Source organism: Anas acuta, chromosome 2 (genome assembly GCF_963932015.1).
Source record: "Anas acuta chromosome 2, bAnaAcu1.1, whole genome shotgun sequence".
NCBI classification, from domain to species: Eukaryota; Metazoa; Chordata; class Aves; order Anseriformes; family Anatidae; genus Anas; species Anas acuta.
Window position 1 is genome coordinate 74,868,159 of NC_088980.1, and position 144,179 is coordinate 75,012,337.

General features: G+C 36.0%; 1 protein-coding gene and 1 long non-coding RNA gene across 6 annotated transcripts; both read right to left on the minus strand.

Annotated features, from left to right (window-relative positions):
• Positions 1-11,166: 11,166 nt before the first annotated feature.
• CDH10 (cadherin 10) lies at positions 11,167-118,230 on the minus strand. 5 transcript variants are annotated; one of them, XM_068670861.1, is made up of 12 exons: positions 118,097-118,230; positions 76,814-77,191; positions 55,913-56,207; positions 44,995-45,114; positions 44,218-44,385; positions 38,963-39,150; positions 35,838-36,091; positions 29,625-29,761; positions 27,326-27,447; positions 18,234-18,342; positions 16,050-16,301; positions 11,174-15,158 (listed from the first exon to the last, which is right to left on the minus strand). In XM_068670861.1, exons 2-12 carry the CDS (start codon positions 77,042-77,044, stop codon positions 14,665-14,667), a joined length of 2,370 nt encoding a protein of 789 aa, XP_068526962.1. In that variant the 5' UTR covers positions 77,045-77,191; positions 118,097-118,230; the 3' UTR covers positions 11,174-14,664. The 5 variants fall into 5 exon arrangements, with proteins under 5 accessions (XP_068526964.1, XP_068526962.1, XP_068526961.1 ...); XM_068670860.1 differs by lacking the exon at positions 118,097-118,230 and adding an exon at positions 116,331-116,464; XM_068670859.1 differs by lacking the exon at positions 118,097-118,230 and adding an exon at positions 115,942-116,321.
• Positions 118,231-131,972: 13,742 nt separating this feature from the next.
• Positions 131,973-133,508, minus strand: LOC137851745 (uncharacterized). The gene is made up of 3 exons (XR_011093421.1): positions 133,284-133,508; positions 132,889-133,009; positions 131,973-132,168 (listed from the first exon to the last, which is right to left on the minus strand). It is a non-coding gene; the product is annotated as an uncharacterized lncRNA (long non-coding RNA).
• Between the last annotated feature and the right edge of the window lie 10,671 nt (positions 133,509-144,179).

Sequence of the window (144,179 nt, forward strand, 5' to 3'; positions counted from 1 at the left end):
AATAAATAAATAAACCCCAAATCAAATGCCACCCAATGACAGATGTGCATGTCCTCTGATTACCTACATTCCTTGTCCATCAGTTTGGGTGGCATTATGTTTAATTACACATAAATCAAAGCCTTCCACAAGAGTGTTTTGATTTGGCAAAAATAAGTTTGGAAGTAACAGTTTGTATTATGCTACGTGTGCCATTTTTCCTCTAGGCTAGCATTCTACATTAGTAGTGCATCTGTTCGGTTCTTAGTGAAAATCTAGTAAATAACCAGGACAAAATCAAAGCTGTTTATAGAAAGTCAAGCCTTGCACAACAGGTTGCATACCATTGTGTTGCTGAGAAAGTAAGAATTGAGGTCTTGAATTGACTTTAATAAAGGAAAGGTTCTCCCTCACAAATTGATGCCATTCACTTTATAGTGCAAACCCTCACACATTGCCAATAAAAAAAGAAGCAGAGTAAACTATGAAAGATGTCTGAGATAATGAATTAACATGAAAAGTAAGAAGCAGTTCATAGGGCATAACATTCACAGAAATGAGCTATGAAACATCTTTTCAAAAGGGTTGAAGGACATACGAAATAGTGCTTTTTAGAGGAAATTCCTTGCTATTTTCCCTCTATTACCTAACATTTTACCAAAAAAAAAAAAAAAAAAAAAGGATATTAAAAACAAACAAAAAACTGTTTACTTAAAAATAGTGTGTCAAAATTTAATTTAGTCCTTTTAAAATCTGAATTAGCTTCATTGTACTTTTGCTCTCCTTAAAATTTGCATGGAAGAAAATGAGATCTGTTTCACTGCTGTAGTTGTTATGATGCTAGAAACTGAATTGGCTAAATCAGGTGTTCAATTGCCATGTTTTAGAAAGCACTTTATGCTAGATGATATTCTGTACAAATTTGTCTCAACCTGAAAAATATGTTTCATAGCCTTCTGCAACAGTTGATCTAGCTTCCATAGAGAAATGATACGGCCTTCTTTTTATACTGGGAATACCATAATAAAGAGTGGCTCACATATAATAAGAAAAGCGATACGGTTTCAGGAAGGCTTTCAACAACATTGTATTTTCATATCTTGCTATTTGAAAAACAAATGGGACTTCCAAATGGGTTTTCCATTGAAAGACGGCTAGAATGGTTATAGCCTCAGGCATCAGACATAAGATATGACTGACCAGGAATGTCTAACAGTCCTGAACAGGATGCCATTGCCAGTTGAAAATGCTCTAAAACAGCTAGGAGACTTCAGCTCAGAAGAGATACTAAAGAGTCATAAGTTGTCACTATACTTGCAGTCTGTGTGAAATGTATTGAGAAGTTTTTCAGAGAGTTTCAGGGGAGGATGCAGTGTGCGAGTGGGATATTAGGACCTTTTGCTATGAAGATAATATTATTTTAACATGCACTCCAGAAAAGTTTTTTTTGTTGTTGTTCTTTTTTAAGAGCATTCTTACAGATATCTCGTTAGTAAACAAAATCACTTAAGAAAGGCCTTAAGTTTATCCTTTATCTAATTCTTCCTAGTATTCTTTGGACTGCATTGATAATGCTACTATAGGACACTTAGTATTTGAGTACACTTTAAGTAAGACTTAATACAGTTGAAAAAACTATTATTCCAGCAATCTAATCATTTATGTAGAATAAATTAATGCTCTTGTAGTGTGATTGAACCCAAAATATTGAGGTGAAAGCAGTTTGGCAGCATTGCTGCTTAATATGACTGCTTAAAATCCAATAGTTGAATGGACTGCAGCATGGAGATCTACTCCATGTGGGACCCATGGGCTGCAGGGATACAGTCTGCTGCTCTCCATGCCTGGAGCACCTCCTTCCCTCCTGCTGCACTCACCTTGTGGTCTGAGGTCTGCTTCTCTCACATTTTTTCACTCTTTTCCCCCTGCTGCTGTTCTACAGCTTTTTTTTTTATTATTTTATTTTCTGACTTTTTTTTTTTTTTTTTTCCTTTCTTCGATCTGCTCTCCCAGTTACTCCCTGGCTCAGCTCTGGCCAGCAGTGTGTCCCTTTTGGGGCTGGCTGGAGCTGGCTCTGATATAGCATGGGGGCAGCTGCTGAGCTCTGCTGTAGAGACTACAGCATTCTATACATACCATGTATGCAGGAAATGTTATGACATATATTTCTGAAATCTTTTATTAGATATCTATATACTTTGTATAAAGTATACATTTGTATAAATTTGTTTTGCTCATCATGTGCATTTAGTATGGGAGTCAGGAGTTCAGTTTGATGCAAGTTCTTGGCAATATCCTAATACTTAACATTTAACAGATTTATTTTTTTCATGTTATAAAAATAGCACTTGTTTGCTGAATGTCATGATATATTTTTATGTTCTTCAAGACAACAAGAAAGCAATGGATCACTGTTGGTAGTGTTTAAATTTAGCGTCTCAGCTTTTATTTGAGTATACTCGAGAACATATGACTGAAATATGCCAATCTCTGCATACTCAGCAAAACAGATGATATCTTCCATAGAAATTAAAAATACTGAGCTTTGCACTGAAAGGCAGAAGAATTTTGGCATATATAATGTGCAGTAATGTCTTGAACCTCCCCTTAGTGGCCTAGGTGATATTATCAAAATGCATATATTTTAGGAAAAGCATTTAACAAAGATTGTAAAATGGACCATGTCTTTATATTTCTTGCCACCTTTAACAGGTCTTCTGGATAAGCAACCTGTAACCAATTATATTAAAATCATTTAATCAATGTGATGTGGTATTGACATATTTGGTTCTCAAAGAAATTATGAAGTATTGAAAGCAACATTTTTGCTGACACCTAGTAATGCCAGTCATGAGTGCATATGGGTGATCTTCAATGCTAATAATGCCATACAGAAATATAGGTGTTTTTCAATCTTTTATATATATACAGAATATATATATATATATATATATATATATATATATATATATATATATATATATATATATATTTTTGACTTATCAGTAAAAAACACCTCTACTGTTATTGGTTGCTTTTATAAATCATGACAGACTTCAGAGCTCCACTGTCTTTTCTGTTTTTCACATTTCTTTCCTGGTTTTCTCCTTATCTATCTGATGTTTAAGGTTAATGGCACTTCCATCTGGAATTACACCAGGATATAGTAGTAGAATCTATTACAGTGTCTTTTCAAATTTCATTGTCTTCATGCCCAGAGCACAGATTAGTTTATGACCAGCTGGGCTTAAGAAGAGCATTAAGAAATGCATAGTCTGTTTTTTATTTATTTATTTTTTTGCATCTGAGGGACATATGAGAGACCTGTAGACTTTTTGAATGAATAAGCATTTACATTTACCTTGTACCTGCTTGTTTCTCATTTACATTTACCTTGTACCTGCTTGTTTCTCAGGTACAAAATATTTGAATTGGAAGTTTTTATTTATTTATGTTTTCGTCTTTGCCTGTTCTCTCTGAGTCCTTGATGGTGCATGAAAAAACCCACCATAGCTTTGAGAGACATGGAAAATTCAGAAATCATAAAGTAGGTGATTTTAATTAACTCTAATTGTATGCTGCTAAAATTACGTGGATGTCATCTTATGGTAAATCAAACTCCACTGCTAGACTTAGTTCTCTACTTACTTTAACGTCAAGGAACTAAAGTGTACTAGGGCCTAAAAACATTCAAGTAGGGTGTGAATGTAATCATCTGGATTTTGTACCAGATCAGAACTGAACTGAACTGAACTGAACCTCTCAACTATTTGAGGTACATGTACTGCTAAAATGAAAGAAATAAAACCTAACTGTTGATAGAAGGAAATGTTTGCCATTTTTGCAAGTAATGCAGCAATATTCTGTTGTTATATTATTTTAATATTTGTCTTCTACTAACACTGCTCAAGAATAAGTGGAACTCATTGTTCAGCTTCCATTACTTTATTTACTAAAACTGAATTTATCCAGTTACAGCACGACTTGATTTTGATTCTTTTCACAGTTTTTGGGGTATTTGAGTGGTAGACAAAAACTAGACTGCTTCCCTCTTCTGCCTGACGTTTTTCTTTTAAAAATGAATTGTTTTCCTCTTAATAGCTCATGTAAGATAAATGTTTTTGTGTTAAATGGCTTAGAAGTTTATAAATAGCTGAAAGATACTGGGAGGAGTTGTTTTCGGTGCACTTACAGAGACTGTATACACATATAAATGTTGACTAGCATTGCTTTTAGTGAAATTAATTAAATTAATGGATGTAATCATAGAAATGTTTTGTCTTCATTGAAATGGAGAGAGGTGACAAATAACTACAAGGCTGAAGGTTTACTATTCAGAGAATTTATTTTCTTGTTAGCTATATGAGTTGTTTTTCTTATTAAAAACTTTGGGAAAGATCTCCCCTTCTCTTCCCATTACAGGTCTTTAAAGTTACTCTCAAATCTGTTTTAGCTGTCTTCCACAAAGCTTATTGCCATTCATGTTAGTTATATTAAAGCATACTTGAGAAATAGATGGGTCTTGCTTGTTTTGTAGCACATGCTTTCCTTAATGATTAAAGCAGTAGCACCCTTTTGTAATGAGGAACAATCAATCAGCTTTATAGTGCTGGAACTATGCAGATTTGAACCTTGAAGGCAGATACTCTGAAGCTTGTTTGTTCTCTTAACTAAAATACACACTTTCTGTTTGAAAGCATGTTTTCTATCTACAAGAATTGTGTTATATCCTGAACTCAATGTAGAAGGCTACATCACTTTTATATGCATAATTATGCATTACAAATTTAACGTTATTGTTACAGTCTTTGAGAATATAGAGAAATCCTATGGTATTAGTCAGGACATGCCTGTGAATAACATGACAAGCATTCATAATTTTATTAACTTATCCCAAGGTGTATTTCACTCCTTTCTCCGAACAAGTATCAAATCTAAGTCAAGGATGAGCTATAGGGCTCCAGAAGAGGCTACAGTGAATTACTGGGAGCATACCCCTAAAATTCAATTTTATATCTCTCTTCGACTTAGCTCAATGAAAATAATTTAATGGATACTAAGAAAACAAAAAGGCATTCTTCCACTCAACACCTTGCTACATAACACTGGTTATGAATCTTGTATCCAAACTGCCTTTTGTGACAGCCTTTCCTCTTCCTCCTTCCCCACAAGTACTCCACTACGTTAAAAGAAAGGAAACACTAAAAGGCATGTGTAGTGGGCAAGAAGTTTTCTACCCGACTGGTAGAAAATTCAGGAAGATGACTTTTTATGATAGTATATGTCAGCTGCACTGTGGAAAAGCCAATAAATTGATCAGAATTTAACTAAAACTAAAAAGAATTCTCATTTGAAGTGAGAGATGGAGGGGGCCCAGTGTGAAAAGGAAAAAGTGGCAGAGAGAGAGGAGCTGTTATGGACAGCTCCTGTGCTGCTTGTAGGGCAGTTGGGAATGGAGGAGTGAGATTTGACCTGGGGAAAAGAAAGGGGGTGGAAGGGGTGGGTAGATGTTTTAGTTTTTGTCTTTGTTTCTCATTACCCAAACATATTTTATCTGACAATAAGTTAGATTAATTTTTCCCAAGTTAAGTCTGTTTTGTCTGTGGCAGTTAAAGTGTTCTCCCTGTCTTTTCTCAACCCACAAGATTCAACCATTCATTTCATTCCCTGTCCTGTTGCAGAGGGTGAGTGAGTGAGTAGCTGGGTGTCTAGCCTATGGTCAAGATTGATCCACAGCAGCATGACAATCAAACTTGTGCTTAGCTGTCCTTCAAGGGAGACCCCAAACCACTGGCATTGCCTAGGAAGACCTTTATACAGTAGAAATGAATGTATTATATAAGGGTGATTCAGAAAACCCACTTCTGACTTCCCAGTCTGTATTATTTTAGTTATAGTCTTTCTGTGCAGAAACTTAAAATCTCCTGTGTTGGATTATGTCAGTGTCAATTACATCAATGATCTACCTCTGTACAGTAATGATAGGAAAGAGAAAATAAGAACAGGAGGTGTTTTGAGTGACACTTTCCTAGTCAGCAATTTAGGAATGTTTAGAAATAATGGTCATGTCAACGCATGTTGATGGTGCTTATTACATATTTTGTGTGATTTTATATATATATATATATATTTTTTTTTAAAAAAAATTCTTGATTGAAAATAATATTTGACTGAGATGTTAGAATATGCTCACATAACTTTCTGATTTTGTTAGTGTTTTATTTGTGAAGGTTTTGTGTTGTTGTTGTTGTTTTGTTTTGTTTTTCCCCTTGTATATGGCAGAAAAATATTCTGAAGTTTTACTTGGCATTTTTATAGAAGCTTCTGTTTTATAAGACATACGTATCTGGTAGAACCACATATGCTAAGTAGGGAACAAAGAAGGAAGGCAGTTTTGATTTTAATTTTGATTTGAAATAAATTCATTTTTTTAAGAATGCTAATTCTGCAAAAGTATTGTAGACCAGGCAAGTTTGGAAAAATCTATCATGTTTATTATGCATTACAAGGTGGTGAAAGTTGAACTTCTAAGGAAAAAAAGATGACCTTTATTACATAGCATTTGCCATTGTACTCCAAAACCACTTTAGTTAACATTATTAAGTTGCAAAGGTAACTGAGGAAATGCCATTATTGAGGTTGTTTATCCTTATTTCTGTCATCTATGTGCATTGAGTTAATTCTTAAATACATAGTCATGTGGTATTTTTGTTCCAGTTTCTGCTTCACTGAATGTGAAGAATTGCCATCATGCACTTCATAAGTAACTATTGTCCTTGACCAATGGGCGTCCATACATGTCATTTGCTTTGTTCTGCTTAGAGTGGGATGTCAAGCAGATTTTTCAGTCATTCTTGTGGCGCTCATCACTATAGAAGATGAGTGTCTCACAATTTAGTCAGAAAACTCTCCAAGGCCTAACATAGTGTGTTTTGTTTATGTGTTTGTTTTTGTTTGATTGTTTTTTTTTTTGTTTTTTTTTTTTTTGTTTTTTCTAAATCTGTATTTTACAAATGAGAAGTTGAGGAATAATTATTAAAGCAAGAAAATCCCATGTAGTTGAGATATGTCCTTCTGCATTCTCAGTCTTAAGGATTGATGGTTTTGCTTATCAGGAATGATTTTACCCCAGTTTGGAAGTCAGTAAATGAAAATTATATTGGTAATGGTTACCAATACATTTTATTTTACTTTATTTTATTTTATTTTATTTTATTTTATTTTATTTTATTTTATTTTATTTTACTTTATTTTATTTTATTTTAAGACGCTGTAGTAGAAGTAGAAATCTGCTTGTCTGGGAAGAATGCAGTGTGGTTAGAATGCTTGTACTGCAAACTGTACAAAAAGAGGTAAGACTGCACAGAAAAGTTGTCATGCAGTAGCCTTCAATCATTCCCAGTGCAGTCTATCCAATGCATAACTGAGGAAAACAGGGTAATATGAACTAACATAGCTGACTGTGTAGGAGCTATGAGAATATTTGGAGTACATTTATATGGAAATTTGTGTTAAGGAAGAAGTTATCTTCCTCTCTCAATAGTGCACTAGTATGGAAGAAGGCCAGACTGAGCCCTTAACTGAGTAATGGAGTCTCTTAGTGGAGTCTCTTTACAACAACTGTTTTTCAGACAGTATAATTAAAGGCCAGAAGACAACCTTCATGCTTTTTTTTTTTTTTTTTTTTTCCCTTTATCTTCCAGCATCATTTATACTAAGGCTGCTTAGGTCACTGTTTTGAGATGATGATACAGAAATGTATATGTATATTTGGCATAATTGTGCATAGTAGCTGTCTAAAGTTTCTCTTCTGGAAGTGTCATCTAGAAAGGTTGCTGTGACATTTCCAAAACAGTCTCATGTTAATATGAATAATAACGCCTAGGCATGACATGGGAAACAAACGTTATATGTATGCATATGTGTATGTATACATATGCATATGTATATATATATGCATATTTAAGTAAAGAACATAATGTATATGTGCATATATACTGAATATTGACATTCAAAATAATATTTTCTTTTTGTCTATTCTGCCTTGAATGTATTAATAAAGAGTAGCAAGAAAAAACATACTTCTCAAACATGGAAAATTTGGAGGAGAGAAGATGGGCAAGGTTCTTTCTAATAATACACTTTTCATCACACTCTCAGTTATGAATAAGTTTCACCAACTTCTGTTACTAAATAAAGTGCGCCAATGGCAGATAAATTAACTATCCTCCAGTGTGTCTGATGGACTTTTATCCAGAGAAATAATTTAAATGGCATTTTAAATATAGCCACATTAAACCTAATGACTGTACAGCTTTTATGCCAGCAAAGTCTTGAAAATGTAGACAATACATTTTCATAGAATAAATTCATGTTCTGGGCCTATTTATGTTGAAGTGCAACTCTAGGGAAGGCAAGGTGAGATTAACTGGGTTTGACAAGTAAGAGAAAGTTTTTCTATCAGTACAGCTTAATGCATTCTTACTTCTCTTCTGGATACTACTGTTAAAGCATTTTCTGGAGAATTATCCCATGATCATTCAGCAGCAGTTGCAGATACAAAAAAATAAGAAATAAGAATAAAATAACAAATTCATTTGCATTCAGAATTATAGGCTGGGATTTGTTCTGGGGGGCAGATGGAATGGCTTCTCTTTCTTCTATTGAAAACCACAGTGAACAGCAGCTCCTTCCTGTATACGATTCACATTTTTATGTTGCCAACATGTCCCTACAGTTCTTATGACTGCCCTTTTATTTACTGGTCTTAATTATAATGACAGATAAACTCTACTGTCTCTTTATTTTTCAGGTCAAAAGATCAAATTATGAAGGATTCCACTGGTGGGTGACCTTCACTAATACTCCTAATGTTTACTCCTATCATTGATTTTCTGTCTTTTGCCCAGGTGAAGACTATGACAGCTTAATTCTTTAGGAGTTTTGATTGTAGATCTTCTCAAACACCTTTTGGAAAACTAAACAGACTGTGTAATCTGGAATTCCCTTCTCCACATGTGATTATTGTGACTGCCTTGGTTCATAGCAAGTGAAGGCAATGTACTGCAGGTGTCTTTCACTTTAAAAAATGGTTCAGAGACAGCTTTTGTCCCTGTGATCAAGCAGATTACCACACTATCTGGAAAACAGCCCAAAATCACAAATGTTCATTGCTTCTTTGTAATGATGAAATTCAGGAGGCGGTAATGAATAATAGAGACATGTATTACAACAGAGCCAATCTTTATATCTTTATGCACCATTGTTAAATATACCAAAGTTCCTCTGTAAATTAAAGTTTGTCAACACTTTTATGACTTCCAAAACTTTGCATGAGTCATTGATTAACTCACTTCTTGGATTTGGATTTGCTGTATTTTTTATTTTTTTTTAACTGTACAGCTGCAAATCACACAACTTTTTCATCCAGTAATTTGGATTTGGAACATTATGTTTAGAACATAAAATATACTCTTTGGATTAAACTGTCGGGTTTCACTGGCATTTTGATGAATATTATGTAATTAGAGTTTGCTCTGTTTCCCTGAAAAGGACGGATATACAGGAGGTTTGCTGAGAGTCTTTCATGCACTGTATTTAAACATTTGCAAGTATTTTTAGAAAAGAAAGGTTTCTTCCATGCTTAACTGATAATCAACATATTGTTGTGCAAACATTAATGGAAATGGAAATTGGGTATTTTGCCAAGTATATGTTTAATATATATAAATATATGTGTTTATATATATGAGATGATAAGGATGTCTCAATCTACCAGGTAAGACTCAAAGTTAACTGTCCGAAATATGTCATTTGTAGCCAAAAATCAAAGAAAGAGTACTTTTCAATTTTATTTTCAATATGTTATTTTTTTTTTCATTGTTTATTTAGGCTGACATCAACTTAAAACCAATGAAGATTTCTTAAAAATTAAATGTTTGGGTTGAAAATTTTGTTTTGAAAAAGGAGGCATTTGCATAACTTGGAAATTTGGATAATTTTAAAGAAGAGAAAACAAAAGAACAAAGAATTAAATAAGTCCTGTCAGGCTTATTGTAGTTAGAGATTCAGTTGTTGCTACTATTTTTACATTAAATGTAAATATGCATTCAATTATGTATAATGTGATTTTTCAGCCACTTCGACCATATTAGAGTAGAGATTCAATAGGCCCCAATAAAACTGTAATGACAATAGAGAAGCCCATGACATTTTATAGGAAAAATTACATTCATGTATCTTCTTATATTTGTTTTTATCTCCCTATGTTTATTATTTCCATAATATGTTGGACATAACAGGTTACACTGTTATGAATAAGTGAAATTGTTTTAGCTTGAACATTCATCTGTTCACCTTTTTGTGAACAGATTAGTTTTGGGTGATTTTGGTACTGGAGTCTGATAAAATAATGCAGTGCTTGAAAGCTCCTAGTAACTTTTTGTAGTCAGATCTGTAGTTTTCTATTTGAAGAAAAGGAAGGAAACCTAAGCTCTTGTTGATATGCTTATACCACATACCTGTCACTAACTAGTCTTCCTAAAAAAAATAATAATTGATTTTTCTTTTGAGGAATTAGTGATGTGGCAAAAGAAAGTACTTACTTTTTTCCCAAACGTTGGAAGCTGAGAGGAACACTCAAATATTTTGTTTTCTGCTACAATAATGGCATACCAGTCTGAAAAGCAGAACATGGGGGCAATGGTTGTGCATAGTGAGAAGCTCTGTAGCCCTTAACAGATATCTTTGTAATTACTCCAGTAGGAACAAATTATAAGAGGTTTGGAGGAGAATAGTGTAGCAGATTTGGATATTTTGGATATTTTTCTTGCAACTTTGTGTAATAGGTAGCACAAGAATAAATTCAAAAACCATTGTGGGAAAAACTGATTCAAGGGAATCACACTGGGCAATGAGTGAAAGAAATGAAAGGTAGACACTTTTGATAGATGGCAATGTTATTGATAAATAAAAAACCTTGTTTTTTTTTTTTTTCCTACAGGGTAGGAATAGTATTTTTATATGCTGTTGAAGTGTTGAAGTAGCATTGGTGGAAATGTTACCATGTGACAGTGATGAGTAAAAAACAGCTGCATACCCAGGGGTGGCAAGTGGTGGATTTGTTGATCTGATGATATGCAATGAGACAATTTTGATGATTTAGGTATTTTTATTTTTATTTTTATTCACTATTTAATCTGCTTAAACAGTTCTTACCAACAACCATTTCCTGAAAGGCCCTGTGAAATGTTATTTTATCTATTATTGTTCATATATCTGGTTAACATAAGATCTTGTACAGCCCTCCTTTCTCAATATTCATAGTTTATGTATGTATGTATTTATTATTTGGTAGAACAGGCACTAAGAACTCACTGTGGATTCAGTGGTTACAATAGTTTTGAAGTTTCTGAATTTTTAAACATTCATTAGATTTGTCTTGTAAGTCATTCAGATGTTCCGCCTGAAATGCAGTATTTAATTTTCACTTTGTTGTAACATTTTTATCATAAGAAGGTATAGAGAATTAATTCAGACTAAACAGTACAAAAGTCTTATAACGTTGTTACATTTTTCTATATTTCAGTCACACATGTGACTAGGTTTATCAGGTACTGATTGGGAAGGGGGTATCCTATCTTAAATTTTCTCTACTTTTTCAAGTCATTTGGGAGTTTCACTTTCCAATTCTTCACCATTCAGTGGAATAAGAGACATTGAGATAGTGTCCTTGATTCCTTTCTTCTCCTTTTCCATGGCTTTCATCTCTTGTTCTAAGGCCCTAGGTTTTACTAAGCTGCTGTGACTCATTTATGGCATGGAGAACACATTATTTATGGACTATTCTATGTTTGAGTGCAATATTAAAGACCAGACTCAGCTGATGATGCAGTTCCTAAAATAAATTGAATATGACAATGAATTATGAATTATGACTTCCTGAGTATTTTTTATCATTTGCCTACATGGATGACTGCATGCTCCTAAGGAAACTTTCACTGGGATGCAGTATTTGTACAGTAACATGGTAGATATTTGTAAACTGAAATGTTATTTGTTCAGTAACATGTATAGTGCTGAATTTTTGTTTGTTTGTTTTTTCTTTTTAATCCAGAGTGTATTGGGAAATAAAACTCCAAGGATATGGCAAGAAGTAAAAGTAATTTTCATTTACACTATTCATATAATATTTTTTAGTAGTATATTTATATGTTGCTATATGTTTCCACAAGGTATACCACTATTTTATTTAATAGGCCATGGAGGATTCAATTTTAAATACTAGCTTAAGGTTCTGCTCAATCATTATAAAATAACCTCCTTAAAGGTAGTGGCAGAGAAAAAAAAATCATTAAGATTCAGAAATAAATACTGCAATGCAAATCAAAATAATAGAGTCTTACTTGATATTTGCTGATATATTTATGAAGGGAGGTGGGTGGGGGGTGCTTGTGTTTTTTGGTTTGTTTTGTTTTCAGGAATAGAACAGAGAACCTTACTGAATTGCATGTAAAAGTGTTGTCTGGGTTTGTGTAACCCAAATCTTTTTTTAGCAAAAGGATGGTGATGGCAAGCAGCTGTATTGCTACCTTTATCTTCTGTCCTAGTACATACTCAGTTAAATGTACAGGGTGGCACTGATCTCAGTGCTGTTGCAGACAGAGAACAGTATTGGAAGAGAGCCTTTTGGCTATATACATACTAAATGGTTTAATTTTATGTGTTTATTTCCTACTGGTACATGTTGAAGGACAAATGAAAGTTGGGAAGGGAGGAAAAATTAGATCCATTTCAATAAATAATAAAAAATCATAATCATAAAAAAATGTTCATATGGCTTTTCAAAAAAACGTTATAATACTGAATATCTAAGATGTTTCTTAATATTCTCAGAATTATTTTTCTATTAAGGAATATCAAAATTCCTTCGCTAATGAAGGTACCATTGAGTGAAATGAAGAAAAATCCATAATCTTCAAAGTTTCTTAATGGAACAAATACTTTAATTTGATATCAAGTCAATAAAAATTCGGTCTTCATTGCACCAGAGTAGCTTGCATAATGGCACTGTATTCAGCTTTCAACTTCATTGGGTTTAATCTGTCCATTTAGGAGAAAAAATATCTGGTGTAATAAGAATGCAGCAATGCACTTTTCGAAGGACTAATGCATTTTCAATACCTGTTGATTTTATGCCAGTAAGAAGTTAACGGAGATAGAGAAGGAGAGATTGTCCTTCAGATGTGTTTCTTCCACAGTAAAAAAGTTATCAGAGAACCTCACATCCTACTTTTTCTCTGAAATTATTTCCTCTCGGAAATGTTTATAAATCCCAGAGTGCTTGTTTGCGAAATAGATTTGTGTAATCTGAAGACCGTGGGAAGAAAGAGACATCCTAAAATGTCTTGGGATACATACTTTGTTTTGTGATAGCTAGGCTATGATTTCTGTTCCGGTTGGCTACTTGCTCAGTTTTCTTTTTACTAGACTTTTCCAAGCCATCAGAAAACTCAGTAAATTGGGTGGGAGTGTGTGCTAGTTTTACTGGCACTTTGTCAGCCTTCAGCCTGGCAGTTTTAAAAGAGATTACTTTACTCTCATATAGTTGCAATAACATGCAGTGGTTTGTCATTTGGCTTTAGAAAAGGTTGGTGCATAAAAATAGCTGCTTAAACATCTTTCTGCAGTTTCTCTGTTGCAGTTACAGATCACCTCTAATGATGCAATTGTGATTCAAAATGGAGGATGATAGAACAAATAATCTCAGTTTTCAGAATTAATTCTTTTATGAATTAGTTATATCAGCATGTTTTTAGAATTGTGTAATTCATGTTGAGAAAATGGTAATTCATCTTTCTACAGTAAGATAACAAAACAAATTTTCTCCTAAACATGACAGCTTTAGGAAGTAGAATTTTCAAGCAAGCAAATAGATCTACGACTTGCTCCTCTCCCTGGGAACACATGCACTTCTAGCTGTGTTATATGCATGCAGCATAGAGATATTGGCACTTGGCTGTGCTGTCACTGGAGAAATGTCATGCTTTCTTCAAGCCTGGAATCGATGGCCAGAACAGGCAGGCAAGCATCAACATAGTTGTAAAAACTGGTTTATTTCTTAAAAATAAATACAAAAATATAAATATAAAACATTGGCAGATAGAATTTGATGAAATGAAGTTGCACAAACTTTTTTTTTTTTTTTTTTAAACCAGCTGCATATTACACTTATTAACACCACGTGTACAATTTGTTTAAATTTTAATGTACAGAACAGGACATACTGGGTTTTTTCTTCTTTGCCATCTTAAAAGCTGCACTTGCAAGGGTAGAACATGTATCTAACAGAAGCGGCTTGTACATGAGGTTGCTTAAGGGATTATCACCCTGTTCAAATTTCTGAAAGTAAGGTATTTTTTATTTTAATTACTAAAATGGACAACACTGAATTTCCATAGCTTTGGCTCTTGGAAGGTGATTAAATAAAATGCTGTATATATTCCAAGTGGCATTCTACTAGAAAGAATGAATGACGTTAATGGACAAACTGGAAACAAATTTTAAAAGGAAACCATTGTGCTGAGTGGCAGGAAAATTTTCCTGAATGTTAAATACTGTTGAGTGCAGAAGGTGTCTGTAAAATTACTTCCGCTCAAAGGAACCAAAAATGTAGCCTACTGTAGGTTAAGAAGCGTCTTTGTCACTTTCTCCTCCACCATACATTTCAGCTAACTTATTAAACCGAGGGCCCCATTCTCGGAGGTAATCATAGTTTTGGTCTCCTTCGGTAGTACCTGACTCTAAGGAGCTCAAGGATTCAGCTATTGAATCATTTCCCTCGTAGGCATAAGTTGCAAGTGAGTCATACGGTGGTGCAGAAGGATCAGTATCGTGCTCTTTTAGCCTTTGGTTAATGAAATCCCGGACATCTGTGTTATCTGGTGCTGAAGGAGTCCTCCGTGGTACAAATAATGTTTCAGGGATAATATCTCGTCGAAGCTTCTTATCTTCGATAGCTGCAGGATTCCTCAGTGTGCCAATATCAAAGGCTTGGGTGTCTTCCTCTCCACCACCTTCATCATTGTAACTCACAATGTTGTCTCTGATGTCCTCTTTAGACAGGATCAAAGGCTCCTTCTTTCGTTGCCTCTTCAGAGCAGCAAACAGCACCACTATAACTTGAAGGGAGAAGGAAAGAATGGGTAAAGATCTCGATTGAACAAGTTCTTAGTAGCAGAACCATCAGATACAACAGATTTACTTCAGCAACATTTCACCAGCTCATTTCTGCCTGATAAATCTGATAAATGGATAAACTTCACTGTCCGCATTACAGTAACACAGTGAGGGCTGTACCAAAATGGGCTTTTAACGCAAACATTGTGTGTGCTGCTTTACAGAACCATGAGCTTTGTCTAGCGCTCCTGTAATAACTTTGATGAGTGTTAAAATAGCCAGGTTTATTCTGAAGTTCTTTTCCTTTTTTTTTTTTTTTTTTTTTTTTTTAAGCTTGGAGTATACTGCTCAAACTGTTTTCCAACTGGTCATTAAGTGATATTCTAAAAACCACAAAATAGTGTGTTTACAAAATCTGCAAATTTTTTGTTGCCCCACAGAAACCTCTGGATAGACAGTGATTTAATATAGTAAAAGTATTCACTAGCATATTCTATGTGAAATATGTACTGCAAGTTGACTTTAGGTATTTATTTAAATAAAACAGGATTTTTCCTCTTTCTCAAAACAAGTAAGTTAAAAATGAAAGAAAGCAATTTTTGATTATGTTATTCCTTCTGCCTGATCCCCTTTTTTAAAGACAACAAAAGGATAAAAATGCTGCTGGTTGTACACTGATACATTTAACACTCTGGGACCTGATTTCATTTTTACTATGTCCAATTTCTAGGCAAACAGTTTTTGCTTTTTTTTCTTTTAATTCACAGTTGAATGTTTCTTGCAAAAGAAGCAAAACCCCTGGTCATTAATTCCACCAACCTGCATAGCTTTGTAAAATGTGTCAGGCCTGACATACTTGCTCACGGGGGAAAATATACATTTATTTTTCTTACCCAGCAGGATGATGATGCAGAGGAGAATGGCAATCAGTGCCCCTGTGCTGAGGCCAGCAGGGAGGAGCAGGGCCTCTGCATTGCAGGATTGCATGTTTCCCCGGCTGTCACAGGCACATACGCGTATGGTCAGCGTGCCAGTGCTGCTCTGGATCGGGTAGTCATTGTCTGATATCACCACTGGTAGAAGGTATGTACTTATTTCGTGTCGACTAAAGCCATTCCTTCTTGTCAAAATTCTGGCAGTGTTATCTAGATTGATTAAAACATACTGTTGTATAGGAATATAGAACATGTATCACATACAGTACATGCAAGCTATAATATTTTACGTCACGGGTAGTATTTCAAAATGGGCTTTTCCTCATATCATAGTGATCCCTCTCTTCTCTAGTGACATTCACATTTAATCAGAAAGCTATTTATGATTTTTTATGTACAGCTGGCCTGCTCCTCTGTGCCTCTGCAGAACCTCTGAGTGTGATTTGAAAAGAGGATTTCTCAAAGCTTAAAATGTTTTATAGATTAATGCATGCAGTGCACAACACAGTTCCATTCCATGGCTAAAGCCCTGAAATGAAGTGGCCAACGGAGAAAAAATAACCTTCCACTTCACGCTGTTTAACAAGCACTCTGTTCTGAAAGATTCTTTCCATGGATCTTCTGTGACAGCACCCAGGGGAATGCTATCTGTAAATGCAGGATGAGATTTTCCACACTAAAACACTTTCAACATGTGTAGAACAATGAATTATATACTTTAGCACATGGCGTAGAATTTTTGTTGGAAAATTTTTTCAGGAATTCAGAAAACTGAAAGACGGTATTCCTACTCAGTTTTGAGATGTGAATTTAATAAATTGTATTTGTGGCAAACGAATCTTAGTTCTACATAATACATTTGAGCATCAAGACTATTCAATGCAAGGGCAGAGAAGGAAAGAAAAAGATACTGGAAAGAAATGAGCAACAGGAAGAGACTGTTCTATTGTCAAAGCCACTTTATGTTTATGAAAATGTAAGTCCACACTACAGTTTTGGACTTTTTAGTCCAAAAGAGGGAAAATACGGACATTAGAAGGAAGATATCATTTCCATCACACCTGGATTTCTTGAGGTAAATGGTTAGCTATCTCGCCAGCCAATATCAGGCTGAATTAAAATAACTCATGCAAAAGGAAGAAAGTAATTTTGGATAGAAAAGAAACACCAAGGTCAATACCTCTACATGCTCAGGACATAATCACTAGGATGTAATATTTGTTTAAAAAATTAATTGATTTTTTTTTCATGTCCTCCATGAAGGAAAATACAAAGTTCTTCTTTACTGCATCCCTTGATTGCTTTGAGGTATTTGCATGCTATTTGTTTCACTCGATATCAAAAACAATTTGTCTGATGTGTCTTTAAATACCTTTCTTTGCTGCTGGGGAATTCATAAGATACACAAACAATTTCACTCCAGTTCTTCACTCTCCCTACTGATATAGTTTGTATCTAACCCAAATCTTCCTCAAGTTGTTTGCAGCCTGTTACTTCCTGTATTCTTCATCATTAAAATATAATTATTCCCATTGCCTTTATGAATTTAACTTATTTGAATGTTACATTGTATCCCCTCATTTATTCCTTCTGTGATCTACAGAATCTCTGTTAATTGTACAGATAATGAAGGCCAAAATGAGTTTGTTGTCCCACAGAATCTTCTGAAATTTTTTACCTGATAAGAGCTGAGGAATCTGACAAAGAATCAAAGGAAGTAACAAACTGGTGCTTGGAGTCATCATTTTCATTCATCATCACAAAGAAGCAAAACAGAAAACCAGGGGAATCGGAACCAGACAGAAGGCTAAAGTGAAACATCTAACCTTGCGACGTGAAGCCATTTTTGAAGCTTTTTTTTCTCCTCCCTTTGTTTGGTTACTCATCCTAAACCAACACTTTCACTGATTTTCTTTATAACTTTTTTAATTCTATTTTTTACCAAACTAACTTTTGCCTTTCCTACACAGATGAAAATATAGAAGTCCCAAACCACAAACATCCATGCAGAATTATTATTGTTAGCAGTAGCCTAAAGAGCTTCTCTATATATTGGTAGATACAAAAGAAAATTCAAGATATTGTAGGCATGTATATGAGATAGTAAAGATAAAATTTCCATGGGCCAGGCATGAATTTTACCTTCATTATCCTGAACAGTGAAGTTAGGGTTTACAGCAGCTAAACTGAAGAAAAATTTTTGTCCCCCGAGAGGGTCATCTTTGTCTACTGCACTTATGGTCTGAATAAGCTACAGGGAAGAAAAAGCAAGCAAACAAACAAACATCAAGAAAACAAACAAACAAGCATAAATCTAGTTTGTTTACACAACTATGATTATTTTAAGACTAGAAGAGTTAAGAAAACTTTGTATGCAAACTATGTACATACTGACTTAATACTTAAACTGCAGAACATATTAACTGAACAAATGTTGAAAAAATGTATCATATAAGTTTTCCAACAAGAGAGCCCATACATATTTCATATGGTGTTACATGTACACATGTAAAATGGTCAGCTTATAACTTAGTCCTCCTCTGTTTCTTTTTTTTAATACATATTTATGTATTTTTGTAACTACATAAAGAACAAAACTATGATCAAATCAACACCTAAAACAGGAATTCAGAGGATATATATATGTGTATATACATAAATGTATACATATATATTTGATAAAAATGCTATTTTATCAGATATTAGATTTTATTAGATGCTTTTGGTAAGGAAGTTAAAGTTTCAAATTAAATTTCAAAATAACAACATTTGTTTCTAAAACAGCATTCTTCTGTTTCTTAGTAAAGCAAAAGATACAAATAAGATTCTGGAAATTAAAAAAATGCCAGTTAAATTATATGGATTTATTTCTACTTGTGAAACATGTAATACATAATGCCATACAGATTCACCACCTCAGGCTGGGATCTGAATCTGGTGTCACTGTTCTCTGAATAAGCTGCATCAGATCTGTTTGATGCTTAAATGGAGTGCTTTCTGCAATCCCTACTTCTTTTTTTTTTGTTGTTGTTGTTTGTTTGCTAGTAATAGTAAAACTTTCATCAATGTTTGTGTATCTGTCAGGTAAATAAGTGTTTGGCTTTTTTTCCTCTGACATTTCTAGACCTGAGGCTATCAAGGAGCCACTTACCAAACAAAACACATTTTTTGTTTTCTTCATTGCTTTGTTTCAGTGCTTTGTATGGTGTTTTATTTTGTTTTACACCTTAGCAATAAAAACTATACCTATTGCAGTTTTGTGTGTGTGTGTGTGAGAAAGAGAATGTTCAGTTATTTTCTTAAGTTTAACTTGCCATAAATAGATTAATCTTTAGCCTAGGTCTTTTTTTTATTATTCATATCTGATCCATCATTTTAAATTGTAGTGTTTTTTCGAGCATGCAATAACTTCTAATTTTTGACACAATTCCTTCCCTGTGGCATACTTGTTAAATTCTTTGGTTTTCCTCTTCCCCTTCCTCCAAATACAAAAGTTTTTAAGGTTTTGTCAGGACCAATCATCTTTAACATCAATGATTGCACTATACTCCAGTTTAACAAACGCATGATTAACTCCCAATTTCTTTCTTGTACATCCAGAATACAGCAACAAATTTCTTCATGAGGCAAAGATTTGAGTTACTTTAATACAGCACTTTATGTTCTTTCTCATGTAGAGTTTTGTCTTCCTCTAAATTTGTTTAATCACATAAAACTCCAATATCTTACTGGATGAGCAAAACAGATAATACAACTGTAGCATAGTACTTGCTTTTAAAGAATGAATCTTTTAATTATTTAGTGAGTTTATAAGTAAATTGGCAAATAAATCTTTAGAGACTTTTGCAAAATTAAAGATATTTCTTAAGTCAAGAAAAAAATAGTCCATTTTACTTCACAAGTGGAGACCATGAACACAGTCAGTTGTTGGTGTTAAGCTGATGAAAATCCAGTTATCTACTTGTGATTGTCCATACCCATCATTTAAAATAAGTATTTATATTTTTTTTATTGCCTAGTTGTTTTATATATATAATTTACAGAGGTTACTAACCCACCACAACAATATCAACCAGTGTCCAGAACTCTTAGCAGAACAAACTGCAAAAAAAAAGTCACCTATTAACTTTCCCATCCATCATTTCTTGTAGCAATTGAAGTTCTGAATTGAATACTGATCATGTTTGATAATATAATACATTTTGTAAGCAAATTCAAGTAATTTGCTTATATTAGGAAGAAAAAATTCTTCTTGTGCTTTTTGTTTTTTGGTTGCAAGCATCCTTTGGATATGAAAATGTACAGATAATTTGGAAATGCTGAGAAATGTTTGGCTGACTAAATATTATGCAGTTTCCTATTAGTTGCTGATATGTATCTTTAAAAGGTAAAGTTTTAAGGACAATCTTATTGAAACAATGTGTTTATGTGCATTATCACATTTATAGCATCTCACAGGTACATCAAAAGTAACAGCACTATTTGTTTTGCTATTGTTCTCAATTAGAACCCAAGCTTTTAACAATCCTTGCAGATGAAGATATTACTGATAATTTACATCGGAAGTGCTTTACTAGCTCCTTTTCAAATAAATGCATATACACATAAAACAAGCACTCATCATCTCCTGTGCAAGCCTGGAAAGTTCTCCTTGCAGTATCTCTGGTGCACCCAAGTTCCTGGTGTATGTCAGCACAAGGAACACACACTTCACCAGTGTGGGTGAAGTTTATATAGATCAGGGCCTGTGGTCTTCGGAGGGAGCACCATCTTCCTGTCAACTTTCTGAAGCACTGCATATGTTCTTTCAAGACCTGTATGTGAAGCAGGCTTCAGACAACGCATGGCCTCAACATACAAATGAGCAAGGGAAACAGCAGATTCTTCCTATATTGCTGAGAAGTACTCAAAATACAGATGTGTAGCCCACAATCAGTGATGTAGATTGTTTCAGTGATTTCTTTGCTTGCCTGCTCCATCTCTCTTGCAGACAATTATAGCAGCATTGGAAATTTGGGTGGGAGATGAGGTCCCACAACCTAAATGGGATGTTTGACTTGTTGACTGTTGAACAAAAAGAGTTATCACAACTTCTGTTTGAGAGTGGGGTGAGGTCGGGAATCTCACTCAGCTGCATTACCATTTGTTGTTTTCATGATTGCTTCTTTGTATTTGCTTCCTCCATTCCTTTATATCACGGGTTCTGGTCAAAACGAAGGAGAGGAGACACCAATAACCCCAGTGTGCTGGTGTATCACAGGAAATCGTATTTTCAGATTTTTTTCAGATTAGCCATTTAGACTCTAAAGGTTCTTCCTCTTCTCTAAGACTTGTCTAATCAAGACTTGGATTGGTGTCAAACCCTTCAAACCCGTACCACTTGTATCTGACAGTTCTTTGTGTTTGACTCTTCTTTTTCTACCTCGTCCAAGTGATTGCAAGGTGAAAGTGGTTCATAAGACTTACGTTATCTTCCAGACTTTAAGTGTATTGTATTTTCTGTTCCATGTCTTGTTCCTCCAATATTTCAATCTCAGCCTTCTTGGGGGCAATTTATGGATCTTACGAAAATGTGTCTTTGTTCACCCCAATTTTATTTTTTTTTCCACAGATCTAAACAGTTTAGGCACACTTTACCACCGTCCGCTGCAGGTAAATCCAGTAACACGACAATTTCCATCTGGTTATTATCCCATTGTTTGTGGGCACAGCACTGATGGAAGTAATTAAGAGTGTAAGTAACCATGGGAGCTGCGTTGCACAAGCTTTCCTTTCTGCACAGTTGCTAGGCAGCCACTTGGAATACTATCTGTGTTTTACCAAAGATGGACTCATTCTTGAAGCTTCAAGGACTGAGACAGCCTTCAATATAATCATTTTTAGCTGTTGTTTGCCTGACTCTGAAAACTATGGGCAGTAAATGATTGCAGGGTAACTATTAAATATATGCAAATCCACTTGAAGAACAAAAAGACATTTATCACGGAGTTCACCTGTTTATTTGTAATCAAGATCTACATTAGTTCCCCAGCAGCATTTTCCTTTGAAATGGTAGAGAGTAAACCCTGCGTTATAGTTCATCTACCACCCAGAGTTACATTGTAAATATAGATAATATGTCTTACAGCATATTTGCCACTGCTAACATACATTTTTGTTATTTCATAGGAAAACTAAACAATACTGAAACATTAAAGGCTTTAGTCTTCAGTTTCTTATATTTGTCTATACCATTTCATACTATGTTTTTTTAAATGAAATTAAACAACAACATCCATCCACATACTCCTGTCTCATTAGAAATCCTGTTTAGTTAGGAGAAGGAGAAAGTAAAGGAGAAAATAAATAAGATCAAGTTCTACTCTCACCCTGACTTTTCATGATAAACTGATTTAACATACCGGAATTTCAGAAAGAGAGAGCCTACCAGGAAATAGCTAGTCTGAGGAAGTTTAAATGCTATCACAGCTATTTCAAAAAATGGAAATCTGGGGAACTTTTGTTTCCTTGGAATGGTAATAAAATTATTTTTCGTAGCCTTTATAGACAGAGCAACTGCATTGGTAAGTGTACTGACACAAAAAAATATTAATAATCTAAGGGGGTTCTTACACTACATAATATGAATGCAATAGTCACACAATTTATTTTTATTTTTTGTGTTGTAGATGTGGTGAGGGGCAAGCCTGGTTGGTGAGTATTCCATTGCTCCAGACAGTGCATCAAAACACGAATGTTACTGTTTGTTAGGAATGTTTTAACAATTCGTGTCCATAAAGAACAGTCCTGTCTGCCTCTGGGCCCTGGCAACTTAATTCTTGAACCACAGATGCAGTGTGTCCCAGTCTCCCCCTCATTCTAGTCAATTTATCAAGTCTTCAGAAAATACTACTCAAATTTATGAACCTGTTTGCTTTTGTTATTCCAGCCTTCTATTTCTAACAGTTGCAGCCTTTTTTTTTTTTGTCTTCTTTGAGATTAACTTAACACTGCTATAGGTGTGACTGTCCCTGTGAATGGCTGGTGAAGAATGTTTTAATTACTGGTGAAGTGTCAATAAGAAAGCTATTTGTGTTTGTATGAAGTCTTTGATGTCTGGGGGTTTCAGAACAACTGATAACAACTAGTTATGGGATACTATGCAGGCCTCTGATATCTGGCCAGGTGGCCAAGAGATTAAGAAGAAGAAAAAAAAGAAGCTGCAGGACGGCTAGGAGACAAGACCTGCAGGGGATGCTGTATACACTTGACACAGTGCCAAGGAGTACAAAGGGGAAGGACAAGAAAAAAACTTGGAGAGGAAGACTACGAGCCTTCAGCATGAAAGACCCCTAGAGACCCCCAGAGGGACCACTGGCGACTGGTGCGCATGCTCCAGTAGGAGGGACTGGACCCTGGAAGCTAATTATAATAACCTGTTTTTTTCAGAAGTAGCAATGAATATGTATTAGTCTAGGAGCATAAAAATCAGCTGCTTGATGTAACTGGTGTGCGTCCTGGTGGAGCGGAGACTCCTGGTGCACCCAGCGCTGTTTGCTTACCTCTATTCTTTAAATAAATCCTATTTTTTTATTTAATCCTATTTTGAAGAATGAGCCATTTCTAACACTGTTTGTCCTTTGTTCTGTTTACTTCTCATGGTATGGGGTGGGGGGAGAGAGGGGGTGCTTCTGGGTTACCTTAAACAAAACAAATAAACAGAATGTGAATGCATTTTCATGTATGATTTCCTGATGTCATTAGTATTGATGTGAAACACCCTACATTTCATACAGCATGGTTTTCCCTTTGTACTGATCAGCTGTGGGATACCTCCACTATTCCCACAGTATGTTGCTTTATGCATCCTAGCAGTGGCACAAAGCAGTGACAACAGCAGGGAAGCCAAGAACGTTACTCAAATGAAAACCAGCCAGAAATACAAGAGCCTTACAGTAGTCAAAGAGGGTTGCTAGCCACTAAAAAAATAATAGATAAAACAGTAGAAACAATGTTGCTGTGTAGGTTGTTTTTTCCAAAACAATTCGCCTTTGTGCTGAGGTCCTCTGAAAATGTAAATAATCTTTTTTTTCTTTCTTTTTTTTTTTTTATTTTTTTCTGAAACAAACTATACGTTTGCTTTTAAATTCTGTGCAAATAAAAGAACATATGTGTTATTAAGGAAAAAAAAAAGTTATTTGGAAACCCTATGTTGATTTCCATTACTAAAACTTTATTTTACTGGAGTAAGTCAGAGTAAAACTTTGAGAGTTATTGAATAAAATGGTGCAAAAAGAAAATTCTAGAACCACTAAAAGCACTGGAATACATGAAATATAAGGAAATAGACTGAAGGGACTGAAGTAAAAATAGATTAAAAGAGACAGAAGAAGAAAGAAGAAAATATTCAAGTAAATTGACCACAAATTGTAGTATAACTAAAGAAAGGGAGATACAAAAAAGAAAGATAAACTAATACTTTAGGATCAAAAGATACAAGAAACTTCTATAAAAACATATAGAGAAAAAAAAAAGAGAGAAGTAATTAAATTACTAGAAAATGAATTAGGAAATAATTTAGGTTTTAAATAGATATTTTGTTTTAATTTCAGTAAGTTCAACGAGTTCAATAAGAGGAATAATGAATAGAAAGACATTTGTTGAATACAGTAAGGAAACTGTTGGAAATATAGAGGTAACAAAAGCCATGTTTAAGCACAGCTATGTTGGGGTAAATATCCCTGATAAAAAAAAATGTTTTTATATGTGGGTCAAGTGAGTTTATAAGAAGAGGAGGAACAGATTAGTGAAAGAAACCTAACATGATTATATAATTTATGATGAAGATTCAGGAAAAACAAGCAAGCAAAAAAGAATAAATCAGACATTTTAAAATGTCATTTAAAGAGAATTTATGATGAGCTAGACTGATTTATGTAACATCGGGAAAAATTAAAAAGGGAGTACCTATATACATATCTATATACATGTATACGTATCTACTAGATTTGGTAAAACTAAGCAAGCATTCTTAGGGACCCAAAAAGATGAAAACACAACATTCCAACATTCCTTATTACTTCTGAGGCTTTGAAAGCTGTAGGGAGCCATGCTGTTTTCCTATCTGCTACCTCTGGCTCAGGCAGATAGTTCTTCAGAGAAAGGGCATGGTTTTTGAAAGGACCAGAAGGGTGCTGGGCATCTGAGGCTGTACATGTCTGTTACTGCAAGGCCTATGGCATGGGGTGTATGTTTGTTACTCAATATTTTTACATTTTAAATATATATATATATAAACCCCAAGACACATGTATATATGTATTAAAATAACCAGAGCAGGAGAAGATTGTGAAGTGCCAAAGACACACGCACGCGCGCGCACACACACACACACACACACACAAAAAGAGAGAGAGAGAGAGAGGAGAGAGACAGTGGAAAAACAATCACGAAAGAAAAATAACACACATGGAAGGAACCAAACATTATTTAGTATGGATTAATTGTATTCAATCCCTCAAGACAGACTGAATTTCAAAATAACAAGTCTTATTAATGATCATCCAGTTAGCAAGAATATAATTACATTCAAATAGATTACTCGTGTTATCCTGCATTGTATTTTTCTTTTCTCTTCCTGTGAATTGATTTTTTTAAAGACTCAATTGCAACTCAGATTGTTTAAAAATGGTTATAATTATATAATATATATAATAATTATAATTATATATTATATATAAAATAGCACTTCTTTCTGACATGGGAGATACTGCTGAGCGTTATAACACTTCAAATAAACGGGTGTACAGTTATTTAGCTTCTTACTTATTAGTTATAAATACTTAGTCAGGTTTTGTTTGTTTGTTTGTTTTGTCTGACAGCCATTTCTGAATGTAAACAGAAATTGAGTTTTAATGCAGAAATAAGTTTTATATTTATCTTAAAATTATAGTAACTTAAATATTTTAGGTAGCTCAGAAAGAAAAGGATACTCCAAAGTACATTTAAAATATGACGCTGCTTGTGTTCTCTATCGTTATTAAACCTGGACAAAACAGATTCTAAAACTTCAAACTGAATAAGAGTTCTGGATTAATATGTTTCCTTCTTTTTTTTTTTTTTTTCAACTAAAGAGATGCTGGTGAAACTGCAAAAGAAAATTCACTTTTCTACCTTTTCAATTCTCAACACATATCTTATATTTGAATTGATTAAAATGTTATTTTAGCATTCATTGAAGACACTACAACTGTCAGAAATTCTAGATTTTTAGTCAGGAATTTCCATTCATCCATCAGCTTGAATTATCTTAAAAATCTACTAGGAGGAAAATATTACTCAATATTGCTAAGTATTTAATATAGTATAAATTTGAAGCTTAAGTCCCTTGTTATAATTTCTAACTACTGTTGCTTTAGAAAGACAAATGGCAACCTGAATGCAAAACTTGTGATGCAACTGAATATATGTGATAACTGAAACAGTTAAGACAAGCTGGCACTTCTTCCATGTTCTATTCAAAGGTGCTGAAATGCTTACACTGAGTTTCTATTGTGATTGTTTTAGAGGATTTATTACTGGCTGACTGTGCTCTGGGACATGCTGTGCTCTAATAGGAAAACAGTTTTTTAACAGTTCTAATAAGCAGCTGCCTATTAGGAACTGGATATTAAGCACTGCAGTCATTTCACATAAATTAAAGTATGCTTTCTGTAGCCCGTAAGAAGCAAAACAAAATCATATGTTCCCAGATGAAAAATGTATGGTGTATATTTTATTTTCAAAAGTCTTTGGTGGGATAATAAGACAAATACTGCAACTGGAAAAGAAAAAGAAACACAAAGGTGACAGATGTAGGCTGTAATCACCAACAGAATAAATTGAAATATATTTGATGTTTGCCAGTTGTAATTTATTGAAAATAAATCAACTTTTTAGTAGATAAATATAACATTTTGCTTTCTCTGTGAAGGTAATGGCAAAGCTAATTATGTCCATGTCTCTTGGGCTTATCTAATTAGGATTTAACAATACTAAAGAGTTAGGTTGATGAAAGTGGTAATTCACACACTGATGCTGTTGTAATATATTGGTATTTCACTCTAAGCCTCACCTACAGAGCTACTTGCTATTTTCATTTTCAAAATTTCAAAAGATATTTTGGACATAATTTATCCCCAAAAACAGGCAAGAATGATCTACAATTGAGTGCCATAGCAAAGTTGGATAGTGGAAAGTATTTATCAAAGGCATACCTGTCCAGCTCTTGCATTTTCACAGACAAAGGTATCGTAGAATACAGCAAACTGTGGGGCATTGTCATTAACATCCAAAATTCTTACATAGACAGGAACACGAGTAGTGTCTTTGGGGTTGTCTGACAAGAGAAAAGAGAAGAATAATGAGCTTATTTTCCTACTAAAATTATTCTATCTTCCAAATATAATGAGCAGTAGACATTTAAAATTAGGTTTGAAATTAATCAAAATGTAGCATATAAACTGGTACCAGGTAAGAATCGGGTCTGCTGAAAAGTAAGGAGACGTCTTGCTTAGAGTAAAAAAAGAACAATGTATTGTTATCTAGTGAGCAATTAATTTTTTTACATGAAAGTAGGGGCTGCTACTGCTAGTGTTCTATGCAAATATAGCATGTGAAAAGTATGCCCATTACTATAATGACAAAATTGTTGATTTGGTGGGCTCAGGGGTATCATTCTGAGGTAAGGTTTTGATTTGTAATTTTAAAATGATTTGCAATCTGATTTGTTTTACACAGAAGAGACATATGGTTAAAGCTTTCCTGTGCCTTTATTAAGCAGGGAGAAATTCTGATAAAGCCAATATAAATATCCCAATAAAAATCAGAAGTGATTAGAATTAGAGTTTTTTATGTTTAAATTGTCTTAAAAATACAAATGTAGATTTTCAGACCTTAGGTTAAAAACCAACAATAGTAACTCCATCTACCTCCCAAGATGCCCTACCCCGAGTATTATTTAGAGTGCCCTCTCATTACTTACTATAGGTTAATTCAGTAATACAAGTTCATTGTTCCCACTTGCAGATCTAGCAAGAGTAATGCCTGGGATTAACAAAGTACAGCCATTTCTTTGAATTCTGCTGACTGGTAGCTAAAATTTATATGATTTTGTTACCATAATGGAATAGGATAAATAGCAATAGGGATGACTCATATTTATTTATTTTTTTTTCGTTTTAAGCTGAAGCAAAGAAAACAGTAAATATTCAGGAGTAACTGACATTAAGTTCACATGTGATTTATAATGTCTTTGCTGAAATGTGATGTGGATCTTTTTGACATGCTGAAATGTTTAAAGTGGCAGGTTTGGGACATTTTTCCATATTTATAATAGATTTCCAAGTGCATTCCATTTTTATCACTGTTCTCCTGTTGTCTCATGTTCACAGGTAACATTTTTAAATATTTAAAAACTATTCTCCCCCTTCCATTCTTTCTCCAAAACAAATGTACCTCTTTAGAGAAACCTAGCTGCCCCAACTATATTCTGGCAGGAAATAAGTTGAACACTGTGATATGATATAGGTATAAAATGATAATAGGTTTCTTCAGTATATAAATGCTTCTGATAAGTATTCTTACAACAATGGACAACACTGTGAAGGAGTGCAAGCTCATGAACATGCACTGCAAAAAAAAAAAAAGCTACTGGGTGTGCTCAATACAACCAGCCTACTGCAGGAGACACTTGGTCTCCAACTACAGAAATAATACTGGGCAGGCTAAGATTGGTTAATTGTCTGGACATGATGTTCCATTTCGTTCTCTGTATTGTAGTTCCTGCCAGTTGTGCTTCTCTGCTGATCAGCAACTTCTCTGAGTGATTCAGAATTAACCCTAAAAATCAGTGTCTTTGAAAGCACACTTTGAAAGACCTTCACTAGCTGATTTCAAAGATCAGATTTCTGTCTCTCAGAAAATTATCTGGCAGAGGGATTAGAGTTAATCTCAACCATGTAGTGGGATCTTTGCTTTCCTCTTTGTACTTTCAACATGAAAATATCTACAAAAAGATGTAAACAGTCCAAGAAATGTTACATCTTAGGGGTCAAGTGGAACCTAACTAACTTGTAAGATTCCAAGAGCTGTAGGTGTGGATACCAAAGGAAGAGATAATAAAATTATTCCTAAGGAAATGAAGAAACCTAAAGAGACAAAAGCATAGATTACCATTTTGAACTCTGCTACTGTAACATCAAAATCTGTCATTTTCCTCAAAGGAAAGAAAGGAAACAAAATCACTCCAGTGTTACTACTTAATTGGGTGACATTTCAAAAGTAGCTTGGATATTAAAGGTCATTGAAGGAAGAAGATGGGGAAAAAAAGCAACATGGAGATAGCTGCTGTTATCTATTACCCCAATTTAATTTCCAAGAATATCTTACAGAATTGGGTGGCAGGAAGGAAATTTTTTTTTTCATTATTATTATTTATTTTTTTTTGCATGGAGCCACAGCTGTAACTTTGCAGGCTAAGGAAAACTGAATGAAAAAAAGATCAAATTGGCTTACTGATCTCAGCTGCTATAACGCTAAGATTGTGCCATTGTGATATCTCACGGTCAAGTGGCTTAGAAGTATAGATGGACCCATTTCCAGAATGAATATTGAATATCCTGTCAAGGTCTGTGTGACGATCCAGAGAAAACCTGCACACAAAGAAAGAAATTATTGTTAAAAGGATAGAAAATGAAAAAAAGCATGTTTCACAGCAAGTCAATACATTTTTTAGGTTCTATACATTACATTAAAAAGTTTTTTATAAAACAAATATTTAGTTTTTGTAAATTTGGTGTTTCTTTTTTTTTTTTTTTTTTTCCCACGCTGATCATTGCTATTTATTTTAATGATTGTTTCTAAAATTGAAATTGCATGTGCACGTTTATAAAAATTCTTAAGAGTAATTCTGTAGAATGAGGAATAAAAATTGAAAGAATTTCATAAATATGATAAAATAGCGTAATATTTGATCATCTGAACTTCTATAGACCTGTATAAGAATCATAAAAAGTAAGTCAGAATTTCAATATAATGATTCAATGATTGCTTTAATCCATAAAGGAAAATTCTCTTTGATGTACTGTTCCTTTAGACTGAGACAGACAGATAATTTCTGAGCTTTTCAGAAGTGGTGTTATAAGCTCTCCTTCTACTTTACTTATACACTTACATACTTCAGGATATGTTAATTTACTGGAGATGAAATTAAAATATATATATAAAAAATAAGTTCATATGCAGAAATTTCACTTTTATGAACATGCTCATGTCAAAGGACTTTCTATAGATTCATAGAATCATAGAATATCCTGAGTTGGAAGGGACCCATAAGGATCAGCAAGGTCCTGGCACCACACAAGTCTACCCAAAAGTTTAGACCATGTGACTAAGTGCACAGTCCAATTGCTTTTTAAATTCAGACAGGCTTGGTGCAATGACTACTTCACTGGGGAGCCTGTTCCAGTGTGCTACCACCCTCTTGGTGAAGAACCTCTTCCTGATGTCCAGCCTAAACTTCTCCTGCCTCAGCTTAACACCGTTCCCGTGGGTCCTATCACTGTTGTTTACAGAGAATAGGTCCCCTGCCTCTCCACTCCCCCTCGCGAGAAAGTTGTAGACCATGATGAGGTTCCCCATCAGCCTCCTCTTCTCCAGGCTGAACAGGCCCAGTGCCCTCAGTCGCTCCTCATGTCTTCCTCTCTAGGCCCTTCATCACCCTCCTCTGAAAACTCTCCAACAGTTTAATGTCCTTCTTGTACTGTGGTGCCCAGAACTGCACACAGTACTCAAGGTGAGGCCAGACCAGTGCAGAGTAGAGCAGGACAGTCACCTCCCTCAAACAACTAGCGATGCTGTGCTTGATGCATCCCAGGATATGGTTGGCCCTCCTGGCTGCCAGGGCACACTGCTGGCTCATATTCAACTTGCTGTAAACCACACCCCCCAGATCCCTCTCTGCAGGGCTGCTCTCCAGCGTCTCATCGCCCAGTCTGTTCGTATAGCCAGGGTTGCCCCATCCCCGGTGCAGGACCTGGCACTTGCCTTTCTTAAACTTCATGCAGTTGGTGATTCCCCAGCTCTCCAATCTGTCCAGATCTCTCTGCAAGGCCTTTCCACCCTCATCCGAGTCCACAACTCCTCTAAGTTTGGTGTTGTTGGCAAATTTGCTCAAAACACCTTCAGCTCCTACATCCAAATCATATATAAAGACGTTGAAGAGGATTGGCACTAAAATGGAGCCTTGAGGGACCCCACTAGTGACCATCCACCAGCCAGGTGTGGCCCCATTAACCCTTTGAGCCCTGCACATCAGCCAATTTCTTACCCATCGTATGATGTTTTTGTTAAGTTGTATGCTGGACATTTTGTCCAGTAGGATCCTATGGGAAACCGTGTCAAAAGCCTTGCTGAAGTCCAAAAAGATCACATCAGCTGGTTTCCCTTGGTCAACTGGATGGGTGATCTTATCATAAAAGGAAATCAAATTTGTTAGGTAGGACCTACCCCTCATGAACCCATGTTGGCTGGGACCAGTGACTGCATTGTGCCCCAGGTGCGCCTCAATAACTTCAAGAACCATCTTCTCCATAATTTTACCAGGCACTGACATGAGACTGACAGGCCTGTAAGTGCTAGGGTCTTCTTTCTTACCCTTCTTTAAAACTGGGACAACATTTGCCAGCTTCCACTCTACTGGGACCTCTCCAGATTTCCCAAGATCATTGAAAAATATTTGAGAGAGGTCCCGCGATGATGTCAACCAGCTCTTTAAGCACCCTGGGATGACTCCCAACCAGACCCATACACTTGAATGGATCCAGGTGGAGCAGCAAATCCTGCACACATTCAGGGGTGGTTGGGAGCTTGTCATTCCCACCGTCATGGTCCTCCCGCTCAGGGCACCCTGGGTCCTGAAGCCCATCATCAGCATTGAAGACAGAGGTGAAGAAGGCATTAAACACTTTGCCTATGTCATTGTCTGTGAGGAGATATTCCCCGTCAAGTAGTGGACCTATGTTTTCTTTGGTTCTCCTTTTTCTATTAACATATCTAAAAGAACCTTTTTTATTGTCTCTCACAGACATGGCCAGCTTCAACTCCGGTTGGGCTTTGGCCCCACAAATTTTCTCCCTACAAACATGAACAGCACCTCAGAAGATCCCTGGTCAGCCAGGCTGGCCTTCTGCCCCACCTGCCTGCCTTCCGACATTTTGGAATTGCCTGACCTTGTGCTTTTAGGAGGCAGTGCTTAAAGACTGACCAGTACTCATACATGCCAGTGCCTTCAAAAGCAGCTTCCCAGGGGACCTTGCTGACTAGTTCCCTGAACAACCTGAAGTCTGCTTTCCCCATATCCAGGGCTGAAGTTTTGGTGGCAGTTTTCCTTCTGTCGCCATAAATTCTAAACACAACCACTTCATGGTCACTATGACCAAGACGGCCGCCAATTGCCACGTCTCCCACAAGACCCTCTCTGTTTTCCAGCAACAGATCTAGGAGGGCACCTTTCCTAGTTGGCTCCCTTAGAACCTGCACCAAGAAGTTATCATCTAGGTACTTTAGGAACCTGGTGACTGTGGCTGGAGAGGCCACAAGAGATGCAGAGGCCATGATTTTCTGCCTGGTTGATGCCATGGCCAGGTTTCTCGCAAGCAGGCTACCAGTACCAGTACCGAAGGGAAAGACCACTGCAAGAGAGTGGCGAGGGGCCCTCCCTACTCACCCTGCCTGCGCTAACTGCTGCGCCACTCCCTTCTAATGCGCCACGCCCTGTTTGCCTGCTCCTGGTCGCTCCTGCTCCCTAGGGGCAGCTTTTGAAATGCCGGGGCGATGCTGGCTCCACCTACGCCTCTTCAGCCTCCCTCGCGAGGGCTGCTGGGTCCTGGCGGTTGCCTCGGCTGCTTCGAATGGACTCGATGCCAAAAAAAAAGCCCTGCCTGTCTCGATTCACCGCTCCACTGCAGAACACATCTGCCCCAGAGCCGATCGCCTCGGCAAATGGTGCTATATGGTGCTATAGATGCTATCCTTCCATAGGCAAAAGTTCTACTAAAATAAAATGGCAGAAATGTTAAACTACAGTCTGCAAACTGTTCTTTCCATCATTTTTTTCTAATATTCAACATTGCCTTCAAAGGTAGGATCGAACCTTTGATGTGGAGTTAAGTGTAATATTTTGTGAGGTACAGAACATTTCTCTACTACTGGCAGAATTGGGTCAATTTATCAAAAAAAAATCTACTGTACTTGTACAATTTGATAGAAAAAATTGTTTATGTTCATGTTTGTACGAACTTTTATGACTGACCTAAACATTTCATAAAGTGTATCTATTTTTACTTACAGTATTTAACTGGATTAAGCCAAATGAAAAAAAAAATATGTTGTAATATAAAAATAATACCTGTAACATTTTGGTGGGTTTTGTTTGTTCAATTCACAATAAAATAAATATATAAAAACAATGAAGCAACAAACTAGCTAACACCAAAATGAATACAAAACAATCCCCAAAAAGTTAGAACAGCCAAAAAAAAAACCGTGAAACTGCAGGAAAGACTTGCTCAAATGTTTTTACTTGCCTATCTATACATAACAACTAAGTTATAAGTTACCTGCACAAATCTATTTTTCAGATAATTTATATTTAGGACTATTTGGCCCATATGATAAATAAGTGATTTTACTTCATCCATGGGAGGAACTTCAGTGAGGAAAATAGCTTATGTAGATAGCAGTCTAACTAACAGTTTTTCAACAGGCAATAATCACTTCTCAGTCTAACAAAACCCATGCCACATTGTCTCATTAAAAATTCTGTACCATTTCATATTTGGTTGGCAAATGCTAATGAAATTATTAGTTTCAGAAAAAAAACCCTCCATATTTATTGAATAGAAATTAAGAAATATTGCAACAAGAAGCTGCAGGCACTGTAGGAATTCTAACTTACCTAGAATTTTAATACACAGAAGCTAATATTTGAAAAGGAACACTTAAAAATAATAATAATAATAACAAATAAAAAAAAGTTAAAAATCAGAACCAATTCTAAAACCTGAAGCTGTGATTTTTTTGTTGTTGTTTGTTTAACAATAGTATTAAAGAATGATACAAATTGCTCAAATTTCAAAGTAACACGACAACTTCAAAATAATGTAGTTTAAATGTTACCTGTTCACTTATGGGGTGAACACATATTTCTTTGTATTTAATTTTGATGTTGTAAGAAGTAAAAGCTTATGAAAACTTATTCTAGCTAATTATTATTTTATTGAGTATATAATGTTGCTTTGGAAGTTGAGGGATAGAGCCAATACTGCAGAGAAGAATTTGATCTATGGGGTGCAAATTCTTTTAAGGTACTTAAGACCTTCTCTTAAGGCCTTCAACTAGGTAGCATTGAATGAAAGCTAAGAAAAAAATAAAAATGACTTAGCTGTGTATGAAGCAAATTATCACGTATAACTTTTTTTTCCTTTTGTTTTTTAATGAACTAAGTCTAAATAATCCCTGTTTTTTGTTGTTGTTGTTTTTTCTAGAGATTTATTTGCCCTTTTTATTTGCTATACCTGCCTCTTCACAGTTATGTGAAACATCAACTGGACACAGAAAAAATATATAGAATAGTATTTAAATTGCTAGTCTGTGTAAATGATACTGACGAGAGAAATACCTGCCACAGTCCTTCAATTCATCATGTGTGTCAGAAACAAAATGAGGAAAAACACCAAGTCTGTTCTTTTTCCAGTCATGACTATGCAAACATAACTGCTAAAAATGCCAGTTGTCTCATGCAATTAGAGTGGATAAAGATGCAATGCTAAGGTATTTATATATTCTTAAATTTTAGAGGCTTGGTGTTTTCATCTGCTATCTTTTCTATACATGCAAATAACCATAGGAGAAAATTAGATTCAATTTCAATTCCTAATCCAGTTTTACCACCTGGGCCTCATTAAGAAGCATGTGGCAATTGATTTCAAAGTCAGTAAATAAAGTTCTTTTGCTAAAATGTATTTTTTGTACTTTGTTGGGTATTTCACAGTGACATAACCAACTTGGCCATCTTTGTCTTACCTGTTTCTTAAATCTTATGCATTGTAGCATAAGAAAAGCAAAAGAAAACAAAGTGCTGTTTAATACATTCAGCTAGATGTTATCTAGTTGATATTATTTAGCTAGATATTATCTAGCTGATATTATCAACTGAATGCATCAAGCAATATACACATAAATGATTTTTTTTTTTTAATATTACTCTTTAATGTCTAATTCCTTAGGGTATTTGAGCACACACCAAGACAATTTTATCCTGTGTAGCTGTCACACTGGCAGCAGGAAGCTCCAACCAGAGTAGGATGAGATTGGCACTGCATACTTTCCAGGAGTGTTGGAAGGAAGAATTTAAAGTTCTGTCCCCTTTCTGGCCCAAAGAATGGTTTGGCACGTATTTATATTCTGAAGTAACAGGCAGTCCTGAAGAGCCTAGTTGAAATCAGTGTGTAATTTTATAAGTTTTCTGATATTTGAAGTACTAAGAAGCATTTCTTATGTGTCTTGTGTAAATTGAATGGCTGTTCCCTGAGGTGTTCTGAGGCTTACAGATAGCACTATTCTCAACACTGTCTATCACTTGTACATTAGTAAATAGGAGAAAAAGCATAACCACCTTCTTACTATTTCTCTTAATTTCTTTATCAAATTATGCAAATGGTGTATTACCTTATGGGGCTTGAAGCTGAATCAGGATCCCGTGCCATTACCGTTCCTATTATTGTCCCCAACTCGATATCTTCATGCACCTCAAAAAGGTAAGAAGATCTGCTGAAGACAGGAGGTTCATCCACATCTTCTACAGAGATTTTCACAATAGTTGTATCTTTAAAAGGCCCAAGATAATAGAAGCGTGGATCCACATGAGTATTCTCAGCTTCTACTTTCAATGTATAAAGCCTTCTTGTCTCATAGTCCAGTGGCTAAAAATGAAGATGATGATAAACTATTAAATTACATTATGTATAAACAGATATTGACCTATATACATAATGGAAAATGAGAAGGACTTGAGTCTTGTCAGATCTTGTTCTGGGTTCTGGGAACCCTATTATAGTTCAAATTTTATGTGGACATAAAGACCAATTTCTCTAGTAGGAAATTTCCAGTGTCTTTAGAGGGAGTTTCTGTTCCTACATATTACCTGAATTAACATAGTACCAATCACAAAAAGATATTCAGTGCAAATTTACTTATTATTTGGTTAGCTTTGTAGCTCTTTCACAAGCGTAAGGATATGAAATAATCATGTAAGTATTTAAAATATTTGAAATACAGACTGGACATATTGAAATTGCAGAACAAGGTGCATAATACTAATATTTTTTCAGGAAATACTATAAATGTACTCAAAACTGCCTGAGTATCCTTATTGTCAAACAAATGTAGCTGGCCTTCAATATCAGCAATATGTTTGTGTTTGTTTGTTTGCTCATTATTTTTAAGGGAGGGGGAACTGTCAAAATTCTCTATATGTAGTAAGCTTAATCTTGTTCCTTTTCATTTAATTTCATCGATCAAACATCAGAGATTTTCTTTTTGCAAAATAGATTTGACATTTTTGTCAGCATTTTCTTTTTAAAATGGAAAGAGAAAAGGTTCAGGGTTATAATTAGAAACCTCAGTGGGTACAAAAGAACCCTTATTTCTTCAAATATTTCTAACTGTCATAGATGTAAAGTGTTAGCTAATTAATGATACTGAGAAAATGACCAAGCTGAGAATTTACCTTTTTGACACAAAGAAGACATCTTTAATTCCCCCCAGATCTCAGGGAGATATCGAACTAGTCATTTTCATTCATCAAAATCAGTGGTAGAAGACTTGTGCCTTTGTTTTTAATTATTTTTATCTGCTGCTTTTAAATACAAATTCTTGTTCATGCAAGATGCCAGGATGACTGACTAGAAGTTTAAATTTTCAGTATAAGAGCAGAAGGATGCAGTCCAGACAATGAATTCTAGTCTCACACTTGTTTTAAAACACAGTCAGAGCAGAAGGGAGAATATCTATGAATATAGCCAGGAATTGCAACACTGTGGTGCTATCTGAACTATCTGAAGCTCTCTGAACAGTGTTGCTATATGAGACTATTGGTGTGTCTATAAAGTGCAGCATGCTGCTATTAATGGATGCAATCTTCAAGTCTAAAGGCAAAGAATCCATGTTAATCCTACTTTTTTTCTAATTAGCAGGCTTAATTTGTCAGATGATTCATCACACAGATGTATCTACCGTGCTACTAGTACATTCAAGTACAGTTTGGACATCTCTTCAGGCTACACCACAAAACATTGATATGAAATGTGTGAATTATAAGGGTATTCCAACACACTGCAAGTACTGAACATATGTAGAAAAGCTCCTAAGTTCTTTTGCAGATGATGTTACACTGAGACTTAGTAACTGAAAGGCTCAGTAAATGAACACCAGCTACTTGTAGTTATTCACCATTGAAAACAGAAATCACAATCAAACTGGCTAAATAATAAATAAATGATGAATAATTTCATAAAAGAACAAACTGAGCATGGTATCTTCTTCCTTGCTAGTCAATACTAGCTGGTCTGTGAGATCTGAATGATAAGCTACTTATTTATCAATGAGGAAACATCCTGAAAATTTTAGAGTGTGTCAGATTGCTAATAGCAAAATGAGAGGATCTTGTTCATTATTACTTATTGGTGACACTTTTGGAGCTGCTGTCTTACAACATGAATTTTTTATGCTTGATGTAATTATTAGACTGTTGTTTTTTTTTCAAGACTATATTGATTTAATATAATAGAAGTCTGCATGGAAAACCTCAAGCAAGCAAGAAGGGAATAGCTCAAGAGAAGCCTTTGCAAACTTCTATGAAAAGGAAAAATATCTGGCCCCTGCCTTGGTGTTTCCATACCTTCCCAGATAAACTACAATGCTGACAATGAAGAATATAGGGAACTCAATGTCATCTTTGCAGAATTTATCTTTACCTTGGTTGCCATTATCAAAAGAGATAATGCAGAGAAAGAGGTAGCGGTATAGTAGTGTTTAATTTGTTATACTATGCTTAAGGTGATTTATTTAAAAAGCTAACATAAGCAATTGTTTTTGTTAGAAGTGCTCCCTAGACTCTTTATAAATGCTCACAGTCCCAAAGAAAAGGACTGGGGGACTTCTGGAAAGGAAAATGTTGAGGAGCAGGAGAATGGCATTTCAAACTTTGAGATCTTAAACCTTTGAAAGTGCTTTGAGATGAAAATCAGGGCAGAACTAAAGGTAGCTCTGAAACAAAAACACCATCATTATGCACTGCTTATGTCTGTACCAGCTGACCTGTTGGAAATACGAGCAAAACAATATAGCTTGTGACAGCTTACATGGGTGTATTTGTGTTTTGACAATCATTGCTCGCCTAATTTGACTCTGTGTGGATGAAAATCTAAATAAGGAAAGCCCAAGTCTCTCTATAATGAGTGAACCATGCATCATTTGCAGAAGAAAATAGGTTGCATGGATACTGAACAAATCCGTATTTGAAGTCACAGAGATACTAACATTGGGGGTGGTCCATTTTTTTGCACACTTTGCTAATGCTTTAAACTTACTCTGTGGCTTGGAGATATTGCTGCCACCTGTTATTTCTAGTTCATCTTGAAAGGAAATAGTATTGTTCAGTCACCAATGAGGGATGCTTGCAAGTGCTAAGCAGTTAGAATTGCCATCACATGATCCAAGCACATTTTTACAATGAATATTTGTACCATAACATTGACAATAAAATCACTTAATGAATTTTTTTGAATAGACACCTTTCGCACAGTTATGATGCCTTCCTGAGTGTCCTTCTGTGTAACAATATCAAACATATCTGTCCCATCACCGTCTATAATTCTGTACTCTACTTCTGCATTTTTTCCAGTGTCTGCATCAGTGGCTTTGACGCTGCCAATGGCTGTCCCAACTGGGGAGGATTCAGGAATGCGGAGGTGGATGGTACCTGTCAAAGAAATTAAGAACCGCTCAGGAGCCCCACAAGCATTACACAAGCTTTACACAAGCATTAAGTAATGTCTGTGTCACACAATAGCTGATTACATATTTTTGTGTATCTTTTATTCTAGAGATTTTCCCTTTTAATACAGATGGGGCAAAATACGAGGCAGAGAACTATGCACAAAAAAAGTTTAGGTAGAGGAGTGAAAAAAAAAATGTAGAAAAACAAAATCATAGAAAAATAGGATTTAAAAGCCCTTCTATATTCCTATCCCAAAGAAGGACCAACTATATCTGTCTGTACTTTTCCCTAAATTCTCCATCCAACTATAAGAAACAGATTGAAATTTCAGTCTTCAAAATCAAATAGTCAGATACAATATTAAATAAATAAAGGGAAAGGTTCTTGAAAATCCACAAGCAGAAAGTGTGCCTACACTTGTTAAAGCAGTAATTCATGCTTGATTAAGACTCATGAACACTGCAATTTTGGTTTTGTCCTTCTTCCTCTGGCTCAGTTGCATCTGTTTATTGTGGTTTCATAGTGCAGATAAAAAACACAGGAGTAAAACTGTCCTCATTCAGAAATGCTGCAATAAATTAAAATAAATACCTTACTCTACATTTTAGTATTCTATGTCTTAGCCATCCTGTTAAACTGTAAATAAGGATTGAGATCTCTGATCCCATCCATCAGAACGTAGGGTAGCAAGAGATGTGTGACACATTAACACACTAAGACTTCTCAAAAAAGGATTTTAAAATGAATACAGATACAGCTGCCATTCCAATGACAAATGTTAGGCCATCTAAGCTCTACTGAAAAAAATTTTCTTTTCTGCCCTTATTGAAGTGTTTCTAGATTTTTTGTTTTACTTAAACACCTCATGAGCTAAGTAAAGTGAGTTAGAAAGACAATTCAGTTAACAGTAATACAAAAGTGGAAGTGATAAAGGCCGGTGCCATCAACAGAAAAAAGGAATAGGCTACCCAAAAGGCAGCACATACATACCTATTTACAGATAAGAAGTGCAGAAAAATTCATAAAGGAAGTTAATAGTTTCATGTGATCAGAAAGAATAATGGGGAGAGAGTAGTAGCAACATGACCTTATATATTCAGGAAAACACAGGTGGGGATTATCAGTGTCTTTTAACGGAGTATGTTGTCAGGCAACTAGAGAATGACAGAGGGACTGTTTTTGGTTTTGAGGAGACATGGTGAAAAAATAAAACAATGCCCCATTATTCACTAGGAGGTTTAAGAGTTTCTCGCATTCTGTGGAACTATTTTTCTGTGCCATTATTTTGTTGTTTTAAAACCTAAAAAAAAAAAAAAGCCAACAATTTAAAAAAAATAAAAAATAAACATTCCCATATAACTTATTTATTAAATATTGAAGGGAAAAGAGTAAAATTGAATTTCTTAGTATTTCATCAGTTTTTTATATAAAACTGATAAACAACAGCAGAATTAATACTTTATTGCCATATATACTCCATATTCTATTTATAATGAATTTATTTTCATGCAGTTACATTTTGGTGTTTCAATCAAGTGATTTATCTTGCATTTGCTCTGACATTTTTCATTACCTTTCTCTAAAACCTAAATCTGTGTACTTTGCTACATTAGTATATAATCTCTGTGTAATCTGTTAATGTTAAAAAAAGAAGAAAAAGTAGCTTCTGCTCCCATTTAGTATTTTTTTAGTACTATGTCAGACTGTGAAAGACTACTTTTTTTTTCAATTAATATTTATACGTTATAATTAGTTTTATGGCACGCCAACTATTCTCTGATCTTTTTATTTTATTTTGTTTTATTTTATTTATTTATTTATTTGGGTGCTTTAAACCACAACCCAAAGCTGTGCCTTGTGGACACTACTATCCCACTGCAATACCTAACTCATTTATTTATCTAGAAAGTGCTAAGAACTCATAACCTCAAGTAATAATATGGCAGTGGAAATAAAGAATAAAAATAACCAGAAATCTATCATCTGAAAGACTATTTTAATTTTATGGTTTAATTGAAATCTCTACCATGGTATGTGATACTCCCTTTTATTATTTTTGTAACTGAAGACTATAAATCATTTGACTACATACGGGATGCAGTGCAAGTTAAAGCACCAGATCAGAATGTAAACTAGAAAAACTAGCATTATTCTTGCAAAACTCCTCTGTAAATCCTTTTTTTCTCATAGCTCTTTCCCCAAGGAGAGTCATGTACTGTTTGCATTTTCTCCACTGAGGGATGAAGAAAAGTGGAGGTTAGGTGGAAGATTTAGTCTACAAACTTGTGTCACTCAGTCATGAAAAATAAAAGAGCAACCTCATTCACATTTATCCCTCTTCCCATTTGCTCTGGAACAGTATAAAGGTAAGTATTTTTACAGAGCAATATAGGCTCTATACAGGAGCTCTTACAGGAGATGTGGGCTGCCATGAGTTTCAGCCACATTCATGTTCTGAAGTCCATAAACCACTTTGAAAAATAAGTCAGACTCCAAAAATGAGCTGACTTATCCTAAAATAATTAACTCAAGGCAGTACATAGCTCTATTTGTAAAATAGAGAATGAAAATACTGATCTACAAAAATCAAGAAAATAAAAATATTTACTAAAATACAGTACTTACCAAACAATTTTATTCCCAAAATCTCTTCCATCTGAACCCACGATATTGTTTGTATTTTATTTTAAATATTTTATTTTATTTTACTTTACTTTTATTTTCCATTTAGCATATGTCAATACGATGTCCTTAATTCTGAAAATTCCTGAAAGTATGACAACTGAAGCAGAGATACAAAATCTAAGGTCTTTGATGGCTTTTGTGTACAGAACCTCGATAAAATGTTCAATTTCATTATGTTTACGCAGAGGAACAGTTACTGATGTAACTGTAACCTGGTTTTCAGGTGATCTTTAAGAGAAGAAAAATATTCTGAAGAGACCCTGCTCTCCCTAAATCACAGAGGAATCAATGGTATGTTTTTTGTTTTTGTTTGTTTGTTTAGGAAAACAAAACAAAACAAAAGTGGAATTCTTTACAATTCAACTATGAATTTCCTTGTAAGAGAAGTTTTATCTGTCCTTTGATTAATATATAGATGTAGTGTGCTGCTCAGTCCTGTGAAAATCTAAGGAAACTTTTAATATTTTTCCTGGTAACTTATAAATCTGATAAATCCTTTATCAATAGGACAGAATAACTTAACTTAGTAAGTACCAATTCCAGTAGTTTCCTAAAACTCTATGAAAATCAGGAATCATTATAATGCCTCTTTGCATTTTTAGATTAAATATAAAAATTTTTTAAAGGTAATAGCTTTTTGTTTGTTTGTTTTTAATTTCAAACAACTTTTAAAATTACATTCATCTTTATAAATGTTTTAGATTTCATTTCCAGTGAAACATACATTTGTATGTAGCATGAATATCAGTGGAGAGTAAAGAGAAAACCAAATAGAACAAAACAACATAAAAATGCCAACCATGAGAGTACGACTTAAAACTTCTTTAAAGCAAAGGTCCTATCTGATTTACACTGACAACAGAAAAATGCACAGATATTTCTGGAACAGCAGAATGCCATCTCAATCCAATGAATATGATATTGGACTGCCATCTAAATCATATAAAAACAGTGTAGAAAGTTGAATAAGCCATTCTAGTTATTAATTTCACATGGTGTTGAAGAAAGAAGAAAAAAAAAAAGAGTGTAACAATGCATAGCTTATATGCTGTCCTAAGTATAACTGTTAAAATTAGCTTTTCAGTAAAGCTTTGAACATGCAACATCTTTGAAAAGTCATCCTAAATTTCTCCAGAGAGCAGTAAGTAAAACAGCATTCCTCACCTACGCAGCACTGGAATTACCATAATCCTACATATATAAATGTAAACTAAAAATGTAATAAATCAAAACAATGTGAAATTACAAAGGGACTTAAAATGACAAATTAACACTAAATTCTGTCCAGAATAGGGCCTGTGGAGAAATGCTCAAACTGTAAATACTCAATTGCTCATGATTTTTCTATTTTGAGAGTATATGAAATCACATGCTGATAAACATCTTAGCTAAATGCATATATATTAACAACAAAATTACATTGAACAAAATTATTTACTCCATTTGTGCTATAAAGAACATGCTTAAATCAGAATCATTTGAAACTCGTTCTGTTATTATGAGCCTGAAGGCTGATCATCAGTAACTACTGGATTTACTGGAGTTGTACTCCAGTTTAGTGGATTCAGAATAAAACCTGTATTGTGAGGATGATACAAATCTTTTAGCTATTATGTCCAAACCATCTTACAAATATTATGACTTCAGTACACACAAAACGTTTCAAACATATTTAAAATGCTTAAACTTTAACACATATCTAGTTACATAAAATTTCTGTACTATGTAGAGACTGATAATGTTTTCATATTTTACTTTGAGATTAAAATGTCTTGATAACTGTGCTATCAGAAGTTTAAAAAAAAAAGTATAAAAGCCTTTGGTAAACATTAAATGCCATTTACTTCACTTTGGGAAATCTTTTATCTATCAGATTTTGTACCACTAACTGGAAAAGTACAAATCTGCTTGTTTTCTTTCAAGTAATTTATTTTCCAAGTTCTTCATGATTAAATATTTAAGCAGATAAAACAGTTCAAACATTTCTGCATACCTACAATTACTACATGTTTTGTTTTCCAATGGGGGAGTGTCTAGGAATTAAGCAATAGGTAAGGGGAAAGAAATACATTGCTCTAATGCTCTTACGATTTCACCTCCAACTGCCTCCCATAGTATTGGAAGGTATCCCAGGTCTTCTGTAGTTATAGTTGATCATGTAACTGTTTTCCTAACAAACAAATACTGTAACATTTAATATTCTGCTTTAATAATAGTGAATAAATCAGTACATAAGCCTTTTTGTTGTTGTTGTTCATGTGTGCCCTGTAATCTAGATTTACTCTAAATTAAACCAGATGGTGATTGCTAAACTCTTTAGTTTGAACCTCTTAGAGTGCAGGACAACTATTAAATGCAGCTTACTCTGGGGGAATCGAGGTGGATTGTCGTTGACATCAGTCAAAGTGATGTTCACAGTGGTGGTCCCTGATAATCCACCCATCTGGCCTCCCATGTCCTTTGCCTGGATAACAACTTGGTACTGCTCCCTGTTCTCTCTGTTCATGTTTGGCAAAGCAGTCCTGATGATTCCTTAAATAAAGAACAAACAAAAATTGTTAATTGTGCCTTTATTTTTGATGTGCAGCTATCTGCTGCATTTTTTTTTTGTATTAGTCTGTGAAATGTATTCCTAAAGTATTCATTTCATGCTTTAAAGTACAAAATTTTGTTCATGAGCTTTATAAATAGTCTTCAGAACAGTCTGTTTGTTATAAAAAAGCTTAGTTCTTCAGTTTACATTTCATGCTAAAAATGATTCAAGATATTTATGCAAGACAAGGTTTGTGGGTGGGAGGAACACCTTTTATTAGTCTAACTAGAACCACTAAGAATAAAAGTACAACATTTTCTAGGACACAAACCTTTCATCGTGCCTTTATCAAAAATATTCTTACTTAGAACTTTACACTGTCTTAGCTATTTCAATTATACCACTGCAACAATACTTCTACTTCATAGTGTCAGTTGTAATAACTCTTAGTTTTTATTTTTATTTATTACAAGAACTACAAATTATGAGGGAAAAAGCAAGAAATATTATTTCATTTCAGTTAGCTTTTAATTTTTTTTAGGTGATCTGAGATTTTTAAAATGAAAGAATAAGCTTATGGTAAATGGAAATAATGACAATTTCCCGACCTGTTTCTGGTTCCACGGAGAAATATGGCTGCCCCTGAAGTATGCTGTAAATGACTCTGGCACTGTTTCCATAGGAAGGGTCATCGGCATCAGTAGCTGTGACTTGCACCACAGAAGTACCTGAAGCATCCAAAGTCAATTTAGTTTCAGATAGTACTAAATGGAGGTCCAACAACATTAATTTCTGGTTGAGCAGAACCCAAAGAGAGTTTCAGCTAATGATGACTGGATTTTTCAAGCATATTTATTATCTTACGGTCAACTTTAGATACTCTCTTCCCTGTTTGGGGTCTCATTCTACACAAATTGAACCTAAACTTCCATAATTCCACAATAATTAAGGCCTAATCAGTAACGGTGAACAATACACGTAGCAGTGGTTGAGCTGATTTTATCCCTACCCTGCTATCATGTGTTCATACTTATGTACTCACTTCTTTTCAGAGGACAGTATGTCTCTGCTTTCAATTACCCAGAACAGTTATTGTTTTGTTTTGTCATGTTTTCATATAATGATGCCAATGTGATATACAAAAATCTCAGAATTGGAGAAATATGTATTACAAGGGTGGACCATTCTGTGGATAAGGAATTGTCTCAAAGGTTGCACTCAGAGAGTTGTGGTCAGTGGATCCATGTCCAGGTGGAGGCCAGTGACAAGTGATGTCCCTCAGGGGTATGTTTTGGGACCAGTTCTGTTTAATATCTTTATCAGTGACAGACAGTGGGATTTAGCACTCCCTCGGCAAGTTTGCAGACAACACCAAGCTGAGAAGTATGGTCAATACAACAGAAGGAAGGGATGCCATCCAAAGGGACCTGGACAAGCTTGAGAATTGGGTCCACGTGAACCTAATGAGGTTCAATAAGTCTAAGTGCAGGGTGCTGCACCTGGGTCAGCGCAATCCCAGCCATTAGGACAGACTGGGAAAAGAACTCATCGAGAGCAGCCCTGCAGAGAAGGACTTGGGGGTTCTGATGGATGAAAAGCTTGACATGAACCAGCAATGCAAGCTTGCAGCCCAGAAGGTCCAGAAGCTGTGTATGCCCCATTCCTGGAGGTGTTCAAGACCAGGTTGGATGAGGTCCTGGACATCCTGATCTAGTGAGTGGAATCCCTGCCCATGGCAGGGGGATTGGAACTAGATGATCTTTAAGCTCCCTTCCAACCCAAGCTGTTCTATGATCCTATGATTCTATGACAGCTATCATAATAGCATGAGTTAATGAGAAAACCTTACATGTATGTTGCAAACATGAACAGTGATATTTTGGAGCTACTATTGCAACTTTGTTATTTTCTGTTCTAATTTTTATATTTCATTTATATGGTCAACTATATATTAGTTATATATATAGTTATTAATAGGAAGTAAATTGTATCATATTTTTATTTCATTTTTATTTAAAATAAATCTACTTCAACATATCATTTGGAAGAAAACTGAAGAGCATATTTAGTAATATTAAAATAAATAAATGGAATAAAATTTTGTTTTGCGATGTAATAATGTCTCTAATAGCTCCCCCTCAATTATGAATGTCAAAATGCATATACAGTATATTACTTCATGCTATTTTAACACACATACACGAAGCAAGAAACAAATCATATCAGCTATCCTGTTCTCTGGATTACTCTCTAGAGTAATCACACATACAGACCCACATACACACCCAATAAAATATATCAGACACTGCTTCCAAAAAGAGATTTGATCCAATTCCCGTCACACAGTGAATTACTCCATAGGCTGTGCTCAGGGTAATGTACACCTCATCATCCCAAAGCAGAAAGGATGAACTATGCTTTTACGATTGCCTCAGATCCTTGGCTTTTGCTGGCCAGCCACCAGACAGGTAGTGGCAGGAAAACAGCAAGGGCACGGCTTCATTTCTGCCTGCCATTCAGGGTACAGAAGTCACCACTTTGGTCGTAGCCCTTATTCACAGAGGCAGAGAGACATGCTTTCTATGCATCCACAGAGGGATCAGTGATTCCTACATGAAACCTGACAGAAACCATGCAAAGAAACAATCAGGAAGAGCGTATTAGACTGGGAGCCCTTCCAGCAAACAGTATGACCAGTGCCACACGTTATTTGTTCTGGGCTGCGGTCACATCACTGTGTGTCCTCTTTGCTCAGTCTCCCAATAGGCTGGTCACTCCAGATAATCAACATGCAGAGATCAGTTTGAAATTACCAACCATGTTGATTCTTCTTTACCTGCACATTTATCTGTTTTGACACAAACTATTTTCTGCAGCACTCATATTTGAAAATACACTGTAAATGAATAGTGAAATGCTACTTAGCCTCTTCCCAGAATTCCTTCATTTTTTGGAACTGTTTATTTCTGACCTGCAGCCCATCTTAACGTATTTCAAGAATATTACCCTGTATCATGCTTTTTGTTTCAAATTTTTGTAGCCCTGTCCTCTTTATTGGAAAAATACCAAATATATTTCTGGTGTATGAGTAAAGCTCCTTTGCTTCCTCTTTGTTTATTAAATAAGTTTAAATAATAAAAATAAATAAAAGCATACCAGGTCTTCAGGACTTGTGTATCTTTCAGTTTTATACTACTTTTTATTTTATAAAGCATTTTTAGTTTTTAAATTATTTCAAGCTGTTATTCTAAATGAAAGCCACATCTGTAACAAGTTCACTATTTACACTACTGTAAGACTTTGTCTCTTCTCACCCCTCTAGTCAGAAGTAATAATAATAATAATAATAATAATAATAATAATAATAATAATAATAATAATAATAACAACAACAACAATAATAATAATAATAATAAAACTCCTCATATTTGTATTTCCTTTTCTGATTGTGGAATTTTCCACATTTTTTTCCAATTCCTTTTTATTACAGCTAAATAAAACTGAGAACTGCTGCTGGGCAGATAAGGGAAAAAAGAAAGAAATAATGAGTGGGATAGAGTTGTATGCTATATGTTGAGACATGCTAGAAGGATGGTTAAGTGAGAGCATCAGGGTAGGGCTGGGCTGGGAAAGTAAGGTTCTAGTAGGAAGCCACTGAGCATCTCTTCAACAATTAAGGTGGGAAGATAAAGGCCTTTGAGAAAATGTGAGTGCCTTAAATTGAAGACAGGCATTCACATAAACTTTTTTTTTTTTTTTTTTTTTGCATCTAGTTTTTGATAATTGTAGTTAAAAATAGTAATAATGATAAATGGAGGTCAGCAGATTTTCAGAAACATTTTATATTAAAGTAAAAATAGCATGTTTAACACAGCAAGCTACCATTTGAATGAAAAGAAATTTCAAATCCTCTCTTCTCAGCTAGCATCAGAAAAAAATAACTACGGGCTATGGAAGTGGACAATGCACATCAAGTAAAGCAGATTAGGAGTTTTGAAAGGCAGAAAAAAAAGGAAAAAAAAAAGAAAATAAAAAAGAAAACCCTTAGCTATGTCATTAAAGTTATATTGTGCACATCAGCTGTCAAACTATCAAAATTCTTGTTTTGCTTCAGTTCACTGAAGTCACCAAAGACCACTGATCCTCAATACTGCTAATATATTGCTTCAAGCAGTCTGAAACCTGCGGTGAACTAACTGGTACCCAAGGCACTGATTTTGACTGTTCATGTTCGGGCTTACAAACCACAGTGTGGGTGTGACTTTGCCCTACTCAGTCCAGGCCTCGCTCTCTATCTTTTACATGGGCACAGGTTGCTTTTGATGAAGTCTTTGGCCTCCAGGACATAAAGCCTAATCTATAGGAGGACATACAGGACACAGTGACAATATACTGGAGAATGTGGCACCAGCTATGGAATTATTAAGGTCATGAAAAAGACCATGAATTAACTTCCTCCTCATATACTTGTGAGTTTCATTATACAATAAACTAGAATCATATGGTGGTGAATTAGGCCAACAAAAACAGCCATTTGTCAGATTATTGTAGTTCTCAAAAGACATATTTGAACATAATTTTAATTATAACCTTTGAATATCCCTAAGGTCTTGTACCATAATAGTAATTAATGTAGGCTCTTTTTAATGCTTTCCTTGCAAACATCTTCAAACACCATACAAGTATTAATGGCTGTAACCTCACAGAGCATTTAAGATATAGAAGTAATAGAGAAGGATCACTGAAGATAATTAACTGGGAAAACAAAACAAAACAAAACAAAGAACAAACAAACAAAAAACCAAAACAAAACAAAACAAAAATGAAACAAAACAACAAAAAAAAAAAACACGCACAAAAAAAAAAAAAAAAAAAAAAAAAAAAAAAAAACAGAGTATCTGTTGTGGAGCTGAATTTGCAACCTATATTTATTTCCTTACTCCCAAGTGAGTTATGTGATGTTTAACTACAACAAGTGCCTTCCATAGTAAATTATACATTAAAATAACAAGTTGAATTAACAGGAGTTTTCTGCTCTTTCTAGCAGAAAAGAGAGGAAATAGTGAGATATGTTCTCCCAGAAATAAACTATTTAACACAGCAGAGTAACAGGAAAGAGCTCCATATTCAGAGAAATCTATGTAGAAAGCTCTTTAGTTACATGATACTTCTGTAACTTAGAGGACAATAAGCTGGGAAAAAAGTATGTCAGTGGATGCTTCCAATTCTTTTAAAATGATACTTTTAAAGAATATATATATATATATATATATATATATATATATATATGTATTTTTTTTTCTCTTTATGAGGCAGGATTTATATGCAAAGTGAAATCGTAATATAATCAGTTTTTTTCAAAATCTATCATGATTGACATTATGAAATTAAAAATGAGATGCAAAAGTTTTAGTGAGATAATTATGAAAAAAAAAAAAAGTAAAGAAAATCTTTGTTAAAAGGAAACAATAAAGAAGTGTAATAAAATAAATGCTATGGCAGAGGAAAGGATTAAGAACTGTGAATTTTTGGAACAGCACTAATGAGGGACTGAACAAAAAGCCTAGGGAGAAAGCCAAGAAGTAGTAGCTCTAAATGCTGTCTGAAGAGACAGACAAAAAGATAACCACAGGTAGGGATGACAAGCTAACTGTGGGAAGCCCAACCTGTAGATCACATGTAATCCCAGAGGGAGGTTACATTGAAGTGTACATTGATATCCCTAATTCAGAAGCAGAAAATACCAGCTAGGGAGCATGACAGCTAATAGTAGCTCAAAGTGTTTCTGAGACAATAATTCATAGGAAGAGTTACTTAGCACTGAAGATACAGGATGGAATAAGGATCAAGAATGGTTAGAGAATATCTAGGCTACAACAGATGAACAGAGAAGCATCACCAAATAACAGAAATGAAGAAATGATGTGGTGACAGAAAGAAAAAAGCAAAAAAGAAAAAAAAAGAAAAAGAAAAAAAAAAAAGAAAAAGGAAAAAAATTGAAAAAAAAAAAGAAAAAAAGGAAAAAAAAAGGAAAACAGAAAAAAGGAAAAAGGAAAAAAAAAAGAAAAAAGAAAAAGGAAAAAGAAAAATAAAAAGGAAAAATAAAAAGGAAAAAGAAACTTCTGAAAGCTTGTCTAAAATATATCAACAAACAAACAAACAAACAAAAAAAATCCACAGGAAAAGCTCTAGAGATTAAAATAGACTCATCTATGCAATTCTGAAAAGAAGCCTTTAGGTGAGCAAGAAAAGAGACAGAAGGCAAATACTTTGGGATATCATCAGAGGAGGAGGTGGGTCGTGCTGAAGAAGCCCCACTGTACAACCAGTTGCCAGAGAATGAAAAGAAATATGCCCTGTTCACTGATGGGTCCTGTCGTATTGTGGGGAAGCATCGGAGATGGAAGGCTGCTGTATGGAGTCCTACGCGACGAGTTGCAGAAGCTGCTGAGGGAGAAGGTGAATCAAGTCAGTTTGCAGAAGTGAAAGCCATTCAGCTGGCTTTAGACATTGCTGAACGAGAAAAATGGCCAGTTCTCTATCTCTACACCGATTCATGGATGGTAGCAAATGCCCTGTGGGGATGGTTACAGCAATGGAAGCAAAACAACTGGCAGCGTAGGGGCAAACCCATCTGGGCTGCTGCATTGTGGCAAGATATTGCTGCTCGGGTAGAGAACCTGGCTGTGAAAGTACGCCACGTAGATGCTCATGTGCCCAAGAATCGGGCTACTGAAGAACATCAAAACAACCAGCAGGTGGATCAGGCTGCTAAGATTGAAGTAGCTCAGGTGGACTTGGATTGGCAGCATAAAGGTGAATTATTTATAGCCCGATGGGCCCATGACACCTCAGGCCATCAAGGTAGAGACGCAACATACAGATGGGCTCGTGATCGAGGGGTGGACTTGACCATGGACGCTATAGCACAGGTTATTCATGACTGTGAAACGTGTGCTGCAATCAAGCAAGCCAAACGGTCAAAGCCTCTTTGGTATGGAGGACGATGGCTGAAATATAAATATGGAGAGGCCTGGCAGATTGATTACATCACACTCCCTCAAACTCGCAATGGCAAGCGCCACGTACTTACAATGGTGGAAGCAACCACCGGATGGCTGGAAACATATCCTGTGCCTCATGCCACCGCCCGGAACACCATCCTGGGCCTTGAAAAGCAAGTCCTATGGCGACATGGCACCCCAGAAAGAATAGAATCAGACAATGGGACTCACTTCCGAAACAACCTTATAGACACTTGGGCCAAAGAACATGGTATTGAATGGGTGTATCACATCCCCTATCATGCACCAGCCTCCGGGAAAGTTGAACGATACAATGGCCTGTTAAAGACTACCTTGAAAGCAATGGGCGCTGGGACGTTCAAAAACTGGGATACGCATTTGGCAAAGGCCACCTGGTTAGTCAATACTAGGGGATCTACCAACCGAGCTGGACCTGCCCAATCAAACCTGTTACGTACTGTAGATGGGGATAAAGTTCCTGTAGTGCATGTAAAAAATATGCTGGGTAAAACAGTCTGGGCTACTCCTGCCTCAGGAAAAGGCAAACCTATTCGTGGAATTGTTTTCGCTCAGGGACCTGGATACACTTGGTGGGTGATGCAAAAGAACGGAGAGGTCCGGTGTGTACCTCAAGGAGATTTAATACTGGGTGAGAATAGCCCATGAACTGAATTGTACCATGTTAAATAGTATATTATACTGTATGTTATCACTACCATGATTACTATAGGTGACTAATTAGAATGTATGGAAAAGAGTGTAACCTGAGCATGACATAAATGGTATGGAATAAGGGGTGGATAGATGTCCTGGTTTCAGTTAGCACAGAATTAATTTTCTTCCTAGTAGCTGGTGGAATGCTGTGTTTTGGCTTAGGATGAGAAGAGTGCTGATAACACCCCGATGCTTTAATTGTTGCAGAGCAGTGCTTATACTAAGCCAAGGACATCTCAGCCTTTTGCTCTGTCCTGCCAACGGGCAGGCTGGGGGTGCAGTAAGAGCTGGGAGGGGACAGACCCAGGACAGGTGACCCAAACTAGCCAAAGGGGTATTCCATACCATCTGACGTCATGCTAAACAATATATAGGGGTGGCTAGCTGGGGGGAGGGGGCCGGACTGCTCGGGGTTAGGCTGGGCATCGGTCTGCGAGTGGTGAGCAATTGTATTGTGCATCACTTGTTTGTACATACTATTATTACTTTCCTATTATCACCATTGTATTATTATTGTTATTATTTTATTATTATTTTGTTATTATTATTTTCCTGTCTTATTAAACTGTCTTTATCTCAACTCACGGGCTTCACTTTCCATTTCTCTCCCCCGTCCCAGAGAGGGAGGGGGGAGGGTGAGCGAACGGCTGCGTGGTGTTTAGCTGCCGGCCGGGTTAAACCACGACACAAGTAAAGAATATAATGGGCAGAACAGAAGATTTTGGTCAGAATATTCTGAGTCATAAACTTTGAGATTAAGGAAAGAAAAAAAGTAAAAGAGGAGAAAATATTTGGAAATCTGTTCAAAGACTTCAGGAGTGCAAGATGTCTTCTATGCTATTGACCTAAACTTGAGACCCGAAGTTGGCCCGTTTATCTCTGCCTTTGCTATGATTAATGAGCAGTAGAAGAAAGATGAACAAGACAAGAAAGAACTTATGCACCTCTGTCAAGACACTGTAATTGATAATAAAAATAGACCCATTCTCAGGTATCCATCAAGCTACTACTACAGCCTGAGGCAGAAATCACAACTGCTGTTTCTTGTCTGAAAGACTTGCATACGGCTATGTCACAGTTTGATACCTTGAATGGGGGGCAGAGGAAGCAGATACAGGCTTAGTAGTATTATAAGGTACTACTACCCCTTTGTGCATTATAACACAGGGCATTTTAGGATGGAGCAAGCCTTGCACTTCAAGGGACGCCATAGATTTCAATTATTTCAAGCTGATGCTTGCATATTTTTGCTACTTGTGCACTTCTTTTGTGTAATTTGGTAAAGAAAGCAGGACATTAGGCAATAACAGTTTTCATATATGAATTGGTAAAGAAATACTGGTGATTAAACATTTACCAGTTTACTCAGTAATTAACAGAGACGTGAAATGCATGCAAAAAAACTCATGCAATCTTGCTGAAAACTGTTAAAATAAAATGTGTGAGGAGGAATCCACTAGTTCTGAACACTAGCTACCAGCTACATTATATAGTATAGCTCTAAAAGCAATTAAGCATATGAATAATCTTACATGGTGTGATGTTTTGCCATAGCTGTCTTCTTTCTGGTATTCACAAGAATGCATATAGAGTTAATACGAACATCTCAGCACTGTGCTTGTGGTACTGCTGTGTCCAAATGTGTGCACAACTCATCAGCAAAACGGCAAAATAGTTTACTATTTTTGACACTTCTTAGCATAGAGATAGGATTAAGCCAATCAATTTGAAACAGTCATATTCTGTATTGGGACTGAGAATTCAAGCACCAGGTGGTAGCAGGGGTCTTTAGAATGCAGTTCCAGAATAATGTACAAGAGGCCCCAAAGGCATAAATACTAGTGGCAAGTTACTAATCATATTACAGACTAGCCGGGATTTAGAGTGTAACAAAGAAAACAAAGAACAAACAACCACAATACATAAAACATCGCATGTATGGTGAAAATACACAGAAGATGACTAGAGGATATAAAAGACAATGATAACATCTACAAGAATTGGAACAAATAAACAACAACAACAAAAAGTTATCTCCCTAAATAAAGGGCATTCATTACTTCTGATCAATGTCGCAATCTGTCTACAGAAAGTCCTCTTTCATCTTTGATACTGAAAGAGACATGCTTTTTCATTTATTCACATTTTCATGTTTCCAATTATATAAATAGATATATATATAAATATATATAAATCTTTCTAAACCAATCTCTATATCCGATTTACAAATAATAAACCAATTATATAATTGGTTTAAATAAATTAAAACTTTGAAGAACAAAGTTTGTGATTTTATGTACATGTTTGTTTAAGTGTTATGTGCCTGCCTTGTGCTCCAGCCTTCCCACATGATGGCAGCAGGAGTGCAAGGCGTTCTATACATACAGAGCTATGTTTTTAGTGGTTATATAGCACAATGCAGTGCTATGTTGGCTATGCCAGACTATAGTAGCATGGTACTTTTTACTGCATGATATACCTTCTATGTACTTGACCAGCCAAAAAACACAGTAATTTGGCTTTGTAATATCTCTTTCTGGTACATATGCTTGAGATAATATTCATATCCTAAACTCTGCTTAATGTTTTCAGACTCTTATAGAAAGATTTTATGTTTTTATGTGCTCACAAAAGTAAGTACCATAGCAGGAGACCCATACAAAGCAACAGTACAATTCAATCCAAGACTGAAGTTTCTCTCTGCATTCATTACATCAACAAGTCTGACAATCTCTTAGCTCACAGCCAACAATACTGGGTAAGTAATGGTAATACTGGAACTCAACAAAATTGATTTGAAGAGATTGCTATAGTTTGCTAACTATAGCAATCCATGATCTTTTTCCTAACTTCCTTTTGATGTGAAGCTATTTTGCCAATACAAAAATAATTTTTATGTTTATTTTTCCATACATTTTTCATAAGTTTCTGTTCTAAAATATGATTGAATTCTATGATATATGGAAAAAAAATCTTTTTTTTTTTTTTTTTCAACTATTCAACTAATGCATGTTGCAAGCTAACTCAATTTTTCACAAATGTTCAGTGTTTCACAGATACAGAGTCATAGTGAAGAAAAGACTTGGAAGGCTCTGGGATGATATATATCAAGGAATGGCAGGAGTTTTCCTAATGTAAAGTTCTAGCTAAGCATTCTACCCTCTATCTACTCAATCCTTGTAAATACAATCAGCAATAAGGATAAGAGTAATGTTCAAGGCTCATCCGTAGGAACTGAAAGTACAGTACAAACAGAAGCAAGATGAACTCAAAAAGCTGTTTAAGGCTCCTGAAGAGGCCATTCACGAATATGTTAAGAGAGGAACACTGAAAGTACAAGAGAATTCGTTCATATATTCAAAAACTGAATGTGAAGAGGAGAATGAAGAGTGTATCTGCCTGCAGGCAGTGCATCCAACAGTACATGAGCAAACAAGTAACTTTCCTCAGCCATGGAAAGAGTGAAAGACAAGATACATTTCCATGCAGTGTATTTATCATTCTTATTCAAATAATTCTTAAGGAGGAGGGTGATTCACCATTATATACTATTTATATTCCAAATGACTGTAAGTTAATGTTTTAAATATTCTAAGTAGAAATAATCTCATATCACAAAATCTGTTTCTGGATGAAATTCTAGTATTTGAACAAGCAAACCAAGAAGAAAGATATTTATTCCATGAAGTAGAATTCCCCAAATGACCTAATTTTCAGAGGATGGGGAAAATATCCATCAAATAATGTATTTTGAGCAGGCATTTATGCCTCAGTATAAAGCACTCACCCACTACTGACATTTCAGGAACACTAGCAGTGTAAATTTCTTCTGGAAACGTTGGTTCATTGTCATTAATGTCATGGATTTTGATGACAAACTCAGATTCAGGTTCCACTGGTCTCAGAGTTCTTCTGTTAATAGCTTGGGCACGCAGGGTGTAAAAGGCTTTTTCTTCCCTGTCAATTCTCCGTGTGGCATGAATGTCACCTGTTTTCTCATCAATTACAAAAAGAGTACCAGCCCCATCTCCAGACAAAATGTATTTGAGGGATCCATCTCCCTTGTCCTGGTCAGAATGAAGCTGAAGTGAAAAACAAAGGAAGAAAAATAAAACATTTTATTTAGAAGTAATCAAAAGCTGTTTTTTGTTTATTTGTGTTGTTGTTGTTGTTTTGTTTTATTATATATTTTTATGTATTTTTGTTTTATTATATATTATATTATATATATTATTATATATTAAATCATTTTGAATGCAGCAACCAAATTTTTTTCAGTCACCATTGACTAGCAGTCATGGTGTTATACTGAGGCATTTGTTTCCTAACTTAGCTCCAAGAATCTTTTAATTTGACTGTTGTGGCAGATTTCAGTTTTGCAGCAACACCTGTTCTCTGCTAAGAAACCTTGGCACCACAGTTCTTAAAGAAGATTTTTATGTTAATATTGACCTTTTCCTTCCTTGAAGAGATCCTATTAAAAATTCACAACCTGCTGTGCTAGTTGTAAATTCACAAAGCAGATAAAGAACATGGCAGGGTACATGACAATTAAGGAAAATTGAACAACTGGATCCATGTCATACTAATTTTAAATTTTATATTTCATATTATTTGTATTTCTCTTAAGATGGAGAATATTTCATTTATAGTCATTATCATTTCATCCCATGAACTAATGTAAATAACCTAAAGAAAATAAACACATATACTAAGCATTCAGTATTGATTTTATAACCATTATCTAAGTAATGTAAAATATAGCCTCACCTATTAATAACTTGTACTAACTGATTTCAGTACATCTATAAAAACAACAACAACAACAACAACAAATCTATTACATTTCTTTGTTCAGTACACTAATGTAGTTGGCTTATTTGATCTTTTGGATATACTTACTATAATTACTCTCATCACTTTGTTGCAAAGTTTCTTCTAGTATCATTGATTTCATACTTAACAGAAAGACTCTGGTATTCAGATTTGTTGTCACCATGAAATCTGTGTTTTATTTTTGGGTTCAGCAGAAGGGTCATAGCAAGTAGAAGCTTTAATTAATTTTAAGAATATTTTGAATATTCCTGATTTTATAAACAAGAAGTTACCTGTGTAGATTAACTACCTGCTCATAAACCTATACTGCCATATAGAAACATGATTAATTTAGAGTTGCATGTGATGTAATCATTGTTGACAACAATTTAGTGAGTTTTATTTTGTAAATCCAGAAAAGCATTCATAAGTGCATATGTATTAGTACAAATATATGTATGCAGAAGAAAGAGCTCTAAAACTTTCTAATTTTGCAATTAATGCAATAAAATTGCATTATTTTAATATATATCTTAGAGCACAAAACTAAAATGCAAATATAAAGACTGTTTTTAAAAATCAGACTCAAATATATCAGAATGTTGTAAGAAGTCTGACAGAACTAGTTCCTTTGGAAACAGTTATTTGAATACACATTAACAACATCACTTAGAATTACACCAAGATTACACCAAGATAATATTTAATCATGTCAATGTTTTTTTTTAATTCAAGTTCATGAAAATTTCATTTTCAGTTCATGAAAAACATCGCACACATAGCTCAATACTAATATCCCCACTGATATGTATCATGGAAGTATTTCTCTTTTTTGGTGCTCTCAGATTTCTTTCCGTAGTATCTATTTTAAGTCGTTACCAGGGGTAGAATATTATACTATTATGTTTTTGATTGTGACTTTCCTTACCTTTTGTACTGAAATAAAACACTATGGTGTGGTGGGTTAAGCTCATGTCAAACAGTAAATTTCCCTGCTGTGAAACATTTTCATACACAGAATGCTTCCCAGACTCTTGTAATATGGGCAACAGAAGGAGCTCATGCAGGATCTTGGATTAAAACCTTAATGGCAGAAATTTAGAAAACTACCATCATTCTGAACTTTATTTTCTATATAATGGTTTTCTTATTTTCTTTCAATTCTGAAATAAACTTTGAGAAACACTGTGAATATTTATCAAAGAATGACAAATTAAGCTTTGCTTACATCACATGTAAGCATTACATGTATATTTACTTTACGAAATGCATATTTTTCATATTAGTTTCTTCATTTTATTCCATAAGAAATAAATAGGAGGCTCCACCAAACATGAGTAGGAAAGTATAAGAAATATCTTTTGCAAGTAAGTCCTGTTCTTTCTTTTCCTTCCATTTCTCTCACCAACTTCAAACTGAAGGTTTCAAGCCATTCTCAATCCCCTTCTGGGAAATGAATTTTTATACTGAACTTTAATCCTTTGTGCTCTTTTCAGTCAGGCCATTACAGTTGAAACTTTTCACCCTTTCACCCTTTTAAGTCACATTTCTTTTAGGGACTAGACAGTCTCACAGGCTGTGGCCCATTTTAGAATGTCTTTTAGTGTAACTAGTTCTCAAAGGCCTACCAAGTATTTTCTTCTCTGGGGCTTCCTAGGATACCACCTTTTCTTCAAAAATGTTTTACTACCAAGAGCTCACTGGTGGCCCATAACCACTAGATACAGTATTTTTAGGGCAGAGTGGTGAAGGACGGTTACAGAAGGCTGCTCTTCCTCAGATATCTGCACCAGAAATAAAAAATGAATGTCTACTTAAGCAAGCGAGATTGGGGCAAAATATTAACTAATTTATTTTATTACTTTTTTTTTTTTTTTTTTTTTTTTTTTTTTAACGGGAACGTTACAATATTCCCATATTCTTTCCAAAGTCAGGTGTGATATTATAAACTCTTACAAACTCAAACTAAATGGTTATGTAATAGCAAATTGAGGCTAAAGTGCATGTTCTCAGAACATTCAGAAGCCAGTTAGCAGTCTGGCAACATACTTTCTAACAAATTTTCCATCTCCAGAATAATAGCAAACTATCCCGATGAACAGTATCTGGCCAAAGGTATTCACAAGCCAATTGTGAATCACCTTTGAAAGGTGAAAATTGTTGGGGAAAGTGGTATTTAGCAAAAGCATGCCAAGGACTTGTTTAATAATTTAGCAATCCAGATAACTCCTTTTTGGTGCCTGGGAATGTTGTCTTGCACAGAACAGAATTAAATCTGAAGACAGACAAAAACCTCTCTACAACAATAAGTGAAGCTTTTAAAAAACTATATTTAGATCTAATTAAGGATGTAAGATCTTTTATCACATCATTTGACTAATATGCAAGGTAGCATAAATACTCAAGATTTTCTCTCACTTCTTCTGTTACTATGTGTATGTCAAAAATTCTTACCGAGTTGATTTGGAAGTGAAAAATGTTATTTATATGCCATTTACAAAATCATTAATCTCTTCTCTCCATCAAATGAAAACTTCATATATTTTTAAAAATAGATTATATTAGCCAGAAGGCTAGAAAGATTGCTGAACATATTTTGAAACATACATATTACATATATATTTTGAAACAGGCTTTTGGGGAGCTGTTAGCTGCCCTTCACAATAGATTATTCATAAGGAATATCATCCTGCATCATTTAGAAGAATGCTTTAAGCTATATAACACTTTAAATTTCCTAAAAATTTTTAATAATTTCACTTTGAACAGGTAATATATTTTCAGTTCTATGCATGCACATAACAGTTCACAGCTGTCATAGAACAACTTCAAATTCAAAAGGACATTTCAGAAGATCTTGGGAGATCAGGAAAAATAAAACAAAAAACAAAACCACAAACTTTGCTATGAACAATTCTTCAGGGGATAATTAAAGAGGCAAAAATGCATATTCAATATAAGCAAGGAAAGAGAATACTTCTCATTTTGTTTTTTTAGTTCTTAATTCAATCCAGATGTTTTTAGATGAATCAATATGGCTGCAGACAGCCCTGTGTACTTGACAGCCTTGAAAACTAAATCTTTACTGAGCTCTGAATTGCATAAGCAGTGTGTTAATTTTCACTGCAAGGTTTTGCCAGTTTATTCTAGTATTAAAAACAAACAAAGAAACAAAATAAACAAAACAAAACAAACAAAAAAAAAACCACTTTTGTTAAGTATTTCTCGGCTACTTTTAGTAAAAAGTGCTTCCTACATTTATTTTGGCTAATAGGCATCTGTGTTTCATGTCAGCCAAGCTGAGAAATGGGGAGACATCTGTTTCGTTTAGCAATTTTATTGCACAAAATAATCAGCTGTGAAGATGTGGTTTTGTTTTCATATCTGTCACTGACATTTTGCAAACTCTTGTTTCAGTGAATTTCTTTTCAACAGAAATTTCAGCTGTCAGCATATATATTTTATATACATTTTTTCTCACCGTACAGAAAATCAGAATACCTGTTGGTTTAAATCTATATAGCTCTGTTTCATCATAGAGTAAATGCAATTACTATGAAACACGATTTTGCACATTTGGTCAACTATTTAAATTGTTAAACAGGCTTTTAAGTTGAGAAGGATTTCATAAAAATCAAAAAGAAAGTTATTGCTAAGAAGATAATAATTAGAGTGGGAGGGGTGACAAAGTGGAATGTTCTGTGAATACTTTAAAAAGAAATTGTTACCAATCCAAGACACGGAGAAAAATAAATTTAAAAAGATGGAAAATTTTTAGCTTCAATTACAATAAAAACATTGTTAATTCAGATATATTCCATTGTTCTTTAAGGTATATGCAGCCATAAATGCAGTTAGTTAATGAAAAGATTCCAGAATCAAATTTAGCTCAGTATCTTTTTAGGCATATAAAGACCCTTCAGAATACTTTAGGTGAACAACATAATAATTCTCCTCTAAAACTGACTTGAAAATTACAGTGTGGGAATTCTATCTTAGTTGTCTTCCAATGATTCAAATCAAACTTGCCAATTCCAAGAGTGATTTATTTTTTCCCCCTCTGAATGCTAGCCAAGTCTGAAATCTTATAGTTGAATATAAATTTTGTGAACATTTTTCTAATAGCATACAAAGTGTTAACCCTATTTTCATCCGAAAGCCCAGAAGCCACTACTGTGAAAACAGAGAGCAGTTCAGGTTCACCAGAGCCATTTTACCATATAAACAACTTCTGGAACTTGAAATGACTTATGACAGCCAGATAAAGGCTTCAAGATTGTAACATCTACTTTTATTTGAAATTCAGATTCAGAAGTCCCTCTATGAATTTTCAGTGTTCAGATAACTAAAGACCAGAATATGACTGTACTAACAAACCAGTCTTTAGTTTCAATTCTTACTGTAGGAATTAATACAGTTAAAGTAATTTCTCTGTGTGGTTTTAATACACTATAATATATAGAAGACTTTCCAATAGTTTGCACTTTTTCTGAAGTCTTCATAAAATGACAGACTGCTCTGTTATTACCTTACTAAACACATTTTTACTCTACTACTTTAAAATAATGTCCTTTTTATTTTTATAATCTAGAAAACATTTTTCCTACTTCCTTCTGCAAAAATATTTGTCAACATTTCATTTAATCCAAGTATCACAATAACAATGAGAACTTAGTATGCTCATGAATTAATTGATTGATTAATTAATTGATTAGTAGTTTTTATTCAACTAAATCCTGTTTTTCCCCTTATTATGAGGACCAATTTCAGGGCTAGAGTGAAACCTATTAACTTTTTTCTAAATAATCATATTAGTCATATGATGCCAAAATATACTCATGGAAGTATTCACTATTTCACTCCAAGTTTTCTACAGTACATGTTATAATATTACTAGATGCTTCCTAGAATAATAATAATAGTCTCTCCAAAAATAATCTCGACAGTGGGCATATTAGATCTGAAATCAGCAGAGAATAATTGGCACAGAATTCCCACAGTGGGGTTATTTATTTCAAGCTTCGTGAACTGAGCTATTACATGATGCAGTTAATATTAGCTGCAATTATTCTAAAAGACCTTCAGTCTTTCACCAGCTCATACGTCCTGCGCAATATTCTCCTAGTTGCCAGATTTAACTATCATGGCTTTGAGCCAGATTTTACTCACCAAAGAGGTTCACTTATTTCAATTCATCCTTAAGGAAATACTTAAAGCAACTCTCTTCAGTGATGCAAGATTTTCCACTAAGTTTTAATGAGACATGTCACACATTTAATTTTCTCACTCAGTCATATTGTCAGTTTGCAAGTTGTGTGCTATTATGTGTTATTTAAGAGGAGAAAGGTGGAAAGGAAAAAAGCACATTTCATATTTATTTATTTACTTATTTATTTATTTATTTATTTATTATTTTTGTGAGACCAGGAAAGATAAAAGGAGAGTAAACTAAAATGGAAGCACAATAATGCAAGATGAGGAGAGAACTGAAATTCTTTTGCTTGTTGAGGAGAATCAACAAACAGTAACGAAAAACTCCCGAGTGCAGTGCATTTTTAGCTTACATTCACTTGAGTCATTATTCAAAGAAGATAAACATCATTATTGTTATTTCTACAGAGAGAGTTTGCAATTGTTACTTGCTGTTCAAGATTTTTGTTTGTTTCTACTATTTTTTTAAAGTTGTAAGTGATTAATTAGAACTAATAATATTTTTATGATTTCTTTACACATACCTGGTGAAGTAATGTGTAGTAAAGTAATGTGTGAAGTACTGTCTGAAGTATCACAGGATCAGAAATATGGTGTTTACAGCCACCTTTAATCATCACAACCAAGTGATGTCATCTGCACGACTCTCAGATTCCAGATTAATCATACAGGAATGGTATTTCTTTATCACTAGACTTGCATCTTTTGCACACTTTTCTAACTTAACTTGCTAACTTATTCTAAATAGAGAAATTACAGTCTGGAGAAGGCAGGCAGGCTTGTCACTGATATCAACTTCTAGGATTTCAGCTGAGAAAGTGTCCCTTTCTACAATGCATCATATGAGCAACTAAGGGACTTATGTAGATTCCCTGAGTCAGCATGCCAGTAATCAAACTCCTTCCTCAAGCCAAGGTCTTTAGCTGATGTTCAGAAAGCTAGAACAAGAAAGTTTCAGTTTCATTAGTCTGTCACAGCTTCCACTCCAGAAGATCCACAAGTTTTGAGCTACCATGAACTTGAAACTAATTGAATTTTATACACCAAAGGCTTCTTGCATGAGTCAATATGCATGTTTTCTTCCAATTTTAATGTAATAAATACAGCCTCTACATTAGATGCAGACAGAAAGTATAGAACTGGCACTGTAACTGAAATGCCCTTACTTTCTGGTAGAGTGGCCTAACATCTCCAGTAGGTAATTGCATATTAATAGGCAAAAGGGAATTCTTTAGGTAAAGGAAGAAAACAAACAAACAAGCCTATGCTATTTCAGGTTCACATTAATTAAAGATGTAGACTAAATTACGAAACCTTTGTCTCCTACTCATCTTGATAGCTCAAGCCTGTATTCCTACCTCAATGAGTAATATCTGTACATGAAACTTTTGTCCTGGGATGGAAATATGTTGAATATGACTTTTATCAGACTTTAATATATATTCTGTATGTTTTATACTGTTTGTTTGACTGATTCTGGATGGTACATAATATTGTATTAAAAAAATAGACAGCTTCCAGAATGATCTCTTTATTCCACCATGGAATGACCTAGGAAGTCTAATGTGCTAAAACAAGACATATCCTTATTGAATGTGGAATTGCTTTTTTTATTTTTTTATGGATTTTTTTCTTTACTGATCCTCATGCTCTCTGCATTGATGACAACAATCAAAGACGTAATTAAGATACAATTTTAGGTTGTTATTTCTTTTTGTTAACAAGGATCTTTTTATTATAGCTTATATGCATCTTCCTAAAGTAGCCTAGGTGTTTGTTAACCAAATAAGCATTAAAACAACAGTAATTTTTATGTATCTTAATGCACAATTTGTACTATATATAAAGAAAAAAAAAGTTGATGTTTTTTTTTGTTTTGTTTTGTTTTTGAATTAAATGCAGAACATCATTAAGAGGTTGATGCTGAGTTCTTTTTGCCTACTGCTGTAAGCCATATAAAAACACATTAAAAACTTTGTTTCCAACTGAAATCACTATAACATATGAGTTGGTGAGAGCAGTGAAGATTTGCTGCCTTTATTATGCCTGCATTTCCTCCTCATGAGTACTGTACAGTATATGTGTCATTGGAAGATGTATACTTGGGGACACAGCAAATCTGTTTGTCTTCACAGAGAACTGAATGACAATGTCTGCCAACCTCCAAAACAGCAAATGTCATCTAAAGGGGGCGAAGTGGAAAGAGGGGAAATATACACTAAAATTAAAGAATGGTAATAATAAAAAAGGATATTTTAATAATTTCCAAAACATTGATTTCCATGATTGTATAGTATTGTGGTTAAATTTTATTCCAAGAGAGGGAGGAGAGAGAAAGTAGGCATATTTTTCACAGGCTTCTTATTGCCTCAGGAAGCTACTGACGAATCTGGACTGATGCTATCTCTAATAAAGGATTAAAAACAATAAGGAAAAAAGATATCTTGGATCAATCCTGAGGTCAGTGGGCCAACTAATGTAGTAGATGCACAGTCCAGGAGAGATGTATAAATATTTTGCAACATTACGGTGGTACTCAAGGTACTGCAGGTGGATCTGCAAGGTAAGAGGCAGAACATGCATAAAATCTTAACTGCAACTCACATTTGTATTTGTCCATCAAATTTAAGTAATTTATTTCATTAAGTTATGAAATCAATTACTCTAGAGAATAATGCTGTCAAGAAAATCTGAACTATATAGCCATTACTAAGTAAAGATGCTGTTTAAAACATTACACACAATTACATTACAGTTAATTTAACTTAATTTAATCATGTTTGTAATAAGAATAGGCTGGTGGCTATCATTTAAATTTAAATTTAAAATAATTAATTAATAAATAATAAAATAATTAGATACCAAGCCAGCAACTTATATTCTTCTATCAGACTGTAAGATACCAAAATAACCAGATCTCAATATAATTCTTGGCAAGAGTGATACATTATGTTATATACAAGACTGTATCATCAGCCCAGTGAACCATATTCCTCACCTACTTTTACTGGATATAGAAAGTCCATCCTGATCTACAGTGCTACAAACACTACTGCATAACAATTGCTTTTCCTTGCAATGTTAATTGCTGTATTCAGGAATTTATTGTGTGTCCTAATTCACTGATTTAAAATTATTTCCAACTTTGGTAACTGGTTGATAGGTCCAGTCAAGATTTCCATACATTTTCTGGCATTTGTAAAACATCAGTATCACTCTATCTCCCTTTTACTATTTTCCTGTAAAATATACTGATATTGGTTGTGTTGTGGGATTTATGATTTATTTATTTTAAATCTCTTTGATTTGGTACAATTATCACTTATACCAAAACTTCTGTTCTTTTTGTTTTGTCTATAGAATCACAGAGAGCTTTTGCATTCTCTCATTTTTTTTCTTTTCTTTTTTTTTTTTTTTTTTCTCAAATTATACCTAGTTTCATGAAGGTTTAGTTCTTGCCCTGTCCAAGATACTTCCTGCTTTCTTCTCTTTACAGTAAAAAGAATTCAACACTATTCCTTGAAAACTTCCTAATTCTTTTTTATGATATGCAGTCTTACATGACACTTGAAATAGTATTCCTTGTTCCTTCAATGAGTATGTTTTATATAGCATGTCATTATCTCTTCCTAGCAAATACATCAGTAATACTGAAATCTCTACCATTATTCTTAAATGATAAGCCTGGTTTAATCCCATGCAGCAATTTTCAGCATCACACTGCTCTGTGGTCTTCTAGGCAATACATTTATTTTACTGGGCTTTTATTAGCAAATGTGCTACTCCTGACACATAGAGAATGGTCTGCCACATAACCTGACCTAACTAAAGAGATAATTAAGCAATCAGTTTCCTTATCTTCCAACTGCATTATTTATATAGAAGACTCATTATCATTTCTGAGCGACCTAAGACATCCTGCTGATTCCTAAGGTATTTCTAAATCCTCTGAGGAATCCTGTGTGGAGCTGGCATCTTTAGTTGCACCACCATGTGAAAATGTAGCAATATTACTGAACAGTAGTTCTTACAAGTGACATTATTTTTAAAGATCAAAAGAAGTGGTAAGTGTGATATTTTACAAGTAAACAAAATGATATAAATTTACTTAAGTCCTGTACCTTTCCCAAATCTGTCCTCAAGTATTTATATTCTACTTGGTTATACAAATTTAAGCCACTTCTGCAGCTCATATATTCTATTTCTCATATTAATTTAGCATCTCAATTACCTCTTCTTCATTAAAAGCTTATCTAAATTTTTGTAACATGCCCTGGAACACTGCATTATTCTACCCATCCTTGCATTTTCCTTCCTCAAAGTAGATCATTTCATGACATTTCTTTAAATTCCTGCTTTTTAAATTATAAACATTATTGGAACTTCTCTCATTTATTCTCCCTGTTACTTCAACTCTTACACATAACTGTCATTTTTCTCACTGTCAAAATTTGAAATATAAATACCATTTTAATCATTTAATACTAAACTAGATAATTTATAACCATGATTGCCTAAGTAGTAACAGTTGTTAATCATTCTATTCACTCCAAAATAATATTTCTTAAATATTTTTACTTCTTAAAGGTAGCAAATAGAGACTCGGAAATTTTAATTTATGTGTATTTTACATCAAATGCCATACCTCAGAAAAGGATACATGAAAGTTCTCATTAAAAAAATGTGTTTCTTACTATAGAAGGAAGAAGTCTTTCCTACTACTTTATGGCTCTGCATGTCTAGTATAATTTATTTCTCTATTCACTCTATTCATATTAGTAATTAAAAAAAAAAAAAAAAGCTATACTAAAACTTTTTAGGAAAGGAACTTTTTAGGAACACAAAGCAATTTCTTAAGTAAATGGAAGGAAAGAGAGGTCACTTCTTCCCATGGTTGTTTTTGGGTAAGGAAGAGAAAAAGTATTCTGCATAATCATTTCTAGTCTATTATGTGCCCATTTTACCAAATAATCAGCTGGAATTTCCTGTGCTTCTGTTTGTGCCTGTTGCCGCTCGTCCTGTCACTGGGCACAACCAAAAAGAGACCAGCTCTATCCTCTCAACACCCTCCCGTCAGATATTTATATACATCAAGGACGTCTCCTCTCAGTATTCTCTTTTCCAGGCTAAACAGACCCAATTCTCTCACTCTGTTTTTTGGTTTTGCCACTACAGTTTTACCCTAAAATATTTGAAGCCATCAAATCCAACCTCTACTTCCATCCTTGTTGTCTCAGTAAGTGCCATTTGCTTGAGAATTTTTAAGAAAGGACAACTATCCTTCAGCCAAATATTGGCAATGAAAAACAGTATGCTTACCCCATGCTTTACATCAAGAGGAATTGTAATATGTTCATGTCCTCCCACCACTGCTTTGAGATATACAAGTAGTCAAGTTAAAAGGAAAGGCAGGATCAAAGGAATAAAATAAATAAATAAATAAATAAGCAGAGACGGCACCTACCTTTTTGCCTAAATAAAAATGACCCCCAGACATCATGGGTCTGTACTGCCTGCAAAACAATAATGCTAAATCCAGGTAGCATAAATGTACTGAAAACATAGATCTATGAAAGAAAGGTGTCCTGGTTTCAGTTAGCACAGAATTAATTTTCTTCCTAGTAGCTGGTGGAATGCTGTGTTTTGGCTTAGGATGAGAAGAGTGCTGATAACACCCCGATGCTTTAATTGTTGCAGAGCAGTGCTTATACTAAGCCAAGGACATCTCAGCCTTTTGCTCTGTCCTGCCAACGGGCAGGCTGGGGGTGCAGTAAGAGCTGGGAGGGGACAGACCCAGGACAGGTGACCCAAACTAGCCAAAGGGGTATTCCATACCATCTGACGTCATGCTAAACAATATATAGGGGTGGCTAGCCGGGGGGAGGGGGCCGGACTGCTCGGGGTTAGGCTGGGCATCGGTCTGCGAGTGGTGAGCAATTGCATTGTGCATCACTTGTTTGTACATACTATTATTACTTTCGTATTATCACCATTGTATTATTATTATTATTATTGTTATTATTATTTTTGTTATTATTATTTTCCTGTCTTATTAAATTGTCTTTATCTCAACTCACGGGCTTCACTTTCCATTTCTCTCCCCCGTCCCAGAGAGGGAGGGGGGAGGGTGAGCGAACGGCTGCGTGGTGTTTAGCTGCCGGCCGGGTTAAACCACGACAAAAGGTCAAAAATGTACAGAGCCAATATGAAGGAGAAATGTCTTCATCTAGGAAAAGGTGAACAAAAGAGATCAACAAAACTGCAACTGAGATTTTCTTTAATTTTTGCATAATACTGGAAGTATTTTGATTTTTTTTTTCCCTCACAGAAATTGTGTGGGCCCAGCCATTTGAGTCTTAAATTCCAGGCAGTAATATCTGTAGCTACATAGTTTTCAGAAGTACAGCATCATGAATATCCCAGAACACGAGGGTTTTTGTTTCAGCTCATCTTTTTCATCAAGATGCTTGTATACAGTATGTTTCAATATGCCTTTTAGCATGCCACAACAATTATACTTTAATTATACTTTTCTAAGCTGTTAGTTGTGTTCAGATATGTAAGGTACCTTGCAGCCAACTGGGTGGTCTGTGAATTGCATCTTTTCAATTAAAACAGCTTTTCTTCTCAAACTTGAAGAATATATAGACTCATCTATGGTTGCACATTTAAAATTGCTACAGAATGAAATATTGTCAAACTAGAGGGCAGTTGTTTCCCTGAGTCTTGCTTTAACATCTTCTAATAAATAGCTGTGAAAAGATTCAGAAAATAAATAACTTAGTTTGAGGAAATAACAGGAAAATGAATAATGGGTTGGAAAATGATGTTTGTTTACTCCTGAGAACACACACTCTCTGTTCACCAGAGACTTTAGATACATTGACCACACACTGCCTCAAAACAGAAGGCATTGCAGGGTTCAATAAAACTTGCCATTACAGCCTTTTTGGTTAAGCTTATTTTTAATTATCTTCAAAGAGAAAAACACTCATAAATATAAGGCAGTGCTTCCAGCAGGAAGGCACTTTAAAAGGGTAAGCATCAACTTTTAACTTCTTAGAACTCTCTCCCTCATGGGTGTTTTGTTGCAAGCCACTGATTTTCCCTCAGTGCTACCCCAGCTCATCTTTGCTTTCTGTCTGTATAGGATATTTAAAAGGTCATCTGCATCTTATTAGAAAAAAAAAAAAGCCCCCTAAAGCATCAGCTTTTCAAATTGCTGTTGAAAACATTAGCTATGTATACATTTATCATTTCAAACAAGGTGTAGGTTAAACGTTCCTAAAGTTCCTTTTTCTAGCATGTTTTTTAATTCTTTGAGTGAATGAATGTACTCTGATGAAGTGGACTCAGCTTTTCCTGAGCTATGGCTTTGAATGTAAATCATTGTAAATCAGTTCTTTCCTTTTTATACCTTACTGTGAAAAGCAGGTACAATTTTAGAATTGAAAGAGAAATTGAACTGAAACTGAAAGGAACTGGAGAGTTCAGACCAAAGTATTTTCCTGTTTTTTTTTTTTTTTTTTTTTTTCATTATTATTTGTTTGTTTTGTTTTTGTTTGTTTGTTTGTTTTTCACTCTATTTTAAAGCATGATGCTATTTTGAAGGCAACTCATAAACCCATACAACCTCTGACTTTGGAAACAACCCAAGAGAGCTATAAGTCTTTGCCATAAAAATGCAGCAAAATACATCTTAATGGTGATTTTATACCTGCTGGAAGGATATCCATAACTTTGACTATCTCCCCTCTAAATATTCCTTACAACTAACTGATCAACATTTTGTGCTTGCACAGAGCTGAATCATCTTTTTTTTAGAAATTAGATTTGCAATGGCAGATCACTGCTATTGGGACTACAAGGAAGAAAACCAACCAACCAACAAACAAAATAAACAAACAAACCAAACAAATCAAAAACCCAAACATTTTAAAATAGTTTTCTCAGAGACTGAGAAAGGCAATGGCAGGAAACATACTCCAAAGATTAGTAGAACCATACTGACCTCTCAGTTTTGTTACCACTTATCATCAAATTCAAACCAGAACCAACCCTTTATTCAATGGAGTATTTATGCTGTAACTACCATCTCTACTGCACTTGGAAGATATGTCCTGCACTCAGAAAAGAAACTCTACCTTCTCTGTAGCTTATACAGTGCTCTTCAAAACCATACACTGTTACAGATGAAATCTCTCTGACATACTGTATCACAATTTGAGTTGACAGGCTCTGAATCTATATTATTATTATTAATGCACCAGATCTAGTTGGACTAAAACATCTTTGAGGGTCCCTTCCAACTGAACTCTTCTATTTTATTATGGGCATGTGCCTCCTATTACTCTATTTTCTCCTATTTACTTTTATTTACTACTTATTTAAAAATAAAATTTGAGTATATTTATAAATTGTTTGCACTCAAATATCGAATAAAAAAGTAAAGTGGAGAAGTTGAATAATCTTTATTCTCTCATCAAAACTACCAGGTTTTCACTAAAACCACTCGCTTGCTCCTCAGTGGCTTGCATTTGCTGTCATACCCTGTAGCACGGAAGAGCATTAGATCTAGCTGTCAGCTGCCGTATACAACAAGCAATACTCAGCTACTAGTCCCTACTCATATTTGCATTAGTTTCTTAGTAGACTTGAAATGTATTTGCAGATAGGGAAGACACAGGAAAGCAATCAGATTGACACAGAAATATCCATGAAGACATTCCCTGATGCCCTGCCCAACTGTTTTGAATGTGTTGTTTGTGAGGCACTTGTAGCAGGTTAGAATTAGATTGATTATAAGTATGCTACATGATTCTACAATATTCTGTTGATAACATGGAAAAAACAACAACAACCTGTTTGAACACATGAGCTAAGTATGTCACAGTACAGGGTGTGGGCGCCCATGGGTGTGGGTGTGTGTCTGTGCTGTTTGTGGGTGTGTGTCTGTGCTGTTTGTGGGTGTGTGTCTGTGTCTGTATGTGTGTCAGAGCGAGGCTGGGGCTGCCCTGTACTGGTTCCAACGGCCCCATGGCAGGGCACGGCTGGGCCCAGCAGCCAAGATGGTGGCGCCTCGCCTCAGGGACAGCCTGGGGAAGAAAGGAGGGCACAGCACTGCCCGGCAGATGGCAGAAAGAAAGGAGGAAAGGGGGAGAAACAGCCCTGCCGGCACATGGGGGGAGAGGAGGAGGAGGAGGGCAGGAGGGGCTCCAGGCGCTGGAGCAGGCATTTCCCTCCCTCAGCCCCTGGGCAGGCCTCACGCTGGAGCAGGACCCAGTGTGAGGAGGAAGGGGCTCCAGGCCAAAAGCAGCCCACCACAGTTAACCCTTTTCCACAAATGATTCAAGCAGAATTAAGCAGTAAGAACCACTGACATAGGACAACAGATAGGAAATACAGTACAGTGCTTGAACTCCGAAGTTAAACATACCACTAATTGCATGTGAAATACATGCTTGTCACAAAAACCTTTTAAATGCCTGCTAAGGGTCATTTTGGCAAGGAAAACCTTGAAAGTTAATTTAATTTTCAACAAATTAATAACTTTGTACAGCAGAATTTAATATTTCGAGTCCTATTTCAATGAGCGGCTTCTTCTACCTTGCACCTCCTAGAAAAATAGCAATTTAAAATTTGTTTTCCTTAAGGGAACAACAACAAGAAAGTAATTATAACAAAGCCTGTACTCTAACCATCCCCCAAAATAACATTTATTATTATTATTTTATTTATTTATTTTTTTCAGGAACAGTTACAGCTTCCTTGCTTTCACTTTCAATTAAAGATCATTAATAGTGTCAAACGTTCTAATAGTTATGGTGCCATAGAGGCCAAGGAGAAATAAAAACAGACTGTAAAACTAGTATTTGCTTGAAAACTGAGCAACTTCAACCCTTTAGAGAAGCACTTTTAGAGATGATATCCTATTTTATTCACCGTAACTCTCCCAGTTATTATGACTTCTAAAACGATGCAAACTATATATATATAAAACTGTAACCATCAAAATAAAAAAAAAAAGTCCTATATCAAGCTTAGTGTTTTTCAAGCAATTGTCTGTATGCACCATAATGTGTGTTTGCCTAAGACATAGATGTTTCTACTGAAGCAATATTGTGTCTTACAATTCCTTTTCATGTAGTTTGCATTGCTTCTATACTTGGAGTCTTGTAGGCACAAAGAATGATTTCTGTCTCCCTGGAATGACAATTCATGTTGTTTACTGGGGCATCACTTGCTGTGTGACACAAGGTCTTCTAGCAATTAACTACCTGCGTGTAAGTGATGTGAGTCTAGAACTGGCAACTGCCACAGACTTCATTGCCAGTGAGCATGTGATGCAGAAGCAAACCTGGAACTAAAATGCTTCCTCTCTTTTTACTATACTGGTTGGTAAAAAAAAAAAGGCATATCCCTTTGATCGTAACTAGATTAGCACTGTTAAACAGCAGTTTTTCTCTAGCAGCATCTACATCGACATTATGCTCTGAGCTCTTTCCCTAGTGTCCAACTCATACAGTAATAAACATAAAGGACACCCTGTCTTTCAGTTCTGCTAAACCAGATTTTCTCTGCTAAGCTTGTGTTTGAATAGAATCACTGCTTAGTTAGCCTGTTTTCAAATTTGTAGGATTTTTTTGTTTCATTTTTGCTATTTTTGCATATATCCATCCCCACACACACCTTACTTTCTTTCTCTCAGACTGACGTTTGCTCTATCTCCTCCAATACCTCATTTGCCAGTCTGTTTAAAAGCCCACCGATGTATCCTCCATAGCAATCTGTCATAGTATTGTTACAAAATCATAGAACCATAGAATGGTTTGGGTTGGGAGGGACCCTAAAGATCATCTAATTCCACCCCCCGCCATGGGAAAGGACACCTTCCACTAGAAGCCTTCAGAGGCTGTGTTAGGTTCTGTATAAAAGCAAAAGACTTCCTAAATGTTGATCCCCCTCAAGTGTCAGTTTCACTACACTGCAGTATCTTCAATGAGACAAAGTTTTTGAAGATACAGAGCTGTGAACAGCTTGCTTTTTGCATCTACGAATCACACCAAAAATCCCAAATTAAATCTGTTACACAAAAAGATGTCCTATTTCACCTTGGCATCAGAATTCCAGATAAAGCAGATCACACTTCATTTATGCAGTTCATTTACCTCCAGGATGCTATATATTACATGGAGGAAAAGACAACCATCAGTACTGGGTTTACGTGTCAAGATTTTCATAGCTGGTGGTGCTGCAGGGGTGACCTCTGTGAGAAGAAACCATAGGCTACCCCCACGTCAGACAGAGCCCCTTCCAGCCAGCTCAGAAATGGACCCACCGCTGGCCATTGCTGAACCTGTCAGAGACACCGGTGGCACATCTTAGAGAAAATATTTAAGAAAGGGTGGAAAGTGCTGTAGAAGAGGAGTACAAGAAGTACCAGGAGTGAGAAATAACTGTACAGACACCCACGCCAGTAAAGAAGGAGGGGGAGAGGTGCTCTGGGTGCCAGAACAACCAGGTGCCTCCTGAAGCCTGTGGAAAGACCGCAGTAAAGCAGGCTGTCCCCCTGAAGCCAGTGGAGGACCGCGTGGGAGCAGATCTCCATGCAGCAGCCCATGGAGGACCCCATGCTGCAGCAGGTGGATATGCCCAGAGGGAGGCTGCAGCTGGTGGAGAGCCCCTGCAGGAGCAGGCTCATGGCAAGAAGTGCAGCCTGTGGAGAGTAAACCCATGGTGGAGCAGTTCTGGTGGGAGCTGCTGCCCGAGGGGGACCCATGCTGGAGCAGTCTGTTCCTGAAGGATGGACCCCATGGTACAGACACATATTTGAACAGTTCTTGAAGAACTGTGGCTCATGGGAAGGACCCATGCCGGAGCAGTTTGTGAAGGTTTCACATCCCAAGGGAGCAAGGGAAGAGAGTGAGAAGGAAGGAGCAGCAAAGACAAAATGGTGTAGACTGTCCACAACCCCCATTCTCCGCTCCCTGATGTCACTCAGAGGTGAGGAGGCAGAAGAATTTTAAGTAAAGTTGAGCCTGGAAAGAAGGGGGTGGTGGTGGAGAAAGGCGTTTCTAGTTTTAGTTCTCACCATTTTACTCTGCTATTAATTGGCAATAAATTAAACTAATCTCCCCTAAGTTTGGCCTGTGACCAGATGGTAAGTGATGTTTCTGTCTTTACTTTGACCCATGAGTCTTTTCATCATATTTTCCTCCCTTTCCCTGATAAGGAGGAGGAGAGATTGGCTTGGTGGTCACATGACAGCCAGCCAATGTTACACCCCTACACAGTCCTTCTTTCTTAAAATCATAAATACTGACCTGAAGCAATGCGTAATGTCCAGAACCAGTCAGTAAGTACTCTGCTGTTGAGACTATGGTACTGTTTCACAGGCATGGATGACTTAAGGAACTCTTCAGTATTTACTGGATTACATATCCCATTCATTCAGTGAACCCCATTTCCATAACATTATTCCAGTAGAAACCTCTCAAGGTGACTTAACAAGTGAATAAATGAATACATAAATTCTATTCTGAATTGTAGACACTGGTTTCAAGAATAATGTGATATTCAACAGTTTTCAAGCTCCCTTGACAGATATATTGATGCAGGATAAGAAACCTAAGAAAAAATATATCATTCATGAACTCAGAAAGCAAGCAGATGTAAATTTGTAAATCCAGATGAATCTGGTAGCCTCAGTCTGCAGTTTGTGCTGATCCTTTCACTGACATGTTTGTCATCTATTATTCTCAGTTTTAAAAATCATACTTAGTACTTATTGTTGACTGAAACCTGTCATGACATTCTCTCATTGGTCACAAATAATTTATTTCTAACTTGTGCTCCTTCCTATCTCACATGACTTCCAAACACCACCCCAAAACATATTGCAGAGAAATTAACAGTTGGGTGTCATTTTATGTCATCCACCTTTCCAAATCATTCTGGCTTTGGAGAAAATCAGATAAAAGGAAACATCCAGAAACTTATTGGCTAAACAACCTTAGTTGATGGCACAGAATGCACCTCCAGTAAGTTTGCAGATGACACAAAAGTCTGATGAGTGATTGTTAAACCAGACAGGTGTGCTGCCATTCAGAGAGACCTTAATAGGCTGGAAAAATGGGCTGACAGGACCCATTCAATAAAGGGAAATGCCAAGTCATGCAGCAGGAGAGGTACATGCTGAGGACCAACCATTGCGAAAGCAGTTTTCCTGTGATGGACATTGGAGCAAGGTGACCATGAGCCAGCAATGTGCCCTCTTAACAAAGAAGGCCAAAAGCATCCTCAGCTGCATGAGGAAGAGTGCTGCCAGCAGGTTGACTGCGGTGATCCCTCTGTGGGGAAGAGAGATATGGAGCTGCTGGGGAGAGCCTAGTGAAGGGCCGCTAGGATGATTAATGGCTCGGAGCATCTTTTTTATGAGCAGCCACTGAGGGGCTGTTCACCCTGGAGAAGGGAAGGCCCAGGAGGACCTTATTAATGTGTATAAATACCTGATGGGAGGGAGTGAGGATGAAGAGCCGGGCTTTCAGTGGTGCCCAGTGACAGGACAAGAGGCAAACTGAAACGAGAAATTCCCTTGAAATATAAAACATTTTCTGTGTGGGTGGTCAAACACTTGAACAAACCTGTGATACTCTCAGGTACTCCAGAGATACTCTGGAGTCTCCATCTTTGTGGATATTTAAAACCCAAGAGGACACAGCATCAAGCAAGTTGTAGCTGGTCTTGCGTTGAGCAGGGGAGTTGGGCTAGATGATCTCCAAAGCTCTTTTACAGCCTCAGCTATTCTGTGATTTTGTCATTTTCAACAAGTGGGCACATCCCTGCAGTATTTTACAAGTTAAAAAACATGCTGATGTGAAAATCTGGATTATAGAACGTTACATTTCTGTGTTTATCACCAACCAGTGTTACTAACTGATACCCATGATTGCTGCCACTAATTTCTGCTTTCAAGCACATCACCATTCTGAATTAATTCGTTACTTTCTTGTACCTGTTTGAATATTAGTGTAGCATTATATTTTATATATTTTTCAATAAATTGCATGGAAAAATGTAACTGTTGACTAAAAATAATTTAAAGGACACTTCCAGACAGTATACATTCAGTGTATTCCTCAGGTGTACAAGCAGTTTGGCTGACTTCTGTTGTACTTTGCTTCTTAACCACCTCATTTCTACCACGTGGTTGTTAATGAATTTTACTCACTGCAACTTATTGCAGGGGGAGCTGAAGAGGGAGAATATTTTTTCTTTTAAATAGGTTGCATTCTTCAAATAAAAGCACAGAAAATGAATGTATTATCTTGTATGAAACATGAAATATTCAAACAAGTAGTTGCAAAATGATTTTATAATAAGTTATATTTTTTGATATAGAAGAGAAACTGAGCAGGCTGCTGGGAGGAAAGATGTGCTAAAGAAAATAAATTTGTCAAAAATGTCTTCATTTGTTTCATTCAAATATTTCTGAATAACTTTAGCACATTTAGCACAAACTTTAGTGATTCTAAGAGTACTAACAGTGGTAATGTTGCCTGGAATTCTGCTTCTTATGCATGAGAATAAAACATAGGAGATAAAGCTCTGTAGAAAGATAAGTAAACTTGACAATAATGCAGAAATTTTAATGAGAACCTACCTTGCCTACATACTGGTAATCAGATCCTGTGTATTCTTCTAAAAGGAAAAACTGGTTCCACATCCAGCCGCGCTTCTGGCGGTGAAGGGCTTTTCCATCGCTGCCTGATGTACGTCCCACAGAACTTCTGGGTCTGAGATCAGGAGTCCTTCTGAACAGCATTTCTGTGCGGCAGGGATGTAGCAGCCACATCCAGAGCAACAGAAGTAACAGGACTTGCTGTATTGTCATAGTTCTCCACTGCTGATACTCTTCGAGCTGGTCAGCAATGGAGTCTACAGTTTTGTTTTTCCTGACTTGCTTTTTATGTTTTTAGTTGGTGATGCAGCCAAGAAGTTTCCAGCAGCTCATCTCTGAACTGTACATAGTAGCCAGATCCTGAAAGCAGAGAAGAGACATTGTAAGTTTAAATACATTTACTCCCTAGTGTCCAGCATCCCTGCTACCCTGCAAATGCAAAGCACTATGAGATACAGAGCAACGTGGTTAGGAATATAAAGGCTGTCTTGCACAGGGAGAACATTGCAAATATGTTAGGTAGCTGCTTTCAAAGCCCTTCCTAAGAAAGAACAAGTGTGCACTCAGATGATCAAGTATTTTCCCATTAAAACCTTATAATTTAGAAACTTTCAAGGATGTTATTTTATATAGGCTGGGGGATTAATACTGGTGGAACATACACATTAAATACTGCAGTCTTTACTTCAAATGTTTTCCACCTGATTTGATTTACAAGAATTCCAGTGTTTTATTAATCTTACTACCAAGAGGACTGAAAAGCCAACAGAAAGTAGTTTCAGAAATGAGGAAATGGTAAAACACCAGTTCTCCAGGGTGTTTTAAATGGCAAAAGAGAACATCATATGCATTAGAAGAAATACAACATGACAAGAAGCAAACTTTTAAATAAAAAAGTTATTGAGAAGAGCTTAAAATATGGAGAGATGCAAAGTTAGCCTTAAAACTTAGGATGTATTTTAAAAATGAGGACCTGTTTTGCAAGTATCCTGAATAATTTTAATTTTGCAAAATAGTGAAATGAATCTCATTGTGGCAAGTGATATAGCAGAAAGAAGGCAATCTCCTAAATAATCTTTGGTTTGCCTCCACTTTTTTCTTTGCTTTGCTTAAGGTTTTTCTTCTAACAGAAGCATATGTCATTTCATCAAGACAAATTTTGCCAGGTTCTCCTTTCTCTACTTAAATCCCAGCATGCAAAGTGTAGCAAATTTTGCTACTGAGATCATCTGGTGATTTCTTCCTTCGGTAAATCATGAAAACCTATGGTTTGTCTTCTTAATAGGATATAGCTTCTGGAAATTTTAATCAGCTTTTAATCTTTTTTTTTTTTTTTTAATGTCCACAGAAATAAAATGTATGGATTGGAGTTACAGTTCCTTGTATACTCTTCCACATGTGGCAGAAAAGTTCAAGAGGTAAAAAGCATGGGTTCTCTTTTCTCCTCTTATTTCAGTAGATAAGACATTGCACACAGCAGTCCCATGTGTCCTCTGGTTTTAATAACACTATACTATAGTTGACTATCATCTTAAATAGTTTTATTTTATTTTTCCAAATAGAACAATGTAAAACTTTCAGACAGTCTGTGTTTGGTTTTGATATTGATGTACTACATAAGATATTTCCAGTAAGTCTGTGTTGATTTAAAGAGTTTACAATAGTATGTCAGAAGTTTGGAGGGCAAAGCCTATAAAATGTAGTGGTTTCTTACAGATAAAAGAATGTGTGCACTAAACTAATAACTGAACAGATTCAGTTCAGGAACCACCTTTTATTTTCAGAATTAAATTCTCTCAGGAGAACATTTTCACTTCTCCAACATTTGGAAGACTAAAGAATTTATCACAGCCAAAGCTTTCAAGGACTTCAGTCTCAAGACTGTCCAAAGGCATTCATTTTTATTCATCTAAATAAACACCACATTGTGTATCCTTTTATTTACCCCTTCTTCCTTTCTCCTAAAAAAAAAAAAAAAAAAAAAAAAGATTAAATTTGCTTTATTTGTGAACTTTGAATACTATGCAAAATAATGTGTCCTAAAATAAGCCATTAATAACATATGTCAAATTATATCAGTGTGTACATACTGAAGTTGTGGTCTTCCACATCAAAAATTATTTGTCACAACTTATATTTATGTTCTTTTGAAACAAAGGCATATTCAGTGAGAAAGAAAAGCTATGATTTATTCTCAAATATTTATTAAAGTTTCTTCTCAAAGACCATAGAAATTTAAAACTTGAAATTAACTTTTCAGGATTTTATTAGTTTCTGTAAAAATTGGAAAGCTATTAGTTTGTTTGAAAAGGAGATACAGTAGTTTCTTTTTCTCTCTCTCTCTTTTTTTTTCTTTTTTGGTTAGTTTTTCCTCTTCTTATTGCCATCACTATATATAATCCACTATTCACACATTATTATTTGATGTAGAAGTGTTGTTAAATTCCTCTTGGGAAATAATGCTTCAATATTAGGGGTTGTTATTGAATTTCCTTCTTGTTAAATTAGGTCAGCAGAATGAAAGCTCAGATGAAATTTGTTAAAGTTACAGAAGTCGCTAATGTACACGGACTTGGCAAGCATGGCTGCTTAATGGATGTACGTACCAGTAAGGTTTTTTCCCTCCTTTGAGACTCCTGTTAGAGTTCAGCTTCCTGCCCTAAATGTTTGATAGTCATCTACACTAAAGCAATAACATTTACCTTTAAAAATAACGTAGCAAACAAGAAACCCCAGACTTTACTAACAGCAATGAATAGCCAAAAAGTCATTAAATAAAAGCACAGGAATAGAGGAAATGTTTGAAGGAAACCTTTTAATATATAAGTAAAGAAAGCAGAAGTCCCATTTCCGTAATACTTTACGTATTTGAGTTGTGTGCTATGCTGCCAGAACCAGGGCAGTCAAATTTATCATACGTTTTACAATTTCCTGAAAAACTAATTGGAATAAAGCCTAAATATTGGTGAAATTCATATCTTAAAAGAGGGTCTGAGAACTCAGCAGAAATGTAAGTTTTGCTGGCTTCAAGTTTTTTTTTTTTTTTTTTTTTTTTTCTTTTAGAGAAGTGAAAGTTTTAAATAGTGTTAAATATCTTTAAATGAAACCATTTCTCTAGTAGTTCACCTTAAAACTCTCTCTAATTCTTCCAAATTACAGTTCTCCAATTTTTCCCAAAACAGAAAAGAAAAAAAGTAATAGACCATAAACTTAGAGCTTGCTAAAAACTATGAAATGGGTGCCATGATTCCATATTTCTGTGTAACACCCCTCTAAATTATATTAAATATATACAGAGGAACACTGTGTCCCTTTCTACTCAGTGTGTTTCTGTTTTATTTTTATTTTTATTTTTATTTTTTGGATCAATCTCCAGTATGTAAAAGATGTATCATCAGCAAAACTACAAATCATTTCACATTTAGCTTTCAGCTACTAATTTTAAAATAATTAAACAGTTCTCATTTTTCACATGTTAATCACTTCTGAATCTCTCAGAACTTAGGCAAAAACATTTTAATGCAACTTCAACTGTATTCCTGTGATTTCAGATGTAATTTTCTCAAAATTTTTAAAATACTGTATTTTGCTTGGTCAGCCATGCAAACCCCCTAATGATACTAAAACATACTTTATACCATTTGAAACTCGTGAGATTTAATGGATATATAAGATGGGCCATTAGTACCCTTAACTGACACACTATGAGGAACAGTCTTCTTATCAGTTAGACTTCCATTTACTGGTTGTTCCTAGCCATTGATCTTTTTCAGCTGAGAAATCCACATTTCTGTAGTAAATGACTTCCTCTCTTGTTAGTCTTTCTGCATTAATGTGTAGCTGCTTTTGGAGTCAGCAAAATTACATTTCAAATAAAAACTGTAATATGGATCAAAAGCTTGTCTAATGTCTTTTAATCAAAGAAATTTTAGTGAGCTTCTCTCTTCTGTGAAGGGCAACTCCAGCCGTCATCAGATTTTCCGTGGGATAGCTGCCATCTTTCATTTTTGTTCCACATGTAGCTTTGGTCAAAACTAAATGAACTGAGTTTTAAGTCTGGAACAATTCAGATAGTTTGTTTGAAAACATTTATGCATTTCCATTTCTGGTTTCTCTATTTCTGTTTCAGTTGGGAGGCATAATCTAGCCAACATCTCCAATCTTGTCTTTCAGTACTTTATTTCTACATTCATACCAAAGGAAAACAATTTTGGAACAGGAGATGCTTCATGAAAAATTAAATTAGGTTAAATTACATTGGAATTTTATGAGGAGAGCAATCCTTATTTATTTTTTTTTATAGTGGAAGATGCTGTAACATACTTTTTGTTTTGTTTTTGTTCTACAGAGGTGACACCAATACTGTTCTTCATGCACATCCACAGTGAGAACCATTTTTTATTTTCTGTCCAATTTCTCAAGGCCTTTGCTTCCTCTCCAGTCACCAGTACAGTGCTACCACCACAGGCTGCATATCCTCTTTCAAAGTGGCTACAGCCATCAGGTGTAAGACATATTGCTACTATTTTGGTTTCCTCTTTGTAAGATACCTCTCTATTCCAGTAGAAATCTGACTCCCAGTTTAAGATGTCATAAACAAATTCAAAACTATGGCTAGTTTTGAAATAATCTGAATTACTTAAACTAGTAGAAATGAAAGCAGAATGACAGCTAAATGCAGAAAAAGCTCAATTTCAAATTAAGACTCAGAAGAGTCCAACACTCATCTAATTTAGTTTTAACTTTCTTTGCCATCTCTTTATTAACACGGAGAAGAAAGTTCCAATGCTGTAGAAGCATGAACTTGAAACAGATACCTTTGGAAGAGGCTCTTTTTCAAAACACAACAGAATATTTGTCTGTAACTGTAATTTACAAGTGTAATTTATCCCTTAAGGGAAAAAGACAACATTTTTATAATTTTTGTTTGTTTGTTTGTTTGTTTTAAAAAAAAGACTACTTGAAGCCAACAAACAAGCTCTTTCAAATGATCAATTCTTAATGGATTCTAATCTCATCATTCATTTTATTATAGATTTATGTTCCTTGCTTTATCTATTCTGTTCCAATAAAATTGCCTGAAGCTGTTCATAATGTAATTGCCTAGTTCTGAACTAAGGAGATAATTGGTAAATTGTCAATAAGTTGCTCATTTTGTAGCCTCCAGCATAACGCTTACACACTGCAGTGACCACACTTGCAGTTATTAAATTATAACATGAATTTGCAAAGTAGTCAGCTGTACCTTTGACCTTTAGAACTCAATTCTCTTTATGAAGTCCCGCAACACTTGATCCACTTAGGAATTTTAATTCGAGTATGTATGGTCTGATGCTAAACGCAAAAAAAAAAAAAAAGAGCTAACCTTTCAGGAATTATGCAATTTAATTAGTAATAGTAATCCTATTTTCCTATCTTCAAAGCTACTTCACTCAAATGAGAGTTTCTAATGTTACTTTCATAGTTCATGGAGAGAAAGACTGAAAAAACAAATAAAGAGGAAATACTGAACACTATAACTTTTCCTACAAAAGTTAAGCAATATTTTAGACGAGAAATTTCATAGACACATAACTTATGTCTTATTTTTAAGCATATATGTATAATACAAATCCTAATTGTTATTAAAACAAACAAACAAGCAAACAAAACTAGTGTGCATTATACTCATTTTGAAGTGGAAGGTTAAAAATCCAGTTTTATCTACTGCAGGGCAGCAAATGGCCTCCACCTACAACCCTTCCCTGTTCTTGTTGAGGAGGACAGAAACCCTCAGTCTTAGGACATAGCGGAACATTGGGCATGCACAGAGAAAGGGCAGTAGATGTTATTAAGTTTTCATGCAGTACAATTTTGTCTGTTTATTAGTGAGTCTCTTCCATATTAATTACTTCACTTGGATATCTGACAATAATTCTTTGCTCTCCCTATATGATGACATCATTTTTTCTCACAGCAAGACATCAAGAGTAGCACACTGCAGTAATTCACTACTTACGCACTGACGTGTAAATTTGCTTTTGTCCTTAAAATTTTGGGAGAGAAGTTTTGCATGCAGTGATGACAAAATGTAGGTGATGTGTGGACATGCAAAAGTGAGTTAAATCTATCATTTCTGACCCCTGTCAGGTGCCCATAACATTTTATTTCTGCTGTTCTCCCTTCTAGATGCCTCTTTCCTATCTGACTATACAGACTGAGTGAATTTTCTTGTTAACTATTCACTATTTTTTTCACAATGAAAAGTAGAGAGATTATTTACAATATTCACAATGACCACTGGGGGGGGGGGTAGGGGGGGGAAGAAAAAAAAATAAATCGGAGTATTCCACCCAAAACTAAAGAAGTTATCTAAAATGTGCAGGATAAGATTTAATAAATAAATAAATAAATAAATAAATGGAAAAGTCAGAATAGATTGTATAGGAAGAAACTAAATATCAACAGTTCTGGAGAATATAATTGAGGCATTGGAGTATAATAGGTCCAAGCAATCTCAGTATTGTGTATTTTTTCATCACTCATCTTCTAAGTCATGAAACAAAACTCATATAAGGAAAAAATATATATAAACAGCAATATTACTTTAAATATAATCCATCCTTTCCACTGATCCTCATTTCAAAAGTTGAGTCAAGGTTTGAGCATCACAGTACCAATATGTAAATAGTTAGAAATCCGGCTGGCAACAGTGTTCAGAAAAAGAAAAAGAAAAAAACAAAACAAAACAAAACAAAACAACAAAGTGTTATTTTTGAGGAAAGGATAACTACATCTGTTTGTGTAATATTCATAAAAAGATGGAGAAGGTGGTAAGACTGTAGTTCTCAAAATCAGAAACACTGTTGAAAATAAGAAATTACTCTAAATGTCCACTGCAGATAGTATAAGCAAATTATTTCAGTTACATTACAAATGACTTCAGTTAGGCATTGAGAAAAACTTCCTATCTATTAGCAGAGGTAGGCAGCAGCCAAAATGAGGTGGGACTAAAGGTTCAGAAGAGCAAGCTGAGCAGTTTTCTTTCAGGAATGGGTTGCATGCAGCTGGTGTGAGCAGAGGATTTCTCATAGTCCTTTTTTAGCTGTCCTGTAGAACTCCCCCCCGTATTTTTCCATGTCATTATTTCTCATTATGTCTTTTTAATGCCACCAGTGGTTACCCTTTTCTCTAAAATATGAATACATATTATTCATTCCTGATCAGCTCAACCCCATCCTTTTCCATTTATCTGATTTCATCTCATAACCAGATGTAGATACACTATTGTGGCTTGAAAGCAACTTAAATTCTCTTGCTTTCCAGACAGTGTATCATGATTTTCCACATAAAATGAACAGTCCTAGCCACACAGTTCCCTCAATTCCCTGCCATTTAGGTGAGGACTGTGCCAATCCCCTGAGTCTCCCTTCATAAGATTTTGGAGTTGTATTTATCCCATCAATTGTCTGCTATATTCTTCCAGTTTGAACGTGAATTTAGCTCTTTCCTATTTCTCCCTGACTTCATTCCATGTACTTCCTAAATGATCACCCCCATTGTGTTTAGCCCATGGCCATGCTGCCTTTTAAAACATCCATATTCCTTTATTAGTCGAGTCCTTTTATAAAGGTGGTCCTCTTCTTCATCCATCCATCCATCCATCCATCCATCCATCCATCCATCCATCCATCCATCCATCCATCCACCCACCCACCCACCCACCCACCCACCCACCCATCAAAAAAACAAAAAAAAACAGTTGCAGGTTTTAGTATTTGATTACACTTCCTTTTCTCTTTCTTTCTTTCTTTGTTTATTTAATAAAACATGCACCTCTCAATTTAAAAATCACTGTTCTGATATTTAGCATGTATGCTAGGGGAAGGAGAGAAGAGTGTGTTGGCGGAGAGGAGGACATAATAACATTGTAATTTGGACACGAGCATACACTGAAGGGTATTTGTATGGACCTTGTTAACAACACCACATTTGCTTTTTCTTACTCAGTTCAATACATCTTTCATAGGCTATGATTTCTTTGGAAATGAAAAGATCAGCAAATTCTGTCTGAAGGTTGTTAAGAGGCAAAACTGAGAGACCACTGAATATCTAGACTTGGGAACTTAATATTCTTTCTCTCTATCCTGAAGGGTTTTCCCAAACAGGGCAATTTGTAATGAGTAATGCTAAATGGTTACAAAAAAGACATTCTTTTCCTTCAAGGCAGGTGGGATTTTAAAATTCCTAGTCTTTGCTGTCCACTGCTTTCACCTGCCAGCAAACGATCAGCCTTATTAGAGAAATAGAATAAGCACAGAAGCTTGCCAAACATCTAAAAACTCACCATAATCTCATCAGGAGTTTATATCTTCAGCTCAGGCTGAAACCTTACAGCTTCAGAGAGCAGAGGCAGTTCACTAAAGCATAAAGAACTGGGGCACTGAGAGACCGTGCCTGCTTAGAAAACTGTGTAATTTAATAAAGTGCTCATTGATGTCTACTCAGTGGCTCCTCAAACTTGTGTTAGTGCCTGTGCCTGCAGCATGGACAGTCCCATTCTTCCTAATTAGATGACAGCAGGAGGATTACATTCTTTCTTAGCAGACAGGAAGAAATAGAAACAACCACTTCTCAAGGAAACTCACAGTTGAAATGTACAAAAGGAAAACACTTTAGGAAAGCTAGTTCAGTCATATCATTGTTATATCTCAAATTTATTAGAAACATTAGTATTGAAAAATGCAGCTTAGTATTCACAAATACCAGAGATGTCATATGTGGCACTACAAAATATACCCCAAATGACAAGAAGGTTTATAATTACAATGCATTTGAAAATTCATAGGAAACAAACTTCTTGGAGTTTCATCTTGTGCTCAATTCCATTATAATTATTTTAACATACTAAAAAGTGCTACTATGGCTCTTGGTCTTCTCAGTTTACATAACAAATTAAAAATCACTTTGTGGGATGGCTGAGGGTTTTTTGGGGCAGGGATGATCTGAAATAATGAAAAAAAAGGAACAGTAATACCTTTTCTGATACTGGTTTGCTCTGGTTGGACACAATTATAATTTAATCATCATTAGTATGCTACAATCACAAAGCCTGCTTTATAACTAGTTTTTAAATTGTATCAGGTGTTAACCTATGAGAAACCTCTGTTAAGAATATACTACATATATGTATATTGTATAATAAACTGTGCCTAACATCATACCATCTACAGTATGAAGACATATTTATGTATGATGTATATATGTATGATGATATATATGTATGATGATATATATGTATGACGTATAACATCAACAAAATGAAGTACTGTAGGTCAGGTATTCACTGATGCTGCCTGTGCAATGCGAAGCTTTTGGCTGTATGATGTGTACGCATGAAAATACCAGCTAATTAGGAGATCACATCCTATACTTTTGCTCCAAATGGTCCTTTCTTTAAAACAGTATACAACAGGCTGAAACCAACATCTTTCCAAAATTAGTTTGGCACCATCATTAACTATAAAGACCTGTAATTCATGTAATAAAAATGCACCATTCTTTCCATATCTGAAAGAGAAAAGGATGTGTCTTGACTAATTGCAAAAATAGTTATCTACTCCTAAGTAGCACATCTCTCTTACAGCAAGGCATCCTATATAGGCATGATGAACCCCTGGATGACATGGGTCAATTAGAAACTTCAGCAGTGAGGAAATTTTCTCTTAGGAATGCTTCTATCTACTTTAAAACTCCACCTGCATTGTAATTATACTGACATTCAGACATCTCTTCCCAGTCACTAAATATTCCTTATGCATCTACTTACTCTGCTGTATGACCTTGGGTACCACACTTGGATCAAGACTGTTCTGAATGTCTTCTGCACTATCTGTATAGTTCTATGCTTTATACAATCTCTGCTACCATCTCAGTCTTCAAGGTAAGTGTTTGTTAGGCCAATGTATGTTTCAATTGGACCAGCAAGCATTGATGGAAAAGTCAGATAAAGTTGTAGATTTCAGGAATACTCTCTGAGCAAATCTGATGATATTTAAAACAACTTCACATAGTACAGCTTTTTTGACATGTCTTTCATGGTTGCTGGTTATACAGGAATAGACATGTTAGCCTGCTGTTTTTTCTATACACAATTGTTTAATGGTTTTGTGGTTGACCATAGAACCTGGGCAAATGATAAGACTGGAGTAGACCAGAAAGAGTCTAAAGAGAGCTATTGAATTTGTGGTGATAGATGGTAGGATTGAGCCCACTCTTCTAGTACAGATGTCATACATGTAGAACACTGCTTGACAAAACAAACACCTAAAAAAATTACTCTTTCAGGGGAAAAAAAAAATCAATGCGCTGAAGAACACTTATAACACCCACCTCAGCAATGCAAAGAGGAACTCTTCCCAGTAAGAACACACTTCTGCAGAAACAGATCGCTGAATTCTTTTTCCTTAATGTAACATGCTTGACACACTGTGCTGCATGTTTTTTCTGGTAATTATGTTGGTGGAAATCAGCAGCCCTATGCACTGGAATGAACTTGCATGGACAATTGATGAAGGGTTGTACTCAGCTTCTGCAGGAAACACTCCCCCTCCCCCCCTTTTTTTCCCCGCCAAACAAGTCATTCCATCTTTGACCTTTCACTTCCAGTTTTCAAGGGAAACCAACAAAATATCTTTCAAATATATGCCTGGAACAATACTTCAAAATTCAGCTGGAAACCAAGAACAATGTATTCAAATGAATTTCTGATAATATTGAATTTTACAGTCTTTCTCCCTTCCCTTCTAACCACTGTAGGTCCACAAGTTATAAATTACCTTTCTCTTTCCTTTGAGAGCTACATTTTTTTTTTATTATTATTTATTTCCTCAGCACTCTTTTCATATCCATTTATATTATTGGTGGCAACTATATATTCATATATATATAGTTTTACATATATATACTTTTCAGAGTAAACATAATTGATAGCTATCTAATTAAAATTAAATAAATTGTCTTGAACTTGTGTTTAGTCTTTGAGTCCATTGTTTCTATTTCAGATCTAAAAAAGGTCATCTATGTCTGAAAAAATGTAATCTTTTTCCAAATGTATCTAGAGAGGCTCATAAAATACATTGCTCTTTTTTCAAAAAGCTACACTTCATCTGTAAGTCCTTGGATCATTACAGTTTCAGCAAGTCCTTATGGACACTAACAGTTCTTATGGCAATCATTATTGCATCATCCAAGAAGCAGAGAAAGAATATACTCTTTCCTATTATTCAACAGAAGACAATAATAATACTTTATTATTTTATTCTAGTCTCTGTTAAGAAAAAACTCAGATGAATACAGACTAAGTGATCACCTGAGACTGCAGAGCAAGTATGTGATAGGCAGGGAGGCACATTGCATCTTCTGAAGTTTCAAGGTACAATACTGAATGGTCTTTTATTTATCCTCTTTGGAGAGACTTCTATTATGTAGCCTGTAGTTATGCATCCTGCTTCAAGTCTGTTTGATGAGATCATCAAGTTCATGAATTGTAATGAACATAGTATTAGCCAAGTTAAATCATTCAGCTGCTCAATGAGGTATGTGTGTGTGTAGACAAAGAAAAAAATACTAAGTACCTCTCTGTAAGATAAAGCTATGCTCTGAAGAGCTATAAATACATTTAAATTACTGTAGATGTGTAACTTAAGTAATAGAGCTTTGATGTAATTAAGTGTGGACTGATGAGCAATGAGACAGTGGAATAACAAGCAGCATGTCCATAGTCTGTAACAACACTGTGTTTTACAGAGGGTATCTATGCTATTATATGAGAGAGGATATACAGACCAGAAAGTATCCATGTATCACTTTCAAATATGTATAAAATAAATGTAACACTTCATGCTGGCTGTCATTAAAATTTGTCATACTATAAATGAAAAGAGGAAGGTGGTAACGTATTTAAACATGAATACTAAGAACTGATAAATAATAAGAGAATGAATCATGATGTGTCAGAAACTGATAAAGAGACATACAGGAGAGACATTGTTCTTTCTCAAGGAGCTACTCAAAACTGAAATCACTTAAATGGCTTTCGGTACATGGGAAGGATTTATCTCGCTGCTTCACTGCCCCAAGTAAAGAAACCTAAGAGTCAAATGAAATATTGAGTGGAATTTTCTGGGTAAGCATGAGCAGCACTTATCTTCAAAAGATGTGAGATCTAAGACAATTTCAGAAATCCATTTGTGATTCCTGCATGAGCAGTTGTCACTGGAGAAAGAATAGCTAAACAAGGCCCATACTGACAAACAGGACAAAATGGAGTGTGAGAGAAAAAAGACTGCAGAGAATGAGCACCCTCCATTTCCTAATCTCCCAAACCTTGCTTAGCAGCAAGTAGTGAAGCAGTAACATCCTTCGTATACAACATGAAGAAGATATTCCAGAGTAATGACATTTGCAAGCAGAGGTGTAAGACAGCAAGCAAGAAAATAGCTCTGACTTGCAGTACAATTTAAAAGGAATGCTCATCCCATATTTGTATGTGTGCATGTTTTCCTTCCCATGTTTTACCTTGGGAAGGAAAGATCTTCCAGTGCAAGTGAAAGTCAGCATTTCAGTGATTGGGCTAAAGAAAGCCGGGCATAATGCCATGCAATTAAATTTAAGCTTGTTCTTAAAAGAGCTGTGAAGGGAAGAGAAAAAGAGACTGTCTGGGAAATTTCCCAGACCTTGGCATTCATCTGAGATGTTTTCTGGTGGTCTGCCCATACTGCCTTGAAGTAGGAAAGATGACAGACAGATCCTTAAGAAAAGTCCACTCTGTCTGAGGCCTTGAATTCAAGTTTTGAATTTATTGGCTTGGCCAAGAGTGTGTTAGAGAGAAAGAGAGAGAGAGAAAGAGAGAGAGAGAAAGAGAGAGAGAGTAAGCTCTGTCTTATGACATTATACCAGGTGTTATACATTGTAAGATACGATCTTAAAAATTTATTAATGCAAGAAAGGAGCCCAGCATATTTTCTCTCCAAAGTATGACTTCATTAACTCCAAAATCATTCACAAATTTCATACATATGGCAGCTAATCAGACAGAGATGTTAACTGAGTTCATTCATCTCCAGGAATTTGTTCTGATCACCAGGTCTTAAGATCTCTCATAGTCCTTCCCACTGAAATTATTCAACTCTGCGTAGAGTTTTAATAGCTGATGAAACATTGAAAAAAAAAAAAAAATGGTAGAGAGCGGCAGCCACCTAGTAGTCATTTCATTCAAGACAGCCCCTGAGGAAGAAAAATCAAACCTATGTAGCAAGGTAATGTTGCTGTTAATCTGCATTCTGGCAAAATGTCACTTCTCTTGCTTTCTACTTTCTAACAACAACTAATTTTCCTAGGAACCACACTAAATAATAATACTACTAATAATAAACACAAACTGGTGTTTTCATCAATATTTTCCAAGGTGCTAACATGTTTTTGAAAAAAAAAATAAATAAAAAGACTTGCAAGACCTGATTTCCCATCTATCAGTCACCAATAACTCCAACTGGCCATAATTTCAGGCTACTGTTGTTGTTCTGTTTAGGGACTTGAAAAGTGAAGCACTCTAAACTGGGAACACCTGAACAGGTTGTTTATGATCCTTCTGAGTGAAAAGACTTTCTTCTTTTTTTCTTCTCTTTGTTGGTCACTGGGGACATGAAGCAATGATAGATCTGAAGCAATCATACAACAGACTGCATTAAACTGTTTGACAGTAGCTAGCAGAATACAACCTTTCCTGGCTTTCATATTTTATTTATTTTATTTTATTTTTACTGAACAGCAGAGTAACATCTGCAGTAAATTCATCTTTCTTTTGCACCATTCTGTAGTTAAAAGAACAAGGATTCAATGTCATTTGCAGGTAATTCAAGAAATTTCATACAAATTTCTATGTAAGTGATAATTCAAATACTAAATGATTTTTTTTACTTTTATTGTGGGCATTTGATATATTAAAAATGGTAGTTTGTGTGTGAGACAGGTGAGGATTACTTTGGCAACAGAACTTATTCTTCTGTTCTTACAAAACATGCTGTCTTTTTGTCTAATCAGACATCAAAACTGGAACACTGGAATATTGTGAACTAGCAATTTGCAGGTAATATACAGGAACTAGTATCTATCCATGTAATACTTGAAACCAGCATCTGCTGTAGAATTTTCATTCTTTTTGCTCAAAGAAAGGAGAACAAAAATTAAAAACCTAAACAGCATCTTGAATGTTTTTTGTTTCTTGTTCGCTTCCCTTTAAAACTGGTATTTTCCTATCTCTTTAGTATGCCATTAATCCATTGCTATATATCCATTGCTGAGTAAGTATCCTTTTATCTGTTTGTAGATACATAACATACATAGAAATAAAATGAACAATTAACTGTGCCCACACCTGGATAACTTAAAACTTTATAAGCCATTCAACCATCTGACAGCACTTGCTATAAAACTATTACAGTCTGATGTGCTCTAGTTTTGTAACCCCAAAACATTTCATCTAATTAAAATGGCTGTGTTCTGCCATTATCAAAACCAACTTAAGCAACAGAAAGAAATCTGTGTAATACTAAAATTTGACAAAATATCTAATTGTAGCTGTACTCCTCCAGCTTTTCTTTTTTATCTTGACCTAATTTTTTCCTAGTTCTTAAATAAGTACAGACCACTGCTTTGTATATATGAGTATTTTCTTCCTTTTCCATCTTAGAAATTTTCTGTGGGCAGCGTATTATGGAATTCTTCTCAGTGTTTATATTTATTTAATAATTCTGTTCAATATTCTGTTTCAAGTAAAACTATAGCTGCTTCTCTCATAAGTCTGCTCTGATCAGCTTGTTCAGCTGTGCTTCATTTGTTCTTCTTTTCCCCTGTATCACAAATTCCTCTTCCAATTGGACATGAGTAAAGTAACAACCAATAACAACTATCCTGAACAACTTCCCTGTCAATAATAACCAGTCCTTCTTCATCACATCCAGGCAAATTATCTGTTCCATAACGGCAATCTCTAGACTAGAAATGAAAAGCTGTGTCTACCACATAGAATCTATGCCTGTCCACACCTTATCCAAAATGGCATTGAGTCTTACTACTGTTTTGCTCAAATGATTTTCCAGGCACACCCCTATCAAACAAACAAATGCAAACACCGTATACTGTATATTGTTTTAACCATTTAGCTAGCAAACAAACAACTAAAACAGACTGCAAGAAAACTTAGGATGCTCCAGTACAATTGTGAGATAACTTTGTCATGGTCAAAGGAAAATGGATTCATACGACATACGTTTATCTAACTCTTTCTTTTGTTAAACAATGAATAGTTTTAGCTAAATATATGTATATATATATATATATATATTAACAAATAGAGTTAGAAAAGCAATCCTTTTTTTTTTTTTTCTTTCCCTGACATTCTAATGTAGGATTACATTTAGCCCAGGAAAAATAGTTGATATAAATTAATATACCCGATCTACCATGAATTCTGTGGTTTTACATGTGAAGAAATTGTTTTATTACCCATGCAGTAGTTATAAAATTTTTGAATTATCTCCCTCCTTTATTTTATCTTATTGCACTTTATTTTTGGTATTTTGAAGCTAAGATTAATAAATGTTTGGAAATAGTCATTGGAAAACTGGAAATAAAATAGTACATTTAATTAAATAGATAAATTATTGGAATTCTTTGTCAATTTTTTATCTAGTCTCTAGCTTTTGTTTCTGTTTAGAGACTGCTTCATCAGAATGTGCACAGCTGTTTATTTAACATCAAGTTTTATTTTCATCTGTCTTTTTTTCAAATGATAGAAATTATCAATAATTAAAGATGTATTGGTTTTAGCAGCTTACTGACCACAAAGCATTTTTTTCCACAAAAGCTTTAAAGAGTTACAGGGGATGATTCCTTCCTTGTGCTGTATTATATGTAATGTTTTAGTGCAATTTCTTAACATGAGGTAACGTCTTAAGTAATATGTACACATTTTTTCTCTACAGAACATTCTCTGTAAGTTTACCAAAGGTCTGTAACAGCAAGTGAAGAGAAATCTCTCATGTAAAGAACCCAAATAGATAACCATGCGGAGACTGCAGAAAAATAATTATCTAATTCCAAGAGTCAACAATGCACTCAAATAAAGTGGCTTCTCTGTGATAAACAGACTTCCATCTCCTTCTTTCCTTCTAAGTGAATACATAATTATGTAAACATCATCTAGTTCCCTGAGAAAACTGCCTTGAACAAAGATGAATTCACCTACTTAAAGGCAGACTCCTTCAAGTCTCTCAAAGAAGGAATCAGTTCCTTAGTTTCTGCAAATAATCTAACTGAAATATACATCTATTTATGTGGCAAATATTTATATAAGTAGCACGTGTGACAATATATAATATGTTGCAAAATTCCACAGCTAAAGCATTTTACATAAAATTTCTTTACTCCATGCTTAGAACAAAAATAGGAACCAGACCTGTCCATTTACCAACAGTTTTACCAACATTTTTACCATCATTCAAAACACTTGCAGAGAGGGAAGCACCGTAGATGTACACAGAACTGCTTGTCATAGACAGTCCTTTATAAACTTGAGTTGCAAGGTCATCAGAAAAATCTGACTCTCAGGTCTTCTACTAACACTATCATCTAAATGCTGGCTGAGAAAAAAAAAAAATCTACGAACATACACATACAAAAGTACACATACAGAAACAACATACCCAGATACCTTCTGGAAAAAATATTCTGGGAGGTGTTGATATAAGAAATGTTGACCTTCTGTGACGAAAATCACTGCTGAGGAAGCAAATCCATTTCCTTCTAAGGCATACTATGACTTAACTAGTAGCTAAAGTTTTGTCCAATCTGCCTGATATATTTACAGAACAGCACCCAGCTTCTCACTTCTGGAAGGCTTATGGCAGGCTGAATCTTCGTCATACTGCTCCAAGCATTATTTTTTGTGCCTGCCAATAACAATGAATGGACCCAATGCTAGCATCAACATGGATAAGCAATGCTGAATTTAAAGCTGCCTATTTGCAGCTTGCTTTATGGTAAAAGAAGCAGTTGCACAAAACTTAGGACTTTAGATGAATGTAGGAGAAGAATGTTCATCAAGTTCCAAAAAACCCACAGTTTCAAAATTGGAAATAAAAGTGATGCTTAACAGGCTGTAAAGGTCACATCAATTAAATGGTAATATCTACCATCAGCTGTTTTTGATGTCATTGCTGTTTTTTCTTATGGCTCCTTTGGTTCACTTTTGCACCAGTTTCCATGCAGTGCCAGTCACAATAAGTTATTTATTGTACCCTGTAATTCGAACACAGATTTTCATTGGTATGTTGACAGTTCTCCCTTCTTTTTCTAACATTTTCATTTTATTCCTGGTATTTCTTTTAGTCCTCTTCCAAACACTTGTTGGAGAAAGGCAGGGTAGCATAAGAATCTGATGTCAATAAAAGCATTTTATTACTACAGGGATGTTAAGGATCTGTTCTCAGTCTCAGCAACAAAAAGCCAGCTACTTCAGTGACTGAAGTATACTTGCTGAAGATAGTCACTGATGTCACTCAGAGCACAATGTGATTTAAAGTACATGTTAGCATATATATATATTAAAAAAAAAAGCTACAAGGATTTTTCTTGAAGTGATCAGAAGCACAGAACTATAATGGTATTATATATATACACATTAGCAAAGCTTTAGATAAAATGTCTAAAATGTCAAGCAATGAATTCCTCCCTCTCCTTTAAATATTGTTATACAGTAAAATAGATATATCATCTCTAATAATTGTTATATGAGTGAAGACTGAAGAAATCAAGTGTAAAGTTTTCCTGCGCCTATGAACAAACCTTACCATTTCCAATACTTCATCACATTATTCAATGTAACAATGCTTGCTGAATGACAGTGAAAAGAAAAAATAAAGCAACTCATCGGATCTAAAAGACAGGGACAGATGTTTAAAAAATGGTCACATACTGAATATGATAATGAAAGTCATACCATTGAAAACTTTGCACCTTTTTGGCAAGTTGTGAGGGAAGACATCAAACAGCACCTAGCAGACAGTGAGGTCAGCACCAAGTAATGTCAGGTAGCTCCTGGGCCACAGCAGCAGCACTGCCACTGTCCTTTCCATCCTTAGTCCTGAAAGATACTGCATGTGTGCCCCTGCTTCTGGTCTGCAGTTGGACAGCAGCCTCTTCAAAGCCTCTGTATCTCAGTTTTCCCAGTTCCTGTTCTACAAACTGTTCCAAAATTGAGTTGGAAATATTCCTTCCCCCAAAACCTCTTATGCAAACTGCTGAGGTCTGCTACAAATGCTCATCCATGTGAAGGTATACAGTACCATCACCTGTAATGACCTCTTACTGCCTTTTTTTTTTTTTTAGCAAGCTACTTTTATTCATTATGTTTCAGAGAACCCTCTCATTAGGAAAGAAACATCAATTTTATAGAAATATAATATTCTAGAAATAAATTAATGACTAATGATGTCATCTTAATTGTTTTGGCTTCCCCACTTAGGGGACATTTTTCAGTGAGCAATTGGGTGAAGATCAGTTCTTTCTTATGGTACATGGAGGGAAACAAAGACAGAAGATTGAGTTACTAAATTAGTAAGGAGGATTTTAAAGTAAGGTTAAACAAGGGGATGCTAAACGGAAATATGTAATTCAGGTACGAAAAGTAAATACCTGGAAATCAGTCCAGGTTATCCTCCATGGTCAAAGAAGATAAAAAGAACACATGACAGCAAGGATGAAAAAAATACTGCATTAGTCATACATCAAACATTCTTGACATCCCTACAGTAATACAAAAAGTACAGAGAGCAAACCTAGAAAATTGTGAAGGGTTCTGCTTTAGAAGCTGAAAATCATATAAGCACAATAGAGAAATAGTGAAGTATCCTGTAGGCCTGGAAGATTATGATAATATGTGCAGGATAGGCAGGAAGAACAAAGGAGGAGGCAGTTCTTGAAAGAGATTACATGGCACTACCAAAAGCTTCTCTAGTCCAAAAGTAGGACTGGAAATGCAATGAAGAACAAACTTTGGTTAGGCCACTATCTTTTAATTCAAAACAAGGAATTTCATAAACATCAAATACATCATCTTGTGAAATATGAGCATAAGGGAGAAAGAGACAAAGAAAGAAGTAAAATGGACATGGTCAAGCTGCAAAATGAGAAGTCAGACATCTAAAATAATTCTGTAAGAGCATTAGCAACAGGAGGAAGATTAAAAACATCAGTTCCATAAGCAATGGCGAAGTAGAGATTTTACAGATAGAATGGAGGAAGCTGGAGAGTGCAATGTCTTTTCTCAGCAGCGTTGTCTCTAATGGTAAATTTAGACCATGTAGCTAGGTAATATTGGCAGGAAGGTGGTACGATCTCAACATTAAACAGGAAAATGTCAGAATAAAGATGATTTGGGGAACTTTGAAGAAAATAGCTAGCCTCTGCAATCCTGTCATCTGTGTAAGAACCAAATATGAAGAAGCACTAGAAAAGTCCAGAAATGTAGAAAATTCCAAAAATTAGGTGGGAAGTGATATGAACTCTTGAAGGAGACAGAATGGCGATGGACAAGGTATGCAGCTAGGCACAGGGCAACCCAATTACATCAGGAGATTACTTTCAGTGGCAAGACAGTCAGGAAAACCACCAAATGTGTCAGTGCATTCCTGTGTTGATAAAATGAAACCACATCAGCATGGGAATCAGGCATGGCTCAAGGGCCACATACTAGCCACTGCAAATTACAGGTTTTTAAAGTGCTGAGCCTAATGAATTTGTTATTAGAACACGAATTGTCTGAAGCAGTTTCAGAATAATTAGAGATTCTCTTATACAAAAACTTATTTTCCACTCCAATTCCACTCTAAATTCTTTCTATAATTGAATAATTATCATGCCTTGTGGACAGAGAAAAACTGTTAAATGACAACCATCTTAATGCTAGTGAGGCAAATGGATCACTGTTCACTGGATACAGGTTATGTCACTAGCAGTATCTATGATCTAGCAGTATCTTCTGTTAAAAAAATGATATATAAAGAAGATTGCTACCTGTAAGAAAAATGAGGCATATCTGCAGTACTTAGGCAACAATGGGAAAGGCTCAGCTAAAACGGTAAGACCATTTGTGAACACTGTACCTCAAGACAGGTGTGGACAAGCCAGGGTGGAAGAGGAATTGTCATGACCGCTGTCACTCAGTCGAACAAACTGGTGCCTATAGGTCTTACTAGAAAAGCTTGTGAGAAGGGAGAGCAAGTTACAACTTTCAAATATATAAAAGGCTTCTGCAAAGAGATGGGGAATAATCTGTTATCCATATCTACTGAACATGACAAGAAGTAATGGTTTAGATGATTTGTAACTGAGAGGTAGGATAAAAAAATAGTCCAGCCCAGTGAATGATTTTTTTTTTTTGTACCTTAATGATAATTACATCTACAGACAGAACTAGCACACATTTGCATAGTACAATACGTCTCTTAAGATTGTCTTGGAGATTAAATTCCCTTTCCACCTCTATCCATCCGTAATCTTGTAAATGCTATACCCCGAAGACCAACCCTGAACTTCATTTTATTTACACTGGAAAAAAGTTTAAAAAGCCTTTATATATAACATTTACTTTCAAATACATTTCACTTCCACACAGTACCTGTGAACAAAGTATGAAAAACAAATTTTTGGAGACAATCTTAATTACTCAGATCCTATTCTGAGAAATAAAAAAATAATAAAAAGTGTTAACCTATATGCAACATAAAATAAGCAATATTTGTAGCTGTCTTCTACAGCCCTGTGGGGATTAAACACAATTTGAAAAACTAAATGCCTACTCATATTTTGTTTAGTAGCAGCTCACTCTATGTTTGCTTTTTCAGGGTTGTCGCTATAGAATACTGGATTTTCAGAAGTACCTTTTAACATCACTGGAAATGGGAAACATAGCCCAAGGGCCAGAACACACAATGGTTAATGCTTATATACCCGTTGTGTCTTAGAGGAGAGGAAGATGGAATGATTCCAGCTATGCAGAAGAGATGCTGTCTGAAAGAGGAAAATAGTATGAAAGCTATAATCACATAGCTATTAAGGATGGCCTGTCTCCAATATGATGTCTGATTCTTTTAGATATTTCAGCCATTTCAAATCACACTTAGCTCTAATGTGATATGTCATTTATCATCACATAAAATGTTCTATTTCCAAAGTGATTGGGGGAGGGGGGGGGGGGGGGTGAGGAGGAGGGGGGAAACAAATAATTAATTTTTAATGTAGAGAACAAATCTAAATCAATAAAAAAATAAACATTTGTTTAAATTGGGAAATTAGTTACTTACTAGCTCCCAGTAGGGAATCCAGGTTTCCTGTTTCTTCCCTTCCCCTACAAGCACTTTTTCTCAACCCTTTCACAAGCAATTCTCATAGTGCAGAGTTTCAAGGCAGATGGAGGGATATTGGGCAGGATACATGAGTCCCACCAGGGTGTCTTTACAAAGAAGGGACCCCAGTGATTATATCTAGAGCAACCCAACTAGTAGGAAAAATTCCAAAGTGAAAGCAAACCAGAATGCCATTCTCAATGTCTGTGCATTCATAACTGTATTATTTGATGACAATGAATAGTCAAGGAAAACTTGATTTTAGATTTTACTTGGTATCCCATCATAATAGCAATGCTCCCTCTCCAGAATGATAAAAAAAAAATAATGTTTTGGAATTATAACTTACTTCACATTTCAACAAATAATCTTTGTGTACTGCCTGACCATCTGCAAGGTCAGAAAACTTCTAGAATTTAACAGCACTTCAAACGAAGTAGAATGGATGTGGTCTGAGTATGCTTTTTGTTATTGGTGGTTTTTTGTTTGTTTGTTTGTTTAGTATTCATTAATCATAAAGCATTCTCTGGACAACAAGAAGGCCTAAAGCTCTTCAGTGACCCCAAGGCTCTCTCTGTTCTGTAATCAACCAGAGAGTGGATGAATAGATGAAAGGGCAGTACCTAAGCATAACCATTGTTGCAATTGAAAACCAACCAAACCAACCAAAAAAAAAGCCACAGTACTTTATTAGTACTATTAATAGCTGATTAGTGATAAATGATAAAAACTGGCTTTACCTTTATCATTCAATACATGTTCATAAATAGTATCTATTATATACTGAAAATTATCCAGGAACTACAACTGTACAGCATGAACACTGTTGATAACATTTAATATTCTTAAAATGTAGAAAAGCTGCAAATAATACCATGAAATCCATGTTTAAAAATCAGTAAGAGAATGAAATTAAATAAATAAATAAATAAAAACACAAAGAAAATTATTTGTAGTATCATAATATTATATCATACAGATGAAAGTCACACATCCGTAACTGGTAGGAAAAAGAAAGTGAGAAGCAAATACCATAGGTGTTGTAAGCAAAGAACAGGATATGTAAAAAGGAACACATACACAGAAAAAGGAACACCTGCACAGAAAGAAAGCAGGTGATCAGGTTCTGAGAAACAAGTTCTGTTCAACAGAACAGTTGAGCAACTATTTGATGTATGCTTATAATTTTGGCAATCTATGAACAGAAATACATAAAGCATAACACAACAAACATGAAAGTCCTAGGGGTAAAATAATCAAAAATAAAAGCAAAGAAATGAAAGCTTGTGGCTTGGCCTTATAATTTTATGTCAGTCTTACAGTCTTACATTGTACAGTCTTACATTGAAGATTTAATAATTATAATGTCAAATAAAATATTTGACAGTGTTTGACTTAAAAAAACGTAGCCGTTTAAGTGAAACAGCATGTAGATAATTTATCCAGTATATAATTCTGTATATTGTTTTGGATATGAAAATTTCCGTTTGGTGCACACTGAAGCAAAAGTGTAACTAAACACTTCCTGGGAAGTAAGAATGATCAGCTCAGCATATGTTCTCATTTTGAGCTTCCCTTCCAGAATAAGTTCTGGTCATACATATTCTATATATAATTAATTCATTCCAACTGTCCTGTGCACTTCCTTATGGATGCTCACCTTGGTCTCTAAATCAATTAAACCAACTACCTGACAAATACCTATTGGAGATCATTAAAAGGTTATGGAAAAAACAAACAAACAAACAAACAAACAAAAAAAAAAACTGCAATTTGAGGATTATATGAGGGATGAAAAATGTCCTTTTACTAAAATCTAGGTGGAAAACAGTAAAATGTCTGAAAAACTTAGAAGTCCTAAACGCAGCAACATTTGACTAACACCACTAATAACAGCACTGAGCAGAGACCAAGACACAAATAGATAAGGTTGATGGTTAACACCCACTTAATACCAGAAATACGGAAACATTTTATTCTAATTTTCTGCTAGGTAACAAAGGTCTCAGAACAAGGCACAGCTTTCATTAAGGACTAAGTTGGCCAACGCACATGGATCTGTATCTGCACAGTGTTAAAAAAACAATTTTAATGTGCTTATGTTGATATATATGATAAAATCCTGTTAAACACAATGGAAAATAAGCACAGGCTTAAGTTATACACAAAATGCTGGGGTTTCCCATGCATGAAGTCACAACTTCTGCAGTTCAGTATATCCTCCAAGATTGTAATAGTAGGAGGTGGCTTTTAATCCTCCTCACAGGCCCACAGGCAAGTGTTTTTCTTCCATTAATTCGGGAGAGAACATCAGAAATTTGCTGACAATGAGGAGCTTCTGCAGTGCTGCCTAGCCCTGCATCTTCTGGCTCTTTAGACACATGGTTCTTACATGTGAACAAGTGCTTAATATTTCAAGCATGGCCTAATCGACAAGAGCACCTGACTGTTGTTGTTAAACAAAATGCCTTTCAGAGAAAGTACCAAAAAGCACAGAAAGAGGCAGTGCAAATTAACGCTTATTTATCCCCCTTCAAGACTTTTTATTTTTACTTCTTTATTTTTTAATAAGAAAGATTTGGTCTTTTCAAAGTGTAAATATTGCAAAACAATCTCATGGACAGGAATGTGTACTGACCAGGGGAAAGCTCAAGAACTGGTCATTGTTACCACTACTTTCTCATGTAAATTGGCTTTCACAAATTATTTGAGCGTCTAGAAATAGCTGTAGCTTGGTCTAAGACTATCATAAAACTACTGGGTTATCTACCAAGTTTTTTATTTTTTTTTACCTTTACCTGAAGAGAACTTTATTGAATGCTGTTGGAGAAAGTTAAAATTCTAGAGACACAAGGTTGTAATTTCCCTAAAAATTTGCTTTCCTGCACCAAGATCTTGTAAGGCTATTACTGAATTATTGTTAAATTAGGAAAATAAAGTTTTAAAATTGCTACAGCAGGGCTTCTGCTCCTACTTTTAATTAAATAAAATTTATTTTGTCCTTAGTTTCCTGCATTCTCTTTACAATATGCAAAAATAACAGCTAACTCCATGTAAGCATTTCAGTTTGTTCTATGTCAAAAGACATGGATATAAGTACATTTCAGAAAAATACCATTTTCTTTCTGAAGCACATGGACTCTGTTACATCAGTCCAACTGATAATTTTATTTTTTTTCTTAGTGCTGCATATTTATACCTGAAAGCCAGTCTAGAGTACTTCAACACTGTAGAAAGTAATGAAGGAAGCATGTGCTTCATCCACAGGTAGTGTATATATCACAGATTTCCAGAATCGCAGAATGATTGAGGTTGGAAGGGACCTCTGGAGGTCATCTAGTCCAACCCCCTACTGTGCTGAAGTTTGTGCCCACTACCTCTTGTTCTGTCACTGGGCACCACTGAAAAGAGCCTGGCTCCATCTTCTTTGAACTCTCCCTTCCGGTATTTATACACAATGATAAGATCCCCCCCCCCCAGCCTCTTCTTCTTCAGACTGAACAGACCCAATACTCTCAGCTCTTCCTCACAGGAGAGGTACTTGGCTTCTCTGTTCGCCTTTGTGAGGAAACAGCCAAGTTCACTTTGGTAAAGGAAAGATGTCCAACCAAAATATCAGTATCACTGCTCCTGTTTTAACACTTATCTTTTCAATTTAAATGGCACTTCTTGCTTTGCCTTAACTACTGTAATCTCTGAAGGGCAAAGACGTAGTGACAAACTCATTCAGACTGCTATTGCAGGTGTCTGAAAAGATGGCACACCTATGTCTTGTACATAAGGGCAGCACTCAGAGTCGTTGGGATCCTGTGCTTTTGTGACCTTGTTATCTTGCTTAGAATTTCTCTAAGCAGTCAGACCCTGAGACATGTCAGTTATATATTACTGCAGGAGGATGAATTTTCTTCCTTTGCTGCCACAGCCTAGGTGCACATTGCTTAGTCTAGCTAGTAGTCACACTAGACATAAATAATTTTGACAGTCAGGAGAAGAACACACTAAATATACAAGTTCCACAGATCAGCAATCAATCTTATCTGACAGACTAACCTCAGAAACAGTTTTAAAAAACATTTTTTCCTTTTGATCATCTAGACAAGTTCTGTGGCAGACACTTTTCTGTCTCCCCTTTATACATAGGATCTAACAGTTTCCAGCATAAATAATGTATTTACTTACCTACCTAAAATTCTAATTAGATGAAGCACACTGGGATTGAAATATAAAAATCCACGATTCAACAGGTGCAATTTGCAGCAGGGACATGCAAGGGATTTAGCAATTGTGATGAAGAAATTCTAGCAATTCTGCTTCTTTCAAAAACAGATTCTGAATGGTACTAGACAGATTACCGGGAGTTCTAGACTATGGTCACAAAATCATTAACAACTTCTGTTCTCTTTTCACCCCTAGAAGCTCCACAAATGGAAATAATCCCTTTAATTGACAGCTTCCTATTTGCTCTTTAACTTCAGTGAAGAAAGTGGTACTTTGTATTATTTCATCTTTCCAAAACATCTTCCTAACCATCTACACCAACTTTTTATCCTTTGCCTTTATTTTACATCCCTCTTAGCCAATCTGGCAGTAAATTCTCCTAACCTTACATCAACTTTATCTCTGCTTAAATCCTTGGTCAAACTATTCTTTATTCTGTCACTGAACATTGTGCTTCTTTTGCATATGAAATCTTCCATAACACTTCAGTTTTTGAAGGCTGGTGCTGCGTATTCTAAGATCACAGAATCACTAACATTGGAAAAGACTTAAAAGATCATCTGTTCCCCCCCCACCACCATTACCCACTACACCATGTCCCTAAGTATCATGTCCAACCTCTCCTTAAACCCACAAGTAGGTGACTCCACCATCTCCCTGGGCAACCCGTTCCAATGGCTGACTGCTCTTTCTGAGAAGAAATTTCTCCTAATTTCCAACCTAAACCTCCTTTGGTGAAACTTGAGGCCATTTCCTCTTGTCCTAGATGGATTAAGAGATGCAATCTTTATAACATCTTTTCTTCAAATTTCATGTTTCTGTTCAAATAAGCATCCATTTGATTTCCTGAAGTCCTTCAGGTATACATACCAATTAATCCAAGCAGTTCTCTCTCTGTTCCTTCACAACATCTATTGGCTTACCAGTTACATTTCTGCTTTTTGTGCTGCATATACACAACAGCTTTTCACTGAGGACCTTCTCTTTGATAACTTATGATATGCTACATTATTGTTCCGCATCTGTGCTTGATTTGTTGCCTATTTCATTCCATGTTTCAGTTGAAGTATGCTGTCCTGCCTCACCTCCAGTTTTTATAGTTAAACACATTTAAAAAAAAAAAAATTGAATTTAAAAAGAAGACTTTTAATATACAGAGCATAGCATACTTTTCCTTAGAGATATTCTGCCCTAGGTTGGCATTAAATATAACCTCAAGAAAATTACAGTACTGCACATACACAAATGAAAATGATTCATCTAGAATAAGATGTTGAGAAACTGAAATTTTGGTAAGAAAGCTTTCTAGAAAGCTTTTAAAGATCTCATTCTCATAGACAAGTTACCCTGAAATGACAAAAAATGCTGTTCTGTGATATACTGACTACGTATTTCTGATGTTACAAAATGAAAAATCTCTTCCAGGCCTAGAAATTGTCTCTATCAGATCTAGAAAGCCAGAAATAGAAGCATATTGAAACTGGTTTTATATGCGTTGCAAAAGGCACAAAAATACAAATAATAGTTTAGATTTAAATGTAATTAATATTGGTATACTCTATATGTCACAATATTTGCTTTATTTATGCTAATGTTATTTATATTATTGATATGTTAATAATAATTGTATAATATTAAATATTATTTTATGTAAATATTTCTATCACCATCAATGACATTTTTATTAAACCTTATTAAACATTTTTATTAATAAAAAAATATTCATCAATACCATTTTTATCAAAAAGTCTATACCCTAGACTTAGGTCTGTCTCTCTCATAAGGATATTCATGCCAAGTAAATGCACTGGAAAAAAGAATTGCAATTCTTCCTTTCAGTAGGTCACTTACCACTTTAATCTTGTATGTAAAGCATACTATACAAAACACCACAAAATACGGAAAGAGTGAAGTATTCAAGTGAGCTTAATTGTCAAGAGAATTTTACTGGTGTGAGGAGAAAAAATTTGAATGGACACAGCTCTTGCTCATACACAAAAATGTTGATATCCTATATCCTATTGCATTAATGTTGTGATCCTTCCTTCTGGTCTAGCTGACAGGCATGAGTTTTTTTTTTATCTCTGGCTAACCCAGCTAACCCTAATCAGAAAAATCACAGTTTCTCACCATCAAAAAGGAACCCTTTGACAATTGACTGATTTATCACTCTCACTAGCTGGTGCAGCGTACAGCTGTACATCAGCTAGTGACTGCCTATTACAAAACACATTGTAGTAACAACATTTTAATATATATCCAGTAATTACTGGAAACCATATTTTTTATTAGCATCTTTATCGTATTTTTGTTCTCTGTATAAGTTTATAAAGCATGCACAATGAAACAGTATTGCCTTTGTGTACAGAAAATGATGGAAGCATCTTCCAATGTAAGAATATCCAATTGAAACACTACTTCCATTTTAAATATCAGAACCTGAAAAGTGTTCTCATTTGGTACTCATTTTGATAGTATGTCCTGCTTCAGTCAGGATTAATTTGGATGACTAAATTCTATTCTGAAAGATAGGAAAATAACAACAACAACAACAAAATCACTTGTAAGATTTTTTTTTTTTTTTTTTTTTTTTTTTTAATATTTGTAGCTATAGCACTGGACTGAAATTCAAAGTTTCAGTGTTTTGTGGCCCTAAGATATGAACTTATAATTCTTATATGATTTCAGACCCCTTAAGTAGAAAAAAAAAGGTATTATAATAAAAGGGTATTATAATCTCACTAAGTTATAATCAGCAACTGCAAAGAAACAAAGATGTTTCTTGATGTTCAAAGACATCAAGATATTTGGACATTATTTGGACCAGACTAAATAAATATCTTTTAGGGAAAAAAAAAAAAAAAAAAAGGAAAAGAAGAAGGAAGAGGGAAGGAAGAGAAAATAATAATCCTTTATTTTGAAAGAATGAGAATCACTGGCTTAAGTGAAAACAGGACAGACATCTTGATTTCCTTTCCAGCTACTGACAAAGAATAATATTTTTGCATCTAGAGACTTTCAGCATGACTGGAACTCAGAGACAAATCAGTAAGCAAATATGGACTACCACACAGAAAACTCCTTATGAGATTGAGTGAGAATGTTATCTGTACTGATTGCAAACATCTACAAGCATTACCTTCAAAAACACAGGTATTAAACTAGTATTCATTTAGCTCAAAACCAGAAACACTGATCTTGTTGAAGTGCAGTGAGAATACCAGGAAAATAAACAGCATTCCTGTGCTGTTATTGCTTTTATTGCATGCAGGCTGGTATGAATTTTTCCAAACCTAAACCAGAAAATAAAAATAAGAATGCTAGCATGGATACTGGCTTTTGCTAAACATTTCAGGAAGCTATAGTGAACATTGCCTTGAACTACTTAAGTATAAAAATATTCTGCAGAGATCTAATGAACTAATATAATAAAAATCTGTTGACTATTGCCTTGAACTAGTAAAGCATTTAAGTATTCTACAGCGTTCTAATGCATTAAGGACTAAAAATCTATTTCATGGTCATTATTTGTGAGATTTCTCACAAGTCTCACAAATCAATATTTGTAGTAATGTACATGAAAAGATCAAAAAAGAAACAACCAAAAAGATTTTTTCCTGTGCATGACTTGATTTGATATTTTACATTTAGTATAAAAATTCATACATATCTGTCACCAAAGCAAAGTATTTTGCTGGTAGGCATAGAAGTGTAGGCTGGAAAAGAGCAACTAGTTTTCATATAATTATCGTCTTGCCACAAGATGGCACCAAAAGATTAAAAGTATCTGCATTCTTAAGATTCCCATCTGAAAAAACTGGAACAAACTTTTCAAGGAATTGCACAAGAAAAGTCATCAACATTTTACTTTCAGTAGTAAGTAACGAACATCATTCTGCTTACTTTGACAAACTGCTGAAATATGGAGACTTACCATGTTAATGAATATTGAGAAAAATAATGTTTAACTAAAGCTTAGGTTTCCTACAAATTCTGAAGAATACGGAATGAGAATTTAGAATGATATGTTTCTTTTTCCAGACAAAGAAGTGAGAAGGTATTCAAATGTATGAAGAAAAATTAAGCAGACAAAAAAAAAAAAAAAAAACAAAAACAAATCCAAACCTATCAACAACTTATAGTTTCCCCTAAAGAAAACCAGAAAACCTAATCAAAGTTCATCAGTTTCTTCATTAAGAATGTGTCTTTTTCTCCACTTCATTTTCCTTCCCAGTTGCAATTAAGGAAAAAAAAAAAAAAAAAAGTTAATCTCAAATTTAGCAAGCTCTTAAAAAGATACATGTGGGAGATACAATGAGCTATATTGTGAGAGATAGTGAAGAAACAATATTTCTAGTGTATCAGATATCTCATTGTCAGATGAATGCTTTTCAATTTCCACTGCAAAACCCCATCCTTCACAAAGGATTATTATATGATTATGATTCTATTATAGGACATATAATAGGATTACTATATCCTATTATATGATAGGAACAGGTCAGAGTGCAGTAACAGTGTAAACACAAAACAAGCTAAAAACCTAAAGGCTTCTGTGGGAGGAAACATTTCAAACCATAGTTACTTCACTGGTGATTATTTTGTGTAATAGATTTTACTTATGTATAGAAAACAAACAAACAAAACAAAGAAAAAACGATATTAAAAAGTGTTCACAGAACACTTCAGTCAGAAAGAAACCAAGCATCAAACATCTCACAACACAGAAATACCAATTCACCAGCAAACTGCTGTAAGTCATTGTAATTGTTTCCTTTAAAGAGAAAAGACTCTAAACAATACCAACATTATAAAAATAATTATTTTTGTGTCAGTATTATCTTGAGCTTTGTTGCTAGTATTTCTGATTGTACAGAAATGTATTTAGCTAACTTCAAACTATTTTTCTCCATATATCGCTTAATTTTAGCTCATATATATTGAAGTATTAATAGGCTACTCTGGAGAAGTCAGTGCTTGACTACACATTGGAATCATTAAGATGAATTCTGTTTACTTAAATAGAATTTCATTCTCAAAAATAATCATTTTTTTTCTTGCAGTCATCAAGCCATTATGACACATTTTTTATGTTATTGTCCTGCTTGCTATCCAATAGTCCAGTTTTAATCTACTCTAATGATAATAAAATAGCTTCTGAAATATTTTAGTGCTGAAGTAGCATGATTTTACTTCTGTGCCCTTTTTTAATTAAAAACAAAACAAAACAAAAAAACAAACAAGGGGAGGGGAGGGGGATTTTAGCTAGAGCTACAAATGGACTCCAGTGAGCATACACAGAGGAATAACAAGGAACCAGTCACAACACTAAAATGATGCCATAGTCATACACTCTTGCAAGACAAGACTGTTTGGGTGCTCTTCCAGAGACTGGGCTGGAACCATCTAACTGGGAGCTGTGGGGCTAATCCACATAGCCTGCCATTATCCCATTAGACCTGACTTTTGCAGGCTGTACATTTGGCAAAACAGCTCAGACTTTATGTGCAGGTACTTGCTGCTTGGATCTTGATGGCTGCAGCCATGGAGGAGAGAAAAGCTGGGTATTTCCTTTCCTGAATATACATAACCCAAAATGTAGCAAGTGGCTCCCGTGCTAACACAGCTGTTTGTTTGTTTTGATCCTGTAACTTAGAAGGCCAAACTACTTTGAGCTCTATTTGTATTTAACTCCAGCTAAGCGGGTGTTGTTAGAATGGAAAACCTAACAAACTCACTCCTTGATGGCTTTTTGTAATTTCTGATCTAAGCATATCAAGTATAATTTAAACACCTGAATACAACAAATTGAAAATAAACTGTAACTTTTTGAACAACTATGGAATTCGGAATTTAAATAATTGATTTGTCCTTCTTTGTCACAATATTTTAGGTAGCCAATTTAGAGGAGCTCAAGCCCAGTGACCTGTCTCATTCACATTATAAATTCCTGAATTAACTTGAAGATTTATGCTCATCAAAACTTTAATGATATTATTACTATAATAAACTATGTCTTAATTCATCATTCATTTGTAATTCTCATTTTTCTGAGCTCACATAAAGGAAGCCACATCACAATTAAAATATATTCACAAATAATACATGTTTCAGAATGGGTTCGGATGCCTTGCTTTTCAAAGACAGGAAGAGGAAGATGGGATGTATGATTTTTTTCTCCATTTTCCATTCTGTACATATGTATCACACACATACTTTAATTTTAGAAAAGAGATCAGTTTCTTTTCATCATCAGAATGACTGTTACTCCATTAAAGTTTCTAAATATTATAAATAAATTTTAAAAGTAATACATTTCCACCTTAAGAAAGATTTTCTCAGATTAATTATTCAAATCTAGGTACTACTTCATTAACTTAAGAAGAGAAATTTGATAGCATTAAATTGTAAACAAGAAAAAAGTGTATCATTTATAAAAGAACAATATTACAAGGAAAATCCATCTATCTGTATCTGTATATCTGCCATTCACAGATGTAACTACCAGAAAAAAATGGATCTAGTAACAGATAACACAAAAGCTTGAAAGTTCTTAATCAAAAACTGTCAATAAAATGTGCCCAGCTATTAAGTCATGGAGAGAACCAAATGTTATACGCCTGGGGCTTGATTCACCTGTTTTAACCCAGGTGTCAGCTTCACTGCTGTCTTGACCACGGGCACCAAACTCTTATTGAAGGGAAAGAGCACATGTCGACATGCTAATGGCAGAAATCTTCATCCAACAAGAGGAAAAAAATCACACTCCTGTCCTACTTTTCATGGACACTACATATTTCTGCCACAAGGCTGTGGTAACTATCCCAAAGAGAAACTAGGAGACAGAAATAGTGTTTAAAAGATGCTCTTGGGAAGGCATTCACATATTTAGGGAATTTGGTTATAATATGCTTACAGGTAGAAAATGAGACCTGAAATATTTTTATTTTCTTATTTCACTTTGTCACGTTTGGGAGTTATTCTTTGAAACACATTATGTTTTTTTTTTTATTATTATTTTTCTTTCTATTTGTGTTGTTTTGCAATTATTCCTAATAACTGTCAATCTTCTACCGAAAATCCAGGTTATCTTGTGATTAGACTCAACATAAAAAATAAAACACGATATTTTAAGGTTTAAATCTTATTTATCTCATTAGCATCTTCAGTGAATGGATTACTTACAATTTTTATGGTGTATAGAAACTGATGACATCTAAATCTACTTTTAACTGATTTACTGGTGACACATTGGAAATCTTCAAGGGATATACCAAGAAAACAGGGAGGGACCCAAATAGAAACTTCTATTGTCACACTTTGCTGTTTTGAGGCTCAGATATTTCTCCAGGGACAAGTGAAACATGAAAACATGACTTTAAATGAATATATTTTAAAAAATATAAACAGGTGTCCTTTTATACAAAAACATCCTGAGGATAGAAAGAAGCCATTTTTATTTCAAATTAATTGTTGTAACACTATCCACAGATTTCAACCAAGACTAAAAGAACTGTAGGCCCCTCTATCCCTACCCAAGGAGTAGAAAAATATATGGAGAAAACAGGACAGTTCTTCACTGAGAAAGCAGGAACTTGTAGATATTATTATACACTACAGTCCTGATTCATAATTGAAGCTCATAAGTCTGTCATGACTACATCAGACAGCATTTTAAGGCCTAGTGATGGAAAATATTTTTAAAAGAATATTCTGGGAATGATAGCCATAACAAGAAAAAATATGATGTTGTGCCCATTAAACCACGTAGACAGAGCCAGGAAAATCTCAATGTTGTGATGGACGAAGTGGTCTGTCTCTCCCTGCTGCCCACTGCTGCTTTCAAAAGTCTGTCTATACCCCCCTTTAGGAGACTTCATCCTGTGGTAGTTGTACCAGTACAAAGACCTTTGCAAGGTTACAGGACCCCTAGCCCTGGAGAATCCACTGCCCCATGACAGAGGTCACAGGCGTATATATGCTAACACTATAATAAGTATACCACAGCAATACTACTGATGTTGACTGAGTCCCACATCTTGGGCCTTGTATATATTTATGGTCCCAGTTCTACTTACCATAGAAAAAGGCATCAGGACAATAACAGGTGACTGTTTGCAAGAAAAAGAAGTGTATACATTTAAGGGATGTTTTTTCTTAGAAGAAAGAAATCTTAGAAGCAAAATAAACTTCATCTGTTCTGAATATTGTCTCCAAACAATTACAAATACTTTTCATTCCTACCTCTTTCCTCACCCTCATGCACAAAGTTTTTGTGCAGTTTCTTTGTCTCATGTCTATAACATGAAACATATTCAAGGAAAAAAAAACACAACTCTCTCTATTCCAAGCAGAAGTAAAAGTCAGCTGTACACTTTTATTACATATAGGAACCAATGACAGGATGGTCTTTGCAGTACAGCAACTACAAGTTTCCTAGACACAGGCATACAGATGTTTTATTTATATTAGGATAGTGTAACAACTAATAAGATAACCTTTTCATCCATTAAACTGGTGTAAATATCGTATGAAACTACTATAGTGTGGTTGACAAGCCCACAATAACAGTTCAGTATCTATTTTTATTTTATGTTAATGTGGAGACCAAGGGAGGAATACCAGTCCTGTTTCATTTTGTGTTTTGCTCATAATAAAGTAAATTACATTTGTATCTATTCCTTAAGTCTTAAAAATCAGGTATTGTAGCACTGCAGGTTTCATGAGGATTGCATTCTTTTTTAAGGATCATGATCTGATCAGGCTAAGTTATTGTATATCATGATCTTTATGCTGTGATTTAGAACACTGAAATGGGATAATACAATAAAACCAATCTGTAATGTAGCAGATCACAGAATCACAGAATTTCTAGGTTGGAAGAGACCTCAAGATCATCGAGTCCAACCTCTGACCTAACACTAACATGGCGTATCAGCAGAAAAATCAAAGAACATACACATAGGTACAGAAACATATATCACATAATACATAATTCTTCATGAGAACATATTTCAGAGAGGCTTTTTTTTTAATTATTGTTGTAAAACAGAAGAGGACAGTTCTAGCTTTTGACCAACATGACATATTTTTTGAATGATTGGCTTTGCATAAGCACACATACACTTGCTTTCTCTGCCTTACATGATTTCCTACTCTTTGATATACGTGTATGTTTCAAAGTTCACTTAGAGTTAAAATTAAGAGTTGCCATAATAAAGTTTAAAATAGAAAAACATCATGTTAAGAATGATGTGCGTGTGGGGACAGCATTAAAAGGGAAAACTGCCATATAGTTTTTCATTATATCCAGTTAATTTCTAAATCTTTGTGTTCCCTTGGTGCAGCCTGTTGGTAAAGACGTAGTACTGCACACTTCCAACTTGAGTTTATATCCCAGATCAGATGCCCTATGACAGTACAAGCTGGGGAACACCTCGGAGATACTGCTAGAGCTTTATGCCTCCTACTGCACACACTCCTTTATCAACAAGCTGATAAACCTTTATTTCATATAAGTTAGCAGAGGCAAGAAGTGATAGTAAGAGCTTACAGGAAAAGTGCAGTAATAAAAGGCTGATATAAATTGAGAGAAACTGTAGAGTATTCTGCTTGCTAGAATGAAATCCCTGTACAAAGCAAAGATATTCCCTGTTTTGCCTTTCTCCTCCACACACACACACTTGATGTAACCGGCTCTGATGTTTAATAATCAGGAAGACTGCATGTACAAAGAAAGGCATTAAAAGTCTCAGCTGGCAGATTTTTGGCAAATCCTCAACATACTAAAAACTCAAGCAATAAGCCAGCAAACAGAACGCAAAAGCTCAATAGCTCTTTGGTTGGGTGGTGCTCTGGTTGGCCACCAGATCAAAACACAATAGAAAAAAAGAAAAAAAAAAAAAAGAAAAAAAAATAAACACAGTGCTTGGATCTGGCTGTTTTATTTTCCTGTGTGCAGCAATACATCCTGATGACTGTAACAAACTCAGCTTCCCAGGGATGAGGATTACTTCCTATTGCTCTATTGTAGAGGTTCTAACTCACAGATATGGGCAAGTTAGTCAAGTCACCATGCCAAGGACTCAAATATGAAGAGGTGTAAATCCAGGAAAGGAAAAACAAAAAAAAAACAAACACATTCAACAGAGGAGTTCCTTTTGGCCTGAACAGTTTTGGGCAATATTTAGTCCAAGACAGAATTCAGAATACTGTTCTTCATTGTTTTTTGTAATCAAGTTTTGCCAGAAGTTGGACAGTAGAGGAAGCATGTTTTGTGAAAAAGCAAGTGTCCACATTAGTAGATTTGAGGGTGCAGGATATGCAGTGTGTGTCATAAAGTATGGTCAATGAAGGTTTCAGTGAAGTGTACCTTGAATTTGCACGTTTTCATTGATAGCTGCATATTATTAAGAACAATTTACAATGTTCTATGGTTTCCATGTGTACAGTGAAATCACCCTTCATAATATTTTACTTTGGCATACTTAAACTGTTGACAAGAAAAGAAGCTTTGTATTTGAATTTCAATATTCTTCTCTTATTATAAATGATACATCAACTAGTATGTCATTAAATATCCCATAATAAATAATAATGGTAATGCAGAATATATGTGTATGTTGCTTATAAGAAATTCACAAAATGTTTCTTAAACTCATATTTAATTTACTCTGTCTTTCCCTTTCATTTATGTCTATTATGTAATATCAAATAATTAACTGGGCATCAGATTTTTCAAATATATGAGCAATGATATATTGTGAAGTCAAATTAAGATGTGTTGGTGCTTACAAACTTGGTTTCAAGTGATAATAATGAATTAATTCAAAATATTGCTATGATTATAGTCAGAAACGTCACCCCATTGCTTCAATTTAACAGTATTCAATCTTAATTTGACCCTTTGCACTAGTGCTGCAACCTAGTGGTGTATATAAAATTATTCTACTTCAAAGGTAGTGAATGTTCACCTGCAACCTGCCTGTGAATACGGTTAACAGACATAGAAACTAAGTTATCTGCAGAGAACTACCCAGATGAGGCAGGCTCTGTCTCAGTCTTTTTTTTCCTTGGGATATCATGTTGAGATCAGGAAATTACTTTCTCAGAAATAGAGGTAGATATCATTCTCAAATTAACCTTTTCTGCCTTTTACAATTAATTATTTAACAAGGAAAATTTAGAACTGATATCACTTAGCCGAAATTTGTATACTGGTGTACATGTATATATGTGCATATTAAGAGTATCTCTCTACATTTAATTAATGATGAGCTCACTTGCTTTGACATGGCATTATTTGAATGCATTGCTCAATAAAGTCTAAGCACAGAAAAGAACAGAAACCACAGTGTCTATGGTGAGCATATTTTAGTATTTCACCACTTTCTTCACAGATCCTTTGTCTACTGAGAACAAGCAAATACGAAGTTTTGGTAGATATAAACTCATTTGATCTAATGGAAACCAACAAGACCATTTCACAGAGTATGTAAGTTCCCACGTACAGTCCCTCTGAGATGGATCTTGCCATTTTCTTTGACATTAACTGTTACAGAATTATAAATATAAATTGCTGGCAATGCAAGCAACGAAGATATTTTCCAACAATACATAAAAAAATAAATAAAATAAAACCCTTAGCAGCAGTCTCAGGTTTAAATACCTGTATCATAATCAACACTCCTCAAACATTACAAAGTTCCTACTTAAGCATATAAAATCATCTTGGCAGCACACAAAGAAAGCATGAAGATGGAGCTAAACTAAAATTAACAGAAAACTGCTACAGAAATGACTTTTTCATTCATATTATTGTTTAAGAAAGTATATAAAAATTTGGGAAGACCCCCTGTAGACACAAACTAGATTACCAGTTTATAATCCAAGAACTATTCCTCTCCTGATGCAAGCCCACATTGACTCTAAAAATCTGGTTTTCAACTCAGGGAAACATAACTTGTCTTTTTTTATTTGCCTTTCCCAGTTCCCTAAGTTTGTTCGTTCTTTCTTCTCCTTGAAAATAGCAAAGACATAGTGTAACATTCAAAAAGTAACCAATTAATACAAAAGTTTGACTAACTAGAAAATCTCAATAAATGCATGTATCAGACTCATGATATTCCTGGTACATGGCATATTTAAAAATAATTAGGGATTCAGAAGTACATTCTAGTCTCCCACCCATGTTCTCCCCCTCCAGTAACACTGCCATGTAAATGCAAAGCCTACTAGCGTAAAAGAAAAAAAAAAAAAAAAAAAAGGAAAAAAAAAGCAACCAAGACCATAATTCTTAACAAACCTGTTTCCTCACACCACACACATACACGCTCTTATATACATATACAAACAACGAGTTGTATAATTCAAAAAATACCTTCAAAGCAGTGGATATGTAGTTGGGGTAATACAGAAGCTTTTACTGAAATGAAAGATGAAGATTATAGGAAACAGCTCCATTTGTGTGGAAGCAACAGAGATGATAGGTCAGTTTTAAAATGCTGGCTGCTATTTGTCACCGATTGCACGTGCAGATGCATTTTCTTAAGCTGAAGGACTGTTAGATTTTTATGGGTGCAACTAGTATCATGTACAGTATTAGTCTACTGCAAATTTCTCATGCAGCTGACAATGCCACCAATAGTTAGTGGGAACATGGATTTAGACTTGTATTGTGCTGCATTAATTTAACACCACATCAAATATGGATTTTATTGCAGCACTGACAATAAATGCTCACACAGGTGCAGGCTAAATTTTTTCTCCCTCCCTCACTTCTCTTTTCCCCCCCTTACTGAAATGTCAAACCTGGCAATATTTTCCCCATTGGTGTGTATATAGCTCTGTACCTATATTTGAAATATTGCCTGTATCCACCCACCATCCCTCTCCATAGGGATTTCCTTCATAAAGAAACATTTGCTCTAAGTGCATATAATTATTCTGAAATTCAATTCAGGGCAAAACCAATAGCAGCCAAAGCTGTAACAGACTTGCCCTGGCATAGAGAAAGTGTGGGCACGTATGTGTATGTTTCATGCTATGCTCATAACAGTTACACTATGAAACATTGGTCTTTTTTCAATTCAAGTAGTATTGTTGTTGTCCCCATTATATTTGCAAGAACTGAATACGGATTGCAACTGCTGCTCCAAAGACAGCCTGACACTGGTAGAGAAAAATAAAAGAAAAAAGATTTATAACATGCTGAGCATTTCAATCTTCAGTACATATGATACCGGTTTACTTCGAGGACAAAATATATGGCATCTGCTTCCTACTCTTGTTTCATTACTCCTGAGGCATATTTATGAAACGTAAAAAGTTGCATACAGTAGAGCAATTTTATGCATTGCATTAAATACCATGCTGTTCATGCTCTAATAACAATAACAACAGCAACTACAAGGGGCTTAAGGAAATGCAAGTAAGAAAGGCTCCTACCTTTTATTCTGCTTCTGAGAAAGTGAAGTAGTGTCCACCCCAAAGAAAACTGAAGAATGAGCTATTAGAGTCCTTTTCTTGTTTGTTTTCTGCTGTTATTTTCTAAGACTGATCCCACTTGGATCTAACTCAGGCTTTTTCTCCCAGCATCACTTAACTCTGGACAGCAGGGAACCAAAGCTAAGGGGGAGCTCTCCTTCTGCCTGGCTTTCATTCAGAGCTCCCGATTAGAAAGAAGAATAAAAAAAAAAAAAAAAAAGGGAAAGACACACCACCACCAGCACACACGCACCCGCACAGACACCCAGCCAGACACACGGACACACTCGGAGGCAGACTCGGAGGAAGGGAGAGGGGAGAGGCGCTGCTGCTGGAGCCGCAGCACTTACCCTGGGAAGGCTGGGGACTAGGGAAGCGCAGGCTTTTCCAAGCACACAGTGATTTGCAACTGAATGCAGTGGGAGGGTACAGCAACGGAGAGCTTTTTTGTTAAAGCCCGTCGCCCTCCCTTCGCTGACAGAATGGTTCTCTGTTTTTGAAGTCTAAGGTAATCAGCCTCAGCTACTTAGCTCGTCGCGGTAATGCTGAGAACAGCATCACTTTTTGTGGTGTATTTTTCTTGATTAAATATAACCACTTCTCTATACCACCAGTGATCTTACGGCGATGTTTATAAGATATATCTTATGTTTATAAGATATACATATAAATTAGCATGGTGCCAAATTAAATTACAACCTCAGAGGGCTCAGATGCAGCCACAGAGGGTAGCTATTTTCTTCGCTGAGCTGCTTGTGCTATTAGATTAGAAACATTTTTTTTCTCCTGCTTCGCCAGTTTTATGATTAATATAAAACAAGACAGGTTCACATAATATTAGATATTTTCCCATTTCCAGAGGTCATCTGAAAAAAAAATGTCAGCACCACTACAAATCCCCCACTATTTTTTTTTTTTCCGCAGTTGATACTTGCAATGCCTATATTTATTTTATTTCAGCCACTGTATTTGGACTTTGGAATTTGCAGATATATTCCTTTCCATCAAGTTAATCTGTGCTGGTTACACATTCCTAATACAGCAAACTGGACTCAGCACAATCCTCCTTGGATCATATCATTGTGATACTGTTGAGAGTTCCCTGTGCATTACTTAGAAGAGATTTAACAAATAGGCACGTAAGATTAAGCCAATGGATGTCAGTATTGCTCTATGCAGAAAGTGTCATAAAGGACTTTCTTTGGTTGTAAAAAAAAAAAAAAAAAAAAAAAAAAAAAAAAAGCCTCCTAAAATAATAATAATTAAAAAAGTAAAATCTCTTAAACAGAAGCTGAAAAATGTTGCATTTCTGAGTGAGGATGCAAGTATCAATAAAAACTATTTCATCATTAGAAAATCTAATACAAGAAGAGATAGATCACCAGCTGCTTCTTTGCTAGTGATTTAGGCCGCTTGTTTATTTGCTTGTTTTCAACTGCTACTTATCAGTCCAAAGAAAAACCAACAAAAACAACAACAACAAAGATCTTTATCTTGCCTAGTATCAATCTCTAATATAAGCAACTGGTATCAGAAATGACCCATCACCTGAATGCAACCATTTGGTAGATGAGCAAATGAGCATTTAAGTAATATGCTACACTAGTGTGAACACATCATCGCCATAGACAGAAGCAAAGCAGCAAAATGTCAAGGGAAAAATTAAGTCACCCTACTACCGCATATAAAACAATTTGGTTTTGACAAACTTATCTACCATCATAGATTTTTTATCTTTCAAGGAAAGACAATGATTTTCTAAGGCTTTGGCTGTACTTGGGCACAGAAATACACAGTGCAAACAGTAAACATTTTTCCATTGCTTTCTTTCCCTCTTTCCCATTGCTCTAACAATATGAAAGTTAGAATTGCCATATGTCCATCTGTTCCTGCTTTCCAAAGAACTTCATTCTTAGTCCTTTCACAGGAAAGGAGGAGACTGTAGAATCTAAGTCAAGCTTCCATCTCACTGCCAGCATTTGACATTACACTACCTTCACAGTGATCCACGTGGAACTGACGATATTGAGATATCTGCAATGTCTTACAAGTTGACCCATTTATTTGTGAAAAAGTGGGAGCATAAGGCTCTCTTCTTTTGGGCAAATCATCTTACCTTGATCTGAAGATGAAGTTCAAGGAATCATCTTTTCTGGCTGTAAGAGCTATGTTTCTCCTCCTAAAAGTACCAGGTTCGTGCAGCAGAAAGCTGAAGACTGTCTTAGAATAGCAGCTGCACTTTCAGCTTAGTACTACAGATAAATTAAATTATAGTGAAAAGAGACACAAATTTGTGGAAATTAATATACATGGCTGGGAAGTATCGCTTTAAAGTTGGATTATTTTTTGGATAATGAATAAAATATCAAGTGTTGAAAATAAAGTTAAAAGCTTTAGTTCCTTTTAACATTTTGTCTTTTGATATTTAAGCTGTAAACACAAAGTGGGAAATAAAGGACAGTTGGTGTATATATGAAAAGTTTAGAAATGCACATGTGCACACACACATAGAGTGCTGCAACAAACTCTGAAGTAAAAACTGAAAACAATGATCTAGTGGAATTATTCAGGAACAAGAACTCCAGAATCACGAAGTGTGCACTTACACCCTACCCTGCAGAGAGTTTTGGTATATTTCCGTTAGTGTTTTATTCAAATAAAATGTACTAACCTTACCCTAGAGATATATGAATTTATTCAGGCATAGTTTCTGCTAGTCACACTTGCTTCCTTAAATTGGGCTAACTTTGTTGAACACTAGAAAAGCCACATGTACTCACTAACTCCTTTTTTTTTTTTTTTTTTTTTTGTATGGTCCACTATTTAAAGGTCAGCGTTTTTGATAGTGATAGTATAGGAATATCGCAGGCAAAACAATCATTCATCCACTTTTTTCATCTAGATATATGCAGCAGTAACTTTAATACAAGGTGGCATCATAGCCCATTTATAAAACTGCCTAATACTTCCCATTAGAAGAGCCCTTTTATAGTTGCTTATAAATTTACCAAACAAATTATTTAGGACTAAATTTTCTATGCTGATGGTTCGCCCCAGGCAGAAATGATTTAAAAACATTTCAGCCAAAATAATACTGAGATTTCAGAGAATGAGGAAAAATTATACTGCTGGAATTTTGTCACAGGAGTAAAGCAACCTTCATGCTTTGAAGGCAGAATGTGAAACTCCACAGGGTACAGCTGGCCTTTGAGTCAGAGAAGCTTACCAATGGGGACAGATTAGGTCAACGAGCATTAAGATAAAGGAAGAGTGGTAGGAGCTGAAGGAGCAGAGGCTGGAGGATGCATTCTTATTGGCCAGCAAGGAAAGAAAAAAAAAAAAAAGCAAAAAAAAAAAAGCTGTATTTCTAATAAAGAACCAAGAAAGAAGAAACAGTGGCAGAATAGGGGTTAGAACACAAATTCATGCAGATTGAACAAGGAAACCTGGGGCAGGGAGGAAAGAAGAAAAGGGAAAAAAACAAACACAAAAACTCAAACATTGGAAAGAGAGAAACAGATCATTACAGATGGTTTTATGTCATCTCTGTCTTCAAAGTGGGCAGCTTTATTCTCTGAAAATAATGGATCTTCTGTGATAGAATAGTAGAATGGTTTGGGTTGGAAGTGACCTTACAGATCATCTTGTTCAAACTCCCCGGCCATGGGCAGGGACACCTCCCACTAGACCAGGTTTCTTTTATTTTCTTTTCTAGTTGCAAACTTGGCTACAATCATAAGAGCCAACAGTTGCATTTGTAGGAAGATGACGAAGTGTAAGAAAGATGAGAAAGGAAAAAAAAAATGGAATTAGATCCCATTTTCTGAAGTATCACATCAGAAAGTGGCTGTCAAACCTACTAGCATTCTCTGCACTCAAAGCAGAGTTTAAGCATAGTAGTTACTTCATCAGTAATCGATCTCAGGAAACAGAGATCAGTATGGTATTTTTAAAGACTCCAAACCTAACAACGAGCTGTGTGGAACCTGATGATCCCACTTCTGCTTGATTTATTCCATGTTTGATATATTTCTTAACCTCTGGAAAGTCACACACAGAAACACATCAATAAAAAACAAGTACTCTGTAATTAACAAGTGACAGAATTGTTTATCTATTTATAATTTTACAACTAAGGATGCCAATTTAATTATCACGTTTGTCCTAATTCCTCTCCATTTTCCTTCATATACTCCCTAAAGCATCCCTCCTCACTGCACAAGATGGAGCGGCCTTTGGGTAAGCCATGGCAAGGCAAAAGTTGTCTAGAAAACATTGCCTTTTATGTTGCAGAAGCCAGAAAATGTGTCGTGAATGAAACTGAATGGAGGGGAAAATAGAAAAGTTCTCACAGTGAAAACATTCCCCTTTGAACTAGATTATATCTAATTCTCTGTCACTTATCCTTGCATGATGCTGAGCACGTCACTTGAACCAGATTTATTTCATAGGTGTTTTCCTGTTACACTCTCCGATTTCTAAGTTTCTCACTAAAAAGCTGGGTCTGCTATAAAGAAGTGCTGAACACACAGCTGCAGCATACACTGTGCTATTATAAGGGCAAAAAATGGTGAAAGTGAGGTCTGGTGCTCTGTGTCTTGTACTTGGTGAACTAAGTCAGCTTGTACTTCAGAGTGTGGTCTCTCTCTATGCCTCAAATTCTATTTTGTGGAAAAGGGTCAGCATCATGCCCCCACTTCAGAAACGTGCTGAGGAGATCAACTAATACTTAGAAAATGTTCAGCTGTTGTACTGTTGAGGACTAAAGAAGTTTTTAAGAATGTTATAAAAAAAGCAGGATTTCAAAGTGGGATTCAAACAAGGACATAAACTGTATATTGAATAATGCTAAAGCAGAATTGTTGTTGAATAAGAAAAAAAAATGCTAATTATGTGCCATCAATAAAATAATTCAGCAAAATATAATGATGCTTATGCACAACAGTGTGTCAACTTCAGGGTAAATAGGTTAAATATTTCCTAATTTCTGCATGCATGAATCTGAAAATGTAGTAGCTTATTATTGTTTGTCTGTTTTGTTTTCTTACAGTGACTATGTGTGCATCCGTATTTGAAATTTTTATTATTTATTCATTAAGTGATCATGAATGCACTAGGTACTGTGGTGACAAAAATATGACAACAGGTCCCACACAGAGACATTGTTTCCAAGAAGACATGAAAGGATGGACATAACAACAAAAAAATGGTGTCTGAGTAGAAAAGCAGGGAAGCAATAGAGATAAATAGTGGAGGGAGGTGGTGGCAATAAGGGAACAGAGGCTCCCATGTTAGGCAGCCTAAGTGCTGTGAAGAAACACACAGTGCTAGGAACAAAAGACTGTTCATGAAGGACAGACAAGCAAAATATTTTGAAGTATGTGTAGTAAGCAAAAAAAAAATAAAATTCAAAAAACATCAAGCAGAGCAGTACCCAGTCCAAAACGCCACTCTTCTAAAACCAACGTCACCACTCTGTTCCACTCAGTAATGCTCATACCAGCTGGAGCTCCTGCTCTGACAATAACACCACTTCCTCTAATTCTCCAGGCAATCCTGGCAATGTGTATGCCAGGAAGTGTCCTGACTTCTGTTATAAGTCTCTTTTATCATGATGGATAAAAACAAAAACTTTGTTTGAGATTTATGACTTTCTGGCATCTGATTTTAACTCAAACACATTTTTTTTCCAATTATTGTAAGCCGTAAGCTTTCTTATCAAAGGATGATCATGCTTCTTCCATAGAAGGAGTCTACAAGGAATGAAATACTCATTTTTTCATTCATTGCTGTTATTCCAGAGTGCACATATACTGTTATCTGCTAAAATTGTTTTATTTTAATAAATCATTGAGTCCTGTAACAGTGTTCAAATGTTCTGAGGATAAAAGTAAGTATTAGTACAGTAAAAGAAAAAAGTTTATAGTTACCTAGAAAACATCCATAAACATGGTATAATAGAACATAATTCCTACAAAAGGCTTCACACACATAAGCTGAAACTACTAAGAAGGATGTCAATAAAACAGCTATATTGTGTACAAACCTGTCTATTTTTTCTCCAATGATTATGAAAAAGATCTAAAACTTCCATAAAGATTGCTGCATTATTGGTAGCATTCTTCAAGTACCCTAACATATTTTGTAGCGGCATGAACAGAAAGAATATATATATATATATATATATTTAGATAATGCTGTATTAATACAACCAAGCAGAAAAATTTTGCTAGAATTGATGTAATCTGATTTGGACAAAAGGTATTATTTCTGTATAATGCTATGAAAACAAATATAACAGAGAAAATATCTTTACTTAACTTCACTAGAACTATTCTTTGTCTTTCCCCTTTTCATGTCAGTCAGTTGTTTGTTATTTTTCTGTTAGTATTGGCTTAAACACCCCTGAAGCTTACTTGCAGATATAAATTATGATACTGCGTAAACAACTCTTCTATGAAAGATGTCCACAATAACAGTAATGTGAAAGTTATTAGTTCTTCCTTTTCTTTGGTCTTTCCTTTTCTTAGTTTCCATCCAGTGACAGTGGCACTGGAAATGGTACAAACAATCCCAACAACCTGTTTGATTTCTTTCTACCATCAATATGTTTCTCTGCATTCACAGGTAAATAACATTTTTCTATACAGGTTTTATTCTGATGTTTGCTTTAGCAGCATGGTTGTGATTTTACTATCATATACCAATATTATTATCTATGTATCAGGAGGCTTAGTGCCATCCCATTTGACTTAAATAAGAATGTGCATGCCTATGCAATTTCAAGGAAATGAATAAATACACAAAAACCCCTCCTCCCTTGATAACATATTTGGAAGAACATAGATTAGATGTATCAATTTTGCATTTGGCAAATGTGATGGTGATATTTTAAGAACAGCTAAACTACTAAACAGCAAAACAGCTTTAGATCAATTCTCAGGCTTGAAAGAATTTATATTTTTGCAGAGAACAAAATCAAATAAAGCATATTTTTTCAATCTAAATACCACCAGAAATTACATGTGTAGGCTTTGTGAAAAAAAAAAAAAAAAGAAAGAAAAACAGACGGTAAACCACAGCCCTGCTCAGAAAAATAAAGCCAACCAATCAACCAAAAAACCCGAAAGATATGCTGAATTTCAGTATGTGTATAACACAGCTATGTCACATTAGAATTTGGATGGACTTAGGGACATGCTCAAAACAAACAGTAGGAACTAAACATATTGATATTGATATGTTTATTGATATGTGTATAAACATATTGATAACTAAGTATCCTAAAGTCAGAAAACTTGGTCTGACACTGAACACAATAAAGAGAAGACATATATGTACACAGTTTTACTGTTATATTTTATATTAGAAGTAAAGGAAAACTAAAGGGGGGAGACAGTCACATTCTAAAACAATAAAATGATATTCTGTGTAGTTTGATGTTAAAAGACTGGCACCAAACAGCAGTTTTAGGCAGTTTTTGTGTTCTTGTTGTAAAGGAAACAAAGCAACAGAGTTAAAAAGAGTGCCTCAGGTTAACACTGAAATTTACCGTAAGTCCCCAACTGCAAAGCAAAATCTGTCATTTGTTCGATTTGAATTAAGGAAAAAAGCCAAACAGCAACAACAAATTGGTGCCAGATAATTCACCAAAACTCTGCATTCATGCTAAAATATTGCGGCTGCTATTGGTATACATCATCCTTTGTTTGTCTTAGTAGCATGTCTTAAATTTCCTCAGGTGAGCAAACATCTTTGGTACAGGAATAGTAGGAAAGGAAGAAGAGAGAAAAAAATCAAAACCAAAACACCCACTAGAGTTTGCCAAACTATCATCAGTATCTGCAGAACAGAACTGTTTGTTTTTTAACCTTTAAATTCAGCTGTTCCACCTCTGTCCATCCATCTGTAACTCCCCCCTTCCCCCATCACCCTCTCCCTTGGGAAACAGTCAAATAATAACCAGATCCTCTGTTCCAAATACAATTCTAGAGACAGATCAGTCAGGAGACTTTCAGGGATTTGGTTATGAAATAACACCCTAGATTTGAGTTCATGATCTTAGTATTTGAGTGGAATGCCAAAGAGACGGAACTGCAGGCTGCAGTAGAATGACTTTTGTCACCCAGCAGAAAAGACTTCAGAGTGCTGACGTGCTCAACTCTAACCCCAGGGGCAAATTACCTGAAGTCAATGAATGTTCCCATCCAGATTTTGATGACACGGTTGCCCCTTCTCAAACCTTGGAATCTGATCTTTCTGTAATTGAGAGTATCCTACTGAAGTGTCGCTGAAATAATGTCTCATTTTCAAGCCAGTCTGTCTTTTACTCCAGTTAAAAGATCAGCATCTACATAGTATGCATGCCTTTCACCATTAAGCTTTCTGGAAAAGAAACACGTTAATTGTCAAAAGACAACTTTTATCCAGATAACAGCATACTAAAGCACAATTCAAATCACATGATAACTACAAGCAAGCCTAATTTTGGAAACGGACATCATCAGAATAAGTAAAATACATAATAGAAAACAGGATAATACTACTTATACTACAATTTACTTTGTATTTAAGATGAGAAATCATTGTCACCTAATGTCCAGTTAGTGGTTTACATAAAATCACTATATTGCATTGGACAGCTGCCCAATGGATAAGTACCCACATCATAAATATGCACACATAAAAATCGTTATTGGTACTAATTAGAGTAGCAACCTTGTTGGCAGACTCAACAGAAAGGGAAAAGAGATTTTGCTTAGGTGACAGCATAGCATCTGATGCCAAAATAAAAATGGATGAACAAATGTTGGCAGAGAAAACTGCCTATGAAATCTGATGAGTAAAAATTTTTGGAAAAAAAAAAAAAAAAAAAAAAAAGCAACTGATGCTTTTGGTTGTACCTAAATAGAGTGAAAGCTAAAACACACAGCTTGTTGCTTCCTTGCTGGTTTACACAGATTAGTCTCAATAAGATGAGGGAAAAATCTTGCTTTGATTTAAACTATGCTTTGAGATGACTGTATGTTAACTTACATTTATGTGCAACTTTATGCTTTTTTGTATAAATTGTATGCTCTCAGGCATACCCAAAGATAAAAGTGTTATTTTGTGTTTTGTTACATGTTTTGAAAACAACAGATGTGAACTGTTTTCTTTTTGTTATTACTTGAAGCTCAGGAATTGTTACTTTGATATAATTTGAAAAGTAGATGTTACATTCCAGCATTTTCTGGGCTTTATATGCATAGAGTGATACTTACAACTATTTCATATCTTTTGAAAAATACAATGATACACACACACACACACAAATCAAAATAAAATAACATGTACCTTTCTAGAAACATTTTCTTCTTTAATGAGGTATTTATGCAGGGGTCAGGAAGTGGCCTTAAAGTTCTAGGAAGTAAATTTACCTTCAAGCTCTGACCCTTCACAATTTCATCACAATATGGTAAGAATAGTAACATAAACCTCCAAACAGTGATTCACACTTCAGTCATTTAATGCTTTCTCCTTTGGTTCAAAAATGTCACAATGTAGCATGAAATGAATTTTGCATACAGCTTTCTAAAAGACTATAAAATTTCAGCCCCAGGACAGTAAATAAATAAAATAAATAAATAAATAAAAATAACCTAAGAAAGGAAGACCTAAAACAGCCAACAGCCTTTTATAGCTTATCTGCAAACTGGACAGCAGCCAAGAGGCTTGGGTACACTCTCTCATTAGGTCATTTATCGTGCTACATTCTCATCCCCAAGAAAGGAAGGATTCAAGAGTTCCAAGTTCTGACATTTTTTTAATTACGCTACTGTGCAGCATAACATGAAGTTATAAGGTATAATGAAGGCCTACGGGAGACTATTAGCACAGTTTTTTAGGAGCTAGCAAATAGTTTTTAATAATCACTTTGTCATAAACGTCATACGCTGAATTGGTAATTAAGAGATGAGGACAAAAGAACAGAACCCTGAAGAAGAGAATATCATTGTATAACATTTTTAATATAGTGTGGGTTTGATTAGTGTTTGCTTTTAAGTAAAGAAAATAAGATGGGAAATTTCTTCAAATGAAGGTCACAGGACAGTTGAATTGAAAGTACAGTGCACTCAAAGTGTGACAGCTTCCTAGTTTTAACTGTGAAGGAAAGAACCCTCCCTATTTTTTCTAAGGTTGGTACAACTTAAAAGAGTTAAAAAAAAAAAAAAAGAATTAGCACTAAACTGTGAAAGCTAGAAAATGATGCATGAGACATCACTCTCACTGTTAATGTCTTTCTTGCTGGAAAAAAAACGTGAGTAGGAAGAAGCTGATAATAACAGAAAATTCCCACTATAGGTAGTATACAATAGCTTGTAAATTGCAAAGGCTGTCTAGTCTAACAGAACGGCACAGGCCAAGATCTAGAGATAATCACCTCTGTTGCACCTCTGTCATCAACCCCTTTTGTGAATTTCGGCCAATCACTTATCTCTGTTCATCACTACAGTGGAGAAATTAATTACAGAATGAATAAATTTCACCTTCAATTTGCAAATTGTTCATGCAAAGCTTACAGTTTCCTTGCATTTCTTCTGCATAATTAATCATTCACCTTCTCAGCTGGCATTTTTTTCTTTCACTGAAACTGAGGCAATGCCAGCTAATTTTGACTGGAAAACTACATGATACTGTGGTTTTTATGGTTTTTTGTTTGTTTGTTTGTTTTCCTGATTGGGTGAGAATAGCTTTTAACCAATTAAATTTTTGTTAGAAGCTAAACATATCTATAAATTCCTAATTATCTTCCACAAAATATTTTCTAAATTTAAGGAAACTGAAAGGTAAAAACATTGGCAGAAATATAATGAGAAAAATTGCTTCATTTGTCATTAAAGAACATGAAATAACTTCAGTAAATATTACAAAATAACCACGTTATTTGTTTTTTATTCATTTTTATTCATTTGTTTTTTATTCATTCCCAAGTACTATAAGAAGTGTCATGCTGATGTTCATACCATGTTATTACACAGCAACTGGATATTCACAATAATAGTAATATAAAGATTTACAAAGACTATATGCTTTCTATAAAGGGTATTAAAGTGCATAATATTTTTATAAGCATGCTTTGATATTTTGGATTTTTTTGGATCTAGAAGAGCAGTTCTAGGGTTTGCAGTAAATTTGACAAATCTGAAAGGCATGACCCCCACTGAAATGTCAAAAGATTTTCCTCAGAACACAGGAATGCTTCTAGAAGAATTCTTTACTCCAGATTCAGTCAGAGATGGAACAATGCCTGCAGAGAGCAGCAGTGAACTTTTCACTGAGTAAAGAAGCATAGGTAGGAAATACTGGCCAAAAAACAAACAAACAAGAAAAATACCTCCAAAGCATTGTAGCCTACAGAGATGAGGTCACTGCAAAGTTAGGATTAGACAAACCTGGTATGTAAGGCGTACCAGTAATGCAAAAAGAAATACAAAATAAGACAACTGTTATCTTCTTACAGGCATGCTGCTTTTCTCAAAGTGGCATTCTTTCTGGGTCATGCTAACAGAAAGTCAGGTTTCCCAGACAAGACAATATGCCCTATTGGTCTAATTTTCACAACATACAGTCAAAGTACAATTATGTTATTTCATAACAGCATGCATTATTTCAAAGCCATTTTGGATTTAAATCCCTATTTCTCACTTTCAGTCTTTGTGGATATAAAGGACAGAAATTAATCTCCTTAAAATGCCCAGAAAATCAAAAGCAACACTGTGATTAGAGTCTTCTGGTTTCTGTCCTTTTAGAATCAGTATCTTTGACTTTCTAGGTATAAGTTAAATGTGTCCCTTCAGATTCTGAGCAAATAACAATTGAGAGATGCGAGAAGATTGTGTTTTATTAAAAGATGACAGGTACTGCTACGGAGTTACCCTTGTAGGCTAATCTCTGTCATATGACAGAGATATTACATTTAGGTCATGTACCTACTGACTTTCTTACTGATATGCTGAGAGTATACACGTAAGTGAATAGCCATATCAAGATCTGCATTCTTTCACTGTTTGGTTTACTACACATATCCAAGTTGGCATTTTTTGTGGTGGTTTTACCTAGCTGGGCAGCTGATCTCCACCACAACTGCTCTCTCACTCCCCCTCCTCAAAGGGAAAGAGGGTAAAAATATGATGAAAAGAGCTCAAAGGTTGAGATAAGGACAGGGAGATCATTCAAAAATCATCGTCATGGGCAACACAAACTCAGAATAGGGAGATAAATATAATTTATAGCCTATCACTAGTACACTAAAGCAGTAAGGAACTAAAAGCAAACCAAACACCTTCCCCCAATCCACCCTCTTCCACCTCCTCCCCCTGAGCGGTGGAGGGGAACAGGGAATGGGGGTGCAGTTGGTCCCTAACTCTTCATCTCTGCCTCTCCTTCACAGTCACTCTCTGCCCCTGCTCCACATCAGGTCCCTCCCACGGGATGCCGTCCTTCTTGAACTGATCCTGTGTGGGCTTCCCACAGGCAGCAGCTCTTCAAGAACTGCTCCCATATGGGTCTGTACCACGGAGTCCATCCCCCAGGAGCAAACTGCTCCAGCACGGGTCCCCCACGGCTGGGCGGCAGCTCCCCCCAGACCCCCTGCTCCTGCGGGGGCTCCTCTCCACGGGGGGGCTGCAGCTCCAGCCCGGGGCCTGCTCCTGCCCTGCGGGGGCTCTCCATGGGCCGCAGCCTCCTCCAGGCCACATCCACCTGCTCCACCGGGGGCTCCTCCACCCACGGGGGGGCTGCAGCATGGAGATCTGCTCCATGGGCTGCAGGGGGACAGCCTGCTCCACCAGGGGCCTCTCCCTGCACAGCCCGCAGGGGAACTGCTGCTGCCTGCCTGCAGCGACCCTGCCCTCCTGCTGCACTCACCTGGGGGGCTGCAGGGCTGCTTCTCCTCTCTTTCTCCCTCCCTGTGAAACAGCTTTTGTTTTGTTGTTATTTTTTTTCTCCTTTCTTCAATATGCTCTCCCAGAGGAGCAAGCGACATCGTTTCCTGGCTTGGCTCTGGCCAGCAGTGGAGCCGTTATCTAACAGGGGGCAGCTTCTAGATTCTTCTCACGGAAGCCACCCCTATGGCCCCCTGCTACCAAAACCTTGCCACGTAAACCCACCAGAGCAACTCTTTCGGTGAAGAAATTTTTCGTAAGAACCAACCAAAACCTCCCCTGGTACAACCTAAGGGGTTTTGTTCTTCTCACTTGGGGCTTGGGAGAAGAGAACGATCCCACCTCTCTGGAGCCTCCTTTCAGCTTCCTGTAGAGCACAGGAAGGGCTCCCCTGAGCCTCCTTTTCTCCAGGCTGCACAACCCCAGCTCCCTCAGCCGCTCCTCACCAGACTTGTTCTCGAAACCCTTCACAAGCTTCAGAGCCCTTCTCCGCACACGCTCCAGCACCTCGAGCTCTTCGCTGAACACAGTGCTCGAGGTGCGGCCTCACCAGAGCCGAGCACAGAGGGACAGCCGCTTCCCTAGTCCTGACGGCCACTCTATGTCTGATACAAGCCAGCTGTAGAGATATTTATATACATATATATGCAGCACTAGTACATGTTCCTTGGAAAACCGGTCCAACTCTCTTCAAACCCCGTACATTGATGGTTTCCTCTAACTTGCACTGACGCTTCAGCTGGATCCTCTAAATCCCATCTTACTGCTTCTGCTTCCTAAGCAGGTGACAGAAACTCCTAAGCGGAGAGCAGAGGAGTTGTAGTTCTGCATCCAGGAAATATTTGGAAGTTTGGAAGATGCTTCCCTTGCTCAGCTGCCTTCCCTACATTAATCAATCACCCGATCTTTTGCCTTCCAGCAAAAGTCTTGATGCAGTTCTTAAGGAAAGTTCTTTCTGAAAATCCTCAGCCACCTCTGTGCACGCCAAAGCTTCATGGCACTGTGCAATGCGCAGATGGCAGCGATAAATCAGGTTGTGGAATGAATTGCACCGCGTGGGGAGGGACTTTTCAGGTGGCTTCGCGCTGTTTCGCAGGTCCCTGAATTAGAGGTAATGAGGAAACAAGCGGTAGAAACAAAACCTTGAGGGAGGCTGAGATCAAGAATTGGCTACAGTGTTCAAGAGGACCTTTGGGCAGTGGGCAATTGCTGGCTGGCTCCAGGCGCGTGTCTGAGGGTCTCTGACCAACTGGGATTTGGGTGCGTGGACAGCACATGGGGCTACGGGGAGAGGATATGTAGGAGTGAAAAAGGGCAATAAATGCCTCCTGTTCTACAGCCATCAGGAGTCTGTGTCTTGTTTCCCTTCAGCAACACAAAGATTTGGCTCCAGATCCAAAATGTCATGTATTTGGCAATTTTATTTACAGCAGCACTCCCCACCCCTCCCATCCCCTCTTTTCCCTTCCCTCCACTCCCCTCCCCTATGCTCCCGGTCCCTACACTCCCCTACACTCCCCTCCCCTATACTACCCTACACACCCCTACACTCCCCTACACACCCCTACACTCCCCTCCCCTATACTACCCTACACACCCCTACACTCCCCTCCCCTATACTACCCTACACACCCCTACACTCCCCTCCCCTATACTACCCTACACACCCCTACACTCCCCTACACTCCCCTCCCCTATACTACCCTACACACCCCTACACTCCCCTCCCCTATACTACCCTACACACCCCTACACTCCCCTCCCCTATACTACCCTACACACCCCTACACTCCCCTACACTCCCCTCCCCTATACTACCCTACACACCCCTACACTCCCCTCCCCTATACTACCCTACACACCCCTACACTCCCCTCCCCTATACTACCCTACACACCCCTACACTCCCCTCCCCTATACTACCCTACACACCCCTACACTCCCCTCCCCTATACTACCCTACACACCCCTACACTCCCCTCCCCTATACTACCCTACACACCCCTACACTCCCCTCCCCTATCCTACCCTACACACCCCTACACTCCCCTCCCCTATACTACCCTACACACCCCTACACTCCCCTCCCCTATCCTACCCTACACACCCCTACACTCCCCTCCCCTATACTACCCTACACACCCCTACACTCCCCTCCCCTATCCTACCCTACACACCCCTACACTCCCCTACACTCCTCTCCCCTATACTACCCTATACACCCCTACACTCCCCTCCCCTACACACCCCCACACACTCCTACCCTCCCCTATAATCCCCTCCCCTATACTTCCCTACACTCCCCTTCGCTACACTACCCTACATTACCCTACGCTCCCCTCCCCTATCCTATCCTACACTCCCCTAAACTCCACTCCTATACACTACCCTATACTCTCCTACGCTCCCCTCCCCTCTACTATGCTACACTACGCTATGCTACACTACGCTATGCTACACTACCCTATCCTACCCTCCCCTAACCTCCTCTACACTATCTTCCCCTCCCCTCCTTCCCCTCCCTCCCCTCCCTCCAATCCCCTCCCCTCCCCTCCCCTTCCCTGTCCTCCCCTGCCCTCCCTTCCCGTTTCCCTTTTCTTTCCCTTCCCCTCCCCTCCCCTCCCTTCCTTTTATTCCCTCCCCTTCCCTCCCCTCTTGTCTTCTTTCTTTCAGGTAAGTTCAGATCGCTTCAGTCGTTCTCGTAGCTCATATCCCTGGCTGATTCACGCGAACCCATCAGCAGCAACCAGAAGCGCTCCAGCTGCTGTGTCACTAGTTGAGCAACAGTCTGCAACTGGGAATCGCTGACTTTGTTCTGTGGCTCAGACAGGTGCCTTTCAGTTGCACCCTGGCCTGGACGTGTCCTCTTGTTGTGTCCCCACCTACATCGCAGTTCTGCTTAGAAGCAGCAGCAGGCTTTGGAAGATGTCCCACTCCTTCCATTTTCAGTGGTTTAGCTTGGCTAGCCGGGTGGTGTCTGTCAAGAGAAGACAACAAAGAGATTTGGGTTAGAAACAGCTAACTGAGTAGTTCCTTTCCACAAGGGCAAGGAATATTTACCCGTTCCTAATGGAGGCTGCAGTGTCAGAGATAACGACAGGTCCTTCCGAGAGCTTTGAAATATCCCTTGGGGATGCTGCGTCCAGAGGACCAGAGCAAACCTGTCTAAAGTACACCGTGGAATCACTCGGAATTACTTCCTAGCAGAAGCATGTGTCCGATACGGCTTCAGCTGGTTTCAGTGTTCTTCTGCACCTCATACCTAAATTAAGATAAGAGGTCTCAATGCAGATGGACAGCTTGAGAAATAGAGAAATCACTGATGTGCTTTGAGAACTTCTAAGGACTGAGAACTAAATAAAGCCAATGTGGTAACATTAAGGATTGGTTAGAAAAGTAAACGTTAAAAACAAGTAAAGGAGAAGAACAAGTAAGCTTTCTTAAAGTATCTACTGTACTTAAAGGATCTTTAAACAAGTAAATAAGTAATGAAATATATACGCAGAGAGAGAGAGAGAGAGAGAGAGAGATACAGAAACCTAAGAAACTGCTGCGCAGCTTAGCTTCTTGCTCTCTTTTCTAAAAGTCCTAGTGAATACAGCATCTGCGTGCGTTACAAGCATTACCCTCAGTCCAGCACAGGTACACACGAGAGGACAGCCTGCAGGTTGCGGAGGCAAAGAAACTGCTCTGGCAGGATGCGAAGGGCCAAGACAGAAGTTGCTGTCAGGGAAAAGATACACAGAGGGGATGGATGAAAAACACGGAGTGTGCTTCCGACCTTCACAACTTCTAAGCAAGCGGAGATGAGGTTGTGGAAGAACCAAATGAGCTGTTGATCTAGAAGCAGCCTGAAGACTGTCCTTAAGCAGGGCCTTGCATTCTTCATTTTTATAGCATTGCTTGCCTTCAAGCGCACGATCATGATTTTATTAACTTTCTACCACTACAGAAATGCACCGGATTCTTTCACAAAACTTACGGGTGGTACTTGGAAATATTGGTCAGCATTCTCTATTTCCTTCGTCATCTCAATTCTCTTTTGGCCTGGGAAGCTTTTCAGAGCAGAGGAGAAGATCCGCTGTAATACGGAGTTTTGGATCCTGCAAAGGAAACGAAGAATCGTACTGACAACTCTTTTCAACCTCACCTGCAACCATCACAGAAAAGAAGACCGAAAGAACACCGCTTTAGCATGGGAAGCATACATTTGAGCATAGGTGTCCTAGAGCTGAAGCCAGGTTAAGCAGGTTCCAAACAAGGTGAAGGAGCACACCCATAAAGCATTTCCATTAAGCTGTGCTTGCAAACAAATGGTTTAAAGACTTAGATTTTCTTACAAGTGAAGAAGGAAAAAATAAAAAGAAAGAAAATTACCAGGACATCCAGTTTTCCTCTAGCTTGCTTTGCTTCTTTCCGAATCTGAGTCTTGAGTGACAATCAGGGAGCAGCATTGTGCAGAAATGCCAAAGCCTCCCCAGCTTGTTGTACCTTCATCGACAAGGGCTTTGATACTGCTGCCTCCTCAGCACCATCAGCAATTTCCTAGGAAAGCTGGTGTCCACCAGGTCAAATAGGAATGGGAAATCCCTCTTGCCACAAGTTCACACTCACACCAGAGTTGGCAGGACAGGCCGATGGACAGAGAAGTGCCTGTAAGAGTGTTAGAAAACAGACTTTAGATTTCCGTCAACCCAGGAAAAATTACTTGCTCATCCCTTCAAACTGAACTCTCAGTAGAAGGAGGTGATCCCAAGCTGCATTCCTGACATCTATGCTGCAAAGTCATCCAATGGGACATGTTACTGTACCAGCCTGTTACAAACAGGAACAGGAGTTTGAGGTTATGCTGTTTGAGTAGAATTAAGCTCAAAGAGTTAGTCCTTTGGTATGTTTTTTGTCTGCAAGTCTTTTCACTCTTTCCCAGACAATGTCTCCAGCAAGCTAGCTGCTTGCTTCATTTGTTCTGTTCTGTTCTGTTCTTTTTGATTCTGTTTTGTTTTGTTTCCTCAGCAAGGATTCTTAGAGAAATGAGATTAAAGTGATCATATTGTATGTCCATCCCTCCCTCCCTCCCCTTCGCTTGTCCAGAGCTTTTACCTTGTCCACCAGCTTGAATGAACTCGGTCATAGGCGCAGTTGTGTCCAAGCCATTCTGTTGCTAGACATGTTGTGAAAACAGACAGCTAAGGAGTGGGGAGAGGACGTGCTGCTGTCTGCAGTGTGACCTCAGCGCTTACCAAACAGTAGGGAATACACAGAGAAGGGCGTTAGGAAAACTTCAAGCCCCAGACACATTTATGTGGAAACCATATTTCCCAAGATAACGCTGGACACAACTGCATAATCAAAATTTACCTTTACGAGAGCTGTCCCACGCTGCGAGCACAAGTCTTGCAGTCTGGCCAGATATTTGCCTTCTAAGTCGATAATCAAACCTGTCAAGTTAAGAACACATAACTGATGGAGAGGAAATCCTTTTATTTTGCTCCGAATTCACTTTTTTTTTTTTTTTTTTTTTTTTTTTTCCTAGACCAAGACTGAATCGTGGGAAACCAGCAAAACTCTGGTGAAAAATGAAATGAAAAATGTTAAGGTCAGGCAGCTTGCCCACTGCAATTGCTACCCTGAAAGCAGATGGAGTGCATCTTCATACCCCACAGCCTGAGACACTAGTCGACAGGCCAGCCCATGTGATGAAGTCCATTGCTGTCCTGAATTTTAACGTGACAGGGGGACTCTTAAGCCTCTTGTTTATGCTTTAGTACTTGCGTTCTCTGGGAGGACCACAGCACACTCTTCTCTGTCTACCCTTATTTGTTGATCGTCTGTAGGAAGAAGAGAACGTGCAGAGGCCCTCAGCCGTACATTGGGTCTGTTCTCACTCTGTGCAGCTCCATCATTGAGCAAAGTACCAACCTTGGTGCTTCTGTCAGGACTTGACACAAACTACAGAATACTAAAGTGAAGCATTCACAACAAAACCGCATTGTTTTCCCCAGCCAAGCATCAAAACACTTACAGAAGGGCATGGTCCCTCTCTGTGCACCTCAAGGGGAGAGCCACAAATCCTCACGTGGTTTCATCACATCCAGCACCCTTCTCTGTCCCTCCCAGCTAAACGTGCGCAGAGGCAGCTGTTGCCAAAGTGCTGTGGTGACACAATTCAGTTCTGTTTCTGAAGTCATCACCGCAGGCGCCTCCCAGTGACGGCACAACAGTCTCTGTTGCTAATGCGTATGTCTCAGAAACAGCTAGAGAAGTACCACTGTGCCCAAACTGACTTGAATTAGAGTAGTTCAAACATTATTCCCTGCTCCCCTACATCTGTGGAAGGTGTGTGATCAATCTTTTCCTTGAGAAGGGATTACAGACCAAAAGAGCTTGATTCTGAGACGTTGCCCGTACTTGTAGAGCAGTTCACCTTTTATTTCCATGTCAGAAAAAAGAAGGTGAAATCAACAATTCTCTTCCTCCGAGCTGGGAATATGAAATAACCCCAATCATCCAGGAAGCCTTAATAAGGAAACTATGCACTTCCTTGTTAAACATCTTGTTTCTTCGGAAAACTTTTCCAGTCCTTTGCAACTGCGGTGGTCTGAATCGGCTGGGCAGCCGAGTTCCACCACGGCCGCTCTCTCCCTCCCCCTTCTCAAAGGGAAAGGGGGAGAAAATACGATGCAAAGGGCTCAAGGGCTGACATAAGGACGGGGAGATCACTCAACAACTATCGTGACGGGCAAAGCAGACTCAGCATAGGGAGGCAGTAAGAGTGATTGCCTCCTACCAACAAACTAGACACGTGAGAAACAAAGGAAAGAAACCCCAAACGTCTTCTCCCCATCTGCCCTCTTCCACCTCCTCCTCCTGAGCAGCGCAGGGAAACAGGGGACTGAGGGCTGCGGTCAGTCCCTGATGCTTTGTCCCCGCCGCTCCTTCTCGCTCCCTCCCTGCCCCTGCTCCCCGTGGGGTCCCTCCCACGGGATGCCGTCCTTCCCCAGCTGATCCCACACGGGCTGCCCACAGGCAGCAGCTCCTCAAGCACTGCTCCCACACGGCTCCGTCCCACGGGCTCCATCCATCCATCCATCCATCCATCCCCCAGGAGCAAACTGCTCCAGCACGGGTCCCCCACGGCTGGGCGGCAGCTCCCCCCAGACCCCCTGCTCCTGCGGGGGCTCCTCTCCACGGGGGGGCTGCAGCTGCGGCCCGGGGCCTGCTCCTGCCCTGCGGGGGCTCTCCACGGGCCGCAGCCTCCTCCAGGCCACATCCACCTGCTCCACCGGGGGCTCCTCCACCCACGGGGGGGCTGCAGCGTGGAGATCTGCTCCATGGGCTGCAGGGGGACAGCCTGCTCCACCGGGGGCCTCTCCCTGCACAGCCCGCAGGGGAACTGCTGCTGCCTGCCTGCAGCACCTCCTGCCCTCCTGCTGCACTCACCTGGGGGGCTGCAGGGCTGTGTCTCACTCCTCTCTCTCAACTGATGTGGCAAAGCAGTTTTTTCTCTTTCTTAAGTCTGTTCTCCCAGAAGCCCAACCAGTGTTGTTCCCTGGCTCAGCTCTGGCCAGCAGTGGGGCCCTTTTGGAGCTGGCTGGAGCTGGTTCTGAGCAGCTGCTGTACTCTGCTCACAGAGACCACCCCTGCAGCCCCCTGGCTACCAAAACCTTGACATATAAACTCAGTACAATTTTTTAAAATAAAACCCTTTGCTTTCCTTGGAATATTTTAAAATGGTACTTTGAATATACTGTAATGGAAAACATAATGAGACAGTACTTAATTACTTAAAAATAAAAAAAAAATATAAAACAAATACTAGATCATTATCCCCTTACCTTGAATATGAGCAGTTCTATTCCACGGATTACCTCATTTTTGAAGTACCATCATCCAGCCTCTGCTTCAAAACTTCCAGATTTATGTCTACCTGTGGAAAAGAAAAGGGAAGAACAAAGAATGATAAAGAAGGAAATTGCATTACATTAGGTGTATTTGTTAAAATATGTGAGGGTTAAACTTTGATATGGTAACTATATTTAGGAAATCTGTTCACCTAAATCATACATTGAGTTCAAAAACCAGAATATTTCTAATATAAGCAACTGTGCACAAATCATTCCATCTCTCTCCAGCAATGCATAAGAAAATCAATAACAACCAGGGAACACAGGTTTATTTTTGTGTATGAGCAAATGAACCATTCAGGACAAAAGCACAGGTCTTTCTAATTATAGTTACTGCTACTTTTTCATGAGATTCACAATCTAGAGAGTTTCCACATGGCAAAAGAGCTTATAAAATTATTTGGGTTAAACTAATATAATTGTGACATTTTCTGTGAGAATAATTATCTGATTACTATTCCCAGAGCCCTAAGTTACTTGTCAGCCAAACAGGGTACCTGCAGGCACATACAGTAGGTTAGGGCAAGGTTAGATATGCCCCAAAGCCTCTTCTTCCATAACAAAGTAAGGTGACAAATGTCAGTTAATAAGCAAAGTATTTGGTTAACACCAGCGTGATCTACAGAAAGGCTATATAGATACTGTAACTCTTCTTATTTCTTGGCTAAGAGGAAGTATAACATGTTTTTTTTCTCTCTCTCTCTGTTTTCTCTTAAGAATGGAAAGCAATTATATGCAAAAGTGACTAGGAAAATATATTTTGGTTTTATTTTGGTTTTATCCTTTTTTTACCAGTTCACTGAAAAAGTGTGGAATTTAACAAGCCTTGGGACAGGGTCATTTTGTACACAGTGGTAACTTCCTAGTTTAATAACAGAACTGAAGATAAAGACTCAGTATAATGCATCTTGAGATGCACTCTCATCTTGAGATGAAAACACAGCTTTTCCTCAACCACAAAGACACACTTTTGACTGCAGTAAGTCTTTTAGATGAATGACAGGGTGGAAGTTAAGGATTCTGATTAAGCTACACTTCTTTAATCAAATAAAACATGGTTAGCCACATACATAATTTTTCCTAATAAACTTTTCAGAGGAGATTTGCCATCCTTTTTCAAGGCATTTCTCTACTCTTTTGAAGTCATTTAGATACATACATACCTCACATTTTGTAATGCATATTATTTTGGGAGCTTATAGAAGAAATGGCAGTAATGTACAAGCTATTAGAACAGTTTTATGTCATGATACATTAAAAACAAATGTGTTTGACAGGCTGCACTGGAGGGGGCTTTGAGCAACCTTGTCTAATGGGAGGTGTCCCTGCCCATAGCAGGAGGATTGGAATTAGGTGATTATTAAGGTCCCTTCTAATCCAAACTATTCTATGATTCTATGATATATGTAAAATAAAAGACTATATATGTGCACATAAACACATGTATGAACCTATGAAATATCATGTACAAAAATGTTATATTACAATATAATAATAATATAATAAACATCCCTATTAATGTCAGCACATTTTGGAGGGGATGGGGTGGGAATCTGCATGATCTGCAGATAAACAAATAAAGAAACAAAACCCTACATAACTCCACAGTTTATGGAACAAAGCAATTAATATTGAATCATTCTTATTCCAGGACAAGATGTTATTCTGTGCATCTAAAAAAAGGGTAGAAGGAGGTGAGTAATAGCCAATGGCAGTGTGAGTGTATACCTTGTATTATGCCGCAGGAGATACTGCCCTAATCTTTCTTGGTGTTATAATGTTTGTAACATCTCCTCTGAATGAGGGTTTTCTTGTGTCTTATAAAGGATGAATGAACACTAAATCTTCAGTGTAATTTAGCTTAAAAAGTCAACCAAGCAGAACGAACAAATGCACTGGAAATTAGGCTCCTGCAAACTCATACATCTTCCACCAATTAAGAGAACTTCTTCTTTAAAAAAAAAAAAAAAATAATGTATATGATCTTTTTAAATACCATTTCTTACTTTGCATTGTTTATGTCAATATAAAATCTAGAAGGGCTTCAGTTTATTGACTCTCTGAAAATGACTTATCACACAAATCATACACCATTTTTAGCCCATTAACATTTTATTATATTTCATTTCTGAAGTTACATTTCAAACTCATTTCAAACTGATTGAATGACCAAAAGACAGGCCTGTATTCTCTCCCTCTGCAGGTGATCAAGTTTGAGCATTAACAAGTGAAGAGATCTTGAATATTTATCTCAGACTACCTTAGTAGACTGAGACTTTAGTTAAAAAAAGCTTTAATGCCTCTAGAAGAACCAAGGTGAAGTAGCACCTTAAAATGCCCAGAATATCAAAGTTGCTGAGGTAGCACCTATAATCATTTGTCAGTCTAGTTTCACAATTTCAAAATAATTAAATTTATTAAAAAATAGGGGGGGGGGGGGGGGCAGGAGATGACAACTTATTCCAGAAAGAAATATAGTATTTTATTTGGAAAAATGTATATTTGCAAAATTCAATTAACAGGTATTGACTCAAGAATGAATAAAAAAAAAATCAAAGATTTGGCTGCTCAGGAGACAGCTTCAAAGAGATAATATTGGCACATTAATTATTTTTCCCATTCAAATTATTGATAAATACATAACTCTAGTCAAATATAAATAAAAGCTAAAGAGTCTCAGACACTTGCATACACCACCAGCCATTATCTGTTGCTAAGCATTGCCTGGATTTGTGTTCATCTGCACTGGATAGAGGGCTTGATATTAAAGTGGCATTAGGGTGCAATGAAAAGAAAGGTGCAATGAAAGAAAGATGACATTTGAACCTTGGGTACATTATTAAAGAAGATCAAAAGTATATTTCATCTCTATCACAGCCAAAACTTGGTTTGATTTGGTCAAAGGCAAAATTCTTTGAGTGGGACATAATTTGCCAAAAGCCATCATCTCTCTGTGGAAATGGTCATGTTTTTTACTAGGACAGCGAGACTTTTTACATTCTCTTCAAGCTGGAAAGGTTGCTGTCAGTGTTCAGCTTTATTTTTTTTTTTCAAACTACCAATGCACTCTAGAGTATTTAAAATCCCTTGAGAGACATATTATAGACTTTAGAGGAAAAAAAAAAAAAAAAGAAAAGATTGAGTCATACATATACAAGCAATTGATACCATTTTTCATATATTTGATAATGCAGAATCTCTCTCCCTATAATCAAAAAATATTTGCACTCTTACCAGCACCTTCTCTTCCCTCATTCTTCCTTTTTAAAAATAGAAATACCTGGGAACATCTGAACTACTGTACATTGCTCAAAATAATAAAGAAAATATGTCACAATGGGAATTTGATATCCATTACTCCTAAGGTTACTAGATAGGTAACAGAGGGTATAAGCCTATTGGAAAAATATTCATTTATTGTCTTGATTTGACTCTTGGTCTGCTAGGCTTTTTATTATTCAGTCAAATACCGAGTTGTATTTCACCTTAATTTTTGTCCCAGTCTAGCAACAGGAGACTCAGCGAGAAAGAACTACCAACCCAGAATGGTTGTATAGCTCCCTAAAAATGTTTTCTTAATATTAACCCTACTGCTTTGCTTTGCAGAAGGTAAAATCATTTTCTGAATTATACCAACCATTTCAAAGAGATGCCGTGGTGAAACTGACAGGAGCTGGCATTAACTAGGAAGGAAACAGACAAAATTAACCTCTCCAAGTTTCAGACCACTTTGAATTCTTCTCTGTACCCTTACATTCCAAACAACTGTCTGCCACCCCAACATCCTCCCACCTGCATGGGTGGAGAGCCCATGTCTAAAATGCTTTTTATGTTTTTTTTTCTTTCTTTAGCCATGGACCAACCTCTATTCCTCTAGTTAATGTGAGTGCTATTCCTGCAGACTCTATGAGTCCTTTCACAAATCTCCAATTCTCCTTTCTTTGACTGAACACTGGATCTTTTCCAAGAAGAAACTGAAGTAAGAACAGTAAGAACTTCTCATTTCCTGCCCCCTCTACAACTTCTTCCTCCCTACAGACAGAAGAGTTTCTAATCAATTTTAATCCTTTAAGCTTTCCAGTGTTCCTCTTGGTCTCATTCACTTCTAGTCTTATGGTTTTCACCTCATATTTATTTTATGAATTCTTTCACAATGCATACATGCATTAATGTATCTTACTAAGGTTTCTTCCATTATCACTCCACCATCTTTTGTTTTATATACTCCCAGGCTTTCTGTATTCAATGAAAAAACCTCTTGCTAGGAACTTTTAAATTCTTCATTAAATAAATAAATAGATAAATCAGCCTTAGCTGAATATTTAATCAGCCTTAGAATATTTAATTGTCTTGTTATCCTTGTGCATTTGGCAAGACACATTAAATAATGCTGTATAACTAGTACACTTTTATATTGTACCACATAAAAATTAGAAGTGATTATGTCTTCTTTTCCAAAGCAACATCTTACAAAAATATCCAAAGTACTAAAGACAAATGTAAAGAAGAGTTAACATAGACAATTTTTGTTTTGCTTTAAATACAAATCAATGTCAAAAAAAAAATATTTGAAAATCGGAAGAAAGAGATCAAAATGCCTAACAGCATATGAAAAAAGAAATAAATCAATAATGTTTATTTTCTTTTGAAAGGAAGAGGAAAATAGTAGAAATCTGCCTTGGATCAAACTTGCAAAAATTTGGAAGATATATACTATGAACACAGGAAGAAAATCATCCAAACCCTTACACAGCTTTGAGCATGTATTCAAGCCCTTTCAATCAGGCATTAATTTTTCTAATGAAGTTTTACTGCAAATTCAAGCAACAAAATGAAATTTATTTTAGAATTCACAGTTCCAAATGTTCAGCTGATGCAGCACATTGATAATCTTGGTGATTCACATGCATAGTTGCATTGGCAACCCACATCATGCATGGATTTGAGGTGAACCTCCCTGTATCATTTTCTTCATATCAAGAGAAACCCCAAAATCTTCAATCTTTTGTACAATTTTATTAAAATATAGCCTGAAATAATGGAACTTATTTAAATTAAGATTCCACTCTGCTGAGTGAGATAAATAAAAGGTTTGGAAAACAGATTCAGATACTTGAGCATCTTTGCAAAAAAAAGGCCCTATTTTTCTTCCTTGTTGCCAAATCAAGCAATCTGTAAGGAGCTCCCAGCAGATGGCATCTACTGGCTCCTTACAAAGAGTTAGTTATGGCAACCATGTCAAAGCTTTGTTCACAAACCCACTCTCCAAGGACTGGATGAGATTTTCATTTTGTGTCTGCCTCAGACTGAGCTTCCAAGGGAGGACCACCTACCTAAGGCAGAAGCCGCAATAGCAGTGAGGCCAGTAGGATTCCTGTTCACTTGTTTCAACACAAGGCAATGCAGATGCACATCTACTGTAACCGCTGAACAAGCAAATGCCATCCTTCACAGGAACATGTAAGTCAAGTAAGAGCACTAGGAAGGAGGGAAAACAGGGAAAAAAAAAAAAAAAAAGAGAGAGAGAGAGAGAACTAAAAACTGTGGACACTGAAAAGTAATTACTGGAAAGCAAAGGGAGGAAAATTAACAAATAGAAGAAATCATGGGATTTTCTTGTATTTATTTATTTATTTATTGTTAAGTGTGTATCAAATCTCCAAAATTTAGTACCTAATGTAGTTATCTTAAACCATTTTATAAGGGTAATTTGAAGATATGTTTTCTAATTCAAACTGTAATCTTTTTTTAGCTAACTAAATGCACTACAGTGTTCAGTATTTCTATCTTTAATAATAGGCCTAAAATATGTAAAAAGAAAGTAAGCATTTCAGATCATTCTAAGTGTCTGAGACAAGGAGTTGGATGGGAACCATTTAAATGAAAAACATTAATGACACATTTGTTTTCACAGTCACTATGTAGTAAGTTCAAAGCCAGCAGTGTATGACATAACCTAGGGAAAGCTGAGAGAAGAGAGGAGAATCAAGAGAAATATTTTTAATATTTCTAAATTTACAGCAACTGATTTCTTTTAGAATTTATTAAAAATCTCCAGTTCTTGCCAATATATCTTTCAGAAATCATTTTAAATATGGAAAATGGAAAAAACATGCACAGGAATTATCTACTTCCTTACAGAAGGGGGTAAACTTTGCTCTTTAACAGAGGTTTCCTCCTCCTGTAGGGAATTAGATAATGCTACTACTACTAGATAATATAGATATAGATAATATAACTATAGATATAGATAATATAACTATAGATAATATATAAATATACATATAGAATATATATATAGATAATATAACTATATTATCTCAATATAGATAATATACTAGATAACTGCTAGTAATTCACTAAGATGGACATTTTTCTCTTCTGCTCTTCCTTATCTAACTTTCATTAAAAATAAATAAGAAAAGCACACAGGGAAACTACTCTACGGGTCCACTACAGGTATGCAAAGTAGTACAAGCACCTAACAAATCCCATTGAAAAGGTATATTATTTCCTGTAAAATCTTCTGACAGCTGTTCTGATTTTTGTTGCTCTGAGAGACACATTTATGCTTTGCTGCTGATTTTTTAAAATTTCAGTGGATGCAATATTCTTTGGAAACTGAAATACTTTAACATTACAGAAATACAGTAATATTTTTCTGCCAGGTCACTATTTTTAAATTTTCCTAAAATGACTGTGAATATTATTCTGCCAGTCAACCAGTGTCCTTAAATTAAGGACTGTAAATATCTGAAATGTCATGCTGACAGCGTTACATAAGAACTTTCTGCAAATTTTTTTCTCTCACATTTTCCATGTACTGTATTACCCTAAGATTGATTTATCTCTAGAAAGAAAAGATCAAAGTAATTAAAGAGATAAAAAAAAAAAAAAAAAAATAAGTTCTAGCATAGTCAGATATGTGTACACAATGCAATACCTGTTATTATTTTTTTTTTTCCAAAGTGGTTAATTTTTTCTAAGCAATCCAAAAACTACCAAAGATATTGGTAGAGTCTAGATAGCTCTTCAATTTTTGTATTCACTTTGAATGGCTTTTAGAAAAGTAGATTAATAGGTTAAGGTTTATTAAAGGCTAAAGACAATGTTAAAGTTCCACTAGCTGTTATTTTAGCAGATAACTTGTGACCTTCATAATTTATGAATTCCTTATTTCATCTTTCCTTCCCCCCACCCCCCAGCTACCCAAATATGAGTGCTATTTCATTTTTTTTCCATCTCTGTTTATTTTGTGACAAAAGCCATCCGACTGCAAAGACATTTTGCCTAAATGACAATATTTGTTTTTAAAGTTAGGAGACTTTAAAGTTAGGAAACTAACATTAACAGAAGCATGTCCCATTTC

Excerpts from the sequence above, each read along its gene's own strand:
- CDH10 (XM_068670861.1), bottom strand. The coding sequence starts at position 77,044 with ATGACAATACAGCAAGTCCTGTTACTTCTGTTGCTCTGGATGTGGCTG. Across the intron at positions 44,386-44,994 it reads CTCCGTGGAACCAGAAACAG|GAATCATCAGGACTGCTTTG; the intron begins GTCGGGAAATTG and ends TCTTTATTTAAG. Across the intron at positions 15,159-16,049 it reads CTGCATCATCATCCTGCTGG|TTATAGTGGTGCTGTTTGCT; the intron begins GTAAGAAAAATA and ends TCTCCCTTCAAG.